This window comes from Coloeus monedula (assembly GCF_965178545.1).
Source record: "Coloeus monedula genome assembly, chromosome: 3".
NCBI lineage: Eukaryota > Metazoa > Chordata > Aves > Passeriformes > Corvidae > Coloeus > Coloeus monedula.
This window is the reverse complement of record NC_138783.1, coordinates 11,016,098-11,160,276: the sequence shown is the minus strand read 5'-3', so window position 1 is coordinate 11,160,276 and position 144,179 is coordinate 11,016,098. Positions and strand designations below refer to the sequence as shown.

At 40.4% G+C, this 144,179-nt stretch overlaps 1 protein-coding gene across 3 annotated transcripts; it reads left to right on the top strand.

Moving 5' to 3' along the window:
* The first annotated feature begins 40,341 nt into the window (after positions 1 to 40,341).
* On the top strand, positions 40,342 to 114,249 carry NRIP1 (nuclear receptor interacting protein 1). 3 transcript variants are annotated; one of them, XM_082279168.1, is made up of 4 exons: positions 40,342 to 40,463; positions 47,151 to 47,235; positions 91,238 to 91,286; positions 105,452 to 114,249. In XM_082279168.1, the coding sequence occupies exon 4, from the start codon at positions 105,809 to 105,811 to the stop codon at positions 109,295 to 109,297; it is 3,489 nt and encodes a 1,162-aa protein (XP_082135294.1). In that variant the 5' UTR covers positions 40,342 to 40,463; positions 47,151 to 47,235; positions 91,238 to 91,286; positions 105,452 to 105,808; the 3' UTR covers positions 109,298 to 114,249. The 3 variants fall into 3 exon arrangements, with proteins under 3 accessions (XP_082135294.1, XP_082135296.1, XP_082135295.1); XM_082279169.1 differs by lacking the exon at positions 40,342 to 40,463 and adding an exon at positions 40,614 to 40,727; XM_082279170.1 differs by lacking the exon at positions 91,238 to 91,286.
* The last annotated feature ends 29,930 nt before the right edge of the window (positions 114,250 to 144,179 follow it).

Genomic DNA, 144,179 nt, shown 5'->3' with positions numbered 1-144,179 from the left:
AAATCAAATATCTTCACCCAGTAACCTGCAGAGGGAATAAAAAGAAATGCAACCTTCTGTAATAATTTGCAGCCCAATATTCACAATCTTGTTGAGAAATGCAACTCTTTTATTGAAATTCAAACTAAAAATGCATTTATTTCTTCTTGGTTTTTCCTACTTACAACATATTCAGAGACACAGTAAAATAGTGTTAACTTAGAGGCTAAAGACCTAATAAAAGATATGGTTTCCATTTTATACACCAAAATCTTCACACAGAATAAAAATTTGGACAGGTTTAAGGAAACATGTTGGTAAGTGAAAAGTGACACCTGCCAGAGATGTGACTACTGTCATCATTTAGATGTATATTCCACACTCATTCCCTCTGATATCCTATATGCACAGCAAAGATTGTTCTAAGCTAAATCCTTGATAAAAACATACATAGAGTCACTGGAAGGCATAAAATCCAAGTAGAGATTTTGTTGTTGGACCCTCCTCTAATTTCATCAGGTGTGTGTGTTTTCATTGCAGACTTGTTAAATTACTGTCACCCCAGCTAACTTTTATATTCCAAAGGTGGTATTTTAGATAAAAAAGGCAGTGCTGATACACTGCAAAATGCATCTTTCTGTTTCCCTGAGGTTCTGCAGTCTTTCAGTATCTCACAACTGTAGGAAAAAAGTAGTGCCATAATGAGTAGCAGTTATGAGATCTGATTTCCTATAGCTTTGTGCTGAATGTGTGAATTTTCTTGTGTCCAATAAATTAACATAGGAAATTTCCCTCTGCAGGAACATTATCTTTCCCCTGCCCTACCATCCATACATGTACAGAACTTGATCAGACAGTATTTTTATAACTGCTACCATTCTGTCAAAACCTCATTGAAACTGCCCTGGAAAACTGGAAGTTATTTTGCAAGATAGACAAATGGATAGAAGCACATGTAGAGGCAGTTGTATAAAGTGGCTTCCTCGGGAAGGTGGACTGATAATAAAAACTGACTTGCTTAATTCCAGCTGCTCTGACTATGCTGGAGCAGATAACCTGTGCCTCTGTTTGTCATGGAGGGAGGAAGCGAGAGCAGCCCCTTTATCACCAGATTTGATTTGCTGCAACTCAGAAGTGTTGTTCTGCTTCTAGGAGATCTCTGAATGGATTTCATTCTGCAGTGGTATCAGCTGGAGGGTGATTGATTTGGTTGTGCTCTTTTTCTTCCCTATTGTGTAAGAGTTGTGGAGATTTCAAAAAATGTTTCTTTTATAGCATTAGCTGAAGGGCCAGGGGGGAAAAAAAATCAACAGCATGTCCCCTCTCAATCCTTTTCATCCCCCCACCAGTAAAATCCAGGAAAGCTGATTTGCTGTGCTTCAATTTTGGCTATGTATTTTTTTCCAAATTGTTAAGCTTTCATTGTTGTTGATATTGCTTTAGAAATGGGAAATGTAGTATTACATTTTGAAACCTCAAAATATACATACAGTGGAAATTTTGTGAATTTAAAAATATTCCACAGCTTCAAGGGTGGTCAGAATGCTGCCTTCCTGGGTAGATGTCTTGTTCCTTTGCATCCATATTTTCTGATGTCTGGTAAGGTTCTGTAGCTCTTCTGGTCAGGGCCTAGTGCTAATAATGCCAAGGTCATGGGTTTGATCACTGTATGGGCCATTCACTTAAGAGTTGGGCTTGGTGATCCTTGTGGGTCCCTTCCAATTTAGAATATTCTATAATCCTAATTATAAATAAATACATATTTAAAAATGCTTGGCTGTTCCGGTATTCAGGCTTGGTCAGCCCCTCTCTGAGAAGCATCTGTTGGGAAGTCAAAAGAGAAGTGTGTATCAGGATGGTTTTCCTTTCCTCTCCTTTTCCCCCCTTGTTTTCATTTCTCTTCCTGTAAGGGAACATCTGAGGCTCACAGGGTTGGGGATATTTGAATAAACGAGACAGGCTGACATCACTATCTTTTATACTGGCAATGACTATCTACATAAACCTGAACTCCTGGAGTACCTAACAATCAGCTGAGCTAAACAGATTGCCCAGAGTAGCTGTAGGTTGTTTGAAATAGCTTTTTCCCCATCGTTTATACACTTGAGAAAGTTTTTTCAAGTGCAGTTGGTACTGCAAAGATCAGTTTAAATTAAAAACAAACAAACAAACAACAAAACAAGAGAAAGCCTGCACATGGAGAAGATGATGATACTTATCAGAAGTGAATTAAAGAGTCCGAGGGGCAGGGACACCTGCCACTAGGCCAGGTTGGTCAGGGCTCTCTCCAACCTGGCCTTAAACAGTTTCAGGATTGAGGCATCCACAATTTCTCTTAGCAACCTGTGCCAGTGTGTCGCCACCCTTACAGTAAAGAATTTCGTCCCCCATATTTACATATCTGTATATTTCTTCTCCCTACATATCCTCCCGCTACAAATATGGGTGCTAGGAGGGTAAAGTTTCATGCCAAAACCTTGGCACTTGATGACATTGCCCGAGTGGGATCTTCTGAGATGAAAACTATTTGTGTGTGAGATCTGATCTATTTGCTCTGTCTGGTTACTCAGCAGCTAGACTTGGGGAAGGAGTGCGCAGTCTAAAAGAAACTGTTGACAAACAAAAGAAGAAACAAAGAGATTTATCCTTGGTCTTCTCTCTGGGGCCAGAACTCTGCTTGTGTTCTGACAGGACTCCTAAAGCTGAAATTTCTACGGCAAGACACAGGTGCAGATGGGGCCCTTCAGAGCCATCCTGGGCACTCCCACTGCCACCACCCCTCTTGCCCCTCCACCGCTGTGGAGGAGGGAGATGCCCACCAGCTGTGTTTCTTCATCTCTCCTTAATGCTATCCTGCTGGTTTGGTCAGCTGACTTGTCCCCCTGCTTGAATTAATTTCTGCTATGAAACTGAAAAGCTGGCTATGAAAATTTTCAGGTTTTAACTTTTGACTTTCCTGTTTAGAGCACCCACTCAGGTAGCTGTTTCTCCTGGTGGTTCTGAATCATGGCACCTCTGGATCCTGCTCCTGTCTCTGCTCCACAGGGCTGGGGAACAGCCAACAACAACCCTTCAGAGACAGCTGGGGACTCTGGGACTTCTTGGAGTCTCAGTCTGTGTCTGATGCTTGCGATGGCTTCAGGCAACTCTGGTTGCTTCTGGGTCTTAGATCTGCTAAAAGATCTTTGCTGGAGCCTCTGGGCCCTGTATTAGACAGCAGCTGATTCCCTGCAAAGCTGCCATTAATTCAGACCTCTAGAGCTATGATGGACTTGGGCAGGCCTGTCTCGCTCTTGGCTAGGGAAATTGATGTTGTCCGACATCCTTGCCTGGATGCAGTTGAAACTTTTACTGGAGCAGCTTTTTTGGAATGGTTCACTGACAGCAGCAATTGCTTCTGTCTTGTTCCTCCATTAAGTGAAAAATGCTGGTGTGGTAGAACAGCATTCCTGTGTCAGTGAGGGCCTCTTCTGGAACTGTTTCAGACTCTGTAGATGGCTTGCTGGAAGGAGTTGGCTGAGGAACAGTTGTCCCAAGCTGACTGTGACAGCCAGAGCTGTCCTGATGGATGCTTTGTGCAGCACTGCATCCGTGGGACTGAGCCTGGTCACCTCCACTACCTGCCATCTGCAGGGCCAGGATGACAACACCACACCATCAGTGATTTTAGAGATTTAAGCAGCAGCAGTTAGCTCCGGAGGATGAGGTACCAACAAGGTTCTCATCTGGTTGGTTTTGTTTATTGCTAATGCTCAAGTACTAGAGATGAGAATCACCAGGAGCTACCCTAAGCATCTCCTATAATAACTTTCTTACTGGATCTAAGTCTTGCAAATATTTTCTACTCCATTCCTCTCTTGTCTTCAGTCCTGTAAGAGCTTTATGCTTCATCCAGTTAAAACCTTTCTGGGTCTCATGTGTGGTAAGAGTCCTTAAACAAAAACATGCTTTAGACTCACAGGCTATAGTATGTGTGTGTCAACTTCAGCTACATGTGTGCCTTTCCCTTTAGATGTTCCTAGGCAGCTGGGGAAGGTGCCCTAAAATAGGATTTTGATGATAAAGATATTAAAAACAAAAACAAGAAAAAGAACCCAGAAAATTTGCATGAAGAGTACAGTACGCGAACTGTCCTAGTTAATGACCTCTCTGAGAAGCTTATCAAGCAAACACTGGAGAGTCTTTGAACTTGCCCTTAACACAGGCATTGATATTGGGCTCATCAGTGCTGCAGAATTACAGTATACTTCAGGGAATTGTTTATCACTGCAATCCTCAAAAACAGGATGACTGGAATGGTTAGAGGCAAACACCAGCCATTTTGTCCTGGTATGGGCTGGGCTTTCAAATGCTTGAGATAATGAAAGCTGTATTCTGTCTTGCTTTATGGATGTTATCCTGCCTGCTATCATCTTTAAGCATCTGGGAAATTGCATTGCATTTAGATGGACTAACTCAGGATTTCTAAATAAAATTAAAGTAATTTCCTGCATTTTATTCTGAAATTTTAAATTTTATTTCCTCTCAGAATTTGTGGTTGCACAGATGAGGTAGATCCAAACTGATGTACCTTGTGTCTTGGTTTCTACCACCTTGGGGCATCTTTGGCTCTAGGCTTTTGTGAGTCCTTTACTGAAGTGATCATTTCCATAGAAGAGCACTGAACTTTGAGTTGGGTTTGTTAGAACTCAACAACATCACTGTATTCTTGTCTGTAACCAAACAGTAGTAGTAAGAATACTTATAAACTGCTCTTATAAATTGCTTTTGTTTTCAGAACTTCTGAAATTAATTCACTGATCACTGATCATTCCACATCTGCAGTACAGCACTGCTGACAGATAATTTTTTGAAGGCGAAACACTGGCATGCTTGATGTTCACACTTCTGTGCATGAGATGTCTTTGCTGTAAACATTGTGGCTGGACTATTACAACGTGGACCTGGAAAGACAAGGAGAAGCTCATTACAAGAGGTGACATCAGGAGGAGCAGTACCTTCCTCTCTGAAAATGGAGAATTTTATGATCCCCCTCCTCCAGTGTGATTAGTCATTGGGAGAGCAGCTGTTCACCACGTACTGGGCAGCTTTCCAGCGGTGTGACATGATTGACATGCCCCAATCATCACCCATTTCTGCCTACACTTCTGGCTTACATGCTTGGAATGTTCCTTTCGTCAGCTTTTCAGTCAACAGGAGGCTGGAGCCTGTGTGAAAGTGAGATGAGGGTACTTCTACAGCAAACAAGCCTTCTCGTTTCACGCGTCCTTACTGCAGTTCTCTTCTTTCACTGGGATTACACTTGAGTTAGCAAAGCCAACAAGGGGCTCCCTCAACCTGGGGATCACATTGCAATGTAAAAGTTTTTTAATTCAGCAATTCTGGGTTAAATAATCTTCAGCAACTAAAATAAGACTCTTATCTTTTTTTCCAAGAAGGTTCGTTTCTAAGTGCTTGGATGATGCTGAGTGACTGAAGGAGAGATTCCACAGTTAATCTTAACATTTTTGTTTGGTCCCCTGAAATTATATCTGTCATCCCTTCCCCCTCCAAGGGGGACATAATTGCATCTTAGTGGAAGGGTTTTTGCAAGGGTTATGAAAATATCTCTTGCACTGACTGAAATGTGACTGACTTACTTGGAAATAAAACCTGTGCTAGGGAACCATAAGAAACAGATGAGCTATGGCTGTCCCAGATTTTGGATATGCTCTTTGGTCTCTCTTTGCACTTCAAAAGCTTTATATAATTGTCAGAATTAATCAATGAGTTACGCTTATATGAAGAAAACTAAAACAGAAAGGTTAGTTGCTTGAGAGCAAAACCAAAAAAAAAGCAAAAATCCTTTTCTTCTTAGTTCCACAGTAGACATATTTGATGGTCTTGTGGCTTGTTCTCTTCTTTCTTATTCCGAAGGAGGGGATGTCTCTTCATCCCTGGTGCTGCACTCCCACAGACATGAGTGGGGATGGCTCCGTTTGAGCAGGGCTGCTGTGGTCAGAGCCTGAATGACCCCTGGGGCCTTGAACCACTGGAAGGGGAGGAGCAACTCATGACCTTGCAGGGAAAAATGGTGAAAAACATTATGCTCCAGCCGCTGGTTGTTCTTTCATTGCTCCCTTGAAAAATAAGGATTAATAAAACAGCAGAAGAGTGGCATATTTAGGTCTTGGGTTACCTTGTTTTCCAGCATCTCGGCAGCTCAGTAGCTGCTCCTGAGAGCTCCAGTATCAACTGGACAATCAGTGCTCAGAGAAAAGAGCTTTATGTTTCCTTCAGTGTTAAAGGACAAGAGGTACCTGCCTCGCTGGCGAATTTGATTAATTGTCGCTTGTCTAGAGGAGAGGAGTTATGGCCTGCTGGCTTTTCAGACTGCCTTGTCTGCCTTGCCTCTCCTACAAGGCTATGGAAAGGAGTGGAGGGGAGGATATTGTAGAATTTGTCAGTATGATGCTGATATACAGTGAAGTGCATGAGTATAAATATACTTCTCCTTTTTAAACTGCTCTGCATCCACAAATAAGCAGATTATAATAAAGTATGGGGTAAATCTCTTAATTTTTTTCACAGAGAAGAGCAGTCATGAAAAGCAGATCAGCTTCCAAAACTGCTCCTTTGCCAAATCCAACATTTCTATATATACACCAGTGTGGTCCATCACTGACATCCTAATAGCAATGGAATAAAATTGTCTTTTAATGCCTGTGCTTATTCCTTGTTCCCTCAATAGCTGCTCAAAACATGACTCCACTGATAAGCATTCATCAGGTTTTGTTTAGAAGAATTGTTTTCTATGTTGTCCCTGTGTGAGAGTCGGGGGAAAGGAGGTTCTGGAAACAGAAGAGCTGCCATTTTACTGAAAATCTCAACTTTTATTTTATATTTTGCTTAAAACTTCTGTAAAATTATTGTGTTAAATAAAAAGAAAGAAACTAGTGAGGTTTTGTTACTTATTTGAAAAATGGAAAGAAGATCCTTTAAAGATTCTCATCCTCCTCATCATACGAAATTCTTATTTTCGCTGCTTATTTAAGCACACAAAGTCACAATTTTTATAACTAATAGCAATCTGAATTATGCCCCAAGAAGTCAAAAATATAGTCCTAGCTGTGTTATAGGCCTATGTCCAGATAATGATGATAATCATGTTTTCATTTGGGGGGTTGTGGAAGACAGGACTGTAGTGAGGCATTTTAAAACCAGAGCTGGGCTCCCCATCGGGTCTTCCCCACTCCAAACTTTTCTCCTGCTCTTCATTTTCACATTATGATTGTTTTCTTTATCTGTGTGTCCTTCTTAGTCTGCTCTCCTGACAGCCCAGCTGGTACTGTTCATAATTGGCAGGCCATTCAGGGCTTAGACAAAAATAGCTGTAAATTAAAACACGATTGACTGACCACTCTCTCCCCTGCCTTGCACCTTCTGTAGATACTTCTATGTGTGGAAAGTGAGTGGGAAATTATATCATTTTGTTCTAGTAAGATTTTATGCATGCTTTGCATGGATGTAAAGGACTACAGACTGGTAGTATAGATGCAGAGACAATAATTTACATTAAGGCTTGTGTGCTAGTTCTTCCTTTGGTTCACACTTTCCACTTTTCGTGCATTTCATTAATTTTAATTATTTATAATATTAATAATAAATCAGTCTTCCTTCTACTCTGTCCCAGGGGAACCCTATCATGAAAGTTAAAAATTAGGTATGTTATTACTGTATCTGGTAAGCCTTAGAAGCCAGATTATTCTAGATAGTGATATCTGGAGAGTATGATGATAATTTTAGATAGTCATTCACCTAGATAGTGAATTGGAATTGAAAGAGGGGTGGAGGGTGTCAAGCTATTACAAACTCTATAACAGCACCTCTGGAAACCCAATGGTGATTTAATAATGAAAAAAAGACTCTAAAAGCATTAAAAAAAATGAAATTCAAAACTTACAATGGTCCTTACCTGTAACAAGACTGATTAATAAAATACTTTTGAAATGCTAATTATTAAGATGAAAGGCAAATAATTAGTCTGTGTAATTATTAACCAGCTTTCAGAACTGACCTGACAGCTGTTTCCTGTGTTTTGGAAAAGATGATGGGCAGAGGGAGAAGGCTGCCACAGTGATCCACCCATCCTTACTGACAGACACATACTGGGAGGTGGAAAGCCCACAATGGGTACTGCAGCTCAGACAGAAAGGAAGGCAGGCAGGTAAGCATGCTCATGTTGAGTGAATGGAAGACAGGCTTAGGTTTGACCCAATCTAAATCACCTCCTCCTCTGAACAATGAGAAGTTCTGGGAAGTTTTTGGCAGGTTTTGGCATCTGTTTTGTTGGCTGTGTGGGGTTTAGAGTCTGTACCTTGCTAAAGGGGCAGTTCTTCTTGTAGCAGGTTTACAAAGGAGTCTGTGCCCAATGTTCTGGTCTAGCATCCATAAATGGGGTCACAGCTCTCCTAAGTCTACAGGTTGGAAGAGCTTTTGCAGTAATGGCTTTCCTTAGAGCAGGTATCCAATTTCTCTGAAGTCCTTTTAGGTCCAGTTGACCCAGGAGAAGGAATTCTTAACAGGAGTTTTCTGTTCCTTCCCCATCCAGTCATTGTACAAACAAGAACTCAGCCTCTGTGAGTAAATTACTATGTTTGGTTTAAATGTCTTCAGATTTCAGCAAGTTCAAGATGTGCAGCCAGACTTGTTTTAATTCTCCCTTCCCCTCTCCCATGAACTTTTGCTCAAAGAAAGTTTCTGGGCTGAGTTTTGACTAGCTTCTGACTTTGCATATACTTCTTTTCCTACATGCTTGCTGGCATATTTGTTATATTCATGGGGTAATTGCTGTTCTGTACCACATGGAGACCTTGATCTGCCACTGAAGCAAATACAGTTCCTGTGTTGAAGGCAGAAGCTTTTTTTTGAAGGTTGTCACAAAGCTCCTACTCTTGCAGCAGGTAATAGATTTCAAAGCCATAAGGAAAGCTGTCAGAGGGAGCAGGCTGAATATCGCCCTAAGGCACATGGATATCTGTTTAATTTTTTTCCTTTTTTAATTAATTAATACAGACTAAAGGTTCTCAGGACTTGGAACGTTAGGAGTATCTTCAAAGTGGATTTGTTGGCAGAGGCTGGAACGCAGGATCAAGGATGCATAATAGAGTCTTTGCTGCATGGCCCATGGCTCAAAGAACTGGGACTCATCTCACAATGCAGAAGTCGATGGTGATTTTTTTATTTCTTTTGTGTAATCTATTGTGAACACCTGTTGAGCAGTGCTTAATGCCTAGTTGACTGACTTACCATAACATTGAAAGTAAATAGGCTATGTTTGGGTTATTTTGAACCAAAAGCCCATTTTAGGATGTAGTTAGCTTCACATGCCTTCCTTGGTGCAGAAGAGGACAGAATTTGAAAATGTGTGTTTTTTAAATGGAAAAAGAGAGTCTGTGTGTGTTGGACAGTAATTCTTTTTACTTCTCTGAGGAGCGCATGAGAGTGCAGAACATGAGAGTGTTGTGGAACTGAAACAAAGAGTGGAGAAGGAATTAGTGTTTTGCAGGGCCCTGCTGTAAAGCTGACAGCTGACTTGCTTTGCAGCTTTTCTTCCTTTCACAGTTTCTGATCCTGGGAGAACCAACCTAGGTTCTCCCCAGTTTTGTGTTCTGAGTGCAGGCACATGCCAATATGTTGGCAGGCAGCTGTAACCACAGGGTAAACTAGAACAGAACCTGAAGAGCTGTCCCAGAAGAATGAGGGGAGGGATGTGTGAAAATGGATGGGCAGAGGAACTAGAGGGAAATGACTCCTATGAGTTCCTCATTACCACTCATCTGACTTTTATATATATTTTAATGGGTTGCTCTTAGTCTTGGTGAGCCTGCTGTGTTGGCTCCTGTGCTTTTGGCTGTCCCTGCATGGTAGGATGCTTGCTGAGACAAGGATGAGAGATGGGGAAAATATGTTCATGTTGTTTGGTAGCGGGTGAATACCTGAAGTGATTCCAGGTGAACCACCTTCTAAACTGCTGCCACACCTGAACTAATTATCTGCAGAGAGATATTTTTATTTACTGTGAGGAAGTCCCCAGAAGTTGTACTGTCTGTGTAGGAAGAAGAGGTTAAATCATTCCTGTAACCCCTTTCTCACACTCATTTTCTGTTAGAATTGTTGTCATCTGTATTCTCTAGGTAGTATTGAGAGCAAACTGATAATTGTTGCTTGGGTAAGCTGTTGGTACAATCACTTTTTTCTAGGTTAAATGATTTATGATGTTTTACTACAGCCTCGTAAACAGGAAAAGCCAGCCTAAAGACAGAAGAGAGATACTAATTAGAGAATGATAGAAATACAAATTTAAAGCAGCCACAGTAAGGCAGAGAATTTAAACAAAAGAGCGTCCCTTTATTACAACCTAAGCCTTAATTACATATCCTAAGCCCTCCATTATATCCTGAGCTTAATGGTAGAAAACAGGGGATGGGAAAACTAAGCCTTCACAGCCATATTTGGCAGAAGCTCTGGAACAAGATTTGCCATTAGAGGAGAAAGTAGGAAGTGAGCCCTCATGAGGAGCACCTGAGAGACATCAGGGTGCTCTAACTTGGCCAAGAGGAGATGAGGAGAACCTGGGGTTCCTGCCACCATGGAATGGGACAGAAGTAAGTTGGTGAGTGCAGGCTGCATGCCCCCTGAAGTAGCTAAGGAAGAAAGTGATGGTCAAATATGACTTGGTGATGTACTTTACTGTTTTGTCATTTTAAAAAAAATGTTTAAACTCTACATTGGTGGTGTGAATTTGTCACAGGATGGCTTAACAGGCTCCCAGATTGTTTGTCAGCCACCATGAATGGTGTTTTCTTGAGTGTATGTTCAAGGAATTGTTATTTTGGGGGACTGGTAGCACCAGACGTTGATCTTGCAGAAGGAATGTATTTAGTAAATTATGGTAGTATACAGAATGCAACTCCTTTACTTCTCAGTATTAAATGATAGAAAGATTTCTCTACTATGTGTGTGGACCCTCTCCTGCAGACTTGCTTTTTTTCATTACTTCCCGTCCTCCCCAAAGTGGTCACTGAGGAGGCACATGTCCTGCTTCAGTTGGTGTATAGGGCTGTGATCAGCCCTGCAAGCTGGTTTTTCTTCCAGAGAATCCTGGACTTCATATGTTTTCCTAGTTTATTTTTCATTGCTTCCAAATACACTGGATTGTCTAGCTAGTTTAAATTGAGTGCGTTCATTAAGTCTGAATAATGAAAGCATCCCTTTTTCCTCTCGGCTTAGTACAGACAATACAAAGAAATCCATAACCTAGATAATCATGAAGGCTTAAACCCCCCCAGTTCATTTACTAAAAGTAGATTCCTCAAAGTTTTAAGAGTTAGGATGAGGTTATTTTGCTTTGGCTTCTTTTGTGCATGAGCATGTGTGGTTTCTGAGACAGAGTTGCCTTTTAATTAAAAATAGGTGGAATTTTTTTTCCTAGCAAAAAAAATGCACTTATCTAGCCACCTCTGGTTAATAGTTTGAATTCTTGCTTCAAGTAATGGGAGTTCTACAGAATTTCTGAATAAAATCATTAAGTATTTTGCATAAGAGTATTTTCTAATTGCATTATATTACGTTGAGTTGAACACCCAGAGAGATGATAGGTATTAGAGGTCAGTCTATATCAAAGACTTAGTATATGTCCATAGTATCTTAATATTTCAATGCTTAATATTATCCACCTATATTATCTCTATAGGCAGAAAATTGTCATCTGTTATCCCTTTTCTACAGATGAAGTAGAACACTGAGACAATTAGATATATCCTTTCCTACTTGTTTTTAAAAGCATCAGGGCCCAAGTTCATGCAAAAATAATATGGCAGTGTCAGGAGCTAAACTTCACTTTTAGGCATAGATGACATTCCTCTTTCCTCAGTTGAACTGCCTGCAAAGGGGATTTTGAAAGCTTCATACCATGAGCAAAAGCTTCCTGTGGATGCTTTCCTCTGTTGCTTCCAATGCAATTTTGGCAGGTGTTGTTTATGGTCTCCTTTAGTAGCAGCTTGTGTGAAGCATAGAATTGCTCAGGGAGAGAGCAGTTAGTGAGAGACTCACAAGAACAGCGTGTGTGGAAATGGAAGAAGGTCTCTACCTCCATTTTGAGATCTGTGGGTTGTCGTGGGCTCCGTTCCCAGCTGATAGAGGCACTGGATAAGTCTCCATGCAACTCCATTCCCAACTTTGTGGAAAGTTTGTGATCTTTATTCCCAGCATCTGACCAGGAAAAGAGTTTGTCTCCATTGCTGCTATCTATTCATGGGCATTCAGAGAGCACAGTTGGATTTTTCTACCCATACAGAACTAAAGCTAGGACTTGGCTGTATTGTAGGTAAAGAAAATGATAAATTCTTCTGTGCTTATATTATACAGTTTTCACATCTGCAATGTAAAATATATCAGCAGCTGGGACACTGCAAAACCTGGGCTGTTTTCTTGTGTTCAAATGCTTCTGCCTTTCTTTTTTTTTTTTTTTTTTTAATGCATAGTTTTGCCCTTGGCATGGGATTTCTCTGTCAAAAGCACTGGGGTGAAGAACCACGCAGCTCTCACCTTGTGAAAGAGCTTTAGAGCAAGCTGCTGCCATATTCTCCTGGACTGGGGGACACAAAGCTGTCTGGCCGACACCTCTGAGAAACGAGAGTGTGTCTCCACATCTCTATCTCCTTTGCATAATCTGTGATATCTGAATTAAGTTTCATGACATATTAACACTTTGAAGCTGAGTTAATATACTGTGTTGTAATACATTATGTATGACTTGGGCATCAATTGTGCTGCAGCATCAGCAATCACAGACTTGAAAATGTCTCTTTCAGTGACAGAAATCCTAAATAATACTGAAACCAAATTCTGTTGGCATAATTTTATTTTGTATTCCTTGTCCCATTACATAATCTCTTACTTGCAAAACCACTCATGTTCAAGCCATCTAGCTTCCTCTTCTCTCCTCCACGTACTTGTCACAAAGTCCCCATTCCATATCTTTCCTATTACAAATATTCCCATGGTGCTGCACGGTTAATTTTAATTTGTAACATCAGAAGTGCTAGGATTATGTTAGCTTTGCTGAGCCTGGGAACTATGATGTGAAGAAGAACAATGATGAGCATTAACATTTATAATAATGATGTGCTGCAAAAAAGAGTCAGAAACAGAAAGAAGACAAACCCCACTGTGTTCTTCTCTTCTTGCATATTCACATATCATGCTCCCAAACTGAGCTAAGATAGAGCTTGTTTTGTCAGAAGTTGTCTTGTGAACTATATGTTGGTCTGACATTGGATACAGTGTATGTGTGTGTATATATATATATATATAGGCAAATATGCAGTCACAGGTTTATTGCTCTTAATATAACTCATCTTAAGCCTGATTACTTTGTTTCAAAATTAGACTCTAAGAACATATTAATTATGGACATATCCCCAGACAACATGGCTGTCCATGGGGGATTTCTGCCCTTAGCTCTGATTAGTGTTAATAGGAGCTACCCATGTAAACTCCTAGAGGACCAAAGGAGAAATAATGTGCTGCTAACTGTGGTTTTTTGTTTGGGGTATAGAACAATGCTAAAATGTTCCAGGAGGGAATTGGTAAGAGTGCCTGATTGCGCCACTCTGAAACCTTTCCTCTCTTTACCTAAATACTGTAAATATTCTTATATACAAGAGCATGTAGGGACAGAACAAGGAGGAATGGGTTAAAATTGAAAGAGAGCAGGTTCAGATTAGATTAGATATTAGGGAAAAAATCTTTACTGTGAGGGTGCTGAGACACTGGAACAGATTTCCCAGAGAAGGCTGGGGTTCCCCATCCCTGGGAGTGTCCAAGGCCAGGCTGGATGGGGCTCTGACCAACCTGGTCTAGAGGAAGGTATCCCTGCCCATGGCAGGGGGGCTGGAATGAGATGATCTTTAAGGTCCCTTCCAACTCAGGTCATTCTATGATTCTCTTTGATGGATTCTGGAACTGATAAAAGCATATCACAATATTATACACAATATTGTATATTTTAAAGTTTATCTCTAAAGTGATAGTCCTTTTTTGTTTGGTTGGGGTTTTGTTGCTGTTGTTATTTTGGTGTTCTAACCTGAATGAGACACTAGGGAATACCTTTTATTTTTTTCCCCTGGAAGCACTGAACTGAGGAATGCTACTATTACATAAAAAATGTCTACGTGACCTGATGTTGTATGCCCTAATTATCAACTTGTCATAATTCTCCCACCTTGAATTTCTTGGGGAAAAAATAATCCCATTGGAATTAGCAACAGGAACAATTTTCAGACAGAGGGGGTGGCTTGTGCTAGAAGTTAGATAAACTTAGAGATTATTGGGCCTGTGTTGTCTGAGACTTCTGGGCTCTAGTGGAAGGTAAGCATATAATAATTAAAATAGTTTCTTAGTGATGGAGAATTTACTGCATCTTTTGACAATTCATCTCAGTAGCTAATTATACTTAAAACGTGCTTTTTATCTTCAGATTGAACTTGCAAATATTGGATTCTGTTGTGTGTCTGCCCACTAATTTGGAGTCTCATGAAATATCTTCTTGTCTAGTCCCTTAAAGATTATAATCTTCTCTTTGAAGCAAAATACATTTAGTTCAATGTCTCACTGCAAGGAGTTGGCTTTTTTTTTCCTCTGGAACGAAATCATTCTTGTTGCTCTTCTCAGCTCTCTTTCCAAGCATATTTATTTATATTTATTTATTTATTTATTTAAATTAAAGGTATTGTCATTTCCCAGAGGCTTTCCTGCTTTATTCCCAGAGACATTATGGTTTCCTGTGCACGTCTGCAGCTGTCCCTAACTAAGCAAATGGCACAGATCTTCAAGCCTGCCCTCACAGAGAGAGGTCTGATACGCCTGAGCTGATGGAAAGAGCAGGCAGGTGCCATCCAGAATCCAGCCTAAAGGTTTTATTGTCTAACACCATTCAGAAGCTGTACCCAGGAATAAAGCAGGATCTCTTCCAAACGATCATGCCTATTCTTAGCAACAGCTAAATCTTATGATCATGATGGTAGGCCCGTGTGACTGGAGGGCCATGTTCCAGGGTGGAGGTGATAAGGAATACATAATGCCTGCCTTATCATGGGGGGGCTCCTCGAGGAGAAGTCACAGTTTGCTGGATACACAGAGGGAAACAATAAGGTGTAACACAGTTGTAGCTGTGCCAGCTGCTCTGCAGTCATAGCAGGGCAAAAGTACTCTTACCCAAAATGTAGTAACAGAAAAAAAGTAATTGTGTCATTTTCTGTCAGTCCACTCTCTGCGAAGAATGCAAGTCAGACTCTGGGATTAGATGAGTGGTGATGCTGACAAAGCAGTGCCCTGAAGGTGTGTGTGGGGGTAAACAAATACATCCAAATAAGAAAAGTCATGGCCTTCTCAGGGAACAGCGGGAGCTGACCATCCTCATCCGATCACTTCCGAGTCCTGCTAGCCCAGCCTCATGCAAGGGAGTGCTTTGATACCACTTCACTTGGTTGATTCTTTGCCCCCCTGACTTGCTAGTTGGAAATATCCTTTTTTTGTATCATACTGTTAATGAAAATGAAGGAAAACTGGGTCAGGTGTGTGTGAGGGTGTCCCCCCATCATATGGAAGAGAAAAAAAAAAAGGAAGAGAAAAAAGCTTACCAGAGAGGCATGGAAGGAGATTAATGTTGAAAAGATGGTAGTGATGAACAACAGGAAGAGTGTGACTGTGATCCCTCTGTCTGTGGATAATTTCTTTCTAACAGGCTGTAACAAATATTATACTTCCAAGTATTTCTTTTATTCTAGTTGCAGATGAAGAAATGTTCAGGAAACCTTTACTTTCTTAATCTTCTTTTTCTGCTCCATATTGTTATGACAACACAGACATAATAGGGCATTACCAGGATCTTCCAGTACTTCTCTGTCACTTGGTTTTGTTACAGTAAATGCATTTGGGCATCTTCAGCTTTTATTGTTGGTACGGAAATTATTAAAGCATCTTAGGTGGCCTTTGTCTTGAGGTTTTCATTTGATGTTTAGGTAGGTGTCTGTTCCTGATCAAAGATTTATTTTAGTGAAGGACAGGGCACAAGTGTCTTCTCCTCAGATTTGCTGGGCTGTGTGTGTTAGCATATTTTATGATGAAATACACAGAAGCCAAGCACTGACACTGCTCCAAAGTAAAACTGGTAGCAAAAAGCTGTGCAACTATAAAACTCATGACACTGTCATAAAGCAGGGCTTTTTAGTGTGGATGGGCTGACACTTTCCTACTATTTCACCTTTTTAGCTGATTTATTAAGTAAGGTTGACTGTCGCTGTGGGGTTGAATTACTGTAGGTATCATCTCAAAAAGTGATCTCTGCAAAGACAGGCCTCAGAACACTGCCTGATTTCTGTATTTAGCTCTGGTTATTACAACTGCTCACTCAGAAGAGAGCACATAGCAACTATCCACAGTATTCAGAAGGTGCATGAAGTTTAAGTTGATGTTTTGGGTTTGTTTTTTTTTTTTTTTTTGCACTCTTTAACATTTAATGTAATCCTATCAAGTTGCTGGTGGGTTTTATTTTTTGGGCATGCGAAGGTGGGGAAAAAACCCTCAGACCATGCTTTAAAGCCTCATTAACAAAGAACTTTACTCAAGGAGGAGATGTTAATAAGTAATGAAACAAAGGCTCTTTTATGGAGATTAAATGTCCATGTGTCAAAGTACAAAGTTCGTGTTGCAAAGTGCAGCTGTTCCCCTGCTCACAGCCCCAAAGCCTGGGTTCAAAGTCTGCCAGCTTTCCTGTCATGGAGCTGACCGGGGCAAGGTCCGGCCGAGGTTCAGAGGTCACTGGCTTGCTGGCCCCTGGCCCTGCTGTCTGACACACTCAGGATAAGCAACAGTTGGCTTAAGATTGTAAGTACAACCAACAAAAACTTCCCATTCCCTTTTCTGATGTGTCAGATTTCATTAAAGAGAGAACATTTTGGAAGGAGTTGCTGAAGTGTTTAAATATAATGTGCTGCATAATGGACTGACCTCACCAAACCCCACTGAAGGAGCAGACTGGGAAAATGGTGCATGTGGGAAGTAGTGCCCGTGTGCGTTCTCCTTCCTCCTGAGATTTATTTAAATGAGGCAAAATGAACAGCAAATTCTCTATATCCAAAGAGATGAAACAACTCTTTAAAAAAAGAAACAAGAAAGAAAAAAGCTAGTCCCTGTGTTTCCTTTGTGTCACAGTAACGCTGTTCCACACCATGGGGGTGAAGAGAACTTAATATGTCTGGATATCCTGCTTTCAAATCCTCCTTTTTCACCTCCTTCAGAGGCTTTTTCGAAGTTAACCCCAACTGTCTTATTCATAAGGGCTGAAAACCCCACCTGTGCAGCCTTTTTGATTAGCTGTGGTCATATCAAAGGCTGCTGTACCCCAGCACAGACCCTGAGTGAGAATGGAGACTGACAGCTGAGAGCAAAGGATGGTACAAACACCCTTGGAGGAATTTATATTTCAGGCAATGCTGTAGCTGTATTACAGACAGAGGAAAGTTTCCTATCTGTTGCCACATCCTTTATCATGGAAAGGATGGTAAACCATGGGTGGTAAACCAAGTCATCAGTGCTCAGTGCCCACAGCGTGCCGCAGGTCTGAGAAGGCTGCTGTCATCTCACCTCACTGAAAGGAACATGGATGTTCAGAAAACTTTCTCAGACATCAGAAGTCTGCCCCCGTTGTATCACAGCTTCTATATGTCTGGGTTCAATACATGTAATTATTGAGAGCCACAATTAAAGCCAGGATTGACAGAAGGACTGTAGTAGCCAAAAAAATGAGTTCTGGACCAAAAGATCTGTATGTTTAGAATTGACAATTTTTTTTCTCTCATGCAAATATTCATGAGTCCACCAAGGACCAGAGGAGCCTTCCTCTGATGAGTTAGTCCTGTGCTTTTGTTATTACTTCAGGCCTGACCTTCCCTTGCTGAGCAATATATTTAAGAAACTAACAAAGACCCTTCAGTGAGCACTCCAGACCATGGCTTGTGAGGGCTCAGAAGAGAGCATGAGCTACTCAGTGCTTAAAAAGAAGTGGGGAAAAAAAAATGTCAGCCAAGGTCCACAGATCCGCAATAATGTGTTATATTGGCTGAACCCTTCCTGAGAGAATGTTGAGAAACAGAAATAACAGGAACTGCACCTGTGATGTTCCATTCCTGTCCTGGACTGTGGAAACTCAGGAATATTTAGAGTGGGGGGGAGGAGGGGCGGGTTTCCTGCTACTCTCTGCTGTCTGTGTGTAACTACTGCAGTGAACAGACCGAGTCATTGAGACACTGTTGGAAGTAGTGACTGTGACAGAGCACATCCATAATTAGTTCATTTGGTCTGCACTGATGCAAATCCCTGACATACCAGCAATGGAGAGTAACATTTTATGTTGCTCCTACTGCTGAAGTTCCACCCAAGTCTCTGGCCTCTCTTTGCTAGGCTGATTATACCTGGCTTTGGAATCTTCATTTCCTAAGGAACTCTGACTGGTGTCACTACCCTCCCCAGCACTTCTGGCTACTGAAAATATGCAAAATTTTCAGTATTTTTTTCAGGGGAGAAGATGATAAAGTTAACAGCTATAAAATGTGTACATTGCTTGCTGCACTGATAAAAGTCCTTCAGGTGATACCACTGTTCCGGGTAGTGACTGCAGATTTGAGCCTTGGCTTGCCTCATCCAAAAAGATGAGCCCTGTCAGGCCATTACTGCTGTGTGGAGTGGGATTCCTTCATTCCTTTCTGTTGGCATTGACCACATATTAATAATAGTATATTTGCAGGGGAAGGTATAATGGGAGGAAGGAGGAGAGTGCCTGTAGCCCTGTGGTTAGTGAGGTTTCATGGGCCAGGGCAGTAGGCTGAAGTTCAGGTACATAGTCCAAATCAAGCAAAACAGGAACTGGGACTGGGTTTGCAAGGTAGCAACTATGCTGGTTGTTGGCTCCACTGAAGTAGACAGGTGAATGTTTGCATCTCCCTTTTGCCTTCCGCTCCCCCCATTTGCATCAGAGTCCTCTGTGCCTGTGTCACCTGGCTTCAGTTAGAAATACGAGAATAAACAGAAAAATTACTTGCAGGTCAATTCTTGTTTTTCCTTTTCTGCTTCTTTACTTTTTCTCTCTTTTACTTTTTCCCTTTTGTTTTATTTTAGATTTTTGCCTGGGTGTACCTGCTTTTGTTTAAAGCTGCCTATTTTCTTTCTCAGCAGATAGTTTGAGAATCATCCCACCTGTTGCCTGCCTGAACCAAGAACCAGATCCCAGAGAAGGACTGTGCCATACTAGTTGGTTGCAGATCTACTGGGATCCTAGTATTGAGAGAGATCTAACAGGTAAGTAAAACTTGGAGTTCATTCAAGGTGCTGAGACTCCTACAAGAGAAGAGTGCTATTGCCCCTTCTGAAAAAAAAAGTGGCCAGAAGAAGGCATATGCATGCAAATATGACCTGCAGGATATTTTTCAACCTGGAAACTAGTATCTTTCCCCTAAGAATCTGTGCCTGTGAAATGTTTTCTTCTCAGTTTACACACTCCCTAGTCCCTGCTTCAAACCTGTTCAGGTAAGGCTATCAGAAAAGCTCTCTCATCTAGCTTCCTCCTTCTCATGCAAATTTAGGTGTCTTAAAATGCAGGAGGATTTCCTTTGGCAGGACTACTGAAAAAAAACAAACCAGAGCAGTCCAAAAGGCATTTTTATTTGTGTCTCATTATTTTTTTGGTTTTGCTCTTCTCTTCAGAACTTTCTTTTCTGTGCGTCTTCTACATTTAGTCTTCACCACACTGGCTGGGTAGAGTAAGAGGCTTGTCTGCAGCTGCAGTTTTACTGCTTTATTCTCCTGGGGTAGTTAAGGCAAACTTTCCACCACCCATTGCTTCTCCCTAATGCAGGTTATGTTATATCAGCAAGAAGGTACTTGTACAGATACTTACAGTGCTCTCTACAGCAAATTGACATCGATCATTTGGTGTCATATTCAGTAAAACTGTTTGCACACTAGGACTTCACCAATTTTTTTTAAAAATCATATTTCAAATAAAATAAGAAGCACCCCGGGTAAATGTTAAAACTAGAAGAGGTCTCTGAGTAGCTCACTACTTTGTATGTTGGTGATAATGCAACTAGCACGTTAGTTGAGTTGCACACATTGTTACAAAATTAGAAAGAAAGAGTGAATTAAAATGAAGTTATTTTTATAGGTCTGCTTATATTTAATGTGTAAGGACTTTGACAAGCTTTTTCAAAAGAGTTGTTCAAACAGTAATGTTTGTTTCCTCATATTTAGGTTGAGTCTTTCTCTCAGGTTTTTGCACTTCAGTCATAGAACATGGCCTGCACTGTGTAAAATATTGAATGAAAAGAAGCTTTTCTGAGAAAAGAAAAAAGGGTAAAATAATCAAATTTGCCTACAAGGTGTGAATTCTGATATACTTCATATATGAGAAAGGTTTGAGTTTTTATTACGAAAGGACCTTGTTCTTTTTGGTCTTTCTGTCTGACATGAGATTTTATATGAAAATCCAGATTTGCATTGCTTCTGTGTTAAGTGGATACTGCATGATCTCTCTGTTGTGTTTCTGGCTGCTGGCTTGCCGTAGTTAAGGGTGGAGATCAGTGGTTTATTGTGAAGATGCTGCTTTTAAATTCAGAGTTGAGACTGTGGTAGAAACTTTTGGTTTACTGAACTCTCAATTCTCAAAAACAAATCTCAATAAACTGCCACCTATGGTGGGAGTGATTTAAATATTTAATGATGTTTTGACTGGAAAATGAATGAATGTAGAAGGATCTTCTAGAGTTAACACTGAATTTGTTTCTTGCCAGTGTTACTTTTAGCTTGTTCTTCCTTTCTCTAAGTCACCCTCGTGCTCTGGGAGATCTTTGTTCCTGCTCTTGTTCCCAAAGTGCTCCCTGCCTGACTATCAGCACGGGTATGTAGTTTTCATCTGTGGAGAATTTTCTAACTTTTTAGTCATAACTGAAAATTTATGTGCTCAGTTCAAGTCGATGAATTGCATGACAAATCTGCAGCAAGGCAGACGCCGTTGGGGAGACAGAGAGGCTGCCTGTCTGTCTTGCCAAGTATCTCAGCAATCCTGGGACAGCAGCAGCTCCCTAATGCGACAATGAGCCGTGTTGACTCTTTGATATATACGGGTACAAAGTTCCTAGTGAAGATTTTGCTTCCCAGCGATAGTTTGACGCAGCTGGGTATCTCCACTGTGCTTCCATATCTGCTGGAGAGGGAGGGGAAAACATCAGGGCATTTCAGTGTCTTATCAGCCATGCTGGTGGGTGGTGTGAAGACCAAAAAGGAGCAAGTGTGCTCCTCACAGACCTCAAGGTGTGTGCCTGCATGTGTAGCCTATTTTCCATAATGTAGCTGAAATATTCACTAATTAGCTATTGCTTGTTTACATTAATTGCACTTTTACATGTAGGCTATTTTGATATATTTATTTTTATTTCAAAACTCTGTGCTATTTTTTATGCTGCATATATAGCATCACCATGCATTTGTTTTCTGTGTTGACAAGCAGACTTGTTTCCTTGTAAGCAGATGAATTGTTTACTTTTCAGACAAAATAAGAACATGCTCTTTGGAATTATATTATAGAATGATCTGGTCTGTCTGAGAGACTGGTAGGTACATATTACACAAACAACAGGTGTTCAGATTTATTGCTACAGCTGAAATAGCATTTGCTGAAATACATATAAAAAACTGAGGATGCAAGAAAGACTTGAAAATGTGTCCACTTTTTTTATTCATATCCCATTTCAATAGTTCATTTTTAAATAACAATGAAATTGTTTGGGCTTATTTGGTTTCAGAAGAAGTGGAGACAAGATAAAATAATTGGTTATCTTCAGTTAGGTGTTAAGATGCACTTTTTTCTTTTTCTAGGAAATATCCTTGAATTAAAAATAAGCCAGTTGATTTTCCATGGATTTTATCTGAGCCACAAGCTTTAGGTCAATGAGACTTTGATTTCTTTTTCAAAATACAAAATCAATTTATGTGAGGGACAGAGCTTAAGTTTTAATTTCAGTCTCAGTTTTCTGTTTTTAATGTGCTTTCTGAACGGACTCCTGTAGTCTGGAATACTGGTGATACAGGGCTTGCTTACTTTGATTAGGACCAGTAGTCAGTCACTGGTTGTGCACACAGTGAAATAAAGCTGCTGAAGGGGAGGCCACAGCCACGGAAGAGAGAAAAAACTTGGAACAACAGCTTATGAAAGCTTATGAAGCCACCCAGCTTCCTAGTCATATAATGGTGATGGCAAAAAGACTCTTGAATCCTACAATTCTTCACATCTCTGTGGAATTCAGCAGGTGCTTCTGGATACAGAGTCAGTGGACCCTGTAAAATGGTGTTGATGTTTTCACAAAACTAAGCAGATACCAGCCCCTGGAACACCAACTGTATGGAAAAGGGATAGATGGATTTAGTTTCATTCCTTCCCTTTGCATGTCGCAAATGTAGTTTTCACACAAGGAGGTTTAAACAGTGTTGCAGTTCAAGCAGCTTGTCTCTAATTGTTGTTGGATTTTACTTTTCTGCATTTATGCCCCCTTTTTTTTCCCCTTCTTTGCCATTGACTTTTATGGAGCTAATGTAAAGATGGTTTTGATAAACATATCCTGTATTTCTTAAGCATCAGCTCAGTGAATCTTCCTTTGAGCTGCAAATCCATTCCAATACTCAGGATTTTAGCCAGGGCCACAGGGCAAAACTCTTACGTTGCATAAAAAAAAAAAAAAAAAAAAAAAACAACAAAAAACAAAAAAAAAAAACCAAACAAAACCAAGGGACTTTTAATGATCCAGCAGAGATGATAGGACCTTGGCATATGAAAAACCCTGATGCAGTAAATCAAAGCAGGCTGTCTTGAGTGTAGTAATATTTCTATGCTAATAAATTAGTGTCATAAGTGATTTGTCAATAAGATGTAGAATATGCTATGAAGGAAGTCAGACAATATTTTTCTTTCACATAGCAAAATAGGGTGAGGTCATAGCAAAATCCTCAACATGATCTTTTTCTAAGAAATATGTGGGTGCTCTGACCTGCTGCACAATATTTGCATATTTAAATTCTTATGTGCCTAAGATATCCTTTAATGCCTAAGCAAGATTGGGTAGATGAAGATGGGCTGAGAAAATTTGGGCCTCTGGAGAAGAAAGGACTCTGGGGAGACCTTATGGTGGCCTTTTAGCACTATAAGGTGACTTACAAGAAAGACGGGGACAGACTTTTTAGCAGGGTTTGTTGAGATAGGACAAGATGTAATGGTTTTAAACTAAAAGAGAGCAGATTGAAACTAGAGATAAGAAGGAAATTCTATATGATGAGGGTGGTGAAACACTGTTACAGATTGCCCAGAGAGGTGGTAGATGCCCCATCCCTGGAAGTTGATCCAAGCTCAGGTTGGATGGAACTCTGAGCAACCTGGTCTAGTTGAAGATGTCCCTGCTTGCTGCAGGGGGTTGGACTAGATGACCTCCAACCCAACCTATTCTACTTATCTTTTGATCTGATTGGTCACACCAGGCCCTGTTCCATGCAAGGTTCCTGCACTGCTGCCTCAGGCATACACAATGACAGGTAGAAGTCCAGTCTGACCATTTGGCACCGCTCTCTCCAGTGATACTGTGAAAAACCCTTAGGAAGGTCATAGGATTATCAAAACTCTAAGGAGCCATACTCTGATACCTTTGTTTTAACTCATTCCTGCTTGCAACAGGCTTGGAAGTTGCATCTTAGTACAAAATTTAGGAGTGTTATGTGGATGTAATGTGTCTGCAACTTGCTGGGTTGGCTGCAGCAGCGCTGTAAGGCTTCTATGGATCTACCGAAATATGTGTGATACTGAGAAAAGAATATCCATCTTTCTCAACGTCCAGAGAGTTTCAAAGTATAGAAGGCTGGTTTATTTGCCATGTTTTTCAGGTAAAATTTGCCATTCTGTGATAAGACCTTCTTCTGTAGTAGTAAGTCAGGGTCTCTGCAGTTTAGACCCATTAGCCAGAGCGCATCAGCCATGGCTCAGGAGCAGGTCTTCGAGGTGGAACACCGGTGCATCCTCTCACACATCAGAGTGTATATTTTCAGAACCACCTCTGCACTGTGCCCTGTGGTTGCAGTTTCTTCTTGTGGGTTTCTGATTTCAGGTCGTGATTCCTGGGCAGATGCTTATTCCTATCTCTGGCTGCTGACCCTTGGTTTGACTTTCTGATTCCTGGTTTTTGGCCATGAACATTCGGCTCATTTCCCAGTTCTGGACACAGGCCCTAACCTTTAGGCTGGATAGCCCATGCTCCAGTCTGTAATGCTAGACAGCCACCAGGTCATCTGTAGTAGAGAGTACTCTAATTTAGTCAATAACAAATGAAATCTAGCAGATAAATTTGGGTGTTGTTCTTTTTTTTTTTTAATTTATGACAACCACAGCTATTTATTTGTAAACTGGTCTTCTATTAGTATTTTTCTAGATTGCTAAATGTGAGCTTCTACTTTCCATTAGTTATCATGCTGTGCTTAATGGCCATCCTTTCTTAGGGAGAATATCACCATATCTGAGCCAGTGGAGTGGGTGAACAGAACTGTTAGCATGTATAAACATTTCTAATTGGTGGCCACAAGTCCAATAAATTACACCAGGAAAGGCAATAGTGTCAGAACTTCCATTTCATTTCTATATGAAATGTTATAAACATTTTTGATATACTGTATGCATGATCTGCTTTTTTTTTATGGGAGTTCGTAATGTCATTCTAGCACACATGACATAAGAGTGTAAACACACACTCAAAATGCAGTCACTCAGACCTATGAGAGTGTCTTGACTGAAACTTGATGAAAATATGAGTTACAAAGTTCACAAAGTATGAAGATAAATTTCCAGAAAGAGGAAAAATTGAAACTTATAATGTGTGTTAATGTTCGGGTGGAAGAAGGGTCAGGTTGCTTTGGCAGGAGAATAAATGGAGGAGTACAAAGCTGAGCTGTAAAATGAACTGAAGTTGATACTTAACCAGTTACAAGTAATATGGAGTAGACAATAATGTGAATCTGAGAGAAAAGAAAACTGTCTTCATATATGCTATATATGTTCTGTTGTTTATACACAAAGATGGTGTAGCATAGAAATTCTTATACGTGTGTGTGTTCAACAGAAAATAAAAGCCACAAGATCTGGGCGAATTTTATTTAATTTTGCCCACCAAAAATTCAGGGATAAAAATTTCCTGATGCAATGTTTTTACTTTGTAATATTTCGATGGAATTAGGTATCCAAAATGAAAGTAATAAGTAATCCATCTGCCCTGTTTCTATGTCAAAATGTTTGACAGTTGCCAATCTAGGAAAAATGTACTTGTTATTTTCCTCAGGCTTAAAGGTAAGTTTTAGTATATTCTGTCCATGGCTGTTTCACAGTAATGTGAACCTTCCTTAATTTTAGGCTTAAATCAAGACCCATCAATATGGAAACACTTAGATTAACTTTCTCATTAAATTATACGAACTTCCTTGCTAAACCCATCTCCTGCCCTTTGACAAGAGGAACTGTCCTTTGCTAGAGTAGTTTTCCTGTAGATAGTTTCCTTTTCCCTGAAGCAGGCTAGCTCAGATAAGGGCTAGCAAGATGTTCATGGGATTTAGCTAACAGTGAACTGAGACTCTCCTTTGCTAAGCAGAAGTGAAAAGGATGGTGGAAGCAGCAAGTTTAGTCCATTGCTTCGCTGTGTTTCTTCCAAATTGGTCCCGTGCAGTAATACAATTTTACATGCTTTTGTTAAACTGTCAGCTCACAGAATGAAACAAAACAAGTACCTTCTTCAATTTGTTGTTCAGTTAAAATCTGTTAGTATAAAGAGCTGCAGCAGAGCAGCAGGGCATGCTTTATATATAAACTAACTAAACTTTTTACTTGGTTTAAGGCTCTCTAATGGAACTGCCCGTGAACTCGTATGACATTCACCATGTATAATGATACTTTTTTTTTTTTCTCCTTCCAAATGAATTAAAAATGGAAAGTACTTCCAGTACTTCTTGGTAAGTACCAAGAAGTCAGATCCCTTGGTACCTCAGAGGTCCTTTCTTCATTAGAGGCAGGTAGTTTCCATTATTCATATTCGGTACCATTTCATTTAAAGTCCCACCATTACTTAAAAAGCAAGATATTAATGAGAGATGTTACTGGAGTGCTGTCTTTTAATTTGATATTGTTCGATCCAGCTGTTTTAAAATTTCTAAGAATAAAGCCTCCATTACCTTACATTAGAGAAGATTTTTATAGGCAAGAACATCTAATTCTTGTCTGGTTTCCCTTGATAGCCAATTGCCTTTCTTAAATCTTCACCATTTACTTCTAGGTTAATCCTTTTGCTTTGCTTAAATAAATTCTCTGATTCCTTGATATCCATGCATTGCAATTAGTGTACATAAATATTTTTCATACCACCCCCATCCACTTAGCTTAGTAATACATACTTAGCACTTTTAATTTTACCTCATAAATCAATCACTGTAGCTCCAAAATCAGTTACATTTTTTCTTAAACCATCATTCAATACAAAGAGTCCATTATGCATGTCTGTAAATAATACATTAATTGTGTGGTTTAAATTCATAAACAATGTTACACAATTAACTTCATAAAATTGCTTGCTTTGAAAATTGTGCAGCTACAATTTCTATAATAGTAGCTGAAAGACAACAGCACTAAGCCAGGCATTGTCACTTTGAATTGCCCCTGGTAAAGCAGAGGCCTCTTAAATGTGCAATTATGACAGAGAGAAAGTGTATTCCTCATTACAGATTTATTCCTTTAAGTACCTTTTCAAAGGTTTCCACCTTGTTTTGTATTGCTGTGCACTAATGGTGTAAGACATGATTACTTCAGGGAGTGGCTTTATTAATATAAAAAAAAATTAGTGAAGATTTTTTTAAAACTGGATTTTTAAAAAGTCTCTTTTTCACTGTGATTTATTCTCTATCAGGTTGTTAAAAAAAGATTTTGCTCTTTTGCCTTCGGCAAACACTTTTTTCTTGGGATGGAGATAGCAATGGCATGAATAGCAGGCTGTACAAGAAAAGAGAACACAATCTGTAACCAAAAAGAAGCATATTTATATGTTGATAATGGTTTGTTCCAAGTTTGAAGACTAAACTGAGATCCAGATTCTATAGACTAGACAGCAGTGAAGGTATTTCTGTTGTATTACAGCATTTAGCTAAGGTAGAGAAAGAGCTGAAATAGGCATTTCAAATCTGGGAAACTGAGGTGGGAAAAGTCGTGAAGGAATCTGCCCAGTATTACAGAATCCGTCGGGAGAATCAGGAGTGTGAGCTCCTGCCTCCCCACTGAACCGATCTACAGGACTGTATTTATTTTATAATCTGTTTTTATGCTCTTATCTATTTAATCTTCCCCTCACACCAGTTTTTATAAGTATGTCTCCGCAGAGAACTCCAGCATAAGAAATGTTTCTGCAGATGAGCCCTGAGGTTTTATAGTAACACTGTATAATCATTACACGGGAGGTACTCGGCGTTAAAATGGTGCAAATTACCATTGGAAGTGACTCATTCCAGCCCAGGGAAGGAGGGTTTGCTGTCTCTTCTTGCCGCCCTGCCATCGCTCACCGTCGGCAGCAGCCGCTCCTTACATAATGTCACATATGTCACATATGTCCCGCCAGATTGCCCGATCCTGCCGGGCAGGGGAGGCTCCACGCACGGCTCGCCCCCCTGCTGCTCTCACGGCGGGGTGGGGGGGGGAATCCTGCGGAGTCCCGCTTGGGATTTTCCCATCGGGCTTTTGGGAAGGGGAAACCTCGGCCCAGGCTCTGTGCCTCCGTGCGTGTGCCTGTGCCAAGCGCAGGGAGGAGGAGATGCTGGCAGCCCTCGCCCACCTCCCTCCCCACGCCGGGCTCCGCACGCCCTGGCTGGGCAGCGCTGGGGAGCTGCTGGCTCTGCTCCCCTTTTCCACAGCGCTGTTCACCGGCTCCTTTCTGAGCGTTCCTTGTGCCTCTCCTGTCCACTTCCCCCCGTCATTCCTCTCCGACTAACAGGGGTAAGTTAGCACTGCCCTTCAGTCACCTGGATATTCGCACACAAGGGCTGCGCGGTCAAAACCAGTGTCTTACAGCCATTCTTAACCTCTGCTGTGCAAAAATAAACTGGGGGGAAGTTATCCCATGGCTTATAGCTGTGGTATAGAAATACACTCAAATGAAAGCCCAGACATGGAATTAAAGGATTTGGTACCCTACTGCTCAAAGTAAAACACAGCCAGTAGCTCTTTAGCATGGGGTACCAGTTACTGCACATGTTATTTGTTTAAACTGAAGATTCCACCACTGCTGAATTGCACCGTATGTGAAACTCCATATCTGCTACAGTTCCAGATTTATAAAACAGCATTATAGGGAATATAGGCCTATTAATTTTACAGCTTAATTTCTGATTAGATTTTACAGCACCTCTGATGAACTGCATAGATTTTACCCATGAAAAATGATGACAATCCAGTTCTGTCATTTTAAGTAGAATTAAAGCCAGTATTGCCAAGTATAATAATATCTTATAAAAAAAAAAAAAAAAAAAGAACCACCAACACACACACATACACACATATACAAATTAAAATAACCTAGCACCATGTTATTTCTCTATAGGAAAAGGGCCCTTGCCAAGAGAGTGGGACTGTTACCTGTTAGTGCAGTCAAGAGCCTGTGGGTCTAACAGCTGACATCAACAGAAATTCTCCATTCAGGCTGAGCAGGTTAAGAAATGTTTCCTAGCACAGCTGTGTAATGTGTCTGTTAGTAATTAAAAGAGTCTGCTAGAGCTGGTTAAGGAAAAGCATAAAGTGAACCATTTTCTATCAGAAAATAGTTTTGTTAAGAATTCAAATCTCTGGAAATCCTATGCCTTGTATTAGAGGAAACTAATTGTTTTTTTAAAGAGGAAAAAGAAATCCAACACTGAAACAGTCTGTTCTTGGCTTACTTTAGAAGCAAACTTAAATAAACACCCCCAAAACCAAAAATGGAACTGTTGCAATGTGAAAATAAAACTACCATTTCCTATAATGTCAGTTTTAAACTTGGGGAAGGGACTTACTCTGATTTGACACACCGCCAGATTCTGAAACCAGACATAAAATGACATCCCCACTTGGGACATGACTTTCCATTTGCATTTGTAGATGCAAGGTACGTTTTCTAGCCCTGATTTGCTACACTAATCCTGTTGCCTTCACTTGAAAAGAATGGCACATTTCCCACTAACTTTATTAGCGGCAGGATTGGGCCTTGATGCAATACCTCATGTCACAGCAGCAAAACTTGTTGCCAATAGTCTGTCTCAAGGGAGGAGATTTCCAGTAACTGCTCCCTGAGAACTATTCTAAAAATGCAGCTTTTTTCTGTCCAGCCATCGGGATAATGATATACTCCATCCCTGAAGAGAGGGGCATTGACGGAGCTGCATTGATGGCACCAGAGGTCCCTGCTGGCTTGTTCACTAAACAGAACTGGCAACTGACTCTGAAGATAAAAGTTCTTGACGTTTTTCCAAGCTGGTGGAATGGAGCTGAGTGACACTTAGAAATAAATAGACAAGGGAATAGTATGATCTTGAATGACAGAGGAGCTTTCATGAAAGACTTTTGGGGGGAGACATGGGATGTACTGTTCCAGCCTTGAGTCTAGGGGATTTGTTGACAGTTGGATAATGTGCATGTTTGCTACCACTTGTATGACATGTAGAGGGAAACAAGGGGAAAAGTTCCAAATGAATCCTTTATTCCCACTTAAACAGTTAAACCCAAATACAGTATATATCTCTTCCCGCCCAATAATTGACTCTACAAATTGCCAATCTCTTCGGAAATCTCTTAGAAGAACATTCTCTCTCCTGACAAGGAAAAGTACTTCATGAAAAACATTTGTCACTTGTCTGTTATCATAATTCATGATCTTATCCTTCATCCTCTTGCTTGTTTAAGCACACAGAAATAGTGCTTTTAACCTGAGACTTCAAAGGTAAAAATATAGTGAAGAGGTCCCCATTCTTTTTCTTCTCATCTCTGATCTCAGCCTTTGAACATCAAAGTGGCTCAAAGTTTGGGGTAAGTTCTTAAGGATCTAGTTACTAGAAAGAAATCAATTGAATTTCCACGTTCATATTCACGATAGACCAGAACAAATATTAATATTCAAGAACAGTTTAATTTAATAATTTACAACAATTAAAACAAGTTGCTGCTTAATCTTTTGCTCAGTACAACGAAGCTCACTCATTCCATTGTATTGCTGTGAAAAATCCTCAACTTCTGTCAGTCAAAAATTGCTGGGAAAAAAATAATAACCCAGGAATTACAAAACAATTAGGAAGGTAAAATAAATCTCCCCAAACAAAGAATGCTGCCATTTTAATTACAGTATCACACTGTCATGTAAAAGGTTAACACTTAAAAGATGAATCTTGTACCCTCAATCTATTACCCCTAAGCAATTCTCATTTTCACATTAATTTTTGTACGCTGCCATCTAAATTAAATACTTTTCAGTTCTGTCAGTTTATCTCCATATGTATTCTCATTACAGCAGTCACAAGAGCCAAAATACTTTAATCTTCAGTGAAATCCCTGTAGGCCCATATTCTTAGCTACAATTTTAGGGGTTCTATAACTGCTCTTTTCCTCTTAAATGGTGGCACTCCTTTGTGCAGAAATTCTTGCTCTTGTAAGGACTTTCTATAAACAAGTAAATTATGCAGTCTGTTGTGAAATTACCTTCATTGTCAGTGCTAGAGAGTTATAAATCCTCTCACTCCCCACCACTCACCCTTGAAGCTCTGTGTTCTCAGGAAAGCTTCTAATGACACTATTCTGGTAGGTTTGATTTCTGGTCATTTAAAAGCCAAGTCCTGGGGACAAAACTCTTAAAGTTTTCTTTTTCACAGGAAGGACCAAAGCAAAATTATACAGTTTAGACATGAAACACTTATTAAGCATTTCATGGCAGCTGACAGACATAGCTGAAGCCAGAACCCCTCAGAAAACAATGCAAATTGTGAGCGTACTCAGACCATCATCAGGCAGAGGAGCCCAGACTGCCTCTGTCAGTCCAAGTGCTCTGATCAGCCTGGTGGAAGGGTGATGACATACTAGTGTTTCCTTTAGAAGAAACTCAGAGTTTGCATAGAAACGGTGCCTATACCTAGTTTTATTTCAGTATGTGGGCTATAGCTATAGTGCACAAGCACCAGGATTCAGGAGCTGAAAAGTGCTTCTCAATCTGCCAGTTGGGATACACCAACACTTTCTGAAATATGTATGGGATACAAGCAGAAATCCACCACCCAGTGCCCATGCAATAGCTTTAAGAACACCAGTAGACAGTATGTGGGTTTACATCTCTTTGTTTTTGTTTTTCTGAAGTCAATGATAAAAGCTTCCATTAACCTGGAACGGAATCCCTTGCCAGAATGCTTAAACTGGTAGAATCAGCCCCGCTGACAAATATCTCTTATAATAAGTCAAAGTTCATGAAAAAACTTGGTAGTAAAAGAGCAGCCATAGCTTAAATAGATTTTGTGGTGTATTAGTAGCCACTGTGAGAGAACAGCAGGTATGAAACATGCGTTAGTCTGTACAATACTTGCTCTGGAAACAGCACTTGCTACAAAAGATGAAATTTGATAATTGGCCTCCTCGGCGGATCAACAAGCTGGGCATTAAAATAATCTAGCCTAGGGAACATAAAAGCATGAGTGAGCAATAAGCAAAGCATATTTAGTTCAATTAATAATAGAAAGCCTTAATCTTTTGACTGCAACACTGAAAGAAGAGTTTGCAATCATAAAACATACCGAGTTTTTAACCAATGAACCTACATTGAATTTTAAAGCTGGGTTAGAAGTTCAAGTGGGTTTGGGTTGATGGCAAGAGCCAGCCATGAACAGCTCAGGGTTTTTCTCTGATTTTAACTGAAGAAAATTGATGTTTGTAGAGGCTTTTATGCTTACCAGCTTGTCAATATGGTAATAGCACCGTCTGGAATTGCTGGTTTGGTTGACAATATCTGTGTCTTGTCAGCATAGAAATTAAATTCAGCATCATGCCAGTGACCAACACTGCTCACAGAAAGCTTCAGATTGCTGAGTAAGAAGAGGGCCAGAGCGGAACCCTACAGAGCACAAAAAATAAATGCTTTAGGAGAAGGACACAAATTACCCTTGAAAATATAATGCAGGTAAAAGTTGGATAAATATGATTTAAGCCAATTTAGTACTGTGCCAAACGGGAAGATAAAGTTCCTCAGGCATTCAAGAAGAACATCAAGATCTAGCAAAATGAGAGTAGCTGGGATATGAGAGCCTGTCTTTAGGAGAAGGTTACATCTCATTGCTGTCCTGCTGAAAATTTTAAGTAGTGGAAACCCCACCCAAAATACAGAATCTGTTTCCATACTCACTGAAGTCAAAAGCAAATCCTTTATGTCTTTTGGTGATGCTGGTTTCAGGGGATGTAAAATAACTTAGAAATTCTTGGAGGGATTTTATGCTTTGTGTCGTGTATCAACTTGCAACAAACAGAATTAGTGTATGGTGTGGCACTTCTTGCTTTCTTCTGGATTCGAGCAACTGAATAATGCTTATTGCTACTATTTTTTCGTTTAAGACCAGAAGGGACAATAAAAAGACAATTAAACCTAATAATGGGATGACAGGTTCTGCAAATCATGATTTTTTAATCAATTTTCGAGAATTTAAGAGAAATTCAATAGGTAAGTTTTTATTTTCTGGTTTATAGATTTTCTTTCTACCAGAAGCATTCTAGCAGGATCAGAAAATGTCAATGAAAATGTTCAGTGATATTTTAACTCTCAGAGAAGAGATAGGGGAAAGAAAGAATGAAAACGCAGAAGAGAACATCTGTGCAATAGGAGGAAAATATTCTCTTTTGGAGTGTCTGGGCCATGCAATTTATCCCACAAGTTAAAAAAAAAATTAAATAAATAATGGAAAAAAAGAAGTGGTTTTTTTGGATATGAAGGTGGGAACTGGAAAAAAGCTGATGAGTCATAGAAAACAGAATTACATGTCTTCATGTCATGATTTACACTGTGTTTTGCTCATAAATCCAAGTACAGCTTATTACTGGAATTGCAGTACATCTCTGATACTGGGAAAGAGAATTTCAGTAGAGAATAGTGAGAATCATAATAAATTGTTTATACCTTTTCTTTTTCTTTATAGAAAGAACATGAACAAAAAATCTATTTACGATTGAAGTAATAACTCTGGAAAACATGTGAAACTATTTGTTTCAAAAATCCAAGAATTTATCTGATTTGTTGTGTCATTTATTAGCTTTCTTTAAGCATCCGTATGAGCAACATCAATTGGACAGCATGAGGGGAAAATTACAAATAACTGGTACATAAAGTAGCTTGGGAGAGGTGAAAAAATGTTTATGGATTTAATTATTATTTGTCGTCTCAACCTGGCCAATTTAACTGCCTAGTAATTATTTGTTAAATAATTGTGACTATTGATCACCTTTTCAAGAGTTTAAATCTGCTCTAGGCAAACCACACAGACAATTCCTTTTTTTCAAACACATTTTTTCAAGTAACTGTTTCTGTATGTTTCTGCTGGTAGACAATGGGCCAGGCCTTTGAAATATTTAAGAGTTATTAGGGAGTAGAACATAACATATTTTAGGAGCTGCCTGTAAGGAGCCATGTGAGTCCTTACCCTTACATTAAGAAAGTTAACAATAGTGTTGTGGAACTGATGTATCAAGAGTTTCAGTATTGTTTACATTAAAGAAGGGATTTTAGGGGATGGAATAAATTTAAAAGGAGTTTTTCAGAAAAACATGGATACATTTGCATTTTGTATAAGATGATAGTATTCTGCTTAAATAAAATAACAGAGCAAAAAGTAGGCACAGCAGGTTACACTTTATATGTTGTTTCAAAACCAAATAAACATGAAACAAAAATTTCAAATTATTAACAAAATGTAATTATTTTCTCTAATCAAGCTTTTATTTTAAAGTAGTTGTTTTGGCCACTGTAATGCAGCAAAATGGATATTGTTCAAATTAAGAATGTAACCCAGATATTCTCTGTGCTAAGTCATCAAAACCTAGAATGAATTTTCTTCTCCACAGAAAAATACTTCCACCCTTTTTTTGTTTTAATCATATATCAAACAAGAAAAAAAGAGGTGCAATTATTCCAAAATTAGAATTACATATATAGAAACAGGGTGTAGTATCTGCTGTTCATATATGGCAGTATCCTCATGTTCCCACTCCTTTTAAAGCAAGGGCAGTCCTGGCTAGGCAGCTCTCTAAAATATATGCAAAAAGTGGTAAGGGAAATTTCCCAGCTCTACGAGGGGATGTAACTTATGTGAACAGAGCTGTTGCTTTGTGGTTTATGGTGACTTGAGTCACTCCCATGCTTCTGACAGTTTTATGTCAGATGCAAACTACTGGTATCATGATCAACGGCATCAAAGCTGGATATGTTACATACCTAACATTTAGTGGAGCTAATGTCTCCTAATAAAACCTAGATATTTGTATGCTAATAAAAATATGCAAAGATATATAGTTGGATCACTTATAAAAGCACAGCTAATATGATTCTGATAAACTCTTCATGTAAAATACAATCAAGCAGAAACTTATCTAACCTTACATGGCCCAGTGATTTGAGTTCCTTAAGTTTTTTGATACACAATTTAAATGGCTTTTCTCACTAGGCATCTGTATGTAAACAGAAACAAAAATTAATCACTTGTGACTAAATTTGTGATGCTAGGTAGGTAAGCAACAATTTTTTGAGAATATTTCATCCTAAGAACTGGAACCAAGTTTTCTAAACAGTCCCCTTTTAGGTACCTAGACAAAGAAGCCAGATTTTCCTCAGAATTTCTTAGTTGTACATAAGCTGATATGTGGGGAAGGAAATAGATTTAATAAAAATACATGAGATGCACAGTTTGGCTTAACACAGCAGTTTCCTGTACTTGAGTCAGAGCTCTTAGTATCATTTGTACTAAAGAATATTATTGCAATTTTCATATGTAATTAAAGTGTTCATATATTTTAAAACATTTGTCCAGCACCCGTGTTATTTTGAAGGGCAAACACAGGACACGTAAGCGTTGCTTTTTTAGGTGCTTCCTACTGGTCCTTTCCAGAACTTTATTCATTTGCAGCGTGGTACTGGCTGCCAGTTCGCGTGTGTATAATTTGTACGTAGTGTTCATTTCATTTTAGAACATACTGTTTCAACAACATGGCTTGTGTCATCATGAGAACCTCGACAAAGGGTTACCCAGAGCTCATGTTAGCCAGCCAGAAAAACGGGGCCGTGAAACAAAATTGTTACTGAGAGTAACTTCTGAAAGCAGAGTGTGAGAGAGGGCATGATTCTTCAGTCCTCTTTCAATCTGTTACTGCTGACATGGGGAATACCTTTGTGAGAGAAAGGAGGCAAATACAAATTCTGAAAGGAAAATGAACATTCTGAACAGTTTCAGCTACATGCCTATAACCTTCTCAAATGTTATCTTTGCATGGCCATCGACCCACAAGTAGGAGCAGTGCTTCTGTAGTGTAATACCTGCTCTACTGGTACTTTCTCATGCCAGTTTATGAGTAGTGACTCCAGCACGGTTATTTTCTGGATGTGCTTTCACACTACCAGGAACGTGACTCATCAGAACAATGCTCTCAGAAATATATTCTTCATGTTTGTGCACGTGGGATGAAATTGCAGAAAATTCACAAGTACAGGATGCTCTCTTCTGGATAAAAACCCTGGTGTTTTGTTCTGGTAAAATAATTAATGTAAGGTAGTCATATCAACTTAGCACCAGCCCCTTTCACTCTTCTATGAAAGGTGTTACAGGGGCTGAAAGCAGTGTTTATTTCCTGCCACTAAATGTAAGACCTGAAGTGTTAGTCCTCATTTAGGGTCAAAAAACTGCACACCCCTACCCCAAAAACACATATGGTGAAGTAAGACTCACCCTAGCTCGTGCCTCAGAACAGATACGACGTGCTGGAGGCATGGCCAAAACTCACCAGATGCTGCAAGCATATGATTCCTCCATGAGAGTTTATATGGTACAGCTGTCTTTAAATGTTTCTGTAATTGAAAAGACTCTAGCATCTGGTCCTTTGCTTATTACTCTTAGAACAAATAGTCACGATCTGAAGTCTACTTTTAAATAATGCAGGAAAAAAAATTAATTTGAGCTGCTAAGGGTACATTCCTCTCAGATGACCTGCTTGGAAGTACTTGTAAAAATGGAAGTAGACTCTGTAATTTAAAAAAAAAAAAAAAAAAGGAAGTGGAAACCAGCTCCAGTAGGGAATGATATATGTATGCATACAAATACCTTTATAATTTTAAATGTAGGTGGATGAAAAAGCAGTGGTGTGTAGTTTTTATAACTTTCAGCTATAGAGTGTATTACTCTTCCCTTTACATGTTATTGTGTAATTCAACTCCACCACCAACAGTTGCAGACTTCCTGCTGTCATGAGGAAAACAGGATATGCCCTATGGTACCCCCTGCAGGAACCCTTCCCTGGACCACTCATTCCTCTGATAACACTTGCAGGGTTCCCACTGATTTCAGTTATTCCCAGATAGTACTCCTGAAGAACACCAGACTTTTGCACCTTACTACTTCAGATTTATGGATGAACGCTGTTATATGATGATCATTAATTTAGGCAAACCTCCTTTTAAATCCTTTATTGAATAAACAGGAGTCATAATAATTCCTTTTTTTCTTTTTATTTTCTATTTTTGGGTTCTTTGGGGGTGTGTGTGTGTGTGTGTGTGTGTACCTAAGTTCTGGAACAACTAGATGATTTAATCCTCTGTGAAGGCACCTTTGAAATGGTGGGTAATCTGACATATTACATGAATTGAACCAGGCTGAGTCAAGGATGGAATTTCATTATTTGTCTATGTAAGGCTGACAAACTATTTTAGAGGAAGATTTAGTCTGGAAATGCATTTCTGTAAAGGTACCTAGCTTCTCGACCACATCCTAAGCCTCTCATATCATGACTGGATGCCGTAAAGCAAGGCCTTAATTATTGTGATTGAAAAAGGTAGTTTCAGAGTGGTTAGCTTTTTGAGAGGCTGAGATAACCTTAAAGGAAAATCAAAATAAAAGCAACTGTAGTTCCCCCAAGCTCTTCAAAGCACCTTATGTGATTTAAAAATAAGCTAGCATTAGCTTAAAAATGTTTGGGAATAATAAAAAAGCATTTGCATTTTCTTTTTGATAATAATATGTGTCTTTTTACCATATGGCACAGACCTATGTGTTTTGCTTCAGCAAGTAAAAGACCAAGTTTGTTACTGAAGACATAGCTTTACTCATCATTTTTAAACACATTATTGTAATCATCAAAATTATCAAAGGAAAGTTGTAGGTACATCAACTATTTATTTAACCATGTTTTAAATGGTGACAGAGATTCATTTTGTTCTTCAAGAATGTTAGAATCACTGTTGTATTTTGGTTTTGATTAAAGTCTTCCTAGGTCAAAAATATAACTTTCTGTCTTTTAAAGGAGGGAGTGCATTATTATATATTTTTATATATATAAAAAGAAGTGGTTCTCTGATATTACCAAAGTACAACAGCAGTAGCTCTCCACTAAGTGCTTGCAATTCTGGGAGTAAGTTCTAAGGTAAGCTCTATAAATATGTTTTTCCTTTCCAAGACTGATGCAAAGGTAGTTTATGCTTTCCTGTCACAATTGGCCTTCCATTTAACAGCATCTTATAGTGATGAATTCCCTTTGAAAAAAAAATTGAACAAGTGTCCTGCTTTGCAATATAAGAAAAAACAGGTATAGACACCACCCACAGATGGTAGATAGGTACAGCCATGGGTGCTCATCTTTTATGCTTGGGGTGTGAGGGTGTGTTTAGGTTTGGTTGAAGAATGTTCAGGAAGGACCAACCAATACACATCAGTACATTCATACTTCTGGAGTAATGGATTTCACTGTGTGATGGAATTGTTCCTCTTCTTGTACAGGGTATTTATTTAGTATATTGTTTGAATTCTCATAGTTAAGTAAACATGGACTAGTGGCACAACTCATTGTGATACAACTATTAAGTGGTGGAAATAACATACTAAATCTATATGTTGTATTGTTTAATACAGTCTCAGTTGATTGTATCTTACTGAAACTTGTCTCCTCAAGCAACTATATGTTACCTGACAACAATCATTTTAACAAATACTCCACACACACGTCTTTTTCTGTTGCTTGTCCAAGATTCCTCATTTTGTAGGTCTCTCATCTACGCAATACGTTCCCTAAGGTTAAGAATGAAAGAGGTCTCTACTACAGACACTCTTGATTGAAATAGCAGATAAATTGCTGCAGTAATGAGAAAATTTCCTTTTCCCTAGATAACTCAGCTGCTTAGCATTGAAAAAAATTTGAGATGAAGATTCTTTGTGAAATAAAGAAATTAAGGATAATTTCTTTATGATCAGAATTTGCTAATGAGACTACTATGGAAATGAAGAGCAAACCCATTATTTTAATGGAAGTACGATCAGGCTGTATTATGAGACTTATGCTCTCAATAAAAGAGACTTGTATAAACACTGTGACATGCAATGGCTTTAGAAAATGCTGCTGCATGTCTGGAAGAAAGTGGTTAAAAACACATGATGAAGTTAACCTAAATCTTTCATTGGCTTAAAAAATAGGTCAAGTAATACATTACTAGCTCCACTCTAAGCCTGTACACAATCCATACATTCCAAAGTGAAAGACGTTTTGGTTAACATTCCTATATCTACTTTCATTCATGGTATCTCTCGGTTAAAATATTTAGCTTTTCATAAATGTGACTCCCTTTTGCTTTCTTTAAAGGGGAAATTCCTGTGCTCTTTAACCATATTAGTCTCTTACTAGAAAGACGCTTGAATAGATCATTTATTTTACCTGAGTTTTAAAACTAAAACGTTGGCATGTGTTAATGCAGTAATTACCACGCAGTTTATATGTGACTTGAAAACAAATGCGTTTCTCTTTCCCCAGTCTTTGACTCGTAGAAGTAAAGTATCACGAAGCGTTCTGTAAAGCGTTTGGCAGACAGCGTGCGACACGTCGAGACGTTTGTTAAACACAGGCACACAGGAGGTGTGATGAAGGTCGCATGCACTTTGTAGCTTCGTTTATACAGCCAAGTTCAGCCTGTATCTCTGCGTACTCTCTTCTTTGGTGGCAGCAAAGTCTAAAGAACAACTTGACATTTAGTGCAATTTCTGACAGCGGAGGTTTGGGGGATGTCGCCTACCAAAATGGAGGGCTGACTCTTCTCGGGAAGCACTGCCCAACTCTGTTTTTTTTTTCTTCCTCCCAAACTGTATTTATTTGCCACGTGGGCAGACAGCATGGCTTTGATGAGCCGGTTTGCTCCCGATCCTGGAAGCGCTTCCCCCCGCTTGCCCTCCTTCCCCCGCGGTTCAGCCCTGGCACAGCCGCCGGGCGCTCTGGCACAGCCGCCAAGGATGCTCCCCGCTCCCGGTGGCCTGGGAGGCTGGGGCCGAGGATAAGGAGACGTGCTGGGAACCGGGGGGGCAGCGCCAGCCCGGGAGCAGCCGCAGGTGCCGGGGCTGCTGCCCTTCCCGTGCCGCCGACCGCTGCCGGGAGCATCCCGGCTTTTCCTTCAAAATAGCAGTAATAATAATAATAACAATAACAATAATAATAATAATAATGTTTCTAGCGCGTGTTTTTCGGAGGAAAGGCTGAAAACATAAGCTCTAAACCGACAAGTACTGGTGTCGCCAGTAGTGGAAGCGGCTCTTCTCCCCCCTCCCCCCTCATTATTACAAGGCAGCCGAAGGGGGAAAGGAAAAAGAAAAAACAAAAAGAAAAGTGTTATTTTTAAGGCACCGCCGTTTTCATTAGGTACGGGTCCTCCGGTGCTGTCGCTCGTAAGTTTGTTTCCCGGGGGCTCTGCGCCTTCAGTCAGATTAATTGGAGAGGGCAGGAGGGGATGCGATTCGCGTACGTGCGGTGCGGCTGCCCTGCCCTGCCCTCGCCGGGGCGGGGGGCGCATCCCTGAACGCCCGCATCCCGCCCTGCCTCCCTGCCGCCCTCCCCGCGCCGGGGGTTACAAAAGGGTTAAGAAACTTGGCTGGAGAGATGAATGGCGCGGCGCGGGGAGGAGCCGGGCTGCGCCGCGGCGGGCGAGGTGGAAGGCGGAGAGGGAGGATCGCGGCTGCGGGTTAGGCTTTGAAAGTCAGCCTCGCAGGCATTGCAGCAGAGCCCCGAGCCGCGGAGAGCAGCGCAGCGGAGCTCGGCTCGCCCTGTATGTGCACGGGGATGCTCGGGGCGGGGGGGAGACGCGCGGACTCGGGGGTGGCGGGAGGCGGCGCGTCCTGCCCTGTCCAGCCCTGTCCTGTCCTCCAGCCGCGGGCACCCCTCCGCCCGCCTCGGCTCCGGCAGCCGTCGCTCCCCGGAGCTCAGCGCCGGGACCGGCCGCGGTACCAGGGCGGCGTGCGCGGCGCCTGCGGCCGGAGCGGCTCCGGGGGGCTCGGGCAGCCCGCCCGGGAGGAACCGCGGCGGCTGCGGGGTGAGTGCGGCGCTGTTCCGCCGGGGAAATGGCCGAGCGGGGCGGGCCGGGGCCGCGCTGCCGGGTGGCGGCACCGGGGAACAATGCCGAGGTGAGCCCGGCGCGGCGGCGGCGCCCGCCCCGCGGCACCCCCGGTGCGGGCGGAAAGTTTGCCCGGCCGCGGTGGGTTTGGGGGAGCCGCCGGAACGGAAAAGTTACTAGTCCTTCCCCCCGGGACCCGCGAGTGTTTCGCCGAACGCCGGCCGCACGCCCGGGCCCCCCTTTCGCAGGGACCCCTCCCGGTGTGAGCGATCCCCGGGGCCGCACGCTCGGTGCGCAGCGGCTGCGGCGGCGCGGGCACACGGCCTCGCTCCCGGGGCTGCGGGCAAGGCCACGCCGCCCCCGCCGCCTCCCCGGCCCTGGCGCTGCCCTCCCGCCGCCACCTGCGGGCCCGCAGCCAGCCCGGGGCTGCCGCCGCCGTCCCCGCTCGGCCGCGGCTCGGGCTCGGCTCCCTGCGCCCCCCAAAGATGCCTTCTCATCGCTTCGGGCTCCTTAGGGACGTCGCTGTTTCCCTTCTAGACTAAAGGTTACTTTTCCAGACGTGGTTTTCTTGGGGCTTTTTTTTTGTGTCCCCGAAGCCCTCTAAAGGTGAATTTTAAAATTTTTTCTCCCCCGCGCTTCCACCTTCCGTTTTTCCCTACGGAACACGTTGTTTGGGGCTCTTCTTTTTAAGTGCCAGTGGGTGATTAAGTTGGAAGGTAGTGAAACCTAAGGGAACGTAGTATGGGCAAAACGAGGGGCAGCGTTGTAGTGAGCAGCCAGCCTTGTGTCTGTGCTGCACCTTTCTTCATCTGTCTTGTGTATCCTGGTGATTTACTGGGCTTTTAATTTAAAGAAGGATTCAGCTAAAATGCTTGACACGTGTTGAAGGTGTTGGAAAAAACAGTGGGATTTCTGGCTTTGGGATTATGTTGTTGTTAAGGCTGAAGTGGAAGTTTCCCTCTTTTGTCTCGTCTTTCTGGAATCTGTAGACTATATTATTCCTTGTTTTATTTTGAGGGGACCTGCTGCAGTGTCAGACAGCTCACAGGCTGATTAGAATTTAACTGAGTCATGGCACTATAAATGTTCAGAGATACCGTAAAGCTTTATTTAACAAAGAGTGCGAATCCAATCTGTGAAGACCTATGGGGAGGAAGCAGTCACTTGTGGAAGGGGGGTGGTGTATTCCTGAGCAAGTAGGAAACGTTTTCTTTAATACTCAAACGTTATTTACTGTTTCTAGGGCTGACTGAACACATGAGAGAGTGACACATAAGGATGCCAGATGACAAAAGCTCTCTGAGCTGAGGGTATTTTGTGCTTGGGATCAGATTTAATGGCATCTGAGTAATTCTTGCTATATGGACATCAGTAGCTAACATCTTGGAAGGCAAAAGTTCTGATAGAGAACGGTGTTCAGGCAGGTTTGGGGTTTTTGCTGTCTGAGGCAGCTGTCTTCCCAAACTTGTGGTTGAGAAGTTTTACTTGTTGTTCTGTCAGTGGTCTCCTGAGATAGAGTTGACATGGACTCCAAAGCAAGCAGTGAGTTAGTTGTGAGTGAAGTGCATATGTAAGGGTGTTTGTGTTCTGTGAGTGGGATGGAAGAGGTAAGGAGTAGTGACTGCATGTTTTGGGCAGGGGTGAAATCTGACCTGCTGCTAGATTGGCCTGTGCTTCTGGGTCATCTAATGAGCAAGAGCTATCAATGGCTTTCAGGTTTTTCTAGGCCATGCATGCAGAGAGTACAGCATGCAGTCAAATGCCAAACCATGCTGGATTGAGGTTTTGGGGTTTTTTCCCCCGTTAGCCTTGAGGTAGAAAATTGCAAATGAAAGCATGCTCTTCTTCTCTGCTCCCCCTACTTGTTTCATTTTATAAAGTGAAAGATGTGCTAACCAGAATTTATTACAGTCATAAAAACGATGTTGATAAAGAAGTAAAAGTAAATAATGTTTTTATATTGTAAACTTAAAAGGGTGATCTAATCACTGGCTGTATCACCTGTGGTGTTTCATAGTTGTCTTTCGGGTAAATTTGTTCTGTAAAAGGTATCAAGGAAAAATTTTTTAAGTGACTCAGTAAAGATTATAGAACTCAAACGTGAATTAACTTTATGGTGAACGTATTTGCCTGTAGTTTTGCTTATTGCGGGATTTGCTTAAAAGAATTGACAAAGTCTTGCTTGCTTAAAGCTTATTTTGTCTCTTCAGAGCTAGCTTTATTTTTCAGGCTTTGAACATTGGCAAAAAGTTTATATAATGTCAGCTTTATTATCACTGTTAGTGGGAACACTGTTAATTCTACCATTGACAGTGTTGGACATGACTATAATAAAAGATAAACTCTGTTTTGCGTTGTGCCAAGCACATGTATAAACTTGCCCAAGGCAAAGCCAGGGAGTCGCATTTCCCCCAGTCAGCTGTCCTGCTCTAGGGCTGTGCTTGACACCTCCTTGCAGGGCTATCAGAGAAGACATGAAGACCATAATATTTTTATGAATTATCATTTTAGAATAGATCTTCAGAGCTTGCCTGTACCTCAAACCCCAAAAGTCTTGTGGTTGTGTTTCTTTTTCCTGTATGTGAATGTACAGGGAGTGGAGGGGATCCAGAAGGGAGCCTGGGGAGAGCGTGGGGTTCCCAGCTGGGTGCCTGGTTTGGGAGCACAAGCCCCTCTTCCAGAGGGGGTTTGGTGGCTGCCACCCCATGCATGGGGCCTGCAGGCAGGGCAGGGCTCATCTCCCATGTGGTGAGCGATGAGCAGGAGGCAGGGTGAATAGGATAGCTATCCTATGGATTAAAAAGGATAAATACCCTTTTGGGTATTTAAGAAGTGCAAATTTTGCATTGCAGCTCAGGAGGGCAGGCAATGACAGGCAAGCGGAAAGGTACATAGGTAGGGAATGAAGCCTGAACAGGAGGAGAAGGTGTGAAAAGAATATGCATAAATGTACAATAAAGATAAAAACCATAAATTGGACAGTCTGTCTAAACAGTCTTGAACTAAAGACAAAAAGGTTAATGGTAACAGCATTTGTGGTTTGCTCTTTCTTCCTGCCAACAGGCCAAAACGATAAGAACAGTAACTCTGAGCTGTGCTGGCCTTCCTGCACCAAAGAGGGGGAGAGCTAGGGGGAAATTATTTAACAGGATTGTGGCATTGCTTTTGGATATTTTGCTGTTAGGGTTTCACTAGTTACTTTAGAAAACACTGCATTAGAAAACAGCATACAAGGGTTGGCAGGCAGTGCTTTGGGTGAACATCTGGGATCACATGAAAACTTTCCTGTTTCCCAGTGGGAAGATATTCCTTGGGAAAACTGAGCAGAGGTATTCTTTTGGTAAAGATGAATGCCTGCTCTTTAGGGTTTCTGGATTATTTATTTCAAATACTTGGAAATGCTAGCGGACCTATTTAGCACTTGAAAGAATTAATTTGGTAATTTATTTGGCTGTCTTTTGCAGGTCACTTGGCTTGATGGTTGAAGAAGGAGAATAGGAACTAAAACTCATGTAAATAAATATTCATGTGTACAAAGGGGAAGAAGCAGTTGCTAGACATCTTAGCTTGGGTCAACCCCCTCCTGGCATAGTCTTCTCACACTTAAATTGTTATTGGAGCTCATTGCTCTTGTTTAATTGCCTGTCTTGAGTGAAATTTTGTTTTCATACCACTTATTTCTAAATACCATTGCTTTCAGCAGAGGAAAACCAATTTTGCTTATAGACAAAATCAGATTAAAAGCAGAAGCTACAGATCTTCTGTTTTAGTCACTGGTTTCTAAGAGGCTGAGTTTAATGTAGGAAGGAAGCTCGGTGTTGTGAAAGACTTCTGAGGGGATGATCTTCCTCCTCTCAAAAAAGAAGTTGAGGGAGTCCTCGTGAAGAGATCAGGCACTAGATGTAAAATGTGTTCCAGTCTTGGATGAAGTTATTATTTGAAAACAAATAAGGGAGTATTTAATTTGTTCCAAAAAGTAGGCAATGAAGTTGACTTCAGTGTGTTGAAATGTGTCCAAGCAGTAAGTCCTGCTCACAGATGAACAGTATTTTTGATCTCATTGGTCCTAGACTTGGTATTGCTGTTCTGATTTTTTTTCCATAGCAAACTTCAAGATTCATAGCTACCTGCTTTCTGCTTCTTCTCTGTGCCCATCCCACTGTAAAAAGAGAGGGAAAGTGAACTGAAAAGGCCTTTTCAGTGATGGCAAAAGCAGGGCTTGCCTCAGGTGTAGAAAGAAATGATGGTTCTTGCTCCAGGTGATGGCCTTGGTGGTGGTGTTTGTGTCATCACCTATCCTTCATCTGGTAGTCCATAATACAGAACAAATCAACATTCCAAAAACTATAAGGTTTGTAAAGCAAGTGGTCCAGATGTGAAGTGTTTGGGAATGAAGTATTATAGAAAAGTTTTTTTTTTTTTCTCCTCAATTTTTAAAACATATTGAAGGAATATGGATTTTTTTTCCCCAAAGTAGCAAATTTTGTTGTCTTTGAACTGAAGTCTCATAAACCTTTTGTAGTCACTTGGAACAACACAAAAAAGACTATTTAATGCTGACCTAAAGAAATCCCATCTATATGTTGAACCTTGATGGCAATACTGTATGGAGTGGGTTTTTGTGTGTTGTTTTGTGTTTTTCCCTACTAGATAGCAATCTGTCTCCTCTTGGAAGTAGGAATGATTAAATTCACCCATTTGTCAGTGGTGAGAAACACTTTGTCTGCCTCTATAGTATAGAATAATAATACTGAAATTAACTATTTTTCTCAAATTCAGGTGACTTGAAAAGATGAGAATGTTTTTTTAATAGTGCTGCTTTCTTCTGCTCTGTGGGATCTCTTGTCCTGTTTTTCATTGGCCACAAAAGATGGCACATCCAGCTTATTTACCCTTTCAGTAAAATGCAGCTGAGAAGGCTGTGAACTATGTTTATTAGCACTTTTGTCACTGTACCTATCATGTCTCCATTTATTTTTACTGTGGTGGTCGATTTTTTTCCCCCCCAATTGAATACAAATGTTGAGGATTGCGCCCCTTCTGTGATGCAACTTACCTTTTCATTTTGTGATGTATGTGGAAGAAAGATTTAAAATAGTGTCTGCATATAGTTTTCTGGAGTATTTACTTATTTTTCAGCTTAATTGGCTCTGTTGTTGGGCATCTTTTGTTGGGTCTTGGTGCTAGCAGTAGTCCAGCATGCTGCTGTTATTTCATGTATCTGAAAGCTTTGAATAGGTGTTTTTTTGGATGATGACCAGTTGATCAACACCTGTATCTTTTTTCCCAGTTAGCAAGCACATTGCAGTGGTCAGAGTTAGATGTTTTCTCTAATCTGGCTTGAACCCAAGTGGTTTTGTGGAGGAAGAAATGCTCAGATGTGTCCCCAGCAAACACACTTCCCACTCTTCCCTCTCTATCCTACCCACCTGTGGGGTCCTCAGTGTTTAAAAGGCTTTTGTGTGCATTTTTGTGGGAACAGAAGCAAAAGGTGTTGAGATAAGGAGAGGAACTCTCCCATTGCCAAGCAGGATGGGGGGGGGAGTTCAGCTTGGTGGTGGAGAAAGTCTATTTTATTTCATTCTTTAAGTGTATTTTACTGTATTTAAATTTAACTACTAAGCTTGCTTCTTGGGTGGTACCTTGATGACCTTTAATAGTGAGGCTTGTCACAGCAGCAAGGCTGAAACAGTAGAAATAAGAATGATCTGGACTAGCCGTTAGTTTGCAACCTTTAGCAACATTTCATTTAAGAATAGTAGACAAGTGCTGAGAACTTTTAAGTTTGTGATTGTAATGGATAACATTTTCTAACTAAAATAAAATAGTGTTGCATACTATTCTTAAATCTCTCAAAAGCAAACATTACAATTTCTACTGGTTTATTTTTTCTAACTAATTTTGTGGCGTTTAGCATTACGCTCACCTGTTACACTACACTCTTGTCTTTTCCTTATGTATATGTAAATTAATAGAGGCTCTTTAAAAACTGATTTTGATGTTCATGGGTGCAAGTTTGAACTGTTAAGCAGTAAGCACTACATAGGAAGGAGGGCTTTCATGTGACAGCTGTTTTTTTGAATGAAAGGATGGAAAAGAGGACTCTGGCTTAGAGTTGAATGTGGATTTTGTTCTTGCAGAAATAATGTCCCCTTAGTACAAGTCTAGACAACATGAGTTGTTTCTACTAGTTTTACTCGTGGTTCTGTCTGGAAGATTTTGATTTCTGAAGTTCAGAATGATACTTTTCTTCTGAAATAAAAATGTTACTTGCAGTTCATACTAGCCAAAATAAAGCACTGCTTTCTGTTTCACCACCAGTAAGAAAGTAGATAGAGGCATATTAGATAGGAAAAAATGATTTGCAGACTTTCATAGGGTGATTTCTGCTGTTTTTTTCAGATCAAGCATGAAATTTTTGAGGAAGAAAATTGATGCGTCCTTGGACTCCTGAAGGAAGACCTTTCCTAATGGAACCACATTCAAGGTAAATAATTTGTTTGGGTTGTTTACCTTGTCTCTTTGGTTTGGGGTTTGTTCTTTGTCTTGCCAAAGCTGTCAGACAACTGTGTGCCATGTATAAGCCTTTTAGGATTATAATATGTTTTGAAGTGATAAATGTTCAAGATAATCTCTCTCTTTTTCTGTAAGAGTTGGGCTTTTTTTTATATGTATGCTGATTAAAGAGAAATAAATATTTTTGTAACGTCTGAACTTTTTGTAATTTTCTGTTAAATTCTGAAGGTTTAGCCCACGTTTTTGAGGTGTCTAAACAGTGAAGAGCTTGATTTACATGTAATTTCTGAGTAAAAGAGAAGATTAAATAACACTTACTGTGTTACCATCTCTTATTTTTTAAATAAAACAGATCCAAATTGAGCTTGTGTGGCAAGGGACCGTCACCATAAAATCATTATTAGATACTACATTGCAATGGCTTGTAGACATTTAGCATCACTGTCATTTTGTTCGGATCTGCTCCCTTGGTTCCCATTTCCTAAATCCTATTTTTCTTTGATACCAGCAAATAATTCCCTGAGTGTTGTCCAGTGATTGCTTATGTATATGCACTTTGGTTTGTGAGTCATTTTATTCACTTGAGTAGCCCCACTGTCCTCGGTGGGCCTACATGCGTGCCTAAGAACTTGAGAATGCTGATGAGCATAAAGAATATAATTTGGGCATGTAATGGTTGACAAGCAGTTGTTGTTTTGTTTCTGGTCTCTCTTAGGACTCATTTGCATTGCCTCCAGTGGCAACTTTTGCAAGCATTAGTAGGGAAGGTCTAGAAGCTGGAGGAAGTCATACCAAATCCCAGCCTGCAGAACTTCTCATATCCATTGTAATGACACAGATTGCAGATGCAAGGATATATTTTTATCTTTTTTTTTTTTTTTTTAATAAATCCATGTGTTGCATGACTTTACTTGAATACAGTATTGGTCTATGTAGTGCAGTTTGAGCATCTCCAACACAATAAAATATGGCCAAGTTGAAATCATTAGAAAATATGAAAATATATGTGCTTCTTAAATTGTAGGGACTTGGATTTAACCAAAATCAGTGCTTTGGAAATAATCAGAAGTTGATATGAGAGATCCATTTTTCCCCACAACGTTTTCTATTTGACTTTTCAAAAAAAAAAAAAAGGAGTTGAGTTTTACTGTAGTGCATCTTAGTTGCCTGAGCAATTGTGTGTACAGAAAAGTTAATGGTATTACTTGCTGGTCTTAGAATCAGTAAGACAGGCACTTTGGAATTAAAACACAAGTAATTAATTAGCAATGTAAAACTGGAGAATTGTTGTGATCAGCAGCAGATGGTCTCATATACAGCGTTCATAGAACTTAGTAGACAATGGCTTTTGTGGCAACAAGCTTTTTGAAATCTCTCACATCTTCAAAAACAGTTAAAGTAATCCAAAGCTTTGGTTCAAGATTGTTGCCTCTTTTTAAAGCAGTTCTATTTAGTCAGGGTTGCAGAAGCATGAGCTGTAAACAAGGATGTTGCAGCACGTATTCAGCTTGTCAGTAAGGTGGTTAAGCTAAATGTTTGAGAACATGTTTGTCAGTGTATATACATGGCTGGTAATCCCAACGGTTTGCATTCTGTTTTCTGTTTCTTACCAATATTATAAAGCAGTTATGAGCTTTATCATTCTTTTTTTTTTTTGGAGTGGGGAATAGGTTTGTTTACTAGTTATGAGCACTAATTGTGAAATACCTCTGTTGGTATACCAAGCTTGCATTGCATACATAAATAGCTTTACTGAGGAGTGCAGTAGTGTCTTGATCAGAGGTTTGTTATTGTTGCTGGAATGAGAGTTCTTGTTTAAGTCAAAGTTCTGGACCCTTAGGGTAGACTTTCTCCAGAAGAGTACTGCTCTAGAAACATAACTGCTGGTCTTGTTGGTGCTGTGTACCCTTCATGAATTAAGAGATAGTGGAGCAGAAGGCAGCCGTGCTTTAGTTGAGCTTGCATAAAACGAAAAGTGTGTAGCTAGAATGTATACATTATGTCCTTGTTTAAGTCTGTGCAAGTCTGAGACACTTCAAAGGATGCAACTCGCCTGGAGATGCAGATGAGAATTACAGTCTAATAGTAAGTGTAACTATCTTGTCAAAAGAACAAGATGGTGACTCAGTGTGAGGACGGTTGGCAGAGGCAGCCTTTAATTGAGGAGAAATTGGTCACTGTAAACCAATTATGTCTTATTTTTAATGATGGGTTTCAGAGAACAGCAAATGAGTGCAGTATGATCTTGGCTGATAGCATGTGCTTTTCTTGTTGGATAAAAACACAAAAGCCTGAGGATATGAAGTTGCAAACAGAAGTTTTCGCTTCTTTTTTTTTTCCTCGCCCTCCTCTCTCCTCCGAAGAAGAAAAAGCAGGCTATGCCAGTGGAAGAAACTCCACTTTTTTTGTTGTGAAACTGATTAGCGTTTGGACATATTTTGTCTTTGGGGACTAACGTAGTCCTTTGAAATTTGGAGAAGGGGTTCGTAACTTGCAGGGTAGAGAAGCATCCCTCACTCCTTCTGTAGCTTGGCATTTAATATTTTACAGCAAACTTTTAAGTTTAACATATTTGAACTTGTACTAGATAGGGTTAATAGGCTAGAACAAAAGGTCAAAGCATAAGGCATTAGGCTTAATTAAGGGAGAGCAAGAGTGGCGGGAGTCTGTGACAGTTAAATGGGTTTCCCACAGACTAATGTCTGTTACAGTGCAACCATGCCTCAACTTAAGTGGGTTATTTTGTGCAAAGGGCAGCCGTGATTAGCAGTTTGACATGCCAGACGTTTCTGGCCAATCCCATCTGTTTTAGAGGTTAAAAAGCATACCTTTATGAGCTGATAGATTGATTTGTGTGCCCGTCTGGTAAAGATTAGGAGTCCAAGGCTGATGCTGTAAATGCCAGTTATAGAATATAACTTAGCCGCTCTTTGTTTAAATTGTGGTGCAGTGGGGCCAGCAGCTCTAAAAGTGACCGCACGGCAGGGGTGCCATGGTGAGTGTTTGGAACCAGAAACACTCTGGGAGGAACATTTCCTCCTTCCTCAGGTTTGTTTTGAATGTGAGCCTGTAGGCTTTGGGCGTTCTGTAGTGCTTTGCTTGGAAGCGGAATCTGGCTTAGCGCATTCCCACGTAAGGCTCACGCCTCTTCCTTGCTGCAGTCGCTGCTCGTGTGCTTGTCCAGAAGTTACCTGTCTCAGCACGAGCAGTTCTCCAGTTCCAAGCACAGTTGGCTACAGGACAATTTTGGTACTTGAAAGGTTTCAGCATTTGTCTGAACTCATTATGCCGTCTGTATCCTTCCTGCTCTACTGTTGAACTGGGACGATACATGCCTATTCTGTTGTTTTTCCTTTGTAGCTCTTACTTTCAGGATAGTTTTTCTGATTGTGTCATGAGGTTGCCTTAGAAGCCTAAAATAAAATAGGTAGCACAATAAGTCTTGACTGTGTTTCTCGTCATCTTTATGACTTTGTAAAGTCAAAGTTACATTACTATTAATAAAAGACTATTAATAAATCGTTGATGCAATAAAACTGTTTTTGATAATGTTCAAGGTTCATACACAGTTGAAGGTGATGATCCTATTTTAAAATCAAGTAGAGGTCAGACTGTATTGTAAGATAACTGACTGTGGCCCAAATGGTATGTGATAGCTTCAAGTCAAATGACAGTCTTCCTCACTTAATATAGACATGATTTAGAAATAAATTGTTAACTTAAAATGCATTTTCTGTAACATGCTGATTAACTTCTGGTGCATTTTGTGAAAAGCAGGGAGATGTATGTGCATTCACCTGAAAGGAATGCTTAAAGCTCTCATTTTTAAGACACTGTTTAAATTTTCCCTATTCTGTCTCTTTTCCATTCAAGCAGTGACACTTGTAGCTAAATATAGCTGAGACGTATTAGAGACAAATTAGCATTTGGCACCTTGCATTTAGCATTTCTACATTAACTTTTAGAATTAGTCACCTGTCTAAAGTTTCTTGGTTTTCTCCTTGCAAACATGATTATCTTTCCCTTCTCCATTTAAAAGAAATGAAATGATGTGCTATTCATACTATAAAGATTCTATGTACCTGAGCTGTATTTTTTCCTGTGGCAGCTGTGACCTGTTCCTAAAGAGATTTCCTAATTTTCCAGTAACTTATCTTTACTTTAGGAAGCTTTGTAAGAGCCACCCTAGTTTTTCATTTTTTCTTCTGAAAGTCTCTTCCTTTTACTTCTGTTTGAAATGCCTAGAAATATTTTCAGTGTCCTTTAGGATGAGCAAGGCAGCATCATTATCTTGCAGTTTATTTAGTAACATGGAGCTGAAATGGGCATATGCAGCATCATGTTCTCTATGGAATAATATCTATTTAAATGATTTGGATCTAATACATATTTACATGAAAAAACGTCTTGCCCTTCTCTGTGGGGAGAGAAGGTGAACAAGCATAAATTTTATAATACTCATTGCTTCTCTTGCACTAAATCATACTTAAATTGCAGAAGGTTGTTGGCTTGAGAGTTGTATAAAAAGTGCTTGGCTAGTAAAGTAGGGTGCAGGGAGATTTATCTAATTTAATACTAAGAAAATGTTGTCAGCTTCAGTGTATTGATATGGGACTGCCTAAATCCAAAAGCTGTACTTTAGATTTTTTTATATATATATTTGTAATAATTTCATGGCCATAATACACAAAATGTAATCCTGAAATGATCCATTAGTGCAGCATGCATGTATGCTCTATTTTGGCTAATTTGATTGCTATTGATCATACCTGAGCCATTATCTAATATCTTGGGAATGGGTGGACTCTGTGTCTACTTTTCTGCTGTTTCAGGGCAGAACATATTTTGTGAAGTTTCTTGCAACAGTCATTGTTAAAAGTTTTTTTATAATTGTTGTTTGGGCATTATTATTATTTCCTGTTCTAAGTGTAGCAGGGATGAAATAATGAAGGTTTTCATGCAGCATTCTAAAAGTTGTAAACTTGTCAGTGTAGCATTCCCAAGTATAAAGGTACTATATCAAATATTCACTAGCTGTCAGTGGTATGGATGTATTTTTTAAAAGTATCTTTTGTGTTGTGGCTTTCATTTAGAATATTGCAAGACATTTGCATAAGGTATTCATACAGCTTGATTGGCCATTAGGCATCAAAAACAATTCTGAAGTGTCCATTGCTTTCAACTTTGAATAGTCTTAAAAAAAAAAAAAAAAAGTAAGGATGGACTTGCTCTTTGGTGCTTCAGAGGGTTTGCTTTTTAAATGTAATTGATGAAAAACGACTACTTGGTTGGGATCCCTGACCCTTTGCAAACTGGGTTAGAAAGGATGCTGCACCATCCTTGTAAACTGGCCGACTATGGATTTCTCCTTATTTTAGATTTCCATACTCTTTGACCTTGTAGTTGTTGACTTTGGTCTGGAACAATTTCAAAGTCATGTAAATGAATGTAATTAAGGTATTGCTTATCATCTCGGAGAGTTCACAATGATGCTTATTGGCTAGAAAGGTTTGTTTACTTAATATGGAAGGTTAATAGAAGGTTAAATTTTACTGTGTAAAATGGCTTCATAATGTTTTTATTTAGTAGCTGAAGAAAATAGTGTTTGAAAAGGCAAATAATAGTTTTATTTGACCTCCATGTGTTTCCTGTAGCTTGCATTATTGGGAAAATTTATCTTCATTGCATAGTCTTATTACAGTTTTCCTTTCTCCTTGTTTTACAAAGGGAACCTCTCAGAACTATTTGGAGGCCTTTGTGTACAAAAGGAGCTACATTAAGGAAGGAAGTGCAAAAATGTTTGACAATAATTGCTATAAGTAGTCCATCCACTTCCACTCTGTCCTTTGTTCCCCCTCCCTGTTTTTGCCAGAATGAGATTCGTGCTTTGTTCTTTGGTGCTTCTTTTGTCTTTATTCCCACTGCTGCAGAAATACAGAGAAAAAGCAGCGTGAAACAGCAGGGAAGAACATCAAGATACTGGTTTCTGCCTTCATTTCTCAGGCAATAGAAAGAACAGGGCCTAGGTCTCTATTTTCTTGTCAGTAGCCTTCAACTTTGTTTGGCTATAGTTGTTTTGCTTATCATTTATGGAAAAAATTGCTTGCCTGAGTGGGTTGTGGGTTGTTGTTTTTTTTTTTCCCTCCACTCAGAAGTTTTTGTAGTTGGCAAAGAGATGAGTACGTGACAAGTGTCATATCAAACAGAACAAAAAGACGCCCAAAAAACTTTTTCCCACACCTTTTTCATCTCATGGTGTTTTTCTAGGAATGCAGCTCCCAGATGGAGAAGCAGACATCCCGCCTGGGGTGGGGGATCCAAGCAAGGGTGTTCTGCCAGTCCTGTACTGTAGTGAGTTTGGTGGGGAAGGACAAAGCTATGTGAAATGTGGACACAACTTTCTGTACAGCTTTCTAGATCCATCTGGGTAACAAGAACTGCTGGCTGTGTTTGTTTTGTAGAGTACTTGGTTTTGTATTTTCTCTCATCTAACAAGAGAAGGATGTGGGCTCCTCGCTGTTGAGGGAGCTAACTTTCTTCTGAATTACTTGAATTTTATGTGCAACATAAATTGTGCAACAATGAGAATATACTTCAAACACTCATTAGTTCAATGCACAGTCTTATTTAACTGTTTCTGGATTGTGGCGATACCCTGTCACTCAAACCCAAAAGCACCCTTGCAGAACTCAACAGCATCACTCCTGATCTCGAAGCTGAAGGATTTCCTACTCATGAGGTGTTCACCTCCCCAACCCTCCCATTTTTGTAAGAGTTGAAGGTTTCAGGTTTTATTCTCTGCTTCCTAAGTGTGAAGATAAACCAAGCTATTGTCCTTTCTTGAATTTATAGTAACTACTATAAATTGAAGCGATCTAAAGGTGCTTTCAGAAGGTGGACAGCAAAATCCCTGAGTGAGATGTGAAGAGGGTAAGAAGCTAAAGTTCAAACCAGAATATAACGGTCCAAAAGGATTGGGGGAGTTGGGGAGGTGGACCACAGATAAGTGTGAAATCCTTCAGTTTCGAAATCAGGAGTGATGCTGTTGAGTTCTGTAGTCCAAAATTTCACCTGAATTCCAAGATCATATGTTAAGAGTTCTAGAACTCCTAGAATCATGGATCATGGTGTATGGCTGTGGGGAGGAAAGGCAAAACCCAGACAAAAATCACCTTAATCTGTTACTTTAGGGCCTATTTATGGAAAACAGGGAAAAATCTATGCACCTTTGCCATTCAGTTTTGCTTAGCTAACATACTAAAAGCAAAACTGCTCCAATCTGGTAAACAGTGGCCACATAAGAGTGCAATATTTTGTGAAGAAATTTGCCTGTGGAGGTCCAAAGGATTTTTAAAGAATCAGTCCTGGTCCTCTAACTTACCGGTGTTTAAGTCTCTGCTACCTTAAATTTTATCCTGCTACAAAATAAATGCAAAAGGACCATTTAATAAACTGTGCTGATAGTGTTTTGTAACCTCTTTGCACTCTCTCATATAGGTTTAACTGTTGAGATGAAAAGATAACAAGGTTGTGCAGAATCACATTTACTGTTTGCTGAACTCTGGCTCATCTTTAGATTACAATATCAAACATGAAAGTTTGATTGTGTCTCTTGGATATAGCTCTTGAACACAGCTGTCTTGAGTGCTTGCTCACAAAGTTTTTTTTTAAGCTTGTTTGTCATATGCCCAAGGCTGTCTCAGCATGCATATGACCCAACTGGTTTTTGATCTGAAATGCATAAAAGGTCACTTGGTCGAACTTTATCTTCTGGACTTCAAGTTTTACCATTGGTGATACTCTACTGTGAATTTCCTAAGTGAAAAAAAGGGTCTGTTCAGTATGCCCTTCAGGCTTTCCAGGCAATTTCACTTTTGCCTTACCCTGCTCTGGTTTTGTTTTCAGAGTATTCTAACATGTGATAGAGGAAGTGAGCAGTATTTGGACACTATTTTTGGGGTAATGCTGAGTATTTGGGGTTGCAATGCTGTATAGTTCCTCCAGCTCTGATGTCTTGTCCAGGCAAATGTCAGCTGTATTCTGTCTCTGCAAAACTGAACTTGAGCATTAAAGCAGGTCTTAAAATATCCTCTTTGTGCTGATGATCACGCTACTTCTGTGTCTTCTACCTTATTACTATGTTCTTTGAGAAAAATTGCACATGTTTCACAAGATACCAGGAGCACAAAACCAATCAAATTTCCTCTGTTCTGGCCTTCTGGGCATATCGTAGGCCACTGCTGTTCTGCTTCTTAAGTAGATTTAGAGCCTCCGATATCAGTTACTCTTTTGGATAATAGATTGTATGAATTTAACATATAAGCATGCTTGCCTCTTTTTCCTGTCCTCTGTAAAGGTCACTGTACAGGAGGGAAAGTTGAGTCATGGGCTATAAACACTTGGAGGTCTGCTATCTGATCTAATTTTTGTTAGCTTATTGCTTGGTGCTGTGGCAGGTGGACTTTGTCAGGTTTATCCTTGGCGGTGCTGCTGACCCTGGTGACCTGTTCCATTCCTCTGCAGAAGGTCCCTTCCCTGCAGGGGGATGGCGCAAGTCAGGGTGTGTTGTCTCCTCACTTGCCTCTCTTCCTTGCTGAGCCAAGTGAGTTGCTTGGAGATGCAGCTGTCCTATGTGTGGTTTTTTTTAATTCTCTTTTTTTTTTTTAAATCTAAAAACTTGCCTGTGTCTCATGGAGATCATCTTCAGGATTCAGAAAACTCATGCACCGTGGCCTGGATTGTAGAAATAGAAGTGGTTGTTTAAATAATCCAGGAAAATAATTTAAGATAGTGCAATATTTCTGAATATTGCAGATATAATGTAGACAGGAGAGAGACTGTGTGAAAGAGCATATAACAACAGGTATAGCAGAGCTGGTGATACTGGGAACAGCAAATACTTCGAAGACTGAGAGGAAAGTAATGGATGGAAACCATTTTTACAGTTCCTGAATCTCTTCCATCTGTCTGGGATAAAGCACCTACTGTGGTCACCTTTTTAGATGGTGTCAGTTTTGGGGTTGTGTTTTGCTGGCTGGTTTTCAATCCCAATTTAGATTCTGTAGTTAAGATATGTATCAAATGACCTCATACATTCTTGTTTGGAAGAATTAGGGCAATCACTTCATGACATAATTGAACTTTTTAGTGATGAGATCTACTTGTAGAAATTTTAGGGGGAAAATTATATTGATAGAAGTTTGGGAAGGGTATAAATTGTGTTTATTTTGCAAGCGTTTGAATCTTTCTGGTAAGTGAGAGCCTTAATCTTTCTGGGTAAAATAGCTCTTGATTGGATGGATCAAATGTGAAATTTTTAAGTATCATTTCTGCAGAAATTGTTTGGAGGCTTCTACGATTTCAAGAGTGCAAATAACGCAATGCTCTTCAGTTGTAATACATAAAAATGAGATGGAGAAATAAACACATGCTTACCTTTCAGCCTGCATAAACAGCCTTGCTAATTAAGATAAGGGCAAATACCCTTACAATTTTCCTTTTTGATTTAATCATTAGACTATATTAAAAATGTGTAAACATAATTCGTAAACTCACTTTCCTGAGTTCCGACTCCCTGTACGAGTGCTGGTGTGTTGCAGCACTGTGTTTCTGTATTTTTTATTTACAAGTGAGTCTCTTTAAGATATGTAGAAATAACTGGTGATTGCTAAAATGAGATCACAGAAGAGAAGAAAAAGGTGTAATATCTGTAATATCTTATTAGCTCTCCTTTGTTACCTCATGTGTGCTCTTTAGTCTTTGCAGATTGCTCCTGTGTAACGTGGGGAACACATTTTTGTCTGTAAATGCAAAAGTGGTTTGTTTGAGGAGTTCAGTGACCATGGTATGGCTGGGAGATTTGTCTCCCACTGGATTTGACCAGCACTGGATATTTTGATACGCTGTGGTCTGTGGGCACAGCTTCCTCTCAGTTTACAAGTGCTGTTTACCACTCCTTGGGACTACAGACGTAAATAACGGAAGTCTGAACTAATGTCAGATTAAATTTTAGTCCACAGAAATTGCTCTTTGATCATCTTAGGTAAAGTAGCTGGTTAAATTCCTCCCCCCTACTCCCTCCTTTTAATCACCATTACATTGTTTTTCCCAGCTGTTAGTAAGTGGAATGGGAAGAACTGGCTTAGTCCAAAGCAACTTACTAATCCTTAAATAGTTCACACTGACATCAGTGGTTGTCTGTAATCTGTTTCCTTTCAAAAGATTTGTGATGTACGCAGACTTTCAGGTACAAGACCCTTCTAAATAAAAGCATATAAATACCCTTGGGTTAAAATTGTCACATTTGTGAGCTAATGTAGCTAAAGCTGTAGAATTGTATCTGGTAAAGAGAACTGCCAGAAGGTTTAGTTATTTATTTATCCTGTAAAGTCTATGGTGGGTTTATTCTCTTAGAGAGATGCTGTCAAGCCTAAGTGTGGGCTGGCTACTTCATGGATGAAGGGCAGGTATGCTTATTTATACTCTTTTCTTTGGAAGTTGGGGAACAGCTGGTTTTTTCCTTCTTTTTAAGCCTTGCAGCATTTCATGAGATGGCTTTAAGTCATCATCTGCTGTGACAGAAAGTACATATAATAGCATGCCTGCTGTAAGAAGTTATGGCTCTTGCCCTGTAAGTGCTGTGCCCTGTTCCTCTCTCTACAGGCTCTCCATCCCTGTGTTGTCTTTTTCTGCTTTTTGTGGGAAAGGGTGGGATGCAAACCTGTGGCAGACTGACTTCCATGTCCTTGCAGCCTCCAGTAGTGGAACAGACTCAACAGGGATATCTGGGCAGAGAGAGGGGGAAAAGTGTCCAGACTTGAGTTTAAAAATTAATCTAGGAAGGACATTCTAAAAATAGATTAGGGCATGTGAACATATAGCTGTGAGAAAGGGAACATAAACTATTTTGGTCCTAAAAGGAGCTTTTTAAAGGGATAGCTGTTTGCATCTCTTTCAACATGCCAAATTGCATGTTTATGATGCTTAAAAGTATTTATTCAGTTTCTGGAGGAAACCTGTCCTGGTTCGCTTTCGGTGCTTCTTGCTCTCATAAGCTTTGACACTGAGGGTGAGAAAACATCAGGCTTAAGTGGAACACACCTAAATTTAGGGGAAATAGCCCTATTGCCGGCACAAAGTGAGCTCTTTTTAGAGGTAAAGGTTGAGTTTGTGACCAGTTAACACTGTTTCTGATATGCTAACTAACATTTATTTTAGTTGTTCCTTTTAATGGCTGTATTGTAGTAAACGTGACTTTTCCAAGGAGGAGTCAGTCTCTTAACTCCATACTATGTTCTGATTCCAGGGGGAGCTTAATGTGAAAATTGGTGAAACTGTAGGGTCTTCTGTGAGTTGGTGGTTTGGTTATTGTTGTTTCCTTTTGCTGGAAGGAGTAGATTATATCTAGGGAACAAGTGATTCCACCACCACTCCCCCTCCCCCCCCCCCCACCCCAAGTCTGACTGTGGTTTTCATTTCCTATGCTAATGATTGTTTTGTAACACAGGAGCCCAGAAATGGTGGCTGGAAATAGCGCTCCACTGTGTTTTGGAGCAGAAAACCACAGGCACACACTAAAACAGGGTAAGAATGGGACTGTTAAAATTTGACAGGCTAAAATGTGTGGGGTAATAAGCTGGCCAGAGCATCCAGAAGGGAAATCTGTGGCAAGAGAGGAATCCCAGGGTCCCACAGGCTTATGCAAGCATTACTTCAGTCTAGCACTGACGAACACATGGTTTGTAATTGCATGGAGGCATTATTTAACAACAGAATACTGGAAAAAGATGCTTGCATAGAACTAGCAAGAAGGGTAACATCTTCCTGGCCGTGCATTGCATGAGATTAGCCAGTGGAGCAGACAGGGACCAAATTAAGGCCCGGTGAGACAACAGGTAACCCTCTCAACAGACAGTCTTTATTCAGAAACAAATAGAACAAATACCCCTTACTTTGGTTTTTATCTTTATGTTTTTTCTTGCTATGCTTGGAGATTAAAAGGCAACAGGTACCTCACCTGTGCTTTAGTCTGAGAAATTAAAGTACCCCTCTTACTTGAGCTCATCATATGGAGGCAGAAGCTCTGCTACCTGTGTGAATGAATGATACAGTCAGGACTGTGTTACCAGTGCCAGTTGTTGAACCCCCACTAATGAATTTTTGTTTTAAACCGCTGTCAAATCATGAGAGATTCTGCTTGCACAAAGGCTGGCATTGCACATGTGAGGGAAAGCTTCGGCATTCTCAATTAGATATGGAAATACAAGAGAATAGCAAGAGTGACTCCTTACACATAAAGTACACAGATTGATACTACGGCTCAGTTTCAGTCCTGCCACTTCATTGGTACAGGCATGGGCTGTGGTATTGCCTTCGTGGGAGCAGTTTCAAAGAGGTGCAGTTATTTTTCATATGAAAAGCAGAAACATTGTGCCATCTTCATTTCCTGAGCCTGCTGCAGGATGAGGAAAGAGTGGTGTTACTGATCAGAGGTTGGGAGAGCTGGAGGATATCTAAGGAAAGCTTTGCAAGAGAGCACAAGTGGAAGTAAAGGAAAGCACGAGACTGGAAGTGATGTTTTTTGTATATTTTATCGCTGCCTCCCTCCTCAGTAGGCTCACCTGAGCCTCCTTTCAGGTAATCAAGAACAGCAGCAAGAGATGGGTTAAATAAAAGTTAATAAATGAAAAGAGTAACATAGGTAATTCTCTGAACAAAAAGATAACTGTTTCCTTCTGAGAGACTGTGTCAGTGTTGCCCTCTTTATTTTGTCTTCCTTTTCCAGTTTTAGTTATTTTTAGCACTTCTCCAAAGTAAAGACAAGACATAAGTATTTAGGTAGAGGATGTTTCTGAATCAGGTTTTTGAGAAACTCTACTCCAGTTTTGCTAAAGGAAATTAAAACATAATTAAAACAGAAGCCCTGACTCATATGTTTTACATTCTTTCATTGTAAAATACAAGTCTGCCATGGTTAATAAATGACTATTCTACCCTAGTTTTGGATGAAAAGGCAAATATTGCTACAGTAACTTCTGAATGCATTTGGTAATTGAAACTCGTTTAAACAAACAAAACCAACTCAGAAAAACAAAGAAGAATTAACAAAGACCACTCGTTTCAATCTTTAATCTGTGCAGCTGATTAGTTGTCTGCATTATGAATTTCTGTAGGTAACCCCCATCCAATACATGGTGTTCCAGAGCTTTGCTCTGAACACTGCAGGAGACCTATCACAAAGTACTGATGTCCTTCTGTGAATGAAGGAGTAGAAAAAGCACTATTGGATATTGCCAAATTAAAAAAAAAGCCTTTGGAGAAGTCTTAATACATTATCAACATTTTGATGACTGAAAATATGTGTATAAACTCATAGAATATCTTGATTTGGAAGGGCTTCATAAGGCTCATTGAGTCCGAGTCCCTGCTCCTTGCAGGACTACCTAACACTGAACCATGTGGCTGAGAGTGTCATCAGAGGCTCCTTGAACTCGGGCAGGCTTGGTGCCATGACCACTTCCCTGTGAGCCTGTTCTACTGACTGACTGTCCTCTCCATGAACAACCTTTTCCTAATGTCCAAATGGGCATGGGAAAGATCTGCTCTAGTCCATAATTGCTGGGAGAGTCACCAGACTTTCTCCCAGTAATACAAGCAGACTGTGGTGCTTCCTGTTGGCCTACATGGAGAAATGCTATGCACTTCTTCCTACAAGTACATTTAGGGTTAATTTCGACTGTCATAATATTTGAATGTTTTATGGCCCACCTGGATCTGGTCTGTAAAGTAGAAAAAGCACCCCAGCTTCTTAAGTAAGTATGTTTTAGATTACATGTTTCATGTTGAGGTTGTGTTGTTCTTGTTGATTTGAGTTCAATTACTTATTTTTAAATGGCACTGGCTAAGTTTTTAGAAGATTATCCTTGACACAGTTTTGTATTTGGCCCCAGACTGTTATTTGGAAAATTTGGACAAAGTGCTAGTTATCTTTACTGGCTAAAGAGCTTGTGCGTGGGGGAAAGAAAGCCTTTTTATGTTGTCATTGAACTAAATGAGCTGTCAATGGTCTGTAGTACTGCACGTGCTGTAATTGCTGAATAAGTCAGTGGACTGATAAGTTACTATAAGTTACTTTTCCAAAATACTGTTCCTGCTTTGAGAAGTTATTTTGACATCTGTATTTTTAAACTTTTGAATAAAATAATACAAATATTGTTGGACTTGCTGTAGACTTTAGGTTTTCCAGCTGTATTCAGGTCTACATGAGGTTCTCAGGTTGTATGCTAAATATTAGCTCAGGGTCTGCTGCTGGAGTATTGTACTACAGCACTGTAAAGAAGTTTTATAACAATACAAATGGGCACTTAACCCATATAGGCTTTGCAGAGAACTTCAAAAACTATAGTCAGATTCTAATCACAGACAGTTATCTATAATAAAATTATTATTTCTGGCACTTGGATGTCTAAAAAGCATTAAGATTCAGAAGTTCTTAAATGCAAAAGAAAATACTGATTGCAATTTGGAAGCCTGCTATGAGTTATGGAGTACAGCTATATATTTTAATTTTTTGCTCTTTAAAAATTAATTTGTTCCTTTTATGCCTGTTGTATAAAAGGCTGTATTGTTCAAGATGTGTGGATAAGTAAGACGAGCCCATAGTTGTTTTCTGTTTCAGCTGTAGCTACATTAATTGAAAGGGCTTGTGGAGTTGTTTCTTCTTGTCATGAACTCATCATGTACCTGAAAATTGTCTTCATCTACTGTAAGACATTTTTGGAAATAATTGGAAGAATATCTGGAAGGAGATACCCTCCACATGGTAGCAGTTGTTCCAGAACCTGACCTTCTCAACCTTGGCCATGATGATAACTCTGGGATTGAAAATGTGAATATTAATTCTCTCTTTCTTGTTTGAATTAAAGTGCTTTCTCAAAATTACTACTGGTCCTAATCAATCATCTTCCCTTAAAAATAAATAAAAATCATCTGAGGTCTTTGATACCAGATGAACTTCCCCAGTTTTTAAATCCTTTATTCTGGTTTTTAACTTGTCAGCAGTGATAGCTTTGACTACTGTCCAGCCAGCACTCTCAGGCATGGTGTTCTGAAGAACTCATTGGATTTTCTGGTTAACCAAGAGTCACCTGGTCTTGTGTTCTGATCAATAAAAAGATGACTTGCTTTTCCAGGTAATCTTTCCTTTCCAGCTGGACATAGCCCATGCTTTGCCTTCAGAGTACGTAGAGATAAAAAGAAGCAGCAAACAGAGATAAAGCACTAAAGGCAGGTGCTACTATAGTTTATCAGCCTCTGGAGTGTTTTGCCTGTCCTTTTATCTAAGTGTTTTGTAATTTGCTGGTTTTCTGAGGTAGGTACAGCCAGCAGGCCCCCAGCTTTCTGCATCAGAATGCAGAAATGCACTCAAGAGGTGGCGTGTCCCAGGGGCTGTCTGTGACTCTGTGACCTCTGTGCGAGGCCACGGAATCGCCGGTCCTTGGTCAGTGCTCCCCGGCTTCGGTCGGCAGCTGCGCACAGCGAGGGCAGGAGTGGTAAGAACATGCTCGGGCAGTTCTTCAACAGCTGCTTGGCTTCCTTTTGGCTTCTGGGTCCAACTCGAGGTTTTGGCCTCGGTTACTTTTAAGCCTAATGTGACTTGAGCTCCGGCTGAGAGGCTGCCTGCTTTTTTTTTTGATCCAACATAGCAATTAATGTCAACTGGGATACTTGACCTAGATCATCCTAGTTTTTAATGTCAAGTAGCCATTGGCAGGAAGTTCTTCGAGAAGTACTTCTGCCTGTGGAATGTGCTCCCAACCTGGTCTGGTGGAGTCGGCTTGCTGGGCTCAGTGCCAGGCCTATCTTATTTCTTTGCCTATGGAGATGAGGAATGGCTCAGTGCTTCTCCTGTTCTTCTTTGCCCCTGAAGAAGGGCAGGTTAATGTGAGTTTAAAATCACTACACCAAGATTTTTCCACTTGAGCCATGTGGGAAGATAAGTGAAATATATGTGAAAGAAAAAATAGCATACATGCCTTAATTCATAAGGGCTTTTCTCCTGAGAGAATTTAATTGAATGTTTTGCATGAAATAAAAGCAAAAGACGTTTCCTCACACAGACCAGTTTGAAAGTATGGCAAGTTAAATTTAGAAAAGTGCATTTTTCTTTCAGCTTTGTGGAAGACTCCACAGCCAGGCATGGAAAGCTTCCTTCCTTCTGAGGGAGGAGATTTGTTAAACCATTAAAACCATCACCAAGTGCTTTAAGCTTAAAGCACCATCCCCAAGTTTCACAGCTGAACAGGCTGTCATAGGGCCTGCTTTGCCCCAGGAGAAGATGTTCGGTGCTTTTTTTCTTAGCTGTGACATTTCCGATGAGGTTGATCAGTTTGTTGAAGCAAAGCGTTCAGGATCAAAAGTAGCTTTGAGGAGGAGGGACTTTGTCTGGAGTGCTGCGTGGCAACTGCATGCCAAAGCTGGAGTGACAAACTGTTGGAATATAAATACAGTCAAAACTTTGGCCTGGAAAAGCTCTGTTCTACAACTGCTGTGAGATGTCTGAAGGTTTGTTGGCAAATGCCCAACAGCCAACCAAGATGACTCTGGTTATAGAAGGATATGAGGAAGGAAGAGGGGAGGTAAATTTCGTCTTAATTGCTTAAGGCTTAAGACTCGTTAGTTCAGTGTGGAACCAATTTCTAACAGTACATCAATATCATGTCTCTTTTTGCTCAGGTAAGAGACTGCCTGGCCCTACAGGGTGAGGGAGTTGAGCTTGACATGTCTGCTTTGGACAGGATAGAAAACAAATTACTTACCTCCCTTTCCTGAACACATTTTAACCCTTTTCCTGTCAGTCTCGATTCTGGATAGCTTTGGGAGTATGGTTTAGGAGAAGAAAGAAGAGGAATTAGAGGCTAGAAGTAAGGGAAAAAAGTAACTTGTTTCTGGGAAAGATGAGGAAATAAATCAGAAGTAGAACTAGGGAACTTGAGAATATTCATTGCTTTAGTTCTTGTCTATCTAATAAACATGAGGTGTCTACAAGCAAAAATAAGAGATAATGGAGGTGATAAACCTGAGCAGGTGGCTTGTTTCAAAGTCAAATGAAGACTCACAGGTTTCAGCAGATATTGGATAATATTTAAGTGTAGAACAAAAGAGAAAAGGCTTAAGAAAGCAATAACTTAAGGAAATAAAGTAGAAGAAAATATATAGGTCATACCTGAAGAGAGATCTTTTGCTAAGTCTTTTTTGAAGACTGTCAACAAAGAGAGGAAGTTTCTGTGCTAATGAGAAGAGTTACTACCCAGAGTCAGGCAATTCTTGTAATATCTGAGAGGAAAAGTACTGAAGGACCAAGTGCAAGCTGACAAATAATGTTGAAATAAACACACTAATTGGTGTCATGTGACTAAAAGCAGTTATGTGAAGGACTGGTGTTACCGGGGAGCAAGCACCCACTGGATTGAGTGGGAGATGCTGGGAACTTACACAATCAGTGCTTCGTTAGTAATTTTTAAACTGGGAGGATTAAGCTGGTGCTAGGACAGTGTGGGTTTTGTCTCACCTGTCTTACTAAGGTCTAACTCTAGAGTGGAAATGGAGGGAAGATCCTAAATGTACCCAGCAAAGAGAAACAGGAATCCTGGAGAACTCCTGTCAGGTGGGGAGCAGAAGCGGGCACTTGTAGGATGTGATTCATTTGACCTCCTTTTGACATGTTCTGTAGGAGGAGTTCAGTCTAAGAGCCTGGTTCTTCCCATGGGCTGTAAAGGGAGACCAACATGACCTGTTCAGATACAGACACCTACACTGTAAACATCTTCATTTGGTCAAGTGAATCCCGGCTTGGCATCCACATCTGAGAATGGGAAAACAAGGGTGCTCTGTTATTATGGCTTGTGGTTAAGTGTCAGATGCCCTCCATCCTACTTGAGTAAAGACTCAACACCTTTCCAAAATGGAAGTTGGCATTCCAGGGCCTCCAGAGGTCTGCCCAGGTAGGGCAGATTCATGCTGAGGCATTGCAAGGGCATCGCCCTTGTGCCATCTCTGCATGGGCAGCAGGAGCGATGCCATGACTCTGTGCTCCTCTGGTGTTGGTGCTCGTGGACACCAGGGGTAGGTCCCGGCTACGAGGCACAGTCCTGGTGAGATGTGAGTGCATTTGGATGGTTCCCCCAGCTCCTGAGCAGGGGGAACCTTCCAAGAGCTGGAAGCAGTGGATTGTTGAATGTCCCCCCGTAGCAGTGACGGATTTACAGGTGAGCGTGTGTGGATGTGACAGGTGGTCACACGCTGAGCTCCACAGGGACACTGTTACTGAGAGCGGGGGGTCTGTGCTGGTGACAGCCCTGGTGCTTACCTCTATATCACCCAGTGCGTGCTTGGTGGGCCATGAGCAGCAAATGATTTATTGAACCTGGTTCCTGGGTGAAATTGGAGTGTTGCCCTGTGTTGTTAAATAGGGTCACATAAAGCACAAGAACTCAGGTTGTGTTGTTCCCAAGTCAGTAATTTTAGACAATAAGTAATATGCAGATGTTACCATTGTGTTGTTTCTATTGTATCCGTACAAATGTGTTTTTATTGCTTCATGGCTTTGAGATTTTTGTTTATGCTGCGAAACTCCTAAATAAATAAATACATTTATCTGTATTTCATTTGAAAACTGTTTTATTCATCTTGAATTTTTTGGTGGTGTATTTGGAATACCAGCATATTACGTGGTGGCTGCAGTGTTCTTTCCTTGAGTATGCAGTATAATTGATGTCTCTGGAACAGATTTTTTTTATTATTATTACTTTTTTTTTCAAGAACAAAGCAGAAAAGCTTTACTATTTCATCATTGTGAAATGTGTTCAAGTTAAATTTTTCTGGAAGTTTTTGATAGAGAAGTTAATAAAACTCCTGTTTTAATTTGATTTTAAGTTGCTTTAAAATTCAAGGCACTGGACTAATCCTTTTTTAAGAAAAGGAGGAGTGTCACGTTTAGTGTTATGACTATTATGAATTATTTTATTCAAGTATATTTTAAAAAGTAGCCTTGTTGAGAATGTCTTCATTTTTATTGCAGAAAAATGTAAACATATCATTCTCATTATTACACCTATTTTCTTAAAGGGCTTATTGTCTCTGTGCAGGCTCATTTTATAATGTATGCATCTGGTAATGAAAATAATAATTAAATTCTTTCACAATGAAACAGTGATTGGGGGGAGGAGGGTGGGGGCGGAGAAAGCTCAGGCAATACTAGCAGCTGAATTCATACCCAGCAAATCTATAGCTAATTGACTAGTAAGGCTGATTCTTCACCTTTAATGTATTTTAAAGCTTAAAGTTATATTTTGAAAGAGGTGGTTCTCACTTTTTTTTTTCCCTCCCTAATTGGCACTTCATATTTGGAAATACCACTTTCTTTTTGCCCTCCTTTTTTTCTTCCAGTATTTTTTTTCCCTGTTTCCTGCTCCCCTGCCCTCCACAAGTCTTCTCCCCATCCTCATGTGTGTTTTCTGACCTACAACTGCTGAGGAATTGCTCTTGTACTGGGGCTGTGAGTGACCCAGGCACTGACTTGGAAGAGTTTGAAGAAGATGCTTCCGGGGGAGGTTGGAGAGGTTTGAGAGGAGGTGCCTCTGTTGATCCAAAAAGTGCACAGAGTGATGAGCCAGGCTGTATGACCAAACCCTAACAAAATCTCTCCGTTCTGGGAAGGACAAGGGTGTAATCTGGAGCTGAGTAGCAAAACCAAGCTGATGTGGATTAAGATGCAGTTTATTTGGGTGAGTGTGTGCGTGCTGATTGAAATGTAGGAAATAATACAACATGACTGACCAAAAGTATCTGGCTTAAATCTGATTTACTTTTTTAGTTCTTAATCTCTCTGCTTTTCATTTTGTTATTACTTATTTTATTTGTTTGGGATGATGGGCTCTCTTGATGTTTTTTGTCTGGGTTGGGTTTTTTGGTTTTTTTTCTGAATCCTTGCCATTTTTTCCTTTTAAATCTGGGCTGGGTGCTTTTTCTTGGGTTGTTTCTTTTTAAATTTTTTTTTTTTCTTTATTTATGCCTTATCCCTAAGCAGTGTTTACTTTGCTGTATATCCTCTGCATCTCTTTCAAGGCATATTCAAAGAGATATTCTTCAGTCAGGTCTTGAAAATGATAGAAGCAACATCAAGTGTTTTGAGAGTTTAGGACAAACTTCTGACAGTGCCCAAGCTCAGCATAGCCCTGGATGTCTGTGTTCATGTTGTCTTCCAGGCACAGGCACAGATTAATGCTAAAATAGTCTCACAGCCTTGGACTTTGTAATGATTCCTCTTGTGTAACAGAGGGAGGGAAAATGAGGTGGGAAAGACATCAGACTTGGCTGGGTATGTGGGATTCAGCTTGGGGGAGCTGTAGTACCAGGGCTCATCCTTCTCAGAATGTCTTTCACTCATATCTGAGGTCTGAGGTGGCTTGAATCCATACAAAATATGATTTTTGTGAAGGCCGGTCTGATCCATGTATGAGTGCTGCACATTTGGTATGGTGTCAGTGTTTCCTACTTGAGATTAATCACTGTTACATCTTAATGAAATGGATGTACAACCTACTTTATTAAAAAAGGCAAATGGTGTACAATATTAAAGACTTAGAAGGCGCACTAAAATGATGGCATGTAGTAATAAGATTTACCTTGCATGAACAAAAAGCAAAGTGACTGTATTTGAAGCTACTGCTCCATCATTAACTTGGAAACTAACTTTGGTCTTTCTTGAACTTCTGCAAACGTTCTGTTTCAGTCACCACCTGCAGTCATTCATTCTACCACCCTTAGCATTAAATACTTCTGCAGGACTGATCTATTTAATGTGTTTTCAGTCAGTACTTTGAAAATCTGTCATTTCATAATGTCATCTCTCTTGATGAGAAATCAACATAGGTACTTTAAACTCTTTATTACAAATGTCTGAGGTCACATATCACCTTTTTTGTGTTTTGTTGACGTTTCATCATTCTTTAGACCATAAAGGAGAACCAGTAATTTTTCCAGTTTGCCCTCGAAATCTATATCCATCCACTTTTGGGGTTTTTTAAAAATTAGTGTGGATTATTTAAAATATCCTCCCTCTCTTACCTTCTCCTAGACAAAGTTTTTTCCATAAACTTGTGGGAAAAAACAAAAGAAAAATTCAGTGATGAAAAGCCAAGTTTGGCGTGGCAAAAGTCTTGAGTTTCTTTGGGGGTTTTGCAACTGTGCATGCCTGTTGCAAAAGTTTTGTTAAGTGAGACAAAACTTGATGGAGAACTGTAACTCTGCAGTTTGGCTTCTGCTGTTCTCTTTGGCTGCCATGAGAGAAAGAAGTGGCCTGCGTGCTCAGCTGTACTAGTGGCTGCTCTGGAGGGGGGACCAGCAGGTCCCAGGGCTCACCTCTTACCTGCCAGCCTCCACGGGAAGCAGCTTCATCATCTGGCATAGCTTCCCTCCCAAGGGAACAACTGCCAAGAGCACTTTCTTTCTTAAATGAATCCTATTTTGAGAGTAGAAGACTGTCTACTCAGTGTTTTTGTTTACATCCACAGAACTAGAGTTAAGATGTCTTATATCTGACTAAAGGGGTAAAATCTTTTACAGGGCCTGTAGTTCTGCAAGTTACAGTCATTGCTTGTTAAACGTCTAAATTTTTTTTTAAAGAGTGTGGGGATGTTTTGTGCTATACATTTTTTGGCAACAAGCTGGAGGGAGCAGGACCAGAGAATGTTCTTTATCATTACGAAAAACTAGCAAATCCTGTTTTCAGGTGGGTTGGTAAATTTTTATGAATAATTGGTCAAGTTAATTAAAGTATGCATTTCAAGTGTGTTGGTTTGGTTTGTTTTCTTCTTTTTCCACACCACTAATTCTCAGGTTTGTAGGACAGGTCATGTTTTTGCAGGACATGTCATGCAGTTCATCCTTGAAATAAAACGGTATTGGGAAAGAGTTTCACTATTTTAAAATAAAATAATCTAGTCCAGTACCTTTGTTCCAAATGCACATATCAGTGAGACTGCATTGCTGTTGAAATGATGCTATTTCTCAGTTGCATTCCTTGATCTCACTGTGTACCTTAGGAATGGGAAGAGCTTCATATTTCTGAGCATGGTTGGCTGGTGTCTTTGAGATCTACTTATTTTTCTGTGTCAGTCATGGTCATTGATCTGCCTTTGAATTTGTGGACTCAATTTTGCAAGTTCTGTGTTTGTCCTGTCACCCATTTGTCGTTCTGCCCCCGCCCCCATGACTGGCTAGTGTTGAGGCTGGTAGGTTGATTCATTTGATTAACCTGCTCTTTCTGTATTTTTGTTGAAATTTCCTGCTGATAAATGGAAAAACTGTGGCTAGAAGCTTACCTGATCATTATTAAAAATTCTAGCCCTTACAATCCAGAAAAGTTTGTTAATAAGGCAAAAAATGACGTGGTGCTGTTACTTGTATGTGATGACAAAGAAACATCTGCTTGAAAAGCTTACAGTGACCCAGTTTAAACGGTCTGAACAGTACTAAAACAAGTTCTACAGTATCAGGATTTTTTTTTCTTTCTCATTTTGAAAGAATCAAAGATAAATGTCTTGCACATTAAGGAGATGAGCTGTAATAAAGCATATATGGATGATATGGCAACAGTCCAAGAGCATTAGTATGCATGCCCTGATGGAGTTGTGGTGGCAGCTAGCAGTCACTCTCAGCTTAGAACTGGATGTCACTCAGGGAGCATGGAGAGCCTTCCTTTGTGAGCTGGGCTTGTTCTGGGAGAAACTCACCCCAGTTCAAGACATTTCTTGCCTGGATTGGTGTGAAGCCTTTTGGTTTGGAGAACTAGAGGCCAGCTTTTCCAGGGAGCTGCATTGGTGGCACAGGGTCTGGACTGCAGATGACAATGTGTGTAGAGGTGTGGACAAGTGTGGTAGGGTGTGTACAATGTTGTAACAGAAACGTATGGGCAACCCGCAGCTGTGCTGACATGGGGCTGGTAGTGCTAGCAGACATGGAGCAAAATTCACATTTATTAACAGGCATAGGGAGTTACATGAACACCATCACTACATGTGGTAATTTCCGCCCTGGTTTTTGATGGAGCAGAGGCTGCAGGTGCTTATGAAACATAGTGGTGGGAAATCAGATGTGAGGGCAATTCCCCGAGCCCTTGCCTGCTTCCTTCCTATATCTAATTAGCCTTTGGGGAGGACAGCAAGGAGTGGGCAGCTGGCCAGATGAATTGTTGCAGTGGATTGGATCTGGCCAGCAGGCTGCAGCTTGGGCATTCTGGTTTGGATCACAAAAAAGAAAAGGTTTATATGAATTTATATGACTTGAGCTTGCTTTGAAAGATGTATGTTAGATGTTGATGGCTGTTAACGTTGAAAGACCAGGTTCTTCCCATGTTCTTAAGTAGCAGGCTTTTGGAAGATCTTAGTAGTTTCTTTTCCATGATTATCTATTTATTCCCTTTGCTCAGGGCGGGAGTAATCTTTACTGCTTCTCTGCATTGTTACATGCTTCTTGCAAGTGTTCAGGCTTTTACTTTATTATCCTTTGGAGACTCTTTCAGAGAGAAATGAACCTTGATGTCAGGTGGTAGTGAGCATGAATATTCCATACCCAAATTTCTCTTCCTGTGGAAAACTTCATACATAAGAAAAGAATTAAGGGAAGGAAATTTTCCGTGTGGTTCTTCCCATATACATTTCTTTTCTGTTCTTTACATTCCCAATGTCAGTGTGACAGATGAGAGGAGAAGGCTGCCTCATGAGCATGGGAGATCCTTTGGGTGATGTGGAGACACACAACATAGAGCCATCTGTGGAGGTGAACTCTATGTACAGTTGTTTTTGTTGTTCATCTTATGCTTTTGGAGAGTACTGTAATGTTTGTTTTGCTCTTGTGAGCAAATAAACTGGGTTCTTTTATTTTATGTGGATAGTACTTTGTTGTTGATGCTGTGTTTGATGCTTGTTGGTACTAACACATAAACATAGCAAGGAGGAAAGGTTTAGAGTTTCGTGTCAATTTTCTTTATGGCTGATCCATTAACCCCAGACAGTTAAGACAACCTGTAGGAGGACATCTGATATTTATCTATGCAACTATTTTATAAATTATGTAAGTTATATTTAGAGTAGTAACATTGCATCTTCTTTATCTTTTTCAAGTCTGTACTCCATTTGCCTTCTCCCAATGCTGCATTTCTGCTTATCCATGGTTTCTCAGTTGTGGTTCACTTGTACAGCAGGAAAGATGAAACAATGGAATAATGTTGTTTTTTATGATTATGTACATTTCTAATAACTCAAACAATTTTTGTGATGTTAATGAAAGTTTGGAAAGCTGACTAATTTTAAGTTGTTTTTTGTTTCTGTTTGAGGTAAATAGTTGTTCTCACAGTATTTTAATTTGGCAAATCTGTGTTTTTATGTAGATTCATGCCTTTTGAAGAATGCGTTTTATGTCTGTGTTTGGCACAGACATACTGTTAGTCATCCGTAAATGAAAATAATTGAAAAGTGACAGGGGTTTTGTAAATGTTTTGAAATCTCTGGGTGCATTTAAAAAAGTTGTGAAAGCTTCATATTTCTGATTCTTTAATTCATATTTCTGATTCTTTAAATCAGTCAGCCTGGGGGTGGTGGTGGTAACAATTGTACTAATGGCAAAGTACTAAGAGTTAGATAAACTTGAATGGACCATTGCACACCTTGAGAAACTGGACTTATGTTTTGTTGTATGCACTAAACAGAAACCTGATGTGTCTTCTGAAAAAGCAGAACAATTTTAGTGTGCTCTGTGTTTTCCTAAGCCAGTAGTTCAGCAAAACCTGCTGTAGTTCAAAAAAATTGCTGAGAGTGTGGAGCTGTTTTGTATTCATTTTATAGAGGCATTGTGTTTGGGTTGAGGGGTTATGTTTGCTACAAGACAGATCAAAGGCTTTGTTTCTAAAAGAATCTATCTAGTGTTTCTGAGAAAGGGAGGGGAGCAGTTCAGGATAATTGCCTAGGAACTCTTTTTCCATTACTTTTTGTTATTTCTGTTACTATTTATTTTAAAATGCTACTGGTTCTTAAGTAAATGAGGAAGTGGTCCTTACTTAAGCTTATGGCTTGACTAGGAACAGGATAAATCTCACTTCCTTCTACTAAAGTTTCTGTGAACTTCAATATGAGATTTGATACCACTTTTGAGTTCAATGCTAAGAAATAGTCAAGAATCCTGAAACTTATAAATGTATTAGAGATTGATAAAAAATTGGATTTTTAAGGCTAAAAAAAAAGATCACCTAATATGTTGTGAATTTAGATGTGTGCAGTAAAGTGGGAATCTCTGGCTTGAGTACAGCACAAAACCACCTGTAATTCTACATTGAGACTGTTGTAAAATGAAATAACAAAATGGCAAGAGAACACTTGCGATGGGTGGCTTTCTGACACCCTTGGTAGCTGGAGAGCAAGAGAGTTTGAGGCACTGCACGACCTGGGGATTAATGAAGCCTGTTTTGGAGAAGGAAGTGCTGTTGGCAACTGAGCACGCGAATACACTTAACCAGGAATCGCTGCTGACTGCTGTTGGCTTCAGCTATTTTGTTGGACACACAGAAAACAGTATTACAGTGTGATCATGGCTGGAACCCTACAAGTGTAATTCACTCTTCTGTTGGGCTTATCTGGTTGTCAGCTTCTTAATTCTCTTCTCAATGGCCTGGGGTACCAGGATGAGGTGTTCATGTGTAGCGTAAATGTGCACATGTGGAAATGCAGTGTATACAAAACATGTATACAACACATGCCTGCCTGCCTGCCAGACACTTCCATCTTTTCAATTTTCATGGCTAGCTGTATTTTCTGTAATCAGTATGCTGCTTCTTGCTTTGTACTGAGATTTGCACAGACAAAATAAGAGTATTTAAATGAGTATTTGAAGGTGAACATTGGCAATGTAGTGTTTCAGTGGTGATGCAGAGACTGACATATTTGTTTTAAAAAAACCCAAAACATACTGTTGTCTTCATTTCTTAGGCTTGTGATATTTCTTCATCAGTCAGGTGCTGACAAAATACGAATAATATTTAATACAGCACAGTAAGAACTGTAAATAAAATAAGTGCTTCCTTATATTACCCCCTTCAATCCCACATCCTTAATTATAAGAAGAAAGAAGTGATACAGAAGCTTAAGGAGGTTAGTTGGGGTGATGAAAGAAGATGACTGAGGAATAGGGAATTGTGTTTAACTTTATAAAACATAATATAAACAAACTTCTGAATTTTTTTTTTTAATATTGCAAATTATTGTTGAATGTAGGTAGCTCCCCACCCTACCCCCCCCCCTTTTAAGTGCAAATTTAGAAAATGTTGTGTCTGGCGGAACAGGGGAAGGAGCTCAAGGACCTGATTCTGTACTGGATGCCTTCAAAGGCTAAGAGTGGGAGGTGTAGCTTAGACGTTGAGATTGCAGAAGTTGAAACTGATTTTATATCATGTTTATACCTTCCAGATATGGGTGGGTGCAGAAATGGAGACGAAATTAGAGCCTGTGGTATTAAAGGTAGCCAAGTAGAATTATTAACAGGCAACTGATTAAGGCAACTTTAAAGGGTGGTTTTCACTATTTAAAGATGTTTCCAGACATCACTTTGCTCTGAGATGCACTTAAAAAAAAATTCTGTGCTGTGCAGACAGCCAAAAAGCTGTGCTTGTGAATGTTAAAAATGACCTTGAGCAGAAGAACTCAAAGGCTGTTGGTGGCTTTGTACTGAATAAAATAAACTGGCACAGCAGTGAGAAAAACCTGCATTAAGGTTCAGGGTCCTGATTCAGCAAAATACAGTCTTAAACACAGATACAGTCCTTATTCTTCTGCAAATGCTCGTGTAATTCATGATCAGGACACAAGTTAAATATTAAAATAGAACATATTTGTGAGTGTACGTAGTATGAAGTGTTGATAATGTCCTTAAGTTAGTATCTGAGATGCTTGAACCAGGAAATGAACCCCCCAAATATGAATGGTGTTATCTGGGCAGGTCATCAGCCTTGTTTTTCTGAGGTGCACTTTTTGGAAAGGTGTGCCAGGTTTGGAAGTTACTGTATTTGACAAAACATCTGCAGGAGATTGCTGTGGTGAGAATTTGAGAGCTGTTGGGAGACCTGAATTAGACATCGGGCTTTACTAGCATGTTGTGGAAGATGCCTGGGTGTTAGTTGAGATCTCAGCAGAATAAGGTTATTTAATTTGTACCACAGAATCATAGAACAGCCTGGGCTGGATCTTAAAGATCATCTCATTACACCCCCCTGCCATGAGCAAGGACACCTTTCACTAGACCAGGTAGCTCAGAGCCCCATCCAACCTGGCCTTCAACAATCTAGGGATGTGGTATCCACAACTTCTCAGGGAAATCTGTTCCAGTGCCTCACCACCCTCAACAGTGAAGAATTTCTTCCTAATATTTAGTCTAAAGGTATTTACTGTCAGTTTGAAGCCATTGCCCCTTGTCCTGTCACTCCAGACCTTTGTAAATAGTCTCTCTCCGCCTTGCAGGCTTCCTTCAGGTACTGGAAGGCTGAATTAGTTCACCCCAAAGCCTTCCCTGCTCCAGGCTGAGCAATCCCAGTTCTCTCAGCCTTTCCTCATGGCAGAGCTGCTCCATCCCTCTGATCACCTTAGTGGCCTCCTCTGGACTGGCTCCAACAGGTTCCTGTTTTTCCTGTGCTGGGACCCCAGGGCTGGATGCAGCGATGTGCCTGAGAGTGTTGTCGAAAAGCTTCTTGGGCTCTCTCAGATTTGGTGTTGTGACCACTTCCTGGGGAGCCTCTTCCAGTGCTTAACCATCCTCTGGGTGAAGAACCTTTTGCTAATATCCAACTTAAACCTCTCCGATACAGTTTCATGCCCTTCTCTTGGGTCCTGTCACTGTTCACCACAGAGCAGAGATCAGTGTCTGCGTCTCCTCTTCCCTTCATGAGGATGTTGAAGACCACAATGAGGTCTCCCCCTCAGTCTCCTCCAGGCTAAACAGACCATGTGTCCTCAGCCACTCCCCATATGGCTTCCCCTTCACACCCTTCACCATCCTTGTGGCCCTCCTCTAGATGTTCTCCATATGGAGAATATGAAAAGGATCACAGTAATTGATCACTTTAATCTACGTTATTCAGTACTTCTTGCCCTTACCTGTTGCTGTCAAGTAGTAGTTACAATATTAATTTATTTTATACTAGTATACGTAATTTATTGCATACTAGTATAAGAAGGCCAGCTATATCAAGCATACTTAAAACTAATACACTACTGATAAAGCTTCTTACAAAGTAGATACACCTAATATTTTGTAGTAGCATTAATTTTCATTTTTCTGCCAGACCAAGGGCTGCTTTGGGTACTGCTGGGAAGTTAGGCCAGAAATGTTGGGAAATGTGGTCAGTCACAATATGATTTTTCAGCTTTTTCTGCTAATGCAAATGGGATGTATGGTCCCAAGAGAAAGTTTTTGTCAGTAGCATCCTTAGCAGATATTTTTTGATTTAATAACAGCATCCAAGTGAAAAGAGAATATGTTATAGTAACTTCTGCCATTTTTACCCGTTCTTTTTCTCTGCTGCACTGAGGTACACTGCGTGCAAAATAACTCTTGGGTTTAAAGAATATGAATGTTGTGTATTCAGAATCAAAAGTTAGAAGATGGCAGAATTAAGATTGAGCAGGCAGCCTGTATTTGGGTGGTCTGTAAAATGCTTATCCTGCGCTTTATAGAAAGGGCTTGTGTGTGCTGGTGTGAGTATGCCTGTGGTAGGAACAGGCAGGGAACACACTTACCTAACTCTGCAGCTTGCCACCCGTGAGAAATTGTAGCCACAAAGACCACTTTCATCAGATGGGTAGAAATGAGTGAGTGTCCAACTCCACAGATGTGACATTGTCACAAAGGCTGTGGTTTGGGTGGATGGGTGTGCTGGGAGCTGCTGTAGGATTGGAGTTGTGGCCAGGTGCTGTATAACTGCACTCACCGCTTCTGTCTGAGCCTCCTAGGGACAGCCTGATTTGGAAAGTTTTTACTGAACTGTTGTGGCCCTGGAAGAAAGCTGCTAATTCGTATTTTTGGCTTTTGGCTTCTAGTTTTGGCAGGGCCACACAATGTGTCCCATACTTGGCAGCAACAGCTGTGTGGCTTGAAAGCTTTTGTTGCATCTTTGAGTCACCCTGCTCAGCTGGAACATTGCAATAGGAGTTCTTTGTTTTTGTTTTGGGGGTTTTCACAACACTCGGTGTTTGGAAAACCCATAATATATTTTTGTCTTGTTACACATTGGAGAAACTTAAGAAATCACAGATGTTGCATGGTCTTTCCATGAAAATTCATTTTAGTGTTTTCTGCTAGGTTAACATGTAACATGGGAACTACTTCTACTAGTCTCTTCTAATCCCTCTTCCTGATAATTCGGGTAAACTGGAAAGTTTTCTAGGAAGCACAGCACAAGGACCCAGTACTACAATCATTGTGTAATAGGCTAAGTGGCTAAACTTTATTTGCCTTTTTTTTTTTTTAAGCCCCCACAGTTGGCTGCCTGGATGGCATCCTGTCATTGAAAGGCTGCAAAAAGAACACCTTTGTGCAGGAAGATCAGTGAATCCTCATGTGTGGGTTGTGTCAGTCTCCATTTGCCAGGGTCTGTGATGTGGTGGAGAAGGCTCATGAGGTGTGTGCCGCCTCCAGCCTCCTGCTTCCCTGGGGCTGCAGAGCAGAGATGCCGGGGCCTCTGGGGCAGAACAGTCCCTGAGACTGCTCCGGGTAATCTCGGGGGTCCTTCTGACAACCAGGTGCTATGGGAACACCGTGGCCTTCTGTCCAGGTGTAACAAATGCCTTGGAAACCCTAGGCCTGTGGAAAAGCATCTGTATGGTGCAAGTTCCTCCTCTGCTGATGCAGAAGGCACGGTCACTGATGTTACTGAAAAACTAATGCTTGAAATTGTTAAAGCCTTCTAACAAGGAGGGTGCTTTGTAAGAAGAGCTGTGGTTCTTGGGAGTGAATCTATTTTAGTGGTAGGTGAGGGGTAGTGTTATAGCAGTTGTGACATAACTGCAAAGCTGTATCCTTCTTCAGTAAACTTAAATGTGTTTTGTTACCGTGTAACAGACTATAGTGCTTAGAAAATGACTGTACAAAACCAGAATAAACGAAGCCTTCTGTGCTCAAGCAGAGAAGAATCACAACACCCTCTGCTGGTACGAGTGACTCCTTCCTTTTCTCCTCAAGGACTTGCCTGGTGGATATCCTAGAAACAGTAAAAGGTAATTCTGAAGTGTGATGCTGGCTCCTTTTGATTAAGCTTTGAGGTTATTTTAACCCATTTGTGTTTATTTTTTTTCCCCTTGTAGAAATTGACAGTTTAATCTGACCAATAACATACCACCACTAAAACAGACGGGGAGAAGGTGGTGATGCCTTTTTCTCCACATTCAGATGTGGGGATCCATGTTGCTTTCTAACTAAGCACACTCCTACTTGGCAAAATTTTACTGGAGGTGGAGTTGGCGATTCTATGTGCAAATACACTTCTGGAGAAAGCACCCATCCCTTCGATATGCCGATAGTTGTATTTGAATAACGCTGCTAAATCCATTGGGTAAACTTGTGGTTTCATAGAGTAACCATATGTTCCTAGGGCCTTTCCTAGAGGTTATCTCTGCCTCTGTGTCACTTGCGAGATGATGAGCAGTCGCAGGCAGGCTGGGCAGTTGGTTTATTTGTTTTTGTTTCCCCTGTGTGTACAGTCATGCTCTCCAACTCTTGGTAGGCCCGTCGCATGTTAATACCCTCTGCTGTGCTTCCTGCTTGGCTTGGGATGACTGGGAAGGAAATCACAGGTTAGGATGAGAAGTGGTCACTTTTTAATTTCTTCTCATAAACCATGTCTGATGCCTGCCACAGCAACCCTCTGTGTGTTCCTGACCCCCCCCTCCTCCTTACCTGCCTGGCCTTAACATGCACAACATGCTGTGGTGGGTGCTACTGCTTCCACTTGGAAAAAGCATCTTCACCCGGGATATTTGTGGAGGGAGCGGAGGCACCGAGCTCCTCTGTGCATCCTGCGAGCTGGGTCTGTCCCCACAGAGTGCTGGAAAAATTGCATTTCCAGCTGCGGGGGAGGCGAGGGATGGGCTGGCGGTGCGGGGGAGCCGTCTGGGTGCTCGGCGGGAGGAAGAGCCCCGTTCCGAGTAAGTGGTGCCTTACATAATTTGGTTATGAAAGAATTGCTGCGGGTTGAGCCTCCCTCGGTGCGTTCGAGAGCGTCCCTCCAGCATTGCCGCCTGCACGGGAAGGGTTAAGAGGAGACAACATCCTGTCAGAGACCTTGTTTTTAATTTTGCCTCTCACACTGGCACAGATCCGGCTAAGAGCAGCCCAGATTAGTTCGGGAAAACCTTTGAAGAGATTTAAGATGTCCTTCAGCCAGTTTGAAGGTTTTTGTCTTGCAAATCCAGTACAAGGGCGCCTGCAGGCATCTCGACCCTTGCTGTGCTGCTGATGCAGCTCAAGGTCACGCTAACCCGCCCTGTGACATTCAACGACACACACACACACACACACACAAAAATTATGCGATGAAACTGCTTCAGCATTCAGCCAACCAACAACTTCCTCAGTTCCTCACTAAAGGAAGAAGTGTATACATTTTTTTTTCTTTTTGTCTTTTTTTTTTTTTTTTTTTTTTTTTTGGCTTCGTAGATTTTTGCTGCAGGAAATAATCCAGGATTTCTGGTGTGTGTGATGACAAGGTCATTTCTTAATTAGAACACATGTAAAGAACAAAGCTAAATGGCTTCAAAACAGCTTTGTAGTTGATGGAGAGGATTTAAATTATTTAAAGAGATAGTCACCCAAGTATGATGGAAACTGAATTCTAAACACATTAACTCTTTCAGTACTCTACGGTTTCCATATGCTACTCAAAGAAAATGTCAAATTTGATGAGCCATTATTGCAACTGCTGTTAAATGAGCATTTTTACATCTATTTATAGTTAGTGTTCTATTATCCTGTCTCTTATCAGAGTTACGACAGCAAGATTTTTTTTAAAACAGTGGAATACTCAGTGGCTAGAGATCAAGAGATAGCTATAGGAAATTGCTTGTTGGAGATCAGTGGCTTAATTTCTGTTCCATCTCATATTTTGATGAATGTATTAGCATAAATATGTGTACTCATGTGTGAGTACATGTATGAATTATAGTGCAGGTATACAGGTATTATTCAGAGCTGCCTCTGGGAGGAATCTGGACTCCTGTCCTCAGTGCTCAACGTGGTTTCAAAGCATAAGAGCATATTAAAGGTGGGTTTGGGATTAGGGAAAGAGAAATGAAAGGAGAGAATTGACAAGAAATGGCAACTTCACTTAGTTTGAAATGACTGTGAGCTGGCTGGGAAGAGGAGATGGCATCTTGGAATTTGAATTTTGTTCTTCTAATTTGATTGTCACTTTGACTCAAAGCACCTAAATACAAAGGTGTTGGTACCACTGTCTCGACCATGGTTTGACGTGGCTGTATGTTAATTCATACTTTTAATCCTATCCTCCTATTTTCCTTATTCTGTTTTCTAGGCTTCTTATTCTGTAAATGCCAGGGACTAGTAAGGTGACCACCCATCTGTGGTTGCCTTGGGCATGCAGAGCCCCAGGTATCCATGGGTAGCCCTCGCCTGTTTAAAGGGTTGACCTGATGCACTGGAGAAGCTGGATTTACTGTGGTCTGTAGGACCTGCCTTTTGGTGCCAGCACACAGTAACTTCACAGGCTGTCCGCTTAATAAAATAGGGCAAAAAACCACTTGTGAGTTTTTCACTAAGATGTAAAAGGCAAAAAAAATCATGGAGTAGTAACTTTGCTTGCATACTTTAGGCTCTGTATATGCTCAGAGATGCCACTGCATGATTTGTGTGAGAACTGAAATGTGGAGAAATTAGTCTTCCCCTATCGTCAAAAATCTAGCACTTAACTCAGATTTAAGTGCTTCAAGAGTAACTGACATAAAATTTATTAGGGGGTTTAATTTTTCTGGTTGTATTTGTTCTTGGTTCATTTTTTTTTCCCCGGGGTAAATGTTGTTCAGTTGGAACTTGTGGTGCAGCAAATGTCAAATGGAGTGTGCTTACTAGAAAGAGATTGTGCTGGCTCTGAGGTCCTCCTGAGAAAGGAGGAAACTACATTTGCCAGGATAAAGAGGGCAGATTGGGTGCTACAACTTCTTTCCTCTTTGGGCTGCCTTTTTTTTTTCCTTTCCCTGCACTGTCTGGCTTGTGAGAAGAAAACGACAGAGGGAAACAGGCTCCACACAAGGAAGACACGGATAAGAAAAAACTGATGTGCTCTGTGAAATCTGTGTATTCCTGCCCTTGCCTGGGGTGTGCTGTGCCCTTAATATTATGGGAGACCTAAGCTCACCTGCTAGTAATTTCTAATTTACTGTCCTAATTCATCGATTTGTTATCACTAATTGTACTTCATTTACTTCTGTGTAGTTTCCAGTACCTAAAGGGTTGAAAGGTTGCTGTAATTGGCACCCGCAGCTGCTCTTTCTTTTGACAGGGGATAATTTTGCAGCCTATGCTTTGTGTGACAGCTGCCTAATTGGGCATTCTCCCCTTGTAGCAAGCCTGCCTCCTCCAGCCTCCCTGCTGACAAATGGTGGTGGATTATAGATGAGGACACGCTGACCCGTTCGACCTTGCTGAGGCAGCGGGGAGGGGCCTCCTGCTACTTGAGGGAAGCTTTGGGTCATTTAAAGGACAAGGTCATGAGCCAGGTGGGGAAATGACATGGTATCACATGACAATAGCCCGATGACACGGTCAGTATGTCAAGGACAAACTCATCAGTATTGATTAACGCTGCTTTTTGCTGGTGTCTCTGTGAAGCCACTGATATTTCAAAAATATTTTGCTAATTTGTCCTAGGTAAAGTGCCGGGCATTATTTTGGGGGTTATTTAGGGGAGCATTTGTGCAGTGTTTTCTTCTCAATACACATCACATGCAAAAGCAGTGTTTTTAAAACCCCACCAATGATAATTTGTAGGGTTCGTCTTGATGGTTTTGGTAAAATGTTCATCTGGCTGTACTGGAAGGAAAATGCCAGGAAGGATGCATGACAGGGCAGAACTTGATGGGGGGGGAAAAATCCCTGCTTTGAAATTTCAGTGTTTCACTTTTCACTCCTTCAAAGGCACATATATGAACCTTTATGAAAACACATGTATCCACATATGTACAGCTGACTGGAATGTAGGAAAAGCGTTCATTTAAAGAGAACCAAAGAGAAAAGTTAAATATAAATTGGATATTTAAAGAAAAGGTCTTATATCAGCTCAAGGGTGATACAGTTAAGATAATGCCCTGCCTATTTTAAGAATTAAAACAGTATCCAACTATGCCAGGCAATAAAAACCTGCTAAGTGGGTTTTCGAAAACGTTGTGAATACAAGTGACAATGTTTTGAGAGCATCTTCATGTTGCATTTCTATGCTAATAAACTTCAAGGTAAATGAACAGCTTGTTTGACATTTGCTATGTTAGACAATAATAAAATGCTTTCTTCTGGAGTAATTAGACTTGATAGATTGATTATGTTAAGAGGTAAAGATAAATACAATCAGAAAGAGAACTCTCTCGAAGGGGAGTTAGTGCCTGTTTTTGAACTTTGCCGCTGTGGTTCTGGTTTAGCCAATGCCTGGTGCTGCATCTCACACACGTGTGTGCACAAACCTGCACACACACACACACACACACAGACACATTCACAAACATGCAGACACGCGTGGTGTGCACGGAGTTCTGAGGAGCCGGGAGAGGAGCGTTCACCTCTGAGCCCAGTTCCCTTCTCCGAGAGATCTGATTTGTTGTGGGAAGCTGTTGTGTCTGAACCTCGTCAGTTCACCAGGATGTAATTTTACTCCCCCGAGGTAAAAAGCCGTCAGTGGTAAAGTGTGATAAATTAGTTCACTCAAGTAGATGCGCGTGCGTGCGTGTGTGTGTTTAATTCTGACCTTGCTGTGCATGTGTTGAGCTGCTCTCGGTGCCCGAGTCAAGCCTGGTGGAGGTTTAATCCTGTGCCCTTGTACACGTATACTTGATTAGTAGTTGTGGTTATCTCAGCAGAAGACATTCTGCCCTCCTCCTTGTATTGGTCGGGACCCAGGCATTGGGGAGTCAAGTCGAAGGAGAAAGAAAAGAGATTTTGCATTAGTATTCTATGAAAGCCTTACTGTCTGCAGAACAAATTGATTGCTACAGTGTACCTGTGCTTGGCACCACTGCTGTGAAAGAAAGGTATGGTTGTAATCTGTTTTATTGTATTACATATTGTGACACTCCAGGAATGTTTAACATTCGGCTCTTCTATGACACACGCTAGCAGTCTGAGGAAAGAAAAATACGTGAATGAATGAAAAGTGTGCGAGGCTGTCGTATCGGCAGCTTTGTTTACTACAGCGAACTAAGTAGCCCCTGCTAATGAGACAAATTTATGTGCCAATGGCAACGTAAGGAGATGATTAACTGAATTCTCTGTATTATATTCAGTTACATCAGTGTCAGTAGTTGCTACGTACCTACACAGATAAAATTCTAATTAATGTTTTAAGGGGGTTTTGATTTAGCTTTTAGCAAGATGATAAATATGAAATATACTTGAACATGGATGTGTTTGCCTCTTTAAATGCGAAACTGTGGTGTTTTTTCCTAGTTATCAATCTGCTGTGCTGGTCCTACGTGGTTGTGAGGGGGTGAGGGGAGGTATAAAAACCTGCAAATCTTAGATGTGATGCTGTGATAAACGGCATGAGAACAAAGCTGAGGAAAAGTCTTACAGGATTTGAGTCTTCATATCTCACACACACACACCCCCACCACCACCCCTCTTAGTAATGCATAAATATGCACCCTTATTTTAGTGGGAAATCTAGGGCTCTTTGTTTCCTTAACCCAGTTGTAGACTTTACATAGTTGATTCTCTGGTTTTACAGATGCTCAGCTGATGTCAGTTGTGTGGGAAGTATGAAGCACTCCATTAATAAAACTCAGGCTGTTTCACAGAGGGCTGTGCTTAGTGCTTCATTCTTGGCATCACTGAAATTGTGGTGGTGATTATTTGGATGTTTGGTTGTGGTCACTCCAAAACATCTGAAGTATCTGCTCTTGTCATGCAGACATTCCTGACTAATTAAGTTTAGGACAGGTGGCAGACTCCTCCTGGGCATTTAAATCTGCGTGTAAACCTAATCTAATAACTTGATGAGAAAATGAAAATCCATCTTTCCTGGTGTGTTATCACCACACACAAGCCACAGAGGTATTTCTGAAATCCTCTCTCTGCTCTTTGTCCTGGCAGGTGACAAGTAAATGAGTTGCTTTAAGGAAATGAGGGACTTGGAAAATGCTTACTGCTGAGCAGCAGTCATGCACTGTAATAGTTACTTCTGTCATATGGCCTTGCTGACTTAAGATTAACACTTTATGGATGTGGGGTATATTTATATGTGTGTACCCTTGAGCTTACATTTTACACCTTGCAAGGAGTGTGAATACAGCCTTATACATGCAAGTTGTTGATCTTCGAGATCCTTAGGCAGCTAAGAAAATTTCTAAGAACTCCAGTTCGGGGAGGCTTTGTGATGTGACTGTTTGAACTCAAATATGATGACTTTAGTTGCAAATAATTAGTCAAAACTTACTTATTCAAACCAAATATTTTGTGAGTAAGCTATTCTTCCCCCTGAATTACTTTTTCTTTTTTTCCACATAAGCATGTTGTAACAAAACCAGAAGTTGTTAAAAACAGTTGCACAATTTACACAGCAGATGGGAGGATCCAGGGACTTTACTGTATTTAACCAGGTTTTGGAAGTGAATTTCAGTAATGCTATAGAAATGGTTAATTCTTACCTCAAATTCTGTATTCATTTTTTGTAGATTTTAACCAGTTAGTGACAGGAGGTTGAGTTCTGAAGAAAGTGTTAGGTAAATACAGGGTGTTACTGCATTTCAATGCAATTAACTTTTGTTCATAAATAATTCAACCTATGACTTTAAATAAATGATCAGAGGAAAAGAAAATGAATGACATGTGATTAAATCCAAGTTCTTGAAAACATTTTACCAGTCAAGAATCCTGTGACTGCCTTGGGTCGTCTTATAATTCCTCTGTAGAAAAAAGCCAGTTCTGAGAGTTGTTGTGGGTTTTGCTTAGTTTTGTTTTTTGTCAATTCTCAGCGTATCATTAGAGATATGAGGTAGACTCTTCAGATCATAGTTAAAAGAAGACTGATGATGTGTTATTTTTCATTTTGTCTTGATTTTCTTAGTGCCATGAAATATACCAGTTTCGGTAGCCCGTGATTTTTCCTAGTTTTCTTTTTTTTAGTGGAAAGTAGAAGGATGTTTGCCGAATTAAAAATTTTACTGCCAACTTTACTGAATGAGCATGACTGATGACATTAGAGTCTTGATGAGAATTTTGGAATACAGCTTGTTCTGGGGTAGACTGCTATATTGTGGATGAGGTGGTGAAGAAGAAACCAAATGAGGAAGAAAACCCAAACACAACCTTACCCAAATAAGTTGGATTTTAAAAACAGTTCTTGCTTATCTTGGAGGTATGCAGTTCATTCCAGTATTGGTTAGCTGTATCACACAGCTTTTCCTCTGGAAGTACTTAATCAAGTGTTAAGTAAGAGTTGATGCTTGAGTGTTATTATCAATTTAGGCAGATTTTAGAGGTGAATTCCAGATTAGATCTATTTTTGAAGGGTGGCTGTGCCCTGCTTGAGATTGTGAAATGCTTGTTCCCCATCTCCACCGCTTTTCTTTCTGTTAACGTGCTCTACCATAGTAGAGAGGAAGTGGAGGTGTTGCGTAACTTCAAGTAAATAGATTTTCTGTGCAGATACTGAAGGCAGCCTTAACTCAAGCAGTGCTGTCACTACCAGAATCCTGCTAATGCTAAAGGCAGTTGTGTAATTAATGGCCTTGTGTACTGAACTGAGACTGCTGCGAAACCTCTGGAGGGAATTATTGTGTCTATCGTGTTGGTTAACTTTCCCTGAAAATAAAGTGTGTTGCTGATACTTTGTTGGGGTGACAGGGGAGGATTTTGCAAGGCCTGATGAAACAACTCTGGCATCTTTTTCCTGACCACTGAACAAAGCATCTGCAGCAACAGAGTTGAACGGTTGAAATGGAGCTGTTAATAAAAATAAGATTAATTTTGCTTGAGGAGATGAGTGTGGTAAGATAAGAAAATAGAAAGCTGCACTTAAAACTCAGTGTTTTTTAGATGTTTTTGTTGTAAGATCATGTAAAGAATTTGGACCTTGTTTTGATACTAGTGCCTTACCTAGGGCAATGGTGGTAAATGGTCTAGAATAGATGAAAATTATTAGTCATTTTTTGTCTAATCTGTTCTCCTGAAGCCATTTGTAAAACCTTGTTAAAAGTTCCAAAGTTCCAAATACCTTTTTTTTTTTTTAAATTTGTTTGGATCTTTGTTTCTGCAGCATCAGCCGTAGGCAGCACTGACTATTAGCAATTAGAAGTTTTGGATGCCTCCCCTCCTCCCAGACTTAGATGTTTAAGTCACTGGCAACTGCTCGATCCATTTTTCTCTCACTCTGGCAAAGAGTACAGAGTATGGCAGATATCTGTGAGTTCTACAAATGAATAGGTATAGGAGCCAAGTTATTTACTGAGTTTGGTCAGTTTGGAAACTTCCAGCTTTTGAAGCTAGAATTGGAGTTTGTACAAGCTCATTAGGAAAAATGCTAATATCGATTACTAAGGGTGAGCAAACTCATTTCTGCAGGCTTAGTTCTAGTTACTAGTTAGGAGTTACTAGTTACTAGTTAGGAGATTTGCAGAGGAGGCTCAGTCGGGCTTTCAGGATTCCAGAGGATGGGCACCACCGAGCAGTTCAGCACATGCAAAAAAAAGCTCTGTGTGTGGAGTCACTTGCAGCTGCAGCATCAGTTCCTTCACTGCCCTGCTGCTGGCACAGGCTGCTGCAGTTCTGCCTTTTTGCTGGTGTAACCTGGGATGAATGCACACCCTGTGTCCCTCTGAGCTGCGAGTGTATTTCAGCTGAATTAAACTGGTAAAAGGCAGGTTTTAACAGCTTTCAAAAGCAAGGAATTAAAAATGGACCTGTTTGGGAAGGAAGTGCTTATGTATGTGTACAGACATTCATACTTTGCTATGAGAGACCCTTGCTTCAGGGTAAAAAGGACTTCATTGTTCTTGGTTAGGAAAGAGATTGAAACTGGGCAGTGGATCAGAAGAGCTTCTGCTGTGCAGTGGTCTTTGCAGCTCCAATCCATGTTCTTGCCCAGCTCATTAAGACTGCTTCATCATGTTAGATCCCTGAGAAATAGGGAAAGTTTGTGGAATTATATTTTTGTCGATAATGGTATCATTCGTGTTTAGTTCAGTACTGATGGTGATACTTTAGTTCAGTACTGGTGTTTTCTTGGAGGGAACATTGTTTCAGCAGGTATAGTGGAATACCCATATTGACTGTATTTGACTGACACACATCTCCATCTGAGGGTGATGGGAGTGCCAGTAATTTTTCTTATTTTGGAATAGAAAGGCATTTACTGTAGTGTGCAATTCCTACTCCTTTAGTAGTAAGCACCGTTATTTCCTTAAGTTTAGGGTATCCAATTGTTGTTTTGTTTCACTAGTAGGGGAAAAAAAAAACCAAAAATCAAAATGCCCACAAATTGTAGAGAGAATATCTTGTAATTCAGCTGAAATTCAGAAAATCTTTCTTCATTTGCTATGGATATGGGGCTTACGTGTTACTTGGCAAGTGGCTTAAACTTCTCCTGTCCTCATTGCTGTTCCTCATGTGTAGAGCAGCAATATTCCAAAGCACTGGTGTGATACATTCATGGATGTTCCTAAAGTGTTCTGTTTTGTTCCAAGATGGAATCTCTTTTTTTTTCTTGCAATTTTGACAGTACCCAGTAGCCTCCAACATGGTTTAGACCCACGCAGTGCACATAATGAGAGGTCCTGGTGAACAACGGAGGAGTGAAATTACTATGATCAGTCTGTAAATAGCAGCAGCCATCTAACATCAGATATTTAGATGTCAGATTGAAATAGGTCTTTGGTAACTGAAATGCCTCTTACTTGTTAGTTTGCTTGTGAGTGGGTTTTTTTTTAATGACCTCAGTTTATGTATTAGAAATATGGAACTTAATTCCGTAGTTCACTCAAATCCAAAATAGTTTGGGATTTTATTTCCATATTCATGTAGTGAACGGCTAAGTCTATGAAAGTCCTTTCTGTACTTAGGATGTTGCTTATACTCTGCAGCTTGGTGGTGGAGTACATCAAGATTATTTTTTTATTGGTATTATTAAGTTTTTAAGTTATGGTTGTATGTTTCATCGAAAAAAAACCCCAATACTGAGTCAACTTCAAACATTTTCTTCTTCTCAGCTTTTCTACCTGTGACTGTCATTTTACCAGAGAAAATAATTTCATGGAAGGGTAGTTCAGATGCATGTTTTGTGTAATTTGCAAGTGTGGACACTTGCACATAGTTACAGCTGACAGAGTACAGTCAACGGTGGAAGAAGTATCTTACCAACAGTTCCCTGCTCCTACGAGAATTTCTTCTGTTCTCCAAGATTTATGAGGTCACGATGTCAAAGGTTCTTGTAGCATTCAGCTAGTCATGATGGAGTGCAAGCCAATTTGAAATAAAAAATGGCTGGATGAGCTTTACTATTCAAAAATTAAACTCATAATCAAATTTGCCAATTAAACAAAAATAAATGTTAAACAAGAGAGGTTTTAGTACCTGAAGTGGCAAAGATTGTGCATACATATCCCTATCAAGTAGTCTGGGTTTTCTGGATGTGTATTAGAAAGACTGTCATAAACACTATTAGATTTCTTGTGATCATTATGTGTGAGGAACATGGATCATGCTTGATCTTAAAAAATACGCATTTGCTTTAAGTAAAGTAATTAAAGTGAAATACAAGAATTCATGGAAAAACTTGAGAAAGATGTTTTCAGATACATTAGCAAAAAGGAGCTTGTTGTTACTCCCTGTTCTTGAATCATCCACATCTTGCCAAGCAGCTAGCAAAAATAAGTTGCATTCGGTGCATGCTTTGTATCTTATATGTAGAAGTGAATTGCAAGAGCAGTTTAAGTCTGTTAATTTTCATTTTGGAATCTTAGTCCCCACTCCCTGATATAAGTGGAGCTTTTGGTCCTGAGTGGTGATGGATAGACAGTAATTTACTGGTTTTTCTCCTTCTTTCCCTCCCACCTGTTTTTCAGCAACAGATTAGAGTCAAGATGTTTTAGATCTTCCAATCCTTCCTCTTGTTCCATTGGTCAAAATCACAGTAAAAATATTGTAAACTCCTGAAAATTTTGGACTTTCCATCCATATGCATTGTGACAATGCTTACTGCAGTTCAGTGGAAATGCTTCCTACAACATAGTGGACAAATACAGCTGGTGTTTTAGGGACCATGCTACCTAGAATTTCACCTCCGGCCTTATATTTTAGTGAAGCAAGTTGATTATAATGTTTTACAGTGTGCAGTATCTGACATCATCTCGTTTCTGCTCTTCTCTTTTTTACTGTTCAGGACTTCATGCTGGTGGGGCAGTGTCCTAGGCAGCTTGAATAGCCTCACTATCTTCTCCTGGTATTAATGCTTTTCATCCTCCTTATACATACTTTTTCCCTACAGTCCTTCCCTTCTGCTTCGTTATCTCTCCGTCTCGTCGAAGTCTGTAAGCACTTCGGGGTCATTGTCTGAATTTACATGAATATAAAACATTTTACAATAGTAATTACGCCAAATATCAAGCACAGACAGACTTGCTCTCATAAAGCTGGCAGCATATAAAGAAGACAAGTGGAATTTGCATCCCGGTTGGTTATTCTTGGTCACCCAAACTGTTCCCTTCCGAAGTGCTACAAGCAAGCTCTGGTTTACATGATTAAGGAGAGAGATACCGAAGCGACTTTGGAAGTGAGGGTTATGTTTTGTTTGCAGTAAACCAGAATTCAGATGTAGACCCAGTAAATCAAACCCCTCTGGTTTGAGGAGGAGAAATTATGTTCAAAAAAAATGGAAAACTTCCAGTATTAAGTCTGCTGTTTGGGCTCGGAAGGTTATTTCATTAAGGCAGCTGAGAAACAGAAAGCTTCCTTTGTTTGATCAAAGGAGGTCTGGGTTTATGCTTAGCTGGTCTGTGGGACAGGTGCTCTCTCAGCCTTCACCTTGCTCCTCAGAAGTTTCCTCATCGATGTCATCATTTGTTGTCATGATTAAGTAAATAGCTATGGTCTCTCTGAAAAGAAGTATCTCCTTTCTTTCCTAGGAGCAGTATTTTTTCATTCTCTGGTCTTCTGTGCCTCTGTCCCCTCTGAAGTGAAAGCAGATTGCATCAGGGTAGGGATATTGTCATTGTACCAGCTGGAGAAGTGAAAGAGCTTTCACTAGTTTTTTAAAAGTAGCAGCTCAAGAGAAGGGGGAGCCCTTTGATGCTATATTTTAGCCCTTCTACATTATATTTTAGGTCCTTTGTACCCCTTTCTCCCTATCATTAATCTTTGTGTTCTGTTGATCTTTTAGTGTATATCATTCTTTCCTTCCCTTCCAATCATATGTAGTAAAAGAAAGGTATTGGGTGAAAACTGTGTTACTACAGCAGCACATATTGTTGTACTGCAAAACCAATAAATGCATTTTTTCTTCTGTAAGAGGAAAAGAAAACATACTTTTTTTGGAGGCCAGTGTTGCTCTAGGGCTTCATTTAATTGCTGTCCAGCTGAACTTGTCAGCATCTCACAGGTGCAGATGTATTTATTTTAAACTTCATATAGTCTGTGATGAGAGAAAGGGAACAAACAAGTCTGTGAGGAAAGGCAAGCAACATACATCATTTGTGTTTTGGCTTGTGGTCTTGCAGGAGGTATTTTGGTGGATTTGGATTAATTTTGGTCTGGTAATTTACTGTGGAGGAGAGGAAGAAAGGGCCTCCAGAGTGTAGATGATCTTCGCCTGGGGAGCAGTGCAGAAGCATAATGGAATTTCCTGTGTGAGAGGTGCCTGAGTATTGCAGCAAAAATGAATGTTTGTGGAAACAAAAGGGTAAGGAAAAAGGACACAATAAGTGGTTAGGTTACGTGGATAGAAATGAAAGTTATTAATGTCCATAGAACTCAGATGAGAAATTTTAAACTTAATCTAGTGCAAGAGAAAAACAATTGAAAAGTTGAAGTAAAGGGTTATATGAACAGAGTGTGTTCAGGGGAAAGATTACAATAACAGCTGTGTTTTGTGTAGTGTGGAATGGTCTTTGGATGTCATTAACGTTACACGAGTGTGCGTTGTGGAAGTGGGGAGCTGAGGGATGACTGAATGAGAATAATGATGATAATAGCAGAAGAAAATGAGTAAGATTTTAGAGAAGCAGAATGCAATGCCAAGGGTGTGTTGCGTGTTCTTGGTTTCTTTTTGGTTGTTTGTTTGGGGCTTTTTTTAGTCATGGTGGGTAAACGGATGGTGGGAGTGTTAGAATAAAGATAATCTCCCGATGACAGCATTTTTTCACAAAGTGGGTAGTATTAACCAGGCAAGGAGACCTATCCCCTCTCTCCTGGCAGGTTACCTTTACCACCTTGCTCAGCTCAGTGTCATTTGTCAAGCTCTGATACTCTCACAAATCGACCACAAGTATAACCAACTTTGGGGGGAAACTTAATTTTAGCTTTGAAACCTCATTAAGAAGTAAGACAGGCTCCCTTTCATGAGCTAACACTGAATTAACAGAATGAGTTTCCTGTTACTGTAGAAATATAATTATTTTCCACCATAAGTTTCTGCATCCTGATTATAATATATTTATTTTTGGCAGGGAGGAGTGAAAAGCAGATTCACAAAGATCCTGCATTGACACTTGAAAGGTATGAGTTTCTGCTATGAACTTGAAAAGTTTATTAACCTGTATTTTTTCTCACCTGGGTCATGGAGTGGTAACTTTGTCTCATTCACAGTAGCTTTGGTCCTTACCCCTCTTACGAATCCCAAGTCAGAAGATGGTTCATTTCACATCCCTGTATAGTCTGATCTCGTTCTCCTGAGATTGCTATCTAGGGTGCCAAGGCAGCAATCTGCCGAGTTTCCTGAGAGGCTGAAGACATGTTCACTTGCCCACCAGAACTTCTGGCTTTTTTTCAACAGATGGATTTTAAATTGCATGCTTTTAAGAGCATGTAGTCCATTGAGAAGATGTTTTGGGTTGTGGGTTTTTTATGGGCTTTTTTCCCCTCTGGTATTGCTTTGTTGCCCTCTTTGGCTTGTACCTCCCTTTCCAGTATGATTTGCTTCAGCATTTATTTGGTATTTGGGAGTTGTTTGTTGTTCTGTAAGATTCTGCAGGTACTCGCAAGTCTTAACTGCTGTTGAATGCAATCACATGAATGTGTTCAGTGCAGTTCTTTTGGTCTCACTGATGAAACTGAGCAACAAAATTTGAACAAAACTATTCTTCTTTAGCAAGATTATGTGTAGACTGAAAAAGAGAAGAAACCAAAAAAATGTGGTTTAGTAATAATGTAGGCAGTCAATGAAACTTCTTCAGGTTATTGACAAGGCCTTACTATGTATTGATTTAGAAAACACTGGAGTTACTTATTGATGTTACATTGAACTGGGAAATGACTCTTCCAGTTACATCAAGGAAAGATGGCTTTATATAACACAAAGGACATGGTTTGTGACCTGTCAGCCATGCTCAAATCTCTGTTATGGCAGGGGAAGCTGGAAATATTGCGTACCCTGACCAGCTGAATCTATAGAGCTGTGGTTATAGATAATTGCTATCAGATAATTACTTTATACTACGTCATACATGGTTTGAGATACTGTGGTGCAGTTTTGCTTGTTTATTTGCTAGATTCTTGACTTTAGTTCTTTTTTTATGACAATTTCCCCCACTCACCGTAATCATTAAGTGAATAGATTAAAACTATAATTTTGAGATATTCCCCCAAAGCTGAGACAAGATTTACAGAGAGAAGTTCACCACCTACCTGCCACTGCCTTTCATTGTTACCAATTTTATTAGATGATGAATTGATATCAAATTCCAGTGTATGGGAAACCAAATCACCTGCAGTGGTTGCTGTTTGTTAAACAAGTTGAGGAATGGTAACACTGGAATAACTGATGTTGCACATCTCAAAAATCCTATGCTGTGTCCTGAATGGTAGAATATTGAAATTTTAAATGTAAACTAGTTCGCTTTTAGTAGTCCTGATGCTTAAACTGGTGATACTGGGTTTTAGCATTGTAGATACCCATCTGTCCTATGGATGCATCTGCAACTTTAATATGTGTCACATCATTTAGATGCCGTTCTCATGCACTGATCTGCATGTGTGCATAACCTTGCCATTATTTCATTGTCCTGTAAAATTCATAGGTCTACTTATGTAAGGGAAAATAAATAAGTAAAAAGAGAGTAAACGTTCAAGGACTTACTACTACGCTATTCATTGATATGGTATTTTAAGATTTTTAAAAACTTAATTTGACATTTCACACATGTAAATATGACCACAGACAATATTTTTTCTAAAAAATAAGTAAAAATTGTACCTTTACAGAATTGGGCATTGACAACCTTCCAGTTCTTCAACATAATCCATTGTTGTGGACTAGACTACTAAATTGACCAGAAGTACTTTGTGCTAGCTGTCATATTTATTGTCATTGCTGCAGTGGCTGGTTGTTTACTGCAGTTTGTCATTACCCCCTCTTAAAAGACAGCACTCTTGAAATGCGTTACATTTGGATCACTGTGTGGAAAGATGCCTGTTCCAGCTCTCCAAAGAGGAATGGATAAGGACTGGATTTCAGATACTGTCTACATGGTGTCACAGCCAAAACCACCACTGGCTGCTGCTAGCAGCCTGCCACATCCCTGCTGCTTGAAGAGTGGGCGATTCGATCCAAAGTTCAACACAAGCAGAAACCTCTTGCTTCTATAGCTTATGTATGTAAAGAGTCTGAGCTTGTATTTAATGGGAAGAAACCCAAACCCACAACTGCTGCTGACTTGTTTTATCAAAGGTTTGGTCATGAAGATTGAAGAGGGTATTTATAGTATAAGCTTGGGAGAAGACTTGCCGTGACACGGAATGAACAGTTATTCACTGTAATACAGCTGAATTAAAGCAAAGGCTTTTTCACACATTTGAGTTTCCATGTTTGTAAACTTAAAAAAGGTGCATGACTCCAAATGTACTTGCTTTAGGCTTTCACATGTTGGGTAGCTGTACTGCTAATAAGCTGATGTGTTTCCTAGAATGTTTTTGGTTGTGATATGTCCTGTATACACATTTTCATGTGTGTTTGGTTCTCAGAGTAAGCTGCTGATTTGTTTGTGGATAACAAAGGAAATTCTGTTGGTTTGTTGTAATCATTGCCTGATTTACATTTTTTTATTTTTCCCTTCCTAGCTCTTCATTGCAGTAAGAAGCTTTATCAGCTTTTCACAAAGTAGGAAGGATAGAAATTCCACCTAGAAAAAAAAAAACAAAACTAACCAACCTCCCCTTTTCTCCCATTTTGCTGGAAGGGCTTAGAAAAGGAGGACTAAGGAAGACGAGAATTGCATTGCCCTGAGGTCTACAACTTAACTCAATTTGATCTTAAACCAGTGACTGTTTTAAGATCTGATGAATCACTATCAGAGTTAAAAGCACCTATACCACAGTGCTGAGAAGCTGACATCCCAGGCTTCAGGGGTGATTTGTGTCTGGCCCTAGTAGCTCAGGCAATACTATAGCTTAAAAGGGTGACAACCTAATTCTTGTGAAGGATGTTTTCAAAAAGGAGACAAGTTTTTAAACCTTTTTAAAACCTTTTTTTCCCCCATCTTTTTTTCATTTGAGGCCTTTTTGTTAGTAGCTGAGACAACCCAGTCTTACAGGCAGAGAGCTGCAAATGTACTACCTCTACAAAAACGGAGGAAAATCAGTAAACAAATGTTAAATAGCTGAAACAAGATGCAGGAGGGTGTGTGATGGCCTGAAGGTTTTACTGGCAGTGTCCAAGATGCCCACATATGAGTGAGCTATGCAGGTCACCCCAAATGGGTTCCAATAAAAGCTTTAATACTAACACAAACAGTCCTATTTATAGACATATCCGTCTGTCTAAAGATAAACTGCTCCCAGTCATGTCTAGACTAACATCAGAGCAGTGCTGGTGTTGAAAGTGGGGGTTAAGAATTAAGAGTACAAGCCACACTATTCTTTAAATTACTACTTATTACAATGAGCATGTAAACTTTGTGGCAGCAGTGCAGCTTTGAATGCCATGTGACATTGTGTCACCCAAGACACCTCTTGTTCATGTTCAGGCATCAGAGGGGTACATGTGGTAGACGTGACCTGTAAAGCTAAATACTCTCCTGCATGTGTCCAAAGCTTTGAGAATGCGTCGATGGGTGGATAGATCAGTAAATGACTTTCATTGCTAACTATTTTCAGCAGCTGGGTTTTAATGAGTCTGTCAACTGTTGCTACTGTGTTTAATCTGCTCACTTACTCAGCATTCAGCATTAGAGAAGCTTTCTAGGAGGTAAATGTTGTCCTGATTACAGAAGAGGTTAGTTTGATTGTGTTCTGCACAGACCTTGTATTGTTCTTTTTGTTGTTGTTGTTCATTGAGAAATATATGCTGTGCACACAGATGATTAGTGTAAATAAGCAAGTGTTGTGCTTGGAAGTGCACATTCAAATATACAATTGTTATATTAAGATAAGTATCTTGGACTGCACCAAGTTAAAACCCAAGGTCCTGACTCTGGTCTTGCCGTGTGTTTGAGTGGGTTTTCCTTTTAGATTTGTGGTTTATATATATTAGCAATGGCTGAATAGAGTGAAAAAGATGGCAAAAAGTCTTTCCCTTCCTTTTCATTTAACATAAGAGCTTTTCCTTAGTTTATTTGCTATGCTGCCTAACAGTTCTTATCAAAATAAGGACAGAGCAGCTGCTCTTAAGGGTAGGGAATACTTAAAACATGTAATGTACCAATGTGAAGAAAATGTAGGGTAGTGGTATTTCTGGTAAGTGTACTAAAAAAAAGATACATCCAGGAGCTTTGATCAAATGCCAGCTCTGACATCAGTCCTCTCTGTAATCTTTCTTGCTGATCTGTGACCTTGACCTTGTGTTTGTGTTTGTATGTCAAATCTATTTTAGGGATGGACAAACTAAGTTCAGTTTAATAAGATTTATACTCCAGTTTCACAGGATACCTTAGTAAAACATAAAAATTAAAATATTTGGATCAGTTAAATTTTCAGTTATCTTTTAAGATTTCAGTGTGTTTGAAGATACTGACTTGTTGTTGTTGTTGTTGTTGTTCTTTTAGTTCTGTTTAGGTGGTGGTTCTTACAAATATGTCTTTAGGTCACCAGTAAACTCTCCTAAATTCAGCACAGGCGTTCTGCCTGGAGGTGGGGTTTTCTTTTCAAGCACCTCAGCAGTGGCTGTGCTTTTGTGTGGCATTAAGTGAGGTTCAGCAGTGAAAGTAGTCCCTGCTCTTTGTCCTTCCTCACGCCATTTGTAATCCCGCATTCCCACATGGAGAACTGCAGATCAGACGCTTGGCAGGGTCTTTGGGGTTTCTTTGGACTGTGACGAGGTCCTTAGTCTGGCTTGCCTTGTAGGAGCTCTGTGCCACACGACTTCAGCAGGTTCTTGAGCACAGCCCTTATTTTAAACATGTGCAAACAGGGCAGCAGAGTTGGTTGGTATAACACCAGCACTTTGGGCTTCGTAAAGCCTTAGTGAGGCTGTTGTTTTCACAGGCACTGTGAAATAGGATCCCAAATTAGCTAATACTTATGTGCAAGTATGGAGTAATCGATTTATTTTTAATAGGTCTTTTATTTCTGGGGTGATGTTGTTTTATGTAGAAAATCACATGCTTTCTTCAAAAGTCGGTCACACATCTATGTTGCTTTGTTTTATACAGTTTTTAATTTGGCATAAGCACCTGTTTCAACTCTCCTGACAGTAATGGAACAAGCAGTAATAATAAGTAGCTTTTTTTTTTTCTGCTCTTGCAATTATTTTCTTCATGAAGAACTCATTAAAAACAGATACAGAAGGTTTCCTTTCCACAACTTTGTGATGGCATATTATCTTCTTAAAATGCATGGCACCTTTATCAACATAAATTTTGAGAAATTATTTCAAAGTGTATATCCTTACAGTGAGGGATAGTTAAACACTTCCCCTTGCCAGCTATCCACTGTTTTTACCACGCCTTTGTGGCAGTAAATACCTCTTTCTCTGGTTTTAAGTTGGTATTTTAATTGTACCGATTTGACTCGTAGCTAGGAGTGGGTTGCAGTCCTGTTCTTTATGTGTGAGGGTCAGATGATCATCTCTGTATTCATCTATATGATTTAAAGTCCTTTCAATATTTTACTTAGGGATTTACGTTGTGAATGTTTTTAGATTAACTCTGGCATAGTGATAAGGTAAGGACTCTGTCCTTTTGTCTTTATATGATGTTATGAGCTTCTCTCAAGGTTTCACTGAAGTTGATTCTTATGTTTTATCTTGAATTTCACTTGGTTTTATTGCTGTTCTGGAGAGGAAAAAAATTGTAATTTTTTATTTGAATTGAGCTAGTAGAGACCATCTTGTTAATGTGGATTTTTCCTTTCCCACTTAAATGTAGTTATATGAGCCTTCTCTATGTCCACAACAACCTTTGGAAAAATCAACAACAATAAGCTGAAATCTCTTATTACAACAGAAGCTGTAGTGTCCTTTCCACAAAAAAAAAAAAAAAAAAAAAAAAAAAAAAAAAAAACACCAAAAAAACACAAAACCAAAACAAACCCAAACCACAAATCATCTGAGCTTCTAACATGGATTTATGGGGCTTTTACGTACAGTTGGATGCTATGTGACTGTGAACCTGTATTTCATGTGTTCAGTTAGCTGAAGCCTGTTCTGTTGGGAAGTCTACAAAGTGGCTTTCATTCATAACCGTGAGATGCCTGGTCCCAAGTGAAACACAGCCATTACTGTCAGTAAAATACTGTGCATTACTCTCTAGTCCTTTGTTGCACTTTGACATCTGAAACCAGTGCTTGGTTAAAATAACATAAAGCGACTTAAAGTATGCCAAACCACCTAACATACAGTTATTCCAAGAAATACACAGCTTTAGTGCACTGCTATCAATAAATGCCTGTATCTTTAGATCCCTCCAACAAGCAGAAGGTCAGAGTTGTGTGGAAATGCATTATCTGCATACATTGATCATAACTCAGAAGCCTGATTGCCCAGGAGAGGACATTGATTTCTTCACTGTATATTAATCAAGTTTCATTCTTGGGGAGTTGACGTAGAGTTAAATGCATAATCAGTGATTTGGTTTTGTAGGTGTCAGAGGGAATGAAAATCTGGTTGAGTTTCCTTTTAATTGCTTATTTGTAGGCAAGTGGTTTACCAAAGATTGGAAAGGTGCATCCTCTGTCCATTCTGTTGCATATTATCTTCTCCTCTATTCTGAAAACAAGTCTTTGTATACATTTCTGTGTGGTTTTTGCTCTTGGTCTCTTAAATAAGAAGACTGAATTAAGCGAAAGCCTTTCTGCTCCCTGTATTTCTGAGCTTGGATCAACACCCTTACCCAAGTTAGTTGAGATTTAGTGATACATGGTGTTTCTGGATCCTTGCCCTTAATGGATGTGGGGTGGGGTTGTAACTTTGCTGCAGTATCTTTTAGTTTCTGCCTTTTTTTTCCTCAGTAGCAGAAGACCATTGAGCAGTGACTGACGGGACAGGTTTAGATGTCAAATACTTGATTCCTTCACAGGTGGTGGTTGTAAGCTGAATGTCTGTTCTTCCTCATTCCTTACAATTAGCAAAGACTTGGCAGAGAGTGTGTTTCTAAGTTCATGCCTTGAGTGTTAGCAGATCATGATCAAGAAATGAACTCAAAGATGTCCTTTACAGTACCATTAGAGAACAAAATATAAATATTCCTCCAGTAGTATTTGTAAGCAGAAATACATGTGCATGAGCCTGGGTAAGGAATTGACTGAAATTTCTATGAAACACCAGGTGAATCATGGTTATATGAACAGCATGGGATTTTCTGCATCTAGGAGTGATTATTTCTGTGATGCTCTATTCTTTTACTTGTTAAAATAAGAAATACTTATTTAAGGTAGGCTGAGCTATTGTTTGAAGAGTGTCACAGCATGAAAAATGGCCACATGTGTTTCGTCTCTGAACTTTGCAGAACTTTCCAGCAGGAGGTTTTGGTGTGCAGGCCAGATTTGGATTAAGCTGTATATGGTGCTTAAGTGTACTTATAAACCTTGGAGAGCTGCTACTAAGGCTTTCACAAACTCAGCTTTCATGGCAATTGTCTGCTCCCCATTTTCCCCTTCCCATGTGCTCTTTTGGGGGTTTCATTGGATTTGGGGTGATGTTGGATGAGGGATTTTTTTATTTCTCGGATAGGGTTTTGGTTGGTTGATTTGGTTTTTTGTTAGGGCTTTTTTTTTTCCTTATTTTCACTTTCTTTCTCCCTCCTGGCAGGGTGCGCAGCCTCGCCTCACTGCCTCCCCGGGCAGCCCTGTGCGTGGATATGGAAATGTCCCTGACATTTCCACACCTCATTTCAGCACACAGTAGAAATGTTGTGTTCCCCCTTGATATATTACGTACCATCCCAAAGCTCCTCGTTGTGGTATTCTGTGGTCTGAGTGAGTCACAGATTCCCGGACTGGTGAATCCCATGTGAAATCTGAGGAGTGGAGGGACACTTGAGGTGACCGAATCCCCCTTTCCACACCCCAAATGGAATGTTTAGGAACAGCCTCCCCTTTCTTATGTGCCTCTGGTGCTACTATTAACAAGAACAGTAATCTGCATTTACATTTTAGTGGTCTTTTAAAAGCTGAAGTAAATAGTCTCTACCACGAGAACACTTGGGATTTTTTTCTTCTCCACACTGTTGTTGGGTGGCTAACATTTCAGTCCAGTGGTCTGTCAGGTCTTATTCTCAGAGGAAAAACTGTGTCTCGTGCCTGCTGTGCTCTTGGTTCTGCATTCCTGTCAATTTTGTGTGATTTACAGGCTTCTCAGGTACTTGGGGTTTGTGCGCTTTTGTAAAACGGTAGATTTTGCATCTCTTTGAGCTGTTTCATCATCTGTTATGGAATTGGTTTGCTATAGTATTCTTCAAAACCCTATTATTGAAACTGCTAAAATAATCAAAAGGTTTTGATCAGGGCGGTTTGGGTCTGTTCCTTTCTACACACCCCCTCCCACTGCTGCCCCATCCCCACACTGTAGAAAACAGCACCTCTCTGTTGTTTAAAACTTAAAGTCAGGTTGGGGCTGGGTCTGGCAGCACACAGCTTAAAAAATCACGGGGGAAAAGGCTTTTCCATTTGTGTGCTTGTGCAGAATTTGGCCGTGGAGCCGTGGCTGTCGCTAATCCTGCATTATCTGAGGGGGTATTTCGCAGAGAGAGCGATGCTGCCGTGTGCTCCTTGCCAGCCTGGAGGGAACAGCCCCAACTCAGGATGGGGAATGCCAGCTCTGGTGGGGTTGGAGTCTCTGGAGCCCCCTTCAGAATTCCTGGCAGCAGCAGGAGCTCCTGCTGCTGCTGCAACACGATTCCTCATGAGCCTTCTCCTGACTGAGCTGTCTAAAAGGGATAGGCTATCCTTCCCATGTTTAAAATGTCTTTTGGAGTCAGTCAGCAGGCCTACAAGGAGTGAGTAATGTGCCAAGCTCCTGGGAAGAAGCTTATTTTTTCTTTCTCAGACTGATACCCTACAGTTGTAGGAGAGGAGCCTGATTTATTTTATTTAAATTGAATTAGTTGTAAAAAAAGCCTTCTGGATTCCCAAGTTCTTTTGAGTGCAGCCATGGGTAATTCACCCACTTATTGCTGAGTTTTTCTCCCCCATCTGATCATTTTTGCTTTTTGTTTTTTTCTTTTTACTTTTGCCTTTTTCTAAATTACATTTGCAAAGGGAACCTTCAAAATGTCTTGGCTGCCTGTATCAAAACTGTGAAGAGGTCTCAGCTGCTCCATTCATCTCAACAGATTTCTGACACAAAGCATGGATTTTGGAAAGCAAAGCACTCAAATAAATACTTGATTCTCTTAAAGCACGTGCTTAAGTACCATTGAAGTACCTGCTCGTTTGTGCAGCTCTGTGCATTTGGTGTCGGGGTTATTGATCAGGGCTGTTTCACTGCTCAGAACCTTTGCAAAAGGAGCCAACTAAACACTGAAGTGCTTTTACCACTGCTCTGAAAACATCCTTCCTGCTGAAATCAAAGGTGTGCAAATTGAGCTTAATAGCAAAATAGTTCTGGGACAGCAAATCTCACTACCCCCACTCATTCTTAGTTCACTGCAAGATTCTGCTGCAATTTCCAGTGCATCTAGGAATTTTTTTTGAGATCCTGATTTCATTGTGCTCTTCAGCATTTTACTGCAGGCAGGCATAAATAATGGGGAATGACTTAAAATCCTGTGTTTTAGGTACTTTTTCAGTGCTGGTGCTGGAGCTGCTGAGCAACACACAGCCTTTAATATATTTATCCTCAATTATCTTTCTGAAGTTTCCATCTATTATTACTCTATCTAGGAAAACAGGGTACAGAGAAGTAAAACCAGAAGTCAGACAGCCTGTCTGCAGTACAGTGAGTAATTGGATCCCTGGATCCCAAGCTGCCACTGTAATCACTGTACTGCATTCCTCAAATCTGTAAGAATTAAAACGACAGTCTGAGCTGTTGGTTGATGTGGTGGGCTGGAGCCTTTTGGGAATATGAGAATGGAAAGTCAGTGAAGCTAGTGGGAGAATTTTTCTGGCTCTTCCAGTAGTAGCTAAGCATTAGAACACCAAATTTATTAAATAACTGGAGATTTTTATTTCACAGACCAGTTTGATTTTAGCTTTACAAATGCATGTTTTGATTCATCTCAACTTAAAAATGGAGCATAAAATTGCTACAGGAGTTTAATCATCATGAAAGAACTCTGAAATGCAGTTAATAAAAATGTTTTATCTGTGTGAATATATACTAATCTCAATCTCTATTAATGATTCTAACAATGTGCATGAGTTTGGGTAATCTCTCTTCTAATGAATGTTCATGTGGGCAATCTGCTAGCCATTGCCAGTTTCCTAAATGAATACCTTAATGGTTTCTGTAAGATTTTTTTCTGGTGATCTTGAATTAAGAGTGCAGAAGAAGACAGCTTGATAATACCAAGTTTTTTGAGTTGTCCAATAGATTATGTAACCCTCCTACTCAAATAATGCTTGTCTAGTGTCGTTAATTCACTGTGGCTCTCTGTTCCATTTAGCAAAAGGATTTAACTAGAAATACTAGTCTGAGATATTGGAAAAATACAATATGGATGTAATTTTGCTAGTTAAATTGGGAACTGTGTATAATTTCTTAAATAGCAGGAACTGCGTATCTATTGGGTGAACTAAAAGTCTGCTGTTTGTTTGGAGTCTCCAGTTAGGTTTTGCAGGTGAAGTTTTTATTCATTCAAAGAATTCCTTAGAAATCAAAAACAAATATTAAGGAGCAAAAAGCCATTGGTTCTGTTGTTGTGCTTTAACATACTAGAACCCGTGTTCTCAGATTTCATTATCTTTTGCAGCAGTAATATTTTATGGTAGGAAAAGGATCTTAAAGTTTGTTGCTATTGGTGGATAAATATATTTGTAGTTTGCAAACAAAGAAAAACTTCAACAAGTGCAAAAGTGGAATTAATATTCTGGACGTATACAGTTCAGCGAACATTTTAATATTCCCTTATCTTCCCTATTGTGCCTACAGTTTCTCCTTAGGCACATTTTAAAAGGCTGTAGGACTGATTTCTCATGGTGTGCTTCACTTGGGGAGTTTCTCACCACGTCACAGCATTTGTGCTGTGGATTCTGCTGCTGCTTTAGTTTTGTCTAGGTAAAACATGACTTAATGAGCTGTAATCAGTGGGCGCTCCTGGACGTTCTGCAAAACAGTTGGGTTGTTTATTTCTCAGGATACAGAAGTCTGGGAGAAGATAGTAGAAGTTACAAAAAAAGCGTGCATTTAGAGTAGTTGTGGTCAGGAAAGCACATCAACTTATCAATTTGTTTTGTCACAGTAATTAAATATAATATTTAGGTCTAGAGATTCATAGATCTTAGCAGTTGCTTCAGCCCTTACTGGGAAATAAAAGAGATCTGTTGCTATATTGACTTCTCCTTTCTCTTTCTTCTGCCTTTTTCGTTAACTTTCTTTTCTTTTTCATTACCACTGCTCCAGTAATTTCTTAAATATTTAATTAAAAAAAAAAAATTAACATTTCAGTGGGTCCTGGAAAGTGAAGTTCTTTTGTACAGTTTATATGTACTTTTTAAAAGTTGCGGAATGGTTGCCTCAGTGTCCTGCTGAACGTTTATTTCCAAAGCTGGTTTGGATTTGGCGTGACTACACCTCAGATGGACATTGTCATGTGAGATTTTAACACTGTAATGCCTCTTGCTTCACTAGATCAGAAGAGGCTTTTTAAAAGGTTTGCTGATGTCCTGTTCTTATGTGTTAAGTGCTTTCCAGATTTCATTCTCTTTAAAGAAACTTCTTTGCAGCAACCCAATTTCATTAAGTTTATCAGTATTTCCCTAGCACTGGGTAACTAAAATAAAATTTAAAAAATGAAAAAGGGGGCAAAACACTTCTGGAAATGGTTATTGTATGTAAACTGTACTGGCTACAAGTGTCATCTCCTGCAAGAGGCTTTTTAAGTACCCAAGTACATCAAGGATTTGTGTGGTCTTTTTTGAATTACCCAAAGGTGTAATGAGTAAAGTTGTACTGAATATTGGCTTAATGGTGCACTTGTTTGGGACTCTATCTTAAAGGTGACCTGCAAGCCTTGCTTTTCTCAGATAGTCAGAAATCCTGACAAAATTTCAATTTTATTATCTTAAATGTGGTACAGAGCATATCAAGTGCTACTTGCTTCTTTTTTAGTAACAGCACACTGTCAGCTTCATTTCCTTTTGAAACATGAAAATTTGGTTGCAGATAAACAGTTTACTTTTGGAAGCTGGAAAAATATATTCTCCAGATAAAGTGCATTCCCAAATCTTTGAGGAAATTAGTCTAATTGTATTGCTGTTACTGTTGCTGGATGTTTGATGTTTTCATTTGAAATCTTGATTTTATTTTTAAAGGATTTGTTATTTGTGATTTTTATTCTGGTTTTGGGTTGAAACTCTGCAAAAGCCCACCCAGAGGTACAGAGGTTTTTGAAGGAACAGTAAGATGATCAGTAGTTTTCAGTTAGATGAATCCACATCTAAGTTGTTTCATGTTTGAAGGAATACTGTGTCTTCTACCAGTAATTGTGTAAGTACTGATTAATGTGGGCATGAATTTCTGAGAGAAGTACTGAGACCTTAATAATAGCTAACACCTTTGCATTTGATATTTAAATGCATGGGTGTACACATTTACACTACAAGGCATTGCCGGTTAGATTTTTTTGTTTGGGTTTGTTTTGGGCGGTTTTTTTAAAGATAGCTCCATTTTTAGAGTTTTTTTAGATTACTTAAAACCTAATAAGGGAATCTTTGCCCTGGGAGATTAGGACTGTTAACATGACAGCTATTTAGTAGTTCTTATTCTTTACTTTCTTAAGATCTGATTCTTTTCTGACTTCTGGTTGCCTGTAGGTTTTGAATTAAAAGCTAGCTTCTGGGAAATCAATCATAAAATATTCATTCACTTTAGGAGGAGGCAAGGATTTCATCTGTGTACATCCCTTTTAAACTTGTAAATACAAGTTTTCAATGGAGTTTTAGCTAGTGAAAGCGAATTGCAGAGTTCAGTATGCAGAAGGACACTTACCTTTGCTCATGTTGAATATTTATGCCAGTTCAGTATTGAATGAGTGAAGGAGGAGGCATGTGTGGTGTGATGATCTCATTATTGAGCTGTGGTGACTGAACTGCTCGTGCTGCCCATTGACCCAACCCAGCCCTGTAAGTGAAGCTGAAGAGACGCATCCAGCACAAGCGCCATTGCTGTGCATTTTAAAACAGCTTTTTATACCACATTGCCCCATCCAAGGGAGTATTTAGTAGAGATACTACTCACTCTTGAAGAATAACAAGAGTTCAGGGAAGAACTGGTTTGGTTTAGTTTTGCCATCATATGTTTCATGTACAGATAGAACATAAAGGTGAAAATCCTCCAGGAAAGGGAGAGTTTTGATGCCAGGATTTATATTGCATCAGGAGCATAAGCAACCTTTTCACCACTCTTATCACATGATTTTTCTAATGACTTCTGGTTGTTGGGTGCTGCAAGAAGAACAGATTTCACCCCTGTTGTGTTACCATACTGGACTTTGCATTAGTGCATAGTCCTGGGCAGCACTAACGACTTGGTTTCTACTTTCAGCAATATCATCCCCCTGCCAAACAAAAATGTACTCATATATATGATGCTGCCTATTCTGTTATTTGAAAATGTACTCAACATGAAACCAAACATTGACTTTAGTCCTGCCTTTTCCTGTTAGTTCTATTTTAGAGTGGTAGCCTGCGTGTCCTGTGTATTTACATTTACAGAAGAAAAGTTCATACAACTGTGAAGTAAAATTCAATGGAATTTTTAAAAAACTGTGTTTAGAGTGATTCAAGATTTTCCTTTCAGGTTTGCTAGTCCTTATTTTTAGCTGCAGAATAGCGAAATTCAGTGAAGGCTTGTAGTAGCTGTGCTTATGAGAAGCAAGCTTAATTTTTATATAAGACTGTCTCAGAATTGTTTTCATTAAATTCTTTAAATTGGTTACGATGTGTTTTGTCCTTATTTGATTTTTAGTTTCTTCTGGAATGTGTTTGTTGTTTACAGATCTTGAATTTCTGCCTAAGACAATGTGTGGGGAGTTGGGTTTGGATTGATTTTTTTTTTTTTAAGGAAAGAAAGTCTTGTGCAATTATATCTTATCCTAAATATCCTCTTTCTGTCTTTTGTGTTTCTGACTTAGGAATTTTATGAGCTTGGTGGAAATGGAAAAGGAAGAAAAGCAAGCTGGTCTCCTGAAGAAAGAAGGCGGCAAATACTTAATGGAACTTTGTTTCTGTGGAACCATGTTTTGAGTGCTCCTCCTAGACGTTGTCCATAAATATCCTAGATATCAGCTGATTGCTATGATTGGAAACCTGGCTCACCAAACAGTGTACACTGGGAGAAGCCTGCCTAGGATAATACATTTTCTATTGTTTCTGAAAGTCTGTAAGAAAACACTATAGACATCTACCTGTTATTAACTCTGCATCTTGATTCAGCAAAACTAGTCTTTGAAGTGAACAGAACCAGAGCCTTTTGGAAACTTTTATTGAACATGACTCATGGAGAAGAGCTTGGCTCTGAGATGCACCAGGATTCTGTTGTTCTAACTTACCTAGAGGGATTACTAATGCATCAAGCAGCAGGAGGCTCAGGTACTGCAGTTGACAAAAAGTCCACTGGGCATAGTGGGGAGGATCAAAACTTTAAGATTTCAGGAAATATATTTCCCAGCTGTCAAAGTAATGGTCCAGTTCTTAACACAAGTACATATCGGGGATCTGGTATGCTGCACCTCAAAAAAGCAAGACTGTTGCAGTCTTCAGAAGACTGGAATGCAGCAAAGAGAAGGCGGTTGTCTGATTCCATTGTGGATTTAGATGGAAAAAAGGAAGCTTTGTTGGCTGGCATGGTTGAAAATGTGCCTAAAGGCAAACAGGATAGCACATTACTTGCCTCTTTGCTTCAGTCGTTCAGCTCTAGGCTGCAGAGTGTTGCTCTGTCACAGCAGATTAGACAGAGTCTTAAGGAGCAAGGGTATTCCCTTAGCCATGATTCTTTACAAGTGGAGAAAGATTTAAGGTGCTATGGTGTTGCATCCAGTCACCTGAAGACTCTGCTGAAGAAGAGCAAAGCAAAAGATCAGAAGCTGGACAACAGCCTGCCTGACATCACTAAAAACCTGCCCAAAGAGAGGTTTATAGAATCTCCTCATGCAGTGCAAAGCAGCCCTAAGGTGATGAACGAGCCCCTGTCATGTGCTGCAAGATTACAAGCTGTTGCAAGCATGGTAGAGAAACGATCCAGCCCTGCTGCTTCGCCCAAGCCCAGCGTAGCATGCAGCCAGCTGGCCTTGCTCCTTTCCAGTGAAGCCCACTTGCAGCAGTACTCCAGGGAACATGCTTTAAAAGCACAAAATGCCAATCAGATTGCAAGCGAGAGACTTGCAGCAATGGCCAGATTACAAGAAAGTGCTCAGAAGGACATAGGCCAATTCGGTTTGGCAAAAGGAATGACAAGCCATCTCAATGGTCAAGCAGGATCATCCCCCAAAACAGTCACTAGCAAAGGCAACATGGCACCATTTCAGAGTTCAGTGGGAATCATGCATTCACCTCCCAAAACCATGGGATACAAAAGTACTGTGGAAAGGAGTAATCTGAAAACGTCTCCCAGCAACAGTTTGCTCTTACATTTGCTGAAAAGCCAGAATACCACCAAGCACTTGAAAGGGCGTGAGCAGAGTGAGAGAGCCAGCCTTTTTGAAGACAGCAGCACACCAACAACTGTTGATGAGTATTCAGACAACAATCCCAGTTTTACAGAAGACAGCAGTGATGATGAAAGCTCCCATTCTAACTGTCTTCCTATAGACCTATCCTTTAAACAGAGGACAGATAAACCAGATGTAGGTCCACCTGCATCACTGGATAACCTGACTCAGTCCTTGCTTCATAACTGGGATCCAAAAGTTTCCTGTCCAGAGAACAAGGAAGAGAAAGACACTCCGAAAGCTTCTAAGCTGAATCCCCACCAGAAAGTAACACTACTTCAGCTGTTACTCGGGCATAAGAGTGAAGAACAGGTAGACAAGAGTAATGACCCTCAGGGACCACACAGTACAGCTGATGTGGCAAAATTCACTGTACAGACTGGGAAAAGGACTCCTGTTACTGACAGTCCCAGTGCCAACCGCATGACTCCGTTAAGCACTCCACCTTTGCTGGCTTCTGCAAAAGCAGACTCTCCTATAAATCTCTCACACCAGTCCCTGGGTGTCAAGCGGAGCTCACCACCCTACGCCTGCAGCATCCAGCCGGACAGACTGATGAATCCCGCATCTAAACACTTGATAGACCTGTCCAAAAGCAAAGAAATTCAAGGAGCTAAGCTGAGCAGGACTGACAGTCCCCAGAACTCCTCGGCATTCAGTGCCAGCAAGCTGCTGCAGAACCTGGCTCAGTGTGGCATGCAGACTTCCATGTCGAGTGAGGAACAAAGAGCTAGCAAACAGCTGCTGGCAGGGAACATGGATAAACCTGTGGGCTTGATTGATAGATTGAACAGCCCTCTGCTTACGAATAAATTGAGTATGCATGAAGAAAATAACAAAATATTCAGTTGTCAGCCCGCACCTACTGAACAAGGACTTCCAGGTTCGGAAATAGAAAATCTCCTTGAAAGGCGCACTGTCCTTCAGCTGCTTCTGGGAACTCCCAGTAAAGGTAAAAGTGAAAAAAAAGAGAGGATGCTTTTAAGAGATGAAAGTTCTCAAGAACAGACAGACAAGGCTTTGAATGAGCAAATATTGACGGTGAAAATAAAAACTGAACCATCTGAAGAATCAAATGTTCCTTATAATTCAAATGCACAACAAGTAAGAGAATGCAAGAGTAACAAATTCCAAGGGTTTGTTCATTCACTGCAGAGAAACACAGCTGCTTCTCCTGCATCCGAGGAGTTGAAAACTGAGCCTCTTTCACCTCAAGATTTCTCCTTTTCCAAAAATGGCCTGCTAAGTAGGTTGCTGAGACAGAATCAAGACAATTACCCTGCAGATGAGCTGGACAGGAGTCACCGAAACAACGAGCTGACACACCTTGAATCCAAGAGTCTTTGCACGGTACCGAAGAAGAGGAAGCTTCATGCTGAGCCTTTGGAAAGCCCATTAAAAAAGATGAAAAGTAATGTGTCTGATGCTGCAAACAATCACGCTTCTCCTACTGAGGCACTGTATGGGCCTTTGCTTAACCAGCAAGAACTGAAATTCAGCAGAAGTGATGCTGAATTTAAATATGCTGTAAGTCATGGTTCAAATAGTGAAACTGAAAATAGGAGTTGGTCTAGAGATAGTAAAGGCTTTAATGTGTTGAAACAGCTGCTTCTCTCAGAAAACTGTGAGAGAGATCTGTCACAGCATAGGAATAACATACTAACAGAGGGCAAGAAAAAAGGAAACAAAACCAGTGCAACAATGAATAAACCTGAATTCACCATTTCTTCTGTAAGATCGTTGATGGGAAGCCCTGTGCAACAGAACAATTGTGTAGATCACAGAACATTTCAGTATCCTGTAGCAGTAAAAAGTCCTGCCAGCTCCCCCTTCCCTGAACATTTGGGGAGTACAGTGTCCAGACTCGAGCCCGACCAGTTTAGCATGTGTTCCATGCCCAGTGAGAAAGGGCCCATCAGATGGGTGATCACAGGCATGGACAAGAATGATTATGAGAAAGACTCTCCAAGACTGACCAAAACCAATCCAATATTGTACTACATGCTACAGAAAGGCGGCAACCCTGTCAGCAGCCAAGAAGCACATGACAAAGAAATTTGGAATGAACCTTCATTTACTGAGAGTTCAACTCATGTTACAATCAAAGAGGAGTTGACATCTGACGCAGAGCTTAAAACTCCTTTTAGTAACTTAAGAAGCCCTTACAACAGCCATATGGGGAGTAACACCTCTCATCAGCATGGTGGTATGAATGGAGAAGTGCATGGACTCCTGGAAAAAGTGCGAACAATCAAAAAAGAGCCAGAATAAACTGCAGCCTCCTCAGTGAGTTTACAATCAGTGGTTTTGAATCTTTGTTTAAAAAAAAAAAAAAAAGAAAAAAGAAAAATGAGTATGAACTTGACTACTGTATAAATTGAGCATGATTTTAAGAAAAAAAGCATGGTCTAATTGAAACATGTTTTCATTTGATAAACTTTTTATTTTTCTGTTGATGTTATTTAAAATACATGTAGATAAAATTTGCTTTACAGTAGATTGTCACAAGGAAAATAGAAGGGTTGTAATTTGTACAAGAAGTTTCTGTATGTATCGGATTAAGTTATGAGTACTCTTTGATCAGAGTCTTATTTGGATCTGCAAGCTTTTGGTATAACATAACGTGTAAGCGTACAGCCTAGGTGGTGGTAATGCTGCGTTTCCTCCCTCCCTGTAAAATAATCCTCCTTTTTTTGAAGCCTGAGCATAGAGACAGTGTACTTTTTTTTTTTTTTTTTGAATGTTTTAATATGTTTTGTGAAATTTTAAGAATAACTTTTAAGAAATGGAGCAGTCCGTCCAAGGTATTATCTTGTCATATTGGAAAACCTGCATCAGTGTTAATAATTGAAGTGCACTGAAATGTATTTTTTAGTGCTTCCAAAATTTGTATTGTTATTTTTAAATCTTGTTTGTGGTCCTGCCAGAATAGTGGTGTAAAATCTATTTTTCTTCCTTGCCCTGCTCTTGACAAATGCCTTCCTCAGAATTCTTAGCCATAGTTATGAGTTACTAGTTACGATTAAGGGTTTTTTCTAGGTTTTTATAAAAAAGGCAGATTTTCATAGGCCATGCAAGTACTGCATGAGTCCTTTTGTCGGCACATTCCTGTTGCTTCCCTGCCTAAAAGGGGAAAGCCAAAATGCCTCTTGGAACAGTGTGATGGATAAGGCTTAGTACATGTATTCAGTGAGGAGATGCTGGAAAGCTTGTGAGGGGGATGAGTGGAATTGTCTGTTCAGCACCATCCTGCTTCCCTGTGGAAGAATACCAGCTGTACTAAAGCAGCACATCAGGCTTTCACTCAAAGATGGAATAGGATTTTAATGAAAAATGTGTTGGCCTCTTCCTACAACCAGGGAAAAGAATCTATAATCTGCCAATATTTATTACTCTCTGAACAGCCGATGCATGGTTTAATGCACTCCCCTTTCACTGCAGAAAATCTGGCTTTAGAATAATTTTCCAGATAGCACTGAGGATAAAACTGTGGTTTTGTCATGTTCTGTAATGGATAGTGGGATATGTCTGAGAAATCCTTCTCTGCCCTTTTCCTCAATCCCCACCTGTGCTGTGATTTGTAACATCTGGCAATATCAGCCTGAGATGGGAGGAACTGAAAATTGCAGTCAAAGCCGAGACACCTTAAAAGAATTGCTGGCTGGGGAAGAGCCATGTGGCTCTGCTTTCCCGTTAGCACTGTCAGTGTTAACTCCATTTGCAGCCCTTATTTCTCTGTGGGGAGGAAGAGGACAAAATCCAGTTCCTCTAAATTATATGAATTGTTGGCAAGCAGAAGTTCTGCTGAACTTTTTACTCCCCTAAAAGTTCTCTGTGGCTTCTTGATTTCACTGATAATCCTCTCTGCCATCAGCAAGCACCTAAGCAGTTGGCTTGCACAAATAATGGAAGCTACACTTGGGTTTAATTTTGTCTGTTTTCACCATTGCAAGCCGATGACATGACAAAACTGCTGTTTCTGTCCATCTCATGTCTGCATAGCAGAGATGAGTGACGGGGCATTTTGCTCTTTTCCTGTCTGGTTTGGTTTCAGAGATCCTTTTCCCAGACTTCTGGCTTGCTGAGACAGAGCAAGCTGTTGTCCCCCTCTTGCCCCTGTCCCCAGCCTGAGATCAGTTCCTCCTCTTCCCAGTGCAGTTCCTACTGAGAGGGACTTCTCCTGTCTGACAGCTGGAAAATGCACCACTATTCTGTTTTGCCTCCCTCCGGGGGATACCTTCTTTTAGGGAACACAAATATTTGGCAGTATCCGATAAAAAACATTCCCCCTGGTTTTTATGAGAAATAACAGAGCAATTTAAAGATATATTTTTATGTTATTTCAGTGAAGCATAATATATTAATGGGCTGTACAAAGAAGATTTATATTTTAAAACCTTCACACAAATCTAATATCATTTTAAATGTCATTGTCTGAAGTATAATATAAAAATAAAATTTTGTTTGTCTTTAATATTGCATTTATAAGTGGCCCAATGACAATTCAGATGTCTCATAGAATAATCATTAATGAGATAAAGTATATTTTGGATTGACAGTGGAACTGAATTCTTTTTATATGAGTCAACCCAGCAGAAATATTAAAAAGATGGTATTTGTTCCATCCATTAAATGTCTTTTAAAGTCTTAATTGATTATTTTTCTTGAAACAATGTGTATATAGGTAGGAAATATATACAATATAGAATAATAGATGGTCCCCAGACTAAATACAGGGCTATAATTTGCTTGAAGGGCTCCACAGAAAAATGCAGCATGAGAGGATGTGGAATTATCTGGTTGAAAAAACTTCTTCAAAGTTAAGTTGAGATGAAGAGTGGGGAAGAGATTCTGACCCTAACAAAAAATATTGGGATCGAGCAATGTGCTGACCTTTGTATTTATTCTAGGGTAGTCTATTGTTATAATATATACTTTTGAACATTTAGTTTTGGAAGTTTTATAAAACAGTTAAGTTAAAATGTTAACAGTTTGACCAGTTAAGGATTTAGCTTTCTCTTTAGTTGATGTTAATGAAAGGGTATTGCCATTCTCACAGACGTCAGTAAACTCTAATATACAAGAATTTAAGTTCAGGACATGGTGTTCATGGAAGAATCTTATCTCTTGCAGACATTGCAATCTCAAACAGCAGGTAACAACACCGAGGCCCTTGAGAGAGGGCAGGACATGCCAAGGGACTGCTCAGTCAGCTGCTAAGAGGGCAGCAGCCTCCTCCTATATGAAATTCTCCAGTGGTTATTATAATCACTGGTGTTACCCTCTCCCTAGGAAAGAGAGGTCTTCTTTGAATCTACCCCATCCACATTTACAGCATGTACACCTTAGGACCAAAGGCTCTCAAGTTATTTTTGTCTTGTAGCATGGGTGAGTAAGAAGGAGTTCCTGTTTTTTGCCTTGGAGACTTTTCCATCAGAGAAGAGGAGCTGGGTTTGTTGCCCCAGGAGAGACTGGTAGGGCTGGCTACATTTTCCCAAGCAACTCTAAAGTCCCTGATTTCCACCAACCCCCATAGATGGATTGCAAACCAGGGTCATTTCTTGAGTAGCATTCAGTACTCTCAGCAACTCCTGTCTCCTCTAGGCCTTTTAGAGTATAGATTTGAAGCAAAATGGGGTCTTGGCAGATCTTGGCAGCAGCAGCAGCTGTATGGGCAGAGTGGTGCAGGATCGATGGGTGCTGGTGTGTGATCCCACCATCAAAGGAGCAGGGGGGAGGGGAGAACACACCCCAGTTACAGCCAGCTGAGACTGCTAGGGGAAAGCTGCCTCCAGCTCTCAGAGCAGTGAGGAAGTGAGTTAGGGAATTGTCTCCACACCACGCTTAGAGGTGCAGTTGCAGACCCTGGGAAGTTAAACCTGAATTAACTTTAGCCCCACTTAGCTGGGAAGGGCTGGGGCTGAAGCAGTTGGGTTGTGGAGTGCCCGGTGCCTTGCTCAAGGGGGTGTCCCCAGCACTTGGTGGAGTGCCCAAGCCAGCTGGATTTGGGGATTGACTTGGAATTGCCACGCAGATATGCCTTTTCTTTCCAGAGGGAAGTGTCTGGGACTCAGATAGCCAGGTTTCTAGTGTCTCCTCTGCCAAAGCTTGAGGAAATGATGGTGGGTTAAGCATGACCGCAGAATCAAAGGTGGAGAGCTGGAGGGCTTCTCTACTGATTCCACATAGCTGGGCAGCTCAGTTTGAGAAGTTCATATGAGATCAAAAGGGAATTCAGCCATAACTTTCACTTTTCTTAGCCATTTACTCTTAGTGATGTTTTTAAATTTTTAATTTACAAATGTTTTTAAAGGAAAGAAATGAGTGGTTTAAATTTTCCCTGTTAAATGTTGGTGAAAGTATTACAGCTCTCATTGACGTCAGTGACATGATATTACCAGTTTGTTCTCTGCCACATCTTACAGAGGAGTAAACTGGTAAGTATATATTATATATATATTTATATATAATGTAAATATGTTGACTTGTTACGCCTATAATATGTTGAAATTGGTTTTTAAAAGGTGATGTAAATAGTGGTTTCCTTAATGAAAAATACATATTTTGTATTGTTCTAATGCAAAGGAAAGAAAACCTTTTAATCTTTTTTGTTATGTATATTCCATGTATAAGTGTAAATATGATCACATAGGTTTAAAAACTTTTGCATGTATGTATACAGTTGCAAGTCTGGAAGAATGTATAGAAAAATTCTTTTATTTAAAGTTGTGATTACCTGCTGCATGAAAAGTGCATGGGGGACCCTGTGCATCTGTGCGTTGGCAAAAAAAAAAAATGTCTTAACAAGTCAGGTCAGTTCAAAACACAACAGTATTCCACTTCTGGACATGACTTCTGCTGTGGTATTTTAGCTTTGTGAAAGAATGTGCTTCAAATCAAAAGGGTCTGGAAAAAAAAAATGCAAACCTACTTTTAAAACATGAAGTGCTCATACAACTATAATAAATCATGTAAGTTCAGGACTCCATTTTGCATAATTGAAATATTGTACCAGGACTATTACATCCCTGTAAAACAAAGGAGTATTGATTCTCATTGCCATACATAAGAATTCGGGATTTTACCACAACCAATTTTATTGTGATGTGTCTTCAGTAATTTAACTGGTCTCATTTTTTTATTAGAAATTAATTTCCTCATGTGATGTCACAAAACTGTACATACTGCAGTGTGAAGTTTTTTTAAATCTTTCAGTGTTTACTTCCTGCAGAAGATTTGAATAAATGAGAAAAATGCATTGTCTTGATGGTTTTTAAATCTGCTTTATTTCATGTGTACTTTCCATTCTTGGAATGTTAGTGGGCTCTTTGCATCAGTGCTGTTGATACAAATTTCTGACAACAAAAGTACCTCAAGGAACTTAGGTACACATAGCCTTCAGCAAGGCTGCTGACTGGAAACTGAGAGTTGTGGAGCTGGAAATGAAACAATCGAAATCAGATTAACAGCTTTACTTCACAAAGCTCTGTATTATGTTTTATTTAAATACCCTTCTGCTTATTAACTTGAAATCAGTGACCATAAACTGGAAACCTCTAAATGGGAGTTCTCATGTGAAAATAATTTTAAATGTTGAAACATTGTTCAGGTCCCTTGTGTAGGGCAGAAATGTCTGTCTTCACACTAAAATCTACTTTGGTTCATATCACAAAGAAGACTTCTCAGTTTATTCTATTTATGTTCTTAAGCAAACATGTAGAATAAGTAAACACTATTTCCCCATGAAGCCCACACAAAGGTTTAATGGTGCACTTCCATCATATTATGGAGTTTTTAAGTCAGCTTATGACATTAGTGCAAATGATGGGTTGCAGCCTTAGTGCAAGTGCTGTTTCTCTAGAAAATTTTTGTTCCAGGGTGTCCAGACACAGTGTCTGGAGCTGTACAGTTGCAAGCAAGCACATAGGATAGGTCATGAGTGTCTTGGGGAACACGAACAGCTGTTCTCATGAATCGTCCTGCACTTCCTGGTCTCAGCAATAAATTGTGCACCTGAAGTTCTTTGGAAACATTCTGGAAAGCAGAAAGTGCAATACATAAAGGTAATTTTAAAACAGTGATTCTGAGTTCATAGATCTCAACTAGGGCTTCCTGAACTATATAACTGAGCATTTTAATTGTTTGGTATCCAAAGTAGAATGGGTTAAGGATGCTGTCTCTCTTTGGATACATCACCTTGTAGTATGGATGTAATGCCACCAGTGATGCTCAACTGTGCTTCAGAGGGAAAGGACCCTGACCCAGCTTCTGCACAAGCTCTTCTCTCTGTAAGTAGGCTTGATGTGAGGGATCAATGGCTGGGCCAAAATGCAGCCACCTGAAAAAGCAACATCCCTAAGGAGCCAATCTAATCTAATGGCAGTGCAGCTTGGAAATAATTTCTTGGAATATTCCTTGTGCTTTCCTCAGTGCTGTGTTTCTTTCAGTTTTGAGTCTGCCACCAGGCAAAGCCAACACTATGCCTCTGTTTCTCCAGTGGTGATCCCCTAGGACAGTTCCATGGAGCACCTGAATATCTCTGACTTTTCTTGTATTGGTCGGTGGTGGGTTCAGGCTCTTGTAAATTCACTATATTTATTCGGTTGTGCCGCAACACCAAGTAGAGCTTACAGAGTGTCTACCAGAACAAGCAGAGCTGCAGAGCTGAGCATCTGGTGTGCTGAACAGCCTGTAGGGTCATGAGGATGTGGAATGGGTCTGATATCCCAAGAAACATTCCCCTCTGGGTGAATGTTAACAGCATTTGCTTGATGATTCAGAATGAACTCACCCAAAAGTGCCTCACACTGCCAGTGAACTCTTTGCAGACAGAACTGTGGTCACACAGAATCTTCTTGGTCTCCAGCTTGTTCCTCACAAAATGAAAGTTGCATGTGATGTTGATGGGTTTTTTTCATAAACAGCTGCTGAATGAAGAAATTTTCATTTCTGCTTCAGGGATTTCCAAATGGGGAGGGATAGCAATTATGTTCACAGGACTTGGCATCCCAGTCTTCTCTGCTCCTCAGTGAAATGAATTTTATCATTGTGGGTGTCAAGGACAGGTGTGGACTCTGATAGATAATTTGCAGGGACGTGCATTGTGGAAGCCTTTATAAGAGTAGAGAAATTTACTGCAGTAATACAAACATCTTCGCACAAGAAAAGCAAATTATTCTTCATTGACTGTAAACTTGCCAAGAAAAATGTGGGTTTGAAACTAAAGAATGCAATGACAATGTTCTGCTGTATGGCACAGCTTGGCACATTAGAGCTGTGGAATACACCCATGGGAATGTCTGTAGGGACTTGATATGAGCCTAGAGCAGTGGCTAGGATATGCAGGCAATAATTGCTGATGATATTTTTATTTCCTTTTGATTGTCAGAGTGACTCGAAGGGAGCATGGCACAAACTTGGGGCATAAAAATCCTCTCTGCTGGTAACTATCAGTGCTGCTAATGAAGGAGCATATGCTGATCCGAGCTCACAGCAGCCCACTTTGATTTGGCTTTCTAGGAATGCTTGCTCTTAATGAATAAAGAGATTTGTCACTATTTCCAGATTACTTTCCTGGTTAATTACTCATAATTTAGCTGAATGCAAAACAAAATATAATTGACTTGTGGATATGCCAGTTAGACAAACTTGATGCCTGTTTCCACAGCTAAAGTCAGCGTGTGCCTTCAATACCTCGTGGTGTGTTAGGGAGAGATGGAGAAAGAACTGTGACCTCCTTCACAGTACAGATCTGGATTCTCTTCATCCAGTCTGGTTTGGGGAGGTTGTGAAAATTCCTCACTAAATGGGAGGCAAAGTGGGCTACTCTGTAAGTTGGTGGGGGCTCTCTGGCCCCAGTCCGTACTGAAGCTGGTGTTGATTTTTGGTGTCACACCCTTTTGCATGCTCAAATTCCTTTAAAAATTTCAGTACAGAGCTCAAAGGTTACTTCTGCAGATGAGTTGTGGGTAGCCACTGAGACAGATACATCGAGTCTGTTGTTACCTCTCTACATCTGCCTGACCAGACTCCATGCCCAAATCTCATCACAGGTACTGAGAGAAGTGATGAAATTCAAGGATGATTTGAAGTTTGATGCCCTGGTGCTCAGTCTCTTGTATGCCATGACTTGCGAAATGCTTTGCTAGGGTTTCTGTGGAAGATGGAAGTTCCTCCAATAGCTGATATAATTGTGCATTTCTTTTTTTTCCTGAATTCACCTTTTACTCTGAAAGAAACCTTTGGTTTGGTGTTGGTTTTTTTTCAAGAAGCCTCACAAATGGCTCAGCATGTGATTCACCTTTGGACATCCAGGGAGCCTGTGTCCCTTCAGGTGCTCCATGCTGTCCCCACATGAGTGTATCTGTGTGCCTGTCCTCTGTGTGTGTGGTAGTGAACCAGTTACTTGTGGGTCTTACCTTTTGTGCCACAATTATTTTAAGTGGAGAAGGAAGAAAGAGAGTGAAGGGGAATCTCAAGATGGCAAACTACAAAACATTATTCTCAAGTGCCTTTTACTTTCTAATCCCACTTAATTTTCTGCTATTTAACGTGGTCATGGTGAAAAAATCCTCATTAGCATTTCCAGCAAGAATTAGATAAATCCAGGAAACAAAAATCTTGTGTATTCATGTCATAGGTAGTAGACTCATAGAATGGCTTGACTTGGGAAGGAGCTTAAAGATAATTTCATTCCAACCCTCCTGCCATGGGCACAGACACCTTCCACTAGACCAACCTGGCCTGGAACACTTCCAAGGATGGGGCAGCCACAACTTCTCTGGGCAACCTGTTCCAGTGCCTCAGCACCCTCACAGCAAAAAATTTCTTCCAAATTTCAAATCTAAATTTACCTTCCTTCAGCTTAAAGCCATTCTCTCTGTCCTATTGCTATATGCCGTTGTAAAAAGTCCCCCTCCAGCTCTCTTGTAGCCCCTTTAGGCACTGGAAGGTGCTCTAGGGTCTTCCCATAGCCTTCTCTGGACTGAACAATCCCAATTCTCTCAGCCTTTCCTCATGGCAGAGCTGCTCCATCCCTCTGATCACCTTGGTGGCCTCCTCTGGGCTGGCTCCAGCAGGTCCCTGTCCTTCCTGTGCTGGGACCCCAGAGCTGGATGCAGCACTGCAGGTGGGGTCTCAGCAGAGCGGGGCAGAGGGGCAGAATCCCCTCCCTGCCCTGCTGCCCACGGGGCTTTGGATGAGCCCAGGACATGTTTGCCTGAGTTTGCCATGTTTGCCTCTACTTAAATCATGGAGTATTACTGATGCAGTAATATCTTTGCTTACTTCCTAGTCTAAAATCTAAAGAAGCTTTACATTTCATTATGAACAAGTACCAAGAGCTGGTTGGTTGGCATGTAAGTATGTTTAAAAGTCTGAAAAGAACAGTCTAGGTAATCCTTGCATACAGTGATGTCTGTCTCCTGTATAAGGAACTGTTAACTCTCATGCCATTTTCGCCCTTCCTCGTACCTATTATTTTGAGTCCTTTCATCTCATCTTTAAACTACACAGGAGCCCAGTCATCACCCATGAAGGGCAGAGGAGAAAAAAGAAGTATATATTTTTAGACAACTCCTTTGAAATAAGTGTTTGCCTAAGGTACTGCGTTATGCATTGACTGTATTGAAAGCTGTGTCTTAGTCTCTCCTCTGAAAGTATTCACCCAAGGCATTGCATAGTGCCTGCACACTGAGAAGAGAAGTGATGACATCTAACAGCACCTACCCCCAGTACCCCCTTTATTTTAGAATGCTGCTTACTGTGGCAGAAAGAAGCAAGGTGTATGACACAAAGCCTTTTTTCCACCAAAAAAAAATCTCTTTTGAAAATGGCACAGAAGAAAAACTGCAGGTTCAAGGTTGGAGAAGGAAAAGGAGAGGGAAATTTTTATTTTTTTTAAGTGTCCTCAGCATGGTCCACTTGGCAGCCTGTTGCCTGCTCCCCATTCTGTCCCACCACCTGTTTCCCAGAGGGAAGGCTCTATGGTGGTGCAGGCAGTGGCTGCTTCCCAGGGGAAGCAATCCCAAATTTTGTCATTTGCAATGATCTGACGCAGAGAGCTGGGAGCTGGTGGCGGCTGCTCTCAACAAGGACAATACAGTGGCAGCTCCTGATAGAGGAAGAAAAGGCACCGAAATCCCCTGCTGAAAATGTTCACAGCCCAAAGAATCACCCTGTATTTTTGCATGGCATAGATTTGCAGTTATTAATTTAGAAGTGAAAGGAATAATTGTCTAGAAACTGACAGCAGTGACTGTATTGAATACATCTCACTCTTTAAAACTTAAAAGGTTTTGGGATAAAGCTAGTTACATTAAAAAAAATAAAACTTTTTATGTATTCAGTGGCTTCAACAGATTTTTTCATTGTCTTCCAACATCTGCCTAGTACTTGAAAATTTGGTTCCCTTTAGTCAGAAAAGTACTATTCCAGTTTTCCTGCCATCTTTATATCTTTTCTTTACAAAAAATATTTTTTTGTGCTTACACTAGAACTATATGGCTTGCTATCTCTTGTTTGATTTCAAATTATGCCTGTAACACAGTACAATGCTGCTGCGAAATGTCTCCTGACAGTCCCAGGAACCTCTTGCATGGAAGAGAAGTCTCCTCTGAGCCAGGCTAACTGTCGTGCCTCGCTCCTGGGGCGCCTGGAGCAGTAATTGGTAATGTTGGTCATACGCGATTCTGAGCACTATATAAATTTCTGCCTAGTTCAGTTTTTCTGTCTCCCAGTTTGGATCAAGGGGATACGGAGATTTTTGGCAGTACGTTATGGGCTGCAGAAGTAGCAGCTGGTTTCCAGTCATCTTCTATATTCCTGCTAGCCTGCATTAATGGTGCAGCTGTGCCAGTGTCACCCTTTGAGCCTGTGCCCAGTTGGCCTAAAGCAAACACAATTCCACAGGAGCCGTAGACGGTGCTGTCCCTTTTGATGTGGAGCCTGGCTGCCTGTGGCATGGAATGCTATGCCTTGCAGGGAAGTAGAGGGTTCAGCATAGGAGATCAAATTCTTCACAACTCTGGAAACATCTGTAGGGCAGGGCACGGCTTCTTGTTTTTTGCAGTTTCACTCCAAATGCATGGAGTTCACGTTCCTTCTCTGCTCGACTATTCTGGAGTGGGAGCCAGGAGTGGAAGGGTCAGATGAATGAGAACAGCGTTTGTGGGGCAAAACTCTGTCCCTGGAGTGAGGACCAGATCAGAAGGTGATGAAGCACAGAAACCTCTGTTCAGAAATGCATCAAGGCCAGGACACAGCTGCAGTAGTATACTGGCCAAAGGCGTGCTTAGAAAGAGATTCTTTTTTATCTGCTATTCAAAATCCTGAGGCCTGACAGGGATTAAAAGAGGTGCTAACAAAGGGCAATGTAATGGAGCCTTGCTGGCCATAGTGGCTACTGCTGCTCAGTGGGGTCGGGGGATGCACAGTGGCCAGCTGGGTAGATGATCCATCCTGAGTCTGGAGGGAAGGATGGCTGGGTGGGACTTGCTGAGAGTCCAGCATGAGAGGGAGATACAGAAAAGGACCTCAGGAGGAGTATTGTGTTACTTAACGCTGTCTGTGTCACTAATTGCTGTCTTCCCTGATGGGGGAGATGTTCAGATTTTTGCCAGGAGAGAAAAGGAGGTGAATGGGACTTCATGCTTCTCAGTCTCCAGATAGGTGTTTATTAATTCTTATCTAAGGAGTACAAGCCACTGGCGTGGCCTAGACATAGCACAGGGCAGAGAATGCAGCAGAGAAGACAACTTATCAAGATCTCACAGCCTTTTTAAAGGCTTAAAGCCTTGAAAGCTTAAAACACAAGATATTTTCACTTTTTTACCAATGTCCAACAAGTTCCTAAATTACGTAGACAGGAACTGCAGAATTCTGTATCCAATCATCCCAAACCACTATTGCTGCAAAATACGGAGTTAGTGAAGAAGGAGAAAGAAGCTTTTAACTACAACTTATCCTCCATTTTGAGGTTTTCTACTTCTATCTATTTACTATGCAAATAGACCTAAAAACTCTAAATTTTTCACCCTGTGATAATCTCACATAATATTCTATCACCTAATTCACACCATTGTAGATTCAAATTCTTCCCAGAGGCTAGGCAAATTTTCCCATGGACAAAGGTCAAAAACAGTACTGTCCAGGGGGGTAAAACCTTTCAAAGCAGGCAGAGAAATATTCTCTGCATTCTAGGTTCCCACGTTACCAGCTTCAGCATCTGAGAAAACAAAGGTCAGTTTACAAAGCCAAAATTGTAAGACTCCTGTGAAAGCAGGGATTCTGTTTGCCGGGGTTTCTTTTTCCACAGCAGAAGTTACAGCTGCTCCCTCATCTCCGCTTACTTGGGCTCTGCAGCAATTGCTGCAGTTTTCCTGCCATGAGCAAGGGTGGCTCTTCCCACAACATTTGTATAAAACAGACAGCTGTACTGCTTTCAGGGGTTGTCTGTAACCTGTCATGACTGGTTGTATTTCCTACCACGATCCTCACAGAGAGGAGAATAGGGGGGGTCCACAAATTATTACTGAGGAACCCCAGATTTGCATTGCAGTTGACTGTGGGGTTTGATGAAATTTCAGGTGGGACTTATGGAATCCTTATGACCCTATGTCTCAGGATTTCTCTGCTAGATAGGCCAAAAAAGAGTTTTTGTTTTAGAGAGACTTCAATGCTAGTGGAGTATCAGCTGCACGTGTATCTGAGATAGACAAGAGAGTACAATTAGCCATATTTCAAGTTTTGGTATGTTAAAATGCATAGAATGTGGGTTGGCCTTTGAATTTACAGCACCTGAGTGTGAAGATTCCTATCAGATGGCAACATCCCTGGTGATGATGGGACTGCTATGATCTGGTACCCTGTTGGTCAGAAACGTCTTGCCAAGTGACAGATCACAGAGCAGACAGTAAACTCCACAACTCTGATGCAGCATCAGTTATTTTAATCACATTCTCTAACCCTGCCCTGCTTGGGTTATCTCACCTGAGACCTTTGAGTAAAACTAGGTTAAAATGTACTTGCAAGAGAAGAATTTTGGAAACATAACTCACTTGCAGTGCATTAAATGAGCAAATTTAAAAGCCAATGTGAATGAAGAAAATGGGAGAAAGGTTTCTGAAGCCAGTGACTAATCGAAGCAGAAACAGGGCACTGGCTGTAATTTGTACCTGAAACCTGTGAAAGCTGACCCCAGGCTTGCAGTTGTAGAGCAGGTCTAACCCCTAATAGACTTGGACAAGTAAATAAGAACTTGCAGCAGTGAAAGTGCCTTATTGTGACTTTGCTTGTGGGAGCCAGTGTTTTTCTCAGTCAGGCTACACCTCACTGTGTTCTCCTCAACATAAAGCTCTTTCACTTAGGCTTAGTTCCAGTGTTCAAGATTTCTGTGTATTTTTAGCATGTTGTTTGTTTATCATCTGCCATATATTTCTTATAGCAACAGCAGGGCAAGTTAAACATGGGGTCTCGCGTCTAAAATAGCTTTTCTTGGAGAACACAAACAGTGCTTTTATACTCTCTGGTTAGGTTTTTTCTTTGGTAGGGAAGGGGAACTTTTCTAGAAAGAATAAAAAAGTGGGAAATCTTTGAAGCTGACACTCTACAGCTAAATCAAAATGTTTAGATTTATGTGCAAATTTTGCACATATGTGCAAAGAAATTTTGGTGCTGAGGGTTACCTTAGCATTTCTTTTTGTGGAGAGAAATGTCAATGAGCATGAATGTGTACGTAAACACACAGAGAACATGGCTACAATGACTCATGCAGACAAAAGAAAAATTAAGAAAGCTGACAATGCAAGGGCTGGTATTTAACGCAGGAGGGGTGTGTAGTGAGCATTCTTGTAGAGTAGCCATTATTTATTAAGTAGAGGCAGAGTGAGTGGAGCTATACAAAAATATAATGAGACATGCTTCAAGGAATTTTCAGCCTATTACAAACTCAGAAAAAACCACTGCAGGCACATAAAGTACATTAAGTGCTGGTACAATTTAGCAGTAGTGAGGGAATCTGGCTGAGGTCATTGTTGAAAAGCATTGTGAAAGCAATGAGTCTGGAGGAGGAGGAGAGGGGAAAGTCATCTGAGGTGAAATTCTTTGGAAGACTTAAGTGGACCTGACACCAACCCCTCTGCGTAGGGTGAATTTTATCCTTGACACTGGAGAAAGATGACTTCCCACTTGAAGAGGCAATTGGGGGAAGGAGGAGAAAACTGAGGCAGGTTGGACTGGAAGGAAAGATTTTATGGTGGGAATTGAAGGAGCTTCAGAAGATCATGGTGAGGGGAAGATAAGAGGGAAAGAGGAAATAATTTGGATGTATGGAACTACAAGATGACAACTGAGCTTGATTGGAGCTAGTCTGGTTACAGATGGTACTGAGATGGTTTTTGGCAGCTGAGTCAATCCATTTCTATACGAAACGTAGAAAAATTGTAAATAAAACAAGAGTAGAGGAGGAGAAAGCTTTATTTAATTAATTCCTTACCTGGGCATTGGTTATCCTTATTTTGGGAGTGTGTTGTTTCTTAATTTAAAACAAGAATGATTATCTATGGCCTGTGTCATGGTGGTGATCAGAAAACAGGAGGGGACCTATTGCTTTGGGGTTGTCCAGTAATACCTTAAAAAAATACATCTATGAACCCAATAAGTATGAAGAAAGAAAAGGGAAGATCAAAGGTGGGATGAAAAAGAAGTTGCTTATTAAATTGCCTGGAGAAGGGAAAAAAAAAAAAAATTGAAGTGTCATCTGGATCTGAAAAATGAGTAGTAGTGAGGTAACAGCAGGAAAGGCTATATGGAGGGAGCTGACTCCGAGTCCCCAGGTGCCTCCCTTTGTTTACACTGAGTTGGTTTTAACTAACAGAGAAGTATATCCTGGTGGGGGGGTGGTCCCAACACAGAACCCAAGGCTAGGCTTTGCTTAGTTAAAGGTTAGTGCTGACAATGCCATCTTATCACAGCAAGCTGAAAAAAAAATGCAATGGGAATTCCTAGTAGTGAATTTGAGGGAATTTTCCTGGTTTCTGGTTGCAAGGGACAACATAATAACAAATTGTGGCTAGTATAGCATGACTATTGGGCAGGTTTCAAACTAGCTGTGGTTTTAAACAGAGTTTGATGAAGTAAAAAACCTTACCTACTCTGTAAGTTGTAAAAGAAACCCCTTTCACATTCTCTTTTTCCATATTATTACTGTGCACTCACTCAGGCTGCACACTCACACAGGAGCCAGGTTACAGGTAGCAGATGATCCTGACTGCTGTCTACAGCAAAACAGGGAGAGAAGGGGCAGATGGTCTTCCTTCCAAGTCTTCAGAGCATAAATTTCAGGAAGGAATTCTTTATCCTTTTTAAAAACTGTGTAAGAACATCTTCTGACCCTGGGCCTGTTAAGCTGTGAATGCCCAGCCTTAACTTTTGCACAGTGAAAACAGAGCAGCTTCGTTGCTTTTGGGTGTGATCTTTGGCTCTCCTGTGGTGTAACTTAATGAGTGTGGTAACACCTCACCTCTGCAGCCTGACCTGGCTTACATTTTGTGTGGGGAGATCGAGACTTGGGCTGAAGAACAGTGCATTTAGTTACAAATATAGGTAAACTACGTGTTGTTTCCCAGATACCTGACTATGCGTTTGGGAGCGGGGAGGGAGAGTTTGCCATTATCTTCAGTTTCTCCATTCCCCAAGTCTTCAATTCAGAACAAGGGTCCTGGAATTTATGGCCTCCTACATTTATTTCATAACAGTGCAGATGCTTCTAAGTTAGTGAATTCAACCATCCTGACAACATATTTGCTTTTTCCAGCTGTCTCTTCCAGGGATGCTCAGAGACCCTGTGGCCCTACTTGAAAAATATCTGTTGCTGAGAAAGAGTCTCTGAAGATTATTCATGTACCATGAGTAAATATTTTGAAATATTTACTTGTATACCAGATGACTTTTCACCTGTTTAGCATGTTAGTTAGTGTGAATATACATTCTGTGTGTCTCCTCAGCAAAACCTGGCTTAGAATATTCCATACAGATCTGGAAAGAGAAACCTGCAGTTTGGGGAAAAAGATGTATCTGTGGGCTGCTGCCCCTGCTAGTTTTCAGGAGTTTATTACTCTTAGGGGAAAGCTTAATAGTCTGTTAATTGAGAAGACAGAAGATCTTTTACACTTGGCTGCACACTATTATTAGGAGCATAGCAATAAAGGGAACAAACCTTAGCCCACACATTCCAGTAAAAATTTGCAAAATAAGTTTAACAAGATAGTGATGAATTATCCACGCTACAAGGTGTAGCAGAGCACAAAAGGGCTAATAGCAATAAAAGCATTGATTACTGACAGGGATTCTGCTCATTTTTATTATTGCCATAGACAAGGTACTTGTTTCTGGTGCTTCTGACTTAATCCACAGGTTGTAGAATTGCAACTCTATAATGTCATGGCAAGGTGGAGTCCAGCCTGGCTTGCAGAAAATTACTAATTTTTCCAAAATCTCACCACTTTTAAAATTTTGGATCCAGACAACTAGATCAGAGTGAACACTGAGTTCCTGGGAGGTGTTTGAACAGAACAGTTTGTTCTGAGGTTTTGCTTGCTTTGTATGCAGGCAAAAGTGCTGCTTTTCAGAGGGTGGTCTGATGGTGCTGTGATTCACACGTAGTAGCAGTGGTACCATGACAACTTCAAACTCAGCCGTGCCTGTGAATTTCATCTCCCAGGGCCAGCCCCATCTTTTATAATTCCCATGGTGGCTTTCTTGGTGGTTTGTTTTGGTTTTTTTTTTTGTAATGGTACAGTGTCACTCTGAACTGTTCCTAAGGTTTTAATGCAAGTTGTTATTGTTCCAGCTTAAACAAAGAAAAGAACACAACATTAAATTTGCGAACACTTCTGGGGCTTATGTTTTTATATCAAAGTAAATTACGGCTCTGTAAACAAGAAATGATTTGATAAACTCTTGTGATTGATTCTTATCAAGTTAAAAGAAGTCCAGCACGCAGCCGTGCTGCCAGGACGGAGCCCCTGAAATTCTGATCTCAGGCATTCTTGTGAGTAGCTCCTGGTTCTTGCAGCTGGCTTTGCCTGGGCAGGGCCTGAGCCTGTGTCTCTGTTCCAGGGAAACCAGAGGTCTCTTGCAAAAACAACTGTGGTCTTTTGAATGTGCATATCTAAATCCAGTGTGTTCCAAATGAATCTGCATCATTTACCACTTGAGAGAAGGTCTTTTTAAAAGCCAAGTTAGGCACACCTGCACTGGGGAATGTAGAGACCGTGCAAGCATTGCAAAGGAGGGGTAATAAGTCTTTTTATGTTTTGTTTTAATCAGACCATCACCCATTTTTGTAGACAAGCAATTGGTTCCAGGACCAATGAAGGCAACGATCCAGGGGAAGGCACAGCACCAGTAGCTGTCCAGTCCTGTGCCCTGTGCAGCCCTTTTGGAAAACAAGGTATCTGCAGGAGCAGTGGGCAAGCATTCATAACATGATATTTTTAAAACTTTATGGTTTGCTGAAGAAACTTCTGTTTATGGTCCTATTTAAAAAAAAAAAAAAAAATCAGGGCTTCAGTGCAGCAAGGGAGCAAGGGTTTGCATCTGGCATGGTGAAACAGCTACATTGTAGGGAGCAAGGATTTTACCAGGAGGAGGATTTTAAGTCAACCCATTAACTTCTATTTCTGCAAGCACACGGAGGCAGCTTGAAGCAGAGGAGCAGGCTCTGTTGCTGTACCAAATTTGTGTTGGCCATCAGGTTATGGGACAGGATGAGTCCTTGCACGTGCTAAATTTCCAGTATTTTCTTCTGTGAAGTTGTTTGTTTAAAAATACATATAACCAAGACTGTTGGTGCATGTGGCACGGCCCTGGCATCAGGACAGGCTGTCACTGTCCCTTGCCTCCCTCATGGCAGAGCTGGTCCTGCTCCCAAGCCACCTCTGCTCCCCATGGAGATGGTGGGACAGAACTGCCTGTGAGGCCCCACCATGCCCTGCTGGAGTGACCCTGTGCTGTGATGGGAGGAGAAGAAATAATGTCTGTTGTGCACTCAGAGGAGGCAATTCTCCTTATTCAGGAGGAGAACAGGGTAGGGGCCCAGGCAGGGCATTTGGTGGTGACATCTGAGAGCCATATATATATATATTCCAAACATCTGGAAAATATATGGAATTTGCATGCAAGATCTGCGTTATCCCCTGACATACTTTTGTAAATCCAAAAATGGAGGGCAGGGGGGAACAGCCCCAAGTTGAAGAAGAGGAACTTTTCAAACGTTTCAAATGCATTTTTAAAAAGCAGACCTATTGTGTCTGCTGACGAGTTCTGACTAGCCTGAGGTCTCCTCATACAAATTGCGTCAGCTCTGCCAAGAGCTGAGATTATTTTGGGCCTGCCTGGATTGTGTCAAAGCCGTTTGCACCCTCTTATCCTGGCACCAAGTGTACTGATGTTCTGCTCTGGCTGGGTCATGCTGCTGCTCCAGCCCCGTCAGGTATGATGCACACACTAAAACCAAACAGGTGCTGGTTGTGGGCACTTCATCCAGTCCTGGGAGAACAGAAGGACTGTGCCATGTCACAGGAGAGGGCTCTGGGAGCCAGGACTCTCAGGGGCACGTGGGCATTGCTCTGAAAGGAGGAGATGGGGCATGAGGAGAGTGCTTCTGCTGATGGCAGCTCTCCTCCGCCAATGACTCAATAAAACCTGGCAGCCAGCTGGATCACCACCAACACAGTGTCTTGAGGTGCTGCTAGGACAAAGTAAAAATACTGTGACTGGTGTGGCATCTACACTGTGCCCACATCTACGAGCTACTCAGAGTGAAGGGAGTCTAAGGAAATGTGAACTTGCTAGAGCTGTCATGGATAAATTTGGAATATGACACTAGCACAATACAGGAGACAGTGCACAAGCCGATGCTGGCTTCCAGCTAAGGGCTCCACAGCCCTTTCCCTCCTAGAGCAAGGGATGCCACATGTGGAGAAATGGCAGCACAGCCAGTCATCAGTGTCACCATCTGGGGGGAATCTCAGCCACTCCACAAACCAAGCACGTGACAGAGACTGAAACGCACGCAGCCAAGGGAGAGGACGTTTCTGCTGTTCTTTTTTCACGTCGGTGAAACTGCGCAACTGCGGCTGCAGAGAAGCACGAAAATGCCTCGCAAGGAAAGCTCGTGGCAGCAGTTGGCGCGTGTCACAGAGCAGAGATGCCGACAGACGGCTCCCAGGAAGGAACGGCAGCGCCACGTGGGAATAGCAACATCTGCCCACCAGGAACCAAGATCTGGGGCCATGTTTTCCAACAAATGAAACGAACTGACAGAGTCTGGGCAGCTGCCTCTGTGAATGGGGAGCCTTCAAAGAGGTGCGTCTCTCTCCTGCAATTTGACAGCCCAATCATGTGTGACTCCTGGTGGCTGCTCTTTCCTCAAACACTTGGTTTCCACCCCTGCAAATGGACTTGGGTCTCTGATAGCCTGCCAGCTGTTCTGTTTTAAGGCAACAAACACTTTGCAAGTATTATTTTTTGACATGTGCTTGTTTCAGTATGTTCAGATGTGAAAATACTTAACTGCATAATGCCCCAGATGTCTGAAGGCCTCTCGGGGATGAGAGCGTGCACTGGTGATACTGTAGCCTGGAACAGTGTTTTTTGTGTGCATTAGGAATGACTACAATTAGCAATGAAAATTTAGGGCAGGAAACCACCTACCCAGAGAAGAGATCAACTACAGACAGAGCCATGCACAATAATTCTGAAAACTGAGCAGTATTTGACATCCAGATAAAATGAAGATAAGTCTGAAACTCAGCCACTCAAAAAACAAGTTAAAGTAGGTCAGTGAGTTTAGACCTAGCACTGCAGTTTGAACAACTCACAGAAAGTATCTGCATATTTTTCAAAACATAGGCACTGCCTAAAGCCATTGCTTTGCAGCAGATCCAGAAGTCGACTGAACATCCAAAAGCCTAATCCAAGACCTTCCAATGCTGCAATAACATCGAAAATGAGACTAAATCATCACCCTCTTTTAAGAAGTGTTCAGTCAGGGGAAAAAATTTAAAAGGGTTAAGCTTCAGCTGACACATGCCCTACTTCTCATGTGAGCTTACTAGGGACAGCAGTAGGAATACACCTCTGTGAGAGCAAGCCAAGCATGAAGCTTGGTTTTGGCCTCGGAGTCACACTGTTATGGCCCATCTTGGGGCTTGTGTGGGGCCACAGTACTTCCCCCGAGCTCAGTCCTGCCCACCAGCTGCTTCATGCAAGGGCAGAGCCTGCCCACAGCTAGGGCTACCACAAACCTGCCCTGTGACAAGGCTGATTCACTGTTAGTGTGGAGAAGGAAAGGCAGCAAGTGTTCAGCTTCCCCTGGGCATAGGTGAGCTCCAGGGTGATAATGGCTCTCTCAGCAGGGCACCCAGCAATGCAGCAGGCTGGGACAGTCCTGTCAGAAACAACTGCCCTGGTCACCTTTAGGAAAACGTGCTTCCTCACCTGGGTCCAGTGCTAGTAATAAAAGTAGTTTATGTTAACTTGTTACTGGGGAAGAGCAACAGCATTGGCCAGTTACTGGAGCTGGCACATGAATTCTCCCTTTTTGTGTTGGTATTTCCTCTCTCCTGAGAACACAGAAGCTTCTGGTTCTGGCACGCCCTTTCTCTGCAGGTTTTCAACACATAACATGAGAGTTCATTAAAACAAACAAAACAACAACAACAAAAAAAAAACCCAACAAAACAAAACAAAACAAAACAAACCACCAAAACAAAAAAAAAAAAGAAAGAAAAATCACCCAAGCCAGAATAAAGTGACACCAAGTAACTGGCTAAGAATTCTTAATCTCTCTTGATAGGGAAGCTTGTACAGACTTTCACAGTGAATGACTCAGGTTGGTATTTAAATTTATTTGAGAAAAAAATCACCCTAAAAATATAAGTGAAGACTAATGCAGTTTTCTAGGTTAGGTCTGCCTTATTTAGTGAGCCTCATTACATGTTCAATGACATAAAACCAGGTGGCAGTTGACACACTAAACCAGTCTAAACAGGTCACAGTCTGCTCCAATGTCAATCATTTGCCTGGGGTCAGGAAGTAAAAGTAGGCCATGACTTCATTTCTAAAGGCACCAGATTCGGTTTTGTTCCTTGTTAGTTTTGCTCAGCTCCCGTGTTGAAGTGCAGTGGTCACGTCCATCCTGTGGAAGTAGCAGAACCTGAGGCTGTGTCTTTGTAGGAATCCACTGCACAGGTTTGCTGCTCCTCCTCACTGGGCAGTGTCCACCCCTGCCTTTTCTGGCTGCTGAAAGGGTGGTTGTTTGTTATGCCTCTTGCCTTGAGCAAAAATCATTATGGATTTCCCAGAGCAGCTCTCTCAAACAGCTCGTTCTATGTGTGCCAAAGGTACACAGTCATGAAACACAGTTACTGGGATGAAAGTCTTGGCTAATAGGCTGGCAACAGGATCTTTCCTTTGGCTCACATCAGCTGATTGATACCTCTGGTGCCTCCCTTTTCAGTTAGCAGGGTAAATGTAATAGCATAGCTTTCTGCTAAAATAGAGTTTCTGAAAATATATTGTATGCAGCAGCAAGGAAAGGCTGATGCTGTGGAAAACAACAGCTTTTGTAAAACTGCATTTTCTGGGGAAAAAAAGCACAGATTTATTTCAACGGACAGTAGTTAATAGTACAATCCTACCAGGTTGTTCCTTGCTTTCCTATCTCCAAGTAGTAGCTCTATAGGAAAAAAAAGTATTCTTTGAAGTATGAAAAACCAAAATGCAACATTTTACTTGCTTTTCACCTCCAATCCATCTGTAAGGTCAGGAATTAGAGAGCATGTCTTCATTGACATGTTAAAATGCACAGAAAGCAGCAGTAGGTCAGCAGACATTTGGCCTGAGAGTTTTGCACTGGGGACACACCCCAGTCTGAGTTTCCTTTAGTATGCAGCAACACTCACACTATGTGATACTTCATCATGTCAGTGGTGCTTTCACCGGGTATTTTGGAGGCTTTAGTAATAAAAACATAGGCAACTGCTGAATCAAGTGAAAATTCATCACAATCCTTTCAGATAAGATGCTGTAGGACCCTTGACACAAGTCTTTCGGTGATAAATTTCTATTGTGTATTAAATAAAATTACTTAGAATCATATTCCAATTTTTAATTTCAGGCAGCCGTGTGGATCATCAACATTCCTAAAGGATCTGAGGTAAATTCAATTACTGAGAAATGTTTCACCTGATATAGAAATGTTGAGTGGTGTGCATTACATTATTAGATGTTTGTTTATTGATTTCTGAGGGGTTATCCTATTATAGTTTTTTAATCCTTCTAAAGACTCCCTCAGGTTTTTGAAAATCACTCTGGGTCTGAAAGGAGCAATTTCTTTGGTCTTAGTGTGAGAGAAAAAAATCAGCATTTTAAAATTTGTCACCAGTTGGAAGCTGAGATTTAAATTTGAGAAGGGTCAAATCTGGATTAAGTATTTTAGATGTACTTCTCAACAGAAATGAGTGAACAAGCAGAAAATTCTGAGACAGGTCATGGATGGAAAAGAAAATATTGCTGTGCAAATATTAAGAGAGAAATGTGCTGAAAACTAAGATAGAAACTTTCTAAACTCTGATACTGAAGCATAAACTGGACTTCAGTGGTATCGTCCATTAATTGTTGCCTTTATCATAATTCTGTGTGGACCAGTAATTTCAGTATAATATAATACCACTTCTTTTAGCCACTCGTGGTCTCTTTTCTTGTGGCTGGTTCAAAGTACAACTTTCCATACTACAGACCAGACAAAAATGAATTCTCCAATTCCATATGTCTGAATATGAACTTGAGACTGAGTCATAAGCAATTAAAAGTAAAATCCAAGTTCTGAGATCTCAGAAGGAAACTTGTGCTTCACAGATGCATAAATCCATTCTAGTTTTGTCAAGTAATGTAGTACGAGTACTTGTCATTAGGTGGTTAAATAAATATGTGACCTGTTTTGTTCAGTTTTGGTTTGGTTATGGTTTATTTATTTGTTTGGGTTTTTTAAGAGTACTTTTTAGACTTGTTTGTGAACCTCCAAACCAGGCTAAAGTTGGTTGTGGGAATATTTGGTGGAGACTGCAGACTAAAGTGAGATTTTTTTTCCCAGTGGAAATGTTGATTACTCATTTTTCTTGTTTTCCTTCCTAGGAACTCTCTCCAAGGTTATGTATTTTAGGATCATAAGTGTAATTGTATCCTCAGAGCATATCAGTTCAGTTTATGTAGGGAGCATCATGGCATGTGTCATATGAATTCACTGGTCAAATGCTGTCTAATGCTGGTCTGCTTTAGTTCAGATTATCAGTAGTTTGCAAGTATAAGACCATGATCTTTGTTGTCATTCAGTAGATATCTAAACCAGAGATCAGCAAACCTTTTTCTCAGTTATCCTATGTGGACCACATAGGCTCCTTAGTGACAGAAACAAGAAGTACTCCAATTTATTGAGTTTGTTGTTCTGCAGAAATTAGTACTGCTGTGTTTTAAGTTACAGAACAACTGGAAAATAACAAGTCATATTCTATTTACAGAAGCACATTTCCTAGGATAAAACTAAAAACTCAGCCTTGTAACCACAGCTTAGCATCTAACACTGAAAAATCAGGGTAAGTTTTCATAAGTTCTTTAATAAAATTGAAGGTGTCTATCAACAGAATGCCACAGCTTCTGGAAGTATCACAGCTGTACGTATTTTCAATGTAAAGTATTATTGGCTTAGAATAATATAACTGAAGTATAAGGAGGAAAGATGTTCTACTAAAAAATCTATTTTTAGCTTCAAAGAAACTTAAACAGAAGAGGTAGAAAGCATTAGGTCACTGATGGCCTTCTCCAGAGCCCTTAGAAATCAATGGGAAATGCTGGATTGAATGCAATCAACCACAGCAAATGTGAAAGCTTGGTATGAAAACACTCTCATAAGCAAAGAGATATGATGCCTGATGGTTGTGCATGCCAGAAAATTACTTTCTGTGGGGATTCTTAAAAACATTGCTTTTTCCAAAAACAGATGTAAAAAACATTGCATGCTATGTTTTCTACCTATTTTCTAGGGTCCAGGCTTTTAATTGCAGCCCAGTGATTCAATTAAGAGTGAGGAATTCTAACATGTGTTCACACATTTCACTCAAATTTGTGAATTCTTCACATAACTGAAAAAAATGCCTAAGTTTAAATTCCTTTTATGTATTCAGGCAATCTCCTGAAATGCATTGTCATTGTGGGCAAGTTCCTGTAACTGTTATTGAATCAAGTTACTCTTTATTTCAGTTCACATTGTGTTAGTACTTCATTTCTAGAACTGGTTCAAAGTTACATATTTTGTTGTATCTAGTAGTGAAATCTCCAATTAAGCAAAGAGGTTGAAAGAACCAATATTTACACTGACAGAGGAATGCAGGAAAGTTTCCTTCTTGTAATACTTGGCTGTAGTGAGTTTTATTAACCTTTTATTTTGCTGTTGTAGCCAGGTGACACAGGTTATTCACTGCACAATCTAAATTAAACAGCAGCTGGTTGGCTCCCACATTATTCTGTATAAGTATTTCAAAATTCATCCTGGTGTATCACTTTCCATATGTTTCACACTGAATTTTAAGCAGAGGAATGTCTGTCTCAGCCTAGATACTTCCAGTCACACCTTCCCAGTATAGAAAGTCCTGGTTAATAATTTAATCACGAATATACTTTTTCTAGATCTCCATAAGCATTGGCATTTGCTGTTGTTCTTCCCAATTCTTTAGACAAAAAAAAAAAAAAAAAAGGGGGGGGGGAGAATATTTGCCCCTATTTTAAAAATTCTGTCAGAATCAAGACCATAGCGGCAACATTAAATAGCTAGCAAATATCCTGTATACTAGGGGAAAATGCATTCTCTTTTTTTTTCACCCCTTAAAAATGACATTTTTAGTGTTTACAGGTTACTCCTGCCCTGATTAGACATAGATCTTACTGAAATCATTGAACATACCCAGCAAGATCTCATTTATCAAGATTACAGGTGAAAACTTAGAAAATGGAGGATTTTAAAAAGTCAGCAGCAAAAGGCCAGTGGGATAGCGAGCCATGCTGTACCAGTGAGAGGGGCAAATACCCCTTCCCTGTTTTCTGTGCAGTGTGAACACACTCCTAATCTGCTCCTAAACCCACAGCTTCAGGTTCTTCTATTTCAGCAGAATATGTAGTATAGCTGTGGCTGATATTTTCTCATGCTGTCTCATGGTTTTTGTGGGCTTTCAAGGCTATTCAGCATGAGAGGAAGTAAATCATGAAGCTTTTCCTAGAAGGGTGTTTCTTTTTCCCAGGGTTACCTGTGTCAAGTAGCAGATTAATTTGAAGAGGCAGTGGAGCCATAGTAGCTAATTTGCACAATGATGAGTGAACACTTTGATTGTTTCCTGTTCTTCTGATGAATCATAAAATTATTTAGGTTGGAAAGGACTTTAAAAATCGTCTGGGGTTCCAACTCCCTGCCATTGGCAGGGACACCTTCCATTATCCCAGGGTGCTCAGAGCCCCATCTAACCTGGCCTTGAACACTTCCAGGGATCCACAGGAAACCACAGCTTCTCTGGGCAACCTGTGCCACGGCCTCACCACCCTCACAGAGAAGAATTTCTTCCTAATATCAAATCTAAATCTGTCGTCCTTCAGTTTGAAGCCATTCCCCCCTGTCCTGTCACCACAAGTTCTTGTAAAAAGCTCCTCTCCATCTCTCCTGTGGGCTCCTTTTGGCACTGGAAGGTGCTTTAAGGTCTCTCCAAAGCCTTGTCTTTTCCAGGCTGAACAATCCTAACTCTCTCAGCCTTTCCTCATAGGAGAGAGGCTCGAGATGCTGAGAGGGCTGTGACTGTGCAGCCTAGCTGAAGAGAAGGTTCAGGGGGTTCTTGTCAATATATTTAAGTATCCAGAACAAGATACAAAGAAAAAGTGGCAGGTTCTTTTCAGTACCAGTACAAGAGGCAGTGAGCACAGGAGGTTCCCCTTCAACAGAGCAGAAGCTTTTTTATTGTGAGGGTGACATAGCCATGGCACAGGTTTCCCATTGAAATTGTGGAATTCCCATCCTTGGAGATATTAAAAATTCTTCTGGGCACAGTGCTGGGCAGTCTGCTCTAGACAGACTTACAGTTTACAGCCCTTTTATTGTTAAACTTTAGAAGTTTGGGGTTGTTTTCCCACAACAGGTCCCATACAATAAAATAAAGTAAGATAAAACATAGCTTTTCTTTTTTTTCATTTCTAGAATGGCCTTTTCTGATTTTAATTTTTCTCAGTTATTAAATTAGGAGTGTTATAGTTGGTCTATCAGTCTATGAAATTTCAGAAAGGAAGCTTATTCAGCTGCTGGTTTGTTACATCAGCAGAGACAATGGCAATACAATAGTATCTCTTCTTGGGGTGTAACATGATTCCTGAGCTTGTTCTGTAGCTCGCTGAAGATAAATGGAGAATGCCCACTGAGTTTATTCAGACCTGAATGGGAATCTGAATTAAATTCAATGCACAGAGAAAGATAACATTTCTTCTTCTTTTTATTTATTTTTTTTTTTTTTTAATCTGCAGGACTTGAAACTCATCCAACAGCTCTTCCCACTGAGTAAAAGTCACTTTTCATTTAGCAGCTTTTAGGTGCATAGCCTTAAAAAGAATATAATTTATTTTATCATTGCTGGTTAAATTACTTAGCTACGATGCTTCTGAATGTGAATGTAGAGAGTCTAGCTGTTAACCTTCTCACAGTATTTCACGAAAGTTTAGCATGTATTTCACGTGTCAGAGACATCTAGACTGGATGTTTATTTTCTTTTACCTGAGTAACTTCTGAGTAATTTGCAAGAAGCGATAAACACTGAAGTTAGAGTCTGTAAAATACCATGGCATAAAACCGCCAAGATCCTCATTATGAAGTTCAGACTTATATTTTTGATACATGTCTCAGTTCTATAACAGTTTCAGTCTACAGATTTGAAAATGCCTAGAAGACTTTATCAGCACCTTATCTGTTTCAGTGCATCCTTTGTTTTGCTTAAATATGTCTGCCTCAGTTGATATACTGCCTAAAGGCCAATAGAGTAGTTTTTCATTTGGAACAAGTTCTAGAATTTAAATCAGGAAAAGACCTCTTCTGCATTTTCTGTCAACTTTAGAAAAAGTCTATAGAAGAAATTACATAACCTAGATTCACAGTTACAAAAGGATTAATAGTAATATTTTGTATTCAAGGGGACAAGGGAGATTGGTGTTATATAATATTTCAAAGCTGCTGAACAAAGCAACTTGATAATGGAGGTAATACGAAGAGAAATATCCAAGATTTAAAGAAACTGATGGAATGGCGCGGTTACCAGGAAGGCTGCATCTCTGGAGATAGCCTTAGAAAGGAACTAGGACATCAAACTGAAGCTCTCAGCTTCATCTTTAATAGATAAGAAGCTCTTTTTGCAAAAATCAGTGTAGTGCAGTTAAATTGGGACTCTGGTAATTATAGTGGCTGAAGTTCCTCTGTTAGGGATCTCTTCCATGCTTTCTCCTATTTATCCTTGCACTGCCCTGCTCTCCTGCCCTTCTGCCTTTATCTTTCCACCCTCCAAAACAACACCTGAGTTGACTGGTTAGACATGGCACCCGAGAAAGCCCAGTAAGGGGCATTATGGTCATATTTAATATCTAGAACAGTAACAGCTAAGGTGTATGGAAGAGCTATCAACAGCAGTCTCAGATTTTGCAAAGGTTTTTTTAAAGTGTTTTTTCAAACAGCTTTTCATAATAGATTTACGTGTAGCTTATGGGATCTGGGTTTTTAAGCCTAGTGTGGTCAGGAAGCACTAATGAAGTTTTGGAAGCTACCTACAGTACTAAAAACTCTGCAGGTCCTTAAAAAAGAGGGACTGGTGTCATAACACTTACTGAGCCCAGAAGAACATAAAGCAGAGAATGTAGAAGAATTACAACGGCAGATCAGTGCAAAAGTGAAATACTGAAAATCAAAGATAGAAAATACATGTAAAAAATCCCCAGAGAAGGAACAGGCATACTGCTTCTGTTGCTGCCTTTTCCAATAAAAAAGAATAATAACCATTTTTTACTTGATTTCCACCTGACAAGATGACAAAAGAGCACTTGGAATGGCCATGACAAGAGCCTATGTGCCCCAAACCTTTACTAATTCATGTATTGATTTTTTTAGAAAAAAAATATCTAGCCTTTCATATGTCTGGTAAATGTAAATCAGTGACTTGAATTAGCAGCTGCTTGCTCTTATGTGCATACAGAGATGTGATAGTCTTAACTAGAGGGATTTGCAGCCTTATTACTTTTTATCTCATTTGGAAAAGTATAAATTGGGTGTTGAAACTGCAGTGAACCTTATTAAATACCTTCCCTACCCCCACTGGTTGCTGTAAGTGCACAGTAGTTCTTTTGTGTTGCTGCAAGAGGGATGAAAGATTTAGAAGCTCAAACCTGTCCAAAAGGCAGCAGGCACATGCAGATCTGGAGAGGGCGCTTTCTCATTTGTAACAATGCCAACACTTTATTGTGATGCCTTGGAAGCATCTCTAGGTATTGATTCTGAAAAAGGTTGGCACGGGTTCAGCCCTAGTGAAAGCAACAGAGTCAGCTTATCCAGCTTGCTTTTGAGGACTTCAGCCATCTATCAAGTGAGCAGGTTTTGCATATCTGGATGAATAATTCCTGTACAGCAAACTGTACAGGAACGCTTAGCTTAATCCCACAGCTACTAATCTAATATATATTTCACAGTGAACAGGGTTTTTTTCCCCTTCAAAATGGATGTTCAGTGACTTCTTGCTTTGCGATTCAGGTTTCAACTTGAAACAACTGATTTTTATTGCCAGAGAGGCTGTCAGCCCTTCCATTATCAGGCACAGGGACTGTCACATGCCCCTCCCATTGCTCCTGTGGATCTTCTCCCTTCTCCAGCTCATGCTGCGTAACCTCCTTTCCCTCCTACGTCACAGGCACTGCAATCCTTTTCCTTTTCTGTTCCCTGCCCCGCAATAATCTCCCGCTAACGCACCAGCTCTCACTAAGAGAATAAGCCCTGCCAAGGCTCAAGCAGCTTCCTGAGTAATACCACATGATGGGAGATTACATGCTTAAAATACAGTTCAGTCTTAGCGTTTTCTTGCTCATTGTAATTCAAGCCCTTCCTTGCGGGTTGTGACATGTCCCAAATCCCCGCCTCAGGCCTATAACCCCGTGGCCTGTTGTTTAGGATGCTCTGTCTCCATACTGGACTTCCCATGAGTCTCCAGGTTGCTGGGAGGCACATGCCTCCTGGTGTGTCCTCAGCTGCCACGGATGGCCACATCCCCCAGTAAGGATATACTTATTCAAAATGAGGCTATCCCTTGGTGCAGCGCTTAGACCCCCGCCAAAATTGCAAAGTTCTAAGCAAAACAAGTCACATTTTGCAGGCCTCCAGTCCAGAAATGCAGCTGGTTATTCACCTTTTTGTTTACTTCTGTAATGCCGCAGGTGCGTATCTATGTGTTCATGTTTATCTAGCTGGGAAACTCACAGCACTTTCAATAAATATGGGAAGTATAAATCTTCACACAACATTTCTGGAAATACAGCAAGCAGGTTGATGTATGTGAATATCTTAGTATACACTGAGAGTGGGGTCCCTGAATAGCTGTGTCACATAAAGTCTAAGTTTGTGTGCAAGTACTGGGGTAGATGAGCGTTGTTTTATAAATTTTATTAGTCCTGAAACAACTTTAGAAATTTGATAAAAAATGCTTCTTTTCACCTCTTACCATTTTTAAACTGTTACTTTTCCCTGGACTCTGAAGCCTGGCAAACAGATACTTGAGGTTACAGAATTCTGTAGTAAGGCTTCGATGCATCATGCAGTCAGAGATCCATAGAACACTATTTTCTTCTTCTGCAAAGAATCTCATATGGGGGTTTTTTGTTTGTTTTTTTTTGTTGTTGTTGTTTTGGTGGTTCTTTTGTTTTGTTTTGGTTGGTTGGTTGTTTCTTTAACTGAAATAGAGTTATATAATAAAAGCAAAGTTATGCAGGATGCCTGAATCCACTCTGGACTCTCTTGCACAACTTTGAGAAGGGTATTTTGCTCTGAGATACGTTAGCTGTAAAATGAGGGTATTAGTTCTTGCCTTCTTTAGTAAGTCTATTTGAGGCAAGATAAATGTGAAGGGATAATTATACACTATCACTATGATAACACTGTTCTTTTTAATGTATGTTTTCATGCAAGACTTCAAAAAAATCTTATTGTTATTTCACTGAATCATTCATTAGCTTTTCCCTGTTAAACTATGTTTTATTTTTCTGGTTTTTTACAAGACAGTGTGATTTTAGTAACGTAACTGTCTTTCTGGTGGGGACTTTCCACCACTGCTGAACTGAGGGGGAGAAAATAGGTTTCTTTCTGAGCATGCTTTTCTTGGCAGGCTCAGGTGGATACAATCTTGAATTACAGAGAAGAGACTTAGGGAGGAATTAATTTTCTTTTTATTTGGCTATCTAAAAATTTGCTGTCCAGCCAAAGTTAATTGTGCAGCTAAATATTTTCTGGTGAGTATTGATGTCAGCTGTCAGTCTTCCTCACAGTCGGGTTATGCTCTTTGAGTCTGCTATAGAAACACTTTCAGTGGTCCAACATAATGCATGTTTTCACACACAAAAATGATGGGTTTTCTTTCTATTTCAGGGTTGTGATTTTTTTATTTTTTTTTAACCTGGGTGTACAAGTGTCTGTATTTAAAAAGCATAAGTGGTTTTGGAGATAGTAGAAATAATTCATCACAAGCAGTAATGTAAGGGAGGTCTAGAGCATAGAATTCTTTCTTCTTGTGACTTCATTTTGTTGGTACCAAGAGTATGGCTAGCCAAGAGACAATTGTTCCTGCCCCATTTCATAGCTACAAACAATGAAAAATTCAGTGGCATTTATTCACAGACCTGGAGAGAATACTAGGCAGTTTTGTTCGGATGTATTTTCTGAGATGTAAAAGTTTTTAGCTGCATTTTGCTCTAAGTTTGAGCTGTGGTGAGTTAACTGTAAGGGCATCAGGTAGCAAAAGGTCAAAAAGTGAGGTTTGTTCTGTTTGTTGGTGTCTCTAGACTAGGACATGGTACAATTCAGGACACCAGGGTTAAGCTATAATGTCATAAGGCAGAAGCTGGACTGTGGTCTTTATGCAGTGCTGGGTTTTATTACTCTGAATGGGACTAGATGTGAAATACCATGGCTTGTTTAAGCCTGGCTGATTCCTTTGAAGCATTTGTAGAACACTGACCATGCTTCTTTCAAGGTGCCACATGAGCTTGCACTTGAATTTTATGGACTGTTAGGTGCAGAAGCTTGATCATCCACTCTGACAGATGTATGGAAACTCCACAAGTTCAACATATTTTCTTCTTCATTTTAGATGGCAAAATATGTGGCACACGAAAGAGCTGCATGGTTGAACGAATCATAACCACAAGAAGTCTCTAACTGAGATCTATTTTTCCTGACTCCTACTCCATGGCCACGTCTTCCCTTACTCCACTGTCATGCTGTCATAATGTGCCATGTAGGCTTTGTTATTGAGACAATGCTATTATGAAAGAAATCCAATTAGAAAATGGAAATCCTCCCCTTTAACCGTGTTAGAAATTTATATGAAAGGTAGTGAGGCACTGTAACACCTGTACCGTAAGTTTTTTAAAATCCATTTTATTCCTGGATTTATTGAGAAATACTATTAAGTAGATTTGAGAGGAACAAGAGAAAAGGTAAGAAATTATCAATTTCATTTGAGGCCAGTCAGTTCTTAAGATCTTGGTTTTCTGAAAGACATCTGGAACATTACTTGAAGTCTGAGTTTTTAAACTAGATGTTTAAGATTTTAGATTTAAAAGGAGCCTGAGGTTGTGCTCAGCCAGGGTCTGCAAACCATGCAAGTTTAAGATGCTACTGCCCACTGCACCCAAGCTACATCAGAGAGCAGAGATACCTCAGAAGGGGCGTAAATTCTCCTAAATTGCCTGGGTATAAAGTTAGCTGGATTAGTTCAAACTGCTGTTAAAAGCAGTTTAAGCATTAGATAATCATGCTTATGTTACTGTGATGCAAGTCATGGGAGACAGTTTAATGTTTATGAGACAGCTGAAATACATTTTAAGCAAATTAATAAAAACAATAACAATAGTCATTAAACTTCTTAGCAAGTATGCAGAGTGTACCAAAGACTTCAACAATACTCAGAATTATTTTTGTGCTGTAGTGCTGAAATATTCAATCAGAATTGGCAGGAACAGTAAACTACTGTGGGATTTCAATGGAATTTCTACAAATATGTATATGGCATCTAGATTTATACCAAATGAGTCCTTCATTATTGATGTTACCATGATGAAACCAAAGTTATTAATAAAGTTTAGGCCAGCTCTGAGACAGTGTCAGCAAAAAGAAGACAGTTCAGTACCAAAAGATGATTTTCAATATGAAAAAAATCTGTGTCACCTCTTAAAATTCATATTAGCAAAATGATAAGGAGGTGACTAAAACTGCAAAGCCCAGACTGGTCTCTTAAAAATGCTGCAGCCTGATCCTTTCTGGTGAGGGGGATGTACATGTCTGTGCTGTTCGAGGGGCAGTCTGCATGGACAGAGGTGGGAGCTGTACACTCTGTTCAGCAGGACCAAATTTGGATCCACCCAAGGACCACTGGCAGCATTGTTATGTACAAGGAATGCATTTCTAAATTCTGTAAAATATGGTTTCCTTATAACTCAAATAACAGAAAAACCCCAGCCCAGACCTTCATTCAGTAACTGTGCAAATGGCACATGTGGGTAGTACATGAGAAAGTTTTTGTTACGAGTTTCTTTGTGTATCATCCCCCTATAGACTTTCTTTTACCTCAGCAGCCTTCTCACCTTTGCCTCGCATCTGCTGCAGTTTATTTAAAGGATTAAATTTAATTGGAGTAAGTGATAATCTGAGGATTTGTTTTAAGCTATAACCTAAGAAAGTTTGTGTGAAAATAAAATGTGTTTTGAAAATATGAGCACATATTTAAATGACTGACAAATGTTATTAGAATTTGGTGGAGTCATACGGCAGATAATTGATCAGCTGATCAATGATGATGATGAACTGATGGGACTACCACAAACCAGAGATAACCACTGGGCATCATATGGTGCTGTGAGAGGAAGGACAATGTTTTGATGTTCGTTATTTGCAAGTAGAGAAGAGCAAGGATACGAGAGAGTTTGATCCAATACACAGAGGGGATTGTTACAGATAAAGAGATATGGAACAGTCACAGGGAGCTGCGTGCTAGCTAAAAAGGGGCCCGGAGGTCTAGCCACGGTCCCATCCATGCTACAGCAGTCACACACCCACAAATAAAGCAGGCTGATGGAGTTGAGCTCCTCACCCGAGGGAGCTTCCCTCTAAGGTGGTTGAGTAGGCATGCAGTAGCAGAGGTAAAAAAGAAAGAGAGGGGACTTTCCGTTTGTGTTCCATTCAGGTTTATTCCAGTGAAATGACAGGGACAATTGGTGGGAGGGTCCAGGGATCTTAAGCTGGATACAGAATAGGCAGGGAAAGGAATCACAGCCAATGGGATAGAGACAAACAGGTGGGGTTTACAGCAAGGGAACCAATGGGAACAACACATAGGAGGGACTTAGGGAAGGATCCAATGGGGCGTCGAGGAACAAAGAACTTTCTAGAACTGACACACATTAAAGAAGGAAAATGAATATACGTAACTTCATACATAAAATAAGGAGGGGAAAACATTAACCAATGGGGAGAAGACATGCAAAAAGCAGAACAAGGGAATCATTGTTTCTCATCATGACTGCAAGTTACAGGCTACACTTGGGTTGCTGACCACCACAGCTGGATGTCTGAGTGTTCCTTAGGAGACAGGCTGGCTGGAGCCCCCTACACCGCCACAGAACAGGTCACAGAATTTCAGTCACTTTTCCTGCTGTGCATCTGAAAACATATCCTCTACAATGGCACCCAGTGTGAGGGGGAGGGGATGCTCGGGAGGCTGGCTCAGAGTCAAGGGCTTGGCTCAGCATGTGTTATCTCATCCCAGTTCACAACATCCTGCCACTGCTGATCGTCAGGTCATAGTGACCCCAGCCTCTATTTATTGCCATGCTGTTTTGTTTGCTCTGGAACCACGTGAGCATGACGTATGTGATCTACCGCTGAAAGGAAAAATTGTGTAAGTTGAGCCCTGTTGTGTCCTGACTGGACACTAACCCAGTCATCCACTTTTTCCCTGCCATCCTCTGCATGGTTATCTGGGCTCCTCACACTGATCAGAGTGTGGATCTATGACTGATAAAACTCATAGCTACCCTGTTGTGGTCCCACATTTTACCTAACAGTGTGGAGCTGCACAACTTTTTCTGGGAATCTTTCCACCTACACCCAGCATTCTCAGAATACAGCATTCCTGACAAATTTTTCTCATTTTTCTGATGACCAGTGAAAACTTAGCAGCCTCTATAATGGTGAGCGTTGGGAGCTAAGTCTCTCCCCAAAGGCAGCTGCCAGGCTGGGAAAGCATAAGGGACAACCAGATCAGATGAACTACAGTAAAATCAACACCATGATCCAATTATGGTATTATTCTAGGAATATGTACTTAAACATTTTTAACTATGTTACTGAAAAGTGAAGGTGAATATCCAGAGACGTAGAACTTAACATGCAATGAGTATTTTATTTAGTGGATGTAAATCTTTTCTGTCCATCGAATAGCTCAGTGAAGTCTGTGATGTCCTTTAAGGCATTGTTGTTCAGAACTACTTGGCAAAGTATAACTTCAATTTTTCTCATTTAAATTAAGCTTTCAGTGAGATTTTCAGTACTTTTTTCTAAAGTCCTGTTGGTTACATGTGAAAGGTAAATTATGCTATATTGAATTATCCTCTGATCTGACAGCTGGTGCAAGCAAGACACTCCCCCATGCTTGTAAATTTTGGTTTTGTCTGTAAAACTGCTTTTCTGGCTATTTAAGCATGATTTCATACATATCTGTACAGTTTACACTGCACAAAAATTGAATTGGAATGAATTTTAAAACAT

Excerpts from the sequence above, each read along its gene's own strand:
- NRIP1 (XM_082279170.1), top strand. The coding sequence starts at position 105,809 with ATGACTCATGGAGAAGAGCTTGGCTCTGAGATGCACCAGGATTCTGTT.